At 39.5% G+C, this 121,896-nt stretch overlaps 5 protein-coding genes across 6 annotated transcripts; 4 read left to right on the top strand and 1 right to left on the bottom strand.

Moving 5' to 3' along the window:
• The first annotated feature begins 25,852 nt into the window (after nt 1–25,852).
• Nucleotides 25,853–39,318, top strand: ALDOB (aldolase, fructose-bisphosphate B). Its single transcript, XM_082843024.1, has 9 exons — nt 25,853–25,985; nt 30,505–30,626; nt 31,424–31,635; nt 32,673–32,727; nt 33,671–33,831; nt 34,726–34,809; nt 35,682–35,856; nt 36,274–36,473; nt 38,789–39,318. Exons 2-9 carry the CDS (start codon nt 30,515–30,517, stop codon nt 38,882–38,884), a joined length of 1,095 nt encoding a protein of 364 aa, XP_082699150.1. The 5' UTR covers nt 25,853–25,985; nt 30,505–30,514; the 3' UTR covers nt 38,885–39,318.
• Nucleotides 39,319–47,963: 8,645 nt separating this feature from the next.
• On the bottom strand, nt 47,964–61,092 carry ZNF189 (zinc finger protein 189). Of its 2 annotated transcripts, none has more exons than XM_082843444.1 (3): nt 60,865–61,092; nt 60,049–60,133; nt 47,964–52,421 (listed from the first exon to the last, which is right to left on the bottom strand). In XM_082843444.1, exons 1-3 carry the CDS (start codon nt 60,895–60,897, stop codon nt 50,701–50,703), a joined length of 1,839 nt encoding a protein of 612 aa, XP_082699570.1. In that variant the 5' UTR covers nt 60,898–61,092; the 3' UTR covers nt 47,964–50,700. The 2 variants fall into 2 exon arrangements, with proteins under 2 accessions (XP_082699570.1, XP_082699569.1); XM_082843443.1 differs by having other exon boundaries at nt 60,049–60,175.
• A 353-nt stretch (nt 61,093–61,445) lies between these two features.
• Nucleotides 61,446–67,998, top strand: MRPL50 (mitochondrial ribosomal protein L50). The gene is made up of 2 exons (XM_082843088.1): nt 61,446–61,561; nt 66,756–67,998. The coding sequence occupies exons 1-2, from the start codon at nt 61,470–61,472 to the stop codon at nt 67,141–67,143; spliced, it is 480 nt and encodes a 159-aa protein (XP_082699214.1). The 5' UTR covers nt 61,446–61,469; the 3' UTR covers nt 67,144–67,998.
• A 63-nt stretch (nt 67,999–68,061) lies between these two features.
• On the top strand, nt 68,062–117,093 carry LOC309964258 (bile acid-CoA:amino acid N-acyltransferase-like). The gene is given in 5 exon segments (XM_082843086.1): nt 68,062–68,075; nt 89,151–89,663; nt 92,043–92,245; nt 115,469–115,538; nt 115,541–117,093. Coding segments are annotated over 4 exon segments (1,224 nt in total). The 5' UTR covers nt 68,062–68,075; nt 89,151–89,236; the 3' UTR covers nt 116,065–117,093.
• LOC309964259 (HUWE1-associated protein modifying stress responses-like) lies at nt 108,173–111,483 on the top strand (the record flags this gene model as incomplete). Its single annotated transcript, XM_082843087.1, has 1 exon — nt 108,173–111,483. One exon carries the CDS (start codon nt 108,173–108,175, stop codon nt 108,767–108,769), a length of 597 nt encoding a protein of 198 aa, XP_082699213.1. The 3' UTR covers nt 108,770–111,483.
• Nucleotides 117,094–121,896: the final 4,803 nt, after the last annotated feature.

Here is a 121,896-nt window from a genome sequence, read left to right on the forward strand (position 1 = left end):
TCTTTTTATAATTACAGAAAATAAATTAGAAACAACCCGCATTTCCAAAACAGAAATTGGTTAAATAAATAAATGCATACCTATATTCTGGAAAATTATAGACCCATTAAGATATGTTCTCAAAGAATATTCATTGGTATAGGAAAATGCTCAAGATGTAATGGTATATGAGAAAAGCCGAATGTAAAACTCTGCATATAATACCTTTTAGAAGCACTTTTTCAGCTAAATGGGTATGTCTGGGTTTATCACAGGGATCAAGGGAACAAGACTACAGCCCTCAAAGAGTAAATTTCTCAGAGCATATATTTGAACTACAGCCCTGCAGGATCAGAAACTAGATTTTGTTTACAGACTCAGAACAGATTTGTCTCTCAGAATGAGACATTTTAACCAGAATCATAACATAAATACATACATCATGAAGGCAAGTTTATTCATTTATGAGGACATATAATAATGACATGAACTGCATATATATATTATATATATATATATATATATATAATGTGTATACTATATGTATATTATATATATGCAGTGCCCCTCCTCAGTCCCATACTAAGTGCCAGTGCCCTCCCTGGGGGCAATATAGTATAAAATACTGTATCATTATATTCAATGATACTACAACACAGCCAAACAAATTTCAGTCCAGTAACAAAGTCAAGTACTTATTCTTAAAGAATTCTCCATGAGGATTTTTCAAGAAAAGCAGCCAGAGTGTGAAAACAACCACATTTTTCAGAGGACTCTAAATGTCTTTCTGTAAAGGATTACTGAGAAACAGAGGCATAGAGCCCATATGTCCTTCAGCCATTTTCAAGAGTCCTATAGCTGATGATCAGGAACAAAATTTTGACTTCCATTTCCTGTTGGGAAGAAATGTGGAGGGGCACAAGAAACATGAAGGGGGATGGAGAAGATTCTATCTGGAGAGGTGTGTCGGGAGAGCTTTGGACGAGAGTGGAGATGGAGAGTTTGCGATAGTGACTCTGAAGCTCATGGGATATAAGATAAAAACAAAAGGAGATTTAAATAAGTGTTGCTGTAGTTATAAGCTTGACTTTCATTAATGTTCCTTGAGAAATATGAATAAATCTGAATTACTTTTTAATTGCTTTTGGTTATGTGACCTTGAAGGGACCCTGGAGTAATATTGCAGGGATACACAAAATACAAAAGTAATTAATGATTTTAAAATCTACATTATATCAACAGGTAAAAAAATCATTTAAAAAAAGACACCAGACTTTGATAATATTCAACATTTGTTTTTATTTTTTGAAAGATGAGAAGATTTAATATATGTATCCATTGAAGAAAAATTCTTAAGTAGGTACTCTTAAGATATTGTCTTCCAACTGTGCCCATGTGTTTCCACAAATAATTTTGAGGAACTATGTACCTTTGCACTTTAAATTAACATACACAATTTCCAACTAAATTTAAAGAGTTCCAAATGACGTAATATCCAATGTTTTACTATCGGTCACTATTTTAAATACATACAAATATTACAGTGATTAAATATTCACTATCCTCCTTTAAAGAAAAATACACATAGTAGTTCAGAACATGTATATTGTCCTTTTCCACTTCCCTCACAGAATTCTATCTAAATAGAATTATATACAATATATTTCTAGGCTTGAAAGTCATATTGATCACTATATCATACTTCTCTGCAACAAACTAAAAAAACTTGCTTAGTTTTCTGTAACCATAAAGCTTAAGTCTACCTGCCCAATACTGTAGCCACTAGTCATATGTGGCACTCGAAATGAGACTAGATTAACTAAAAACCTAACTTTTAATTATATTTAAGTTTTAAAATTTAAATTTAAAAAGTTTTTTTAATTTTCCCATAGAGATCTTACCTATTTGTTAGGCTTATTTCTAACTATTTTATGTGTTTGATGCTTTTGAAAATTATTTTATAAAAGATACATTTTCTGTTTGCAATGTAAGGATAATTGATCTTCATATACTGATTTTGTATCCTATAACTTTGCTAAACTATGATTAATTCTAATAATTATTCCATTCAGGTAGACAATCTTATCACCTACAAATAATGAACAATTTTGTTTCTTCATTTCTAAACTTTATACTTTCTATTCTCTTTCTTGTCTTAATTCATTTAATTCATTGGCTAGGATAATGTTGAACAGAAGTAGTGATATTGGGTACCCTTGTTTTATTCCTTATCCTAAACAATATGCTTCTAATATTTCACCGTTAACTACGATGCTTGCTACAGGTTTTTCATAGATCCTTTTATTAGATTAAGGACGTTCCTTCTGTTGATAACAAGCCTTGAATCATGAGTTTTTTCTTTTCACTACGAGATGATTATTTTCCCCCTGTAATCTGATAATACCATTACTTATATTATTTTATCTTCTCATGATAAAGTACGTTTGCAACCCTGAGATAAATCCACGTCGTGGTCACTTTTACGATTTATTGTATTCAATTGGCTAAGATATTCTTTAGAATTTTTCCATCTATGTTCACTAAAGAGATTGGCTGTAATTTTTCTCTATCATACCATCTTTTCAAGTTTTACTTTCAGGTTCTTGTGAGTCTCATAAATATGTTGGGGAGTGTCCCCTTTTTCTGCACGCTGGAATATTATTGAGTAAAATCAGAAGCATTTGTTCTATGGTTAAAACAAACCAATAAAACTGTGGCCATACAATTTTTTCCTTGTGGTAAGAGCAATTTAGGTTTCTGTTTCTTTAATGGTTATTCTATTTCTTCTTGAGTCAATTTTGTTAGTTATATTATTCCAGTAATTGTCCATTTTAGTTAGGTTTTCAAATATGTGGGCAACAAATTTCTTGATATCCTTGTTGCCTTTTTAAAGCCCTTTTTAAAATTCTTAACGTTGATGAAGGCAAAATAAATAATCTTGGCAGAGGGTTTGTCAACTTTTATCTTGTTTCATTTGTTTCTACTCATATCCTATCTTTAGATTTATTCTGTTTTTTGAACTTAAGTAGTATGCATAGCTCAATTTTCAGTCTTTCTGCTATTCTAATAGAAGTACTTAAGGCCAAAAAAAAAAAAAAACAAGCGCTACTTTAGCTGCATCCCAAAATCTTTAATACAAATTATTTTCATTATTTAATTCAAAATATTTTCTAATTTCCATTATGATTTTTTTCTTTGGCCTATGGATTAATCAGAAATATGTTTATTTCCATACACATGGATTTTTTTCTAGTTTTTTTTTTTTTTTTTTTTTTTTTTTTTTTTGCAGTACGCGGGCCTCTCACCGTCGCGGCCCCTCCCGTTGCGGAGCACAGGCTCCGGATGCGCAGGCTCAGCGGCCATGGCTCACGGGCCCAGCCTCTCCGCAGCATGTGGGATCTTCCCGGACCGGGCCACGAACCCGTGTCCCCTGCATCGGCAGGCGGACTCTCAACCACTGCGCCACCAGGGAAGCCCTCTAGTTATTTTTGATACTAATTTATAATTTACTCATATTAAGGTTTACATAACATAGTAAGCCTCTGGAATTTCCTAAGACATGTTTTATGGCCTGGGATGTGGTCCATTTTTGTAAACGTTCTAAACGTCCTTAAAAATAATGTATGTTCTGCAGTTATTAGATGCAGTGCTCTATTAGGTCAAACTTGTTAATTATGCTGTTCAAACTTTTACATCCTTAAAAAACTACTAAGAAAAGTGTAAATAAAATTTCCCCATGGTCCTAGGATTCATCTGTTTGTCCATATAGTTGTTTTTTCTTGTAGATTGAGGTTCTATTATTAGTTGCATTAATTATAAGATAAAAATTACTTGTTCCTGGTAAATAAATCCTTTTATCATTATGTAGTAAGCCTGTCTATTAATGCTTTTTGCCTTAAAGACTACTTCAAACTTAATATAGTTACATCAGTTATTTGCCTGCCATAACTTTTTTCATTCTTTTACTTTGAACTTTTATGACTCTACATTTTAGCTGTGTTGCTTAAACAGAATATATTGATATTTTAAAAAACCTAGTATAAGGATATATTCATCAGAGACCTTAATCTATTTACATTTATCACAATTGAGGTTTTTGTATTTATTTCTACTATGTTATTTTGCACTATCTCTTCCTTTTTTTGTTTCTCTTTCTGTCCTTTCGTACCTTCTTTTGGATAGAATACATCTTTTCCCCTTCATTCTTGAAGCATTTTTTCACTGAGTATTAGCAGTTATTTTCTTTTATCTCGTTGATAACATTTCACTTTCTTCTGGCTTCTGCTGTTGCTGTTGAGATGTCAGCTGTAAGTCTGACTGTGGTTCCTTTGAAAGTTATGTTTTCTCTGGTTGCTTTTAAGATTTTTCTCCTTTTTGTTGTTTTACAGTTTTACTATAAATCATTTAGATGTACTTTCTGAAAAATATTTGTCCTACTTGGAATTCACTGGGTTTCTTAAATCTGTGAATCGATGGTTCACCAGTTTGGAAATTTTTCAGCCATACTCTTTTCAACTACTTCTGCCTCATTTTTTCTCTCCTTCTGCTAATCTATTTATATGTAGGGTAGAACTTCTCACTGATTCCCTATGTCTTTAACACACTCCTATATATTTTTATTCTCTTTCTCTCTCTCTGCTTTGTGCTAGATATCTCTACGGACCATTAAATCCAGTTCATTAATTTCCATTCTCTCCTCATCTATGCCTAACCTGCTATTAAACTTATCCATCAAGTTCCTGATTTCAGTTATGTTTTTCAGTTCACTTGTCTGCTTATATTTTAAGGTGTGTTAGATACTGTATTTGAAAGCTAATGTGTAGAAATAACTTGGGGCCTAAAACAAAGTTATCTTCTTTCAGGAAACAAATTAAAAAATTTTTTTTAATTTAATTTTATTTATTTTTTTATACAGCAGGTTCTTATTAGTTATCAATTTTATACACATCAGTGTATACATGTCAATCCCAATTGCCCAATTCATCACACCACCATCCCCAACCCCCCATGGCTTTCCCCCCTTGGTGTCCATACGTTTGTTCTCTACATCTGTGTCTCAACTTCTGCCCTGCAAACTGGTTCATCTGTACCATTTTCCTAGGTTCCACATACATGCGTTAATATATGATATTTGTTTTTCTCTTTCTGACTTACTTCACCCTGTATGACAGTCTCTAGATCCATCCATGTCTCAACAAATGACCCAATTTCATTCCTTTTTATGCCTGAGTAATATTCCATTGTATATATGTACCACATCTTCTTTATGCATTCGTCTGTCAATGGGCATTTCGGTTGCTTCCATGACCTGGCTATTGTAAATAGTGCTGCAATGAACATTGGGGTGCATGTGTCTTTTTGAAGTATGGTTTTCTGTGGGTATATGCTCAGTAGTGGGATTGCTGGGTCATATGGTAATTCTATTTTTAGTTTTTTAAGGAACCTCCATACTGTTCTCCATAGTGGCTGTATCAATTTACATTCCCACCAACAGTGCAAGAGGGTTCCCTTTTCTCCACACCCTCTCCAGCATTTGTTGTTTGTGGATTTTCTGATGATGCCCATTCTAACTGGTGTGAGGTGATAGCTCATTGTAGTTTTGATTTACATTTCTCTAATAATTAGTGATGTTGAGAAGTTTTTCATGTGCTTCTTGGCCATCTGTATGTGTTCTTTGGAGAAATGTCTATTTAGGCCTTCTGCTCATTTTTGGATTGGGTTGTTTGTTTCTTTAATATTGAGATGCATGAGCTGTTTATACATTTCGGAGATTAATCCTTTGTCCATTGATTCATTGGAAATATTTTCTCCCATTCTGAGGGTTGTCTTTTCATCTTGTTTATGGTTTCATTTGCTGTGCAAAAGCTTTTAAGTTTCATTAGGTCCCATTTGTTTATTTTTGTTATGACTTCCATTACTCTAGGCGGTAGATCAAAAAAAGATCTTGCTGTGATTTATGTCAAAGAGTGTTCTTCCTATGTTTTACTCTAAGATTTTTATACTGTCTGGTCTTACATTTAGGTCTCTTATCCATTTTGAGTTTATTTTTGTGTCTAGTGTTAGGGAGTGTTCTAATTTCATTCTTTTACATGTAGCTGTCCAGTTTTCCCAGCACCACTTATTGAAGAGACTGTCTTTTCTCCATTGTATATCCTTGCCTCCTTTGTCGTAGATTAGTTGACGAGAGGTGCGTGGGTTTATCTCTGGACTTTCTATCTTGTTCCATTGATCTATGTTTCTGTTTTTGTGCCAGTACCATATTGTCTTGATTACTGTAGCTTTGTAGTATAGTCTGAAGTCAGGGAGCCTGATTCCTCCAGCTCCATTTTTTTCCCTGAAGACTGCTTCGGCTATACAGGGTCTTTTGTGTCTCCATACAAATTTTAAGATTTTTTTGTTCTAGTTCCATAAAGTATACCATTGGTAATTTGATAAGGATTGCACTGAATCTGTAAATTGCTTTCGGTAGTATAGTCATTTTCACAATATTGATTCTTCCAATCCAAGAACATGGTATATCTCTCCATATGTTGGTATCATCTTTAATTTCTTTCATCAGTGTCTTATAGTTTTCTGCATACAGGTCTTTGGTCTCCCTAGGTAGGTTTATTCCTAGGTATTTTATTCTTTTTGTTGCAGTGGTGAATGGGAGTGTTTCCTTAATTTATCTTTCAGATTTTTTATCATTAGTGTATAGGAATGCAAGAGATTTCTGTGCATTAATTTTGTATCCTTCAACTTTACCAAATTCATTGATTAGCTCTAGTAGTTTTCTGGTGGCATCTTTAGGATTCTCTATGCATAGTATCATGTCATCTGCAAACAGTGACAGTTTTACTTCTTCTTTTCCAATTTGAATTCCTTTTATTTCTTTTTCTTCTCTGATTTCCGTGGCTAGGACTTCCAAAACTATGTTGAATAATAGTGGTGAGAGTGGACATCCATGTCTTGTTCCTGATCTTAGAGGAAATGCTTTCAGTTTTTCACCATTGAGAATGATGTTTGCTGTGGGTTTGTCATATATGGCCTTTATTATGTTTAGGAAGGTTCCTTCTATGCCCACTTTCTGGAGAGTTTTTATCATAAATGGGTGTTGAATTTTGTCAAAAGCTTTTTCTGCATCTATTGAGATGATCATATGGTTTTTCTCCTTCAAATTGTTAATATGGTGTATCACATTGATTGATTTGCATATATTGAAGAATCCTTGCATCCCTGGGATAAATCCCACTTGATCATGGTGTTTGATCCTTTTAATGTGTTGTTGGATTCTGTTTGCTAGTATTTTGTTGAGGAGTTTTTCATCTATTTTCATCAGTGATATTGGTCTGTAATTTTCTTTTTTTGTAGTATCTTTGTCTGGTTTTGGTATCAGGGTGATGGTGGCCTCATAGAATGAGTTTGGGAGTGTTCCTTCCTCTGGAATTTTTTGGAAGAGTTTGAGAAGGATGGGTGTTAGCTCTTCTCTAGATGTTTGATAGAATTCACCTGTGAAGCCATCTGGTCCTGGACTTTTGTTTGTTGGAAGATTTTTAAGTACAGTTTCAATTTCATTACTTGTGATTGGTCTGTTCATATTTTCTATTTCTTCCTGGTTCAGTCTTGGAAGGTTATACCTTTCTAAGAATTTGTCCATTTCTTCCAGGTTGTCCATTTTATTGGCATAGAGTTGCTGGTAGTAATCTCTCAGGATACTTTGTATTTCTGCGGTGTCTGTTGTAACTTCTCCTTTTTCATTTCTAATTTTATTGATTTGAGTCCTCTCCCTCCCCTCTTTTTCTTTTTTTTTCTTTTTTTTTTCCTGTGGTATGCAGGCCTCTCACTGTTGTGGCCTCTCCCGTTGCGGAGCACAGGCTCCAGATGCACAGGCTCAGCAGCCGTGGCTCACGGGCCCAGCCACTCCGCGGCATGTGGGACCCTCCCGGACCGGGGCATGAACCTGTGTCCCCTGCATCGGCGCCACCAGGGAAGCCCCCCCTCTTTCTCTTGATGAGTCTGGCTAATGGTTTATCAATTTTGTTTATCTTCTCAAAAAACCAGCTTTTAGTTTTATTGATCTTTGCTATTGTTTTCTTTGTTTCTATTTCATTTATTTTTGCTCTGATCTTTATGATTTCTTTGCTTCTACTAACTTTGGGTTTTGTTTGTGTTTCTTTCTGTAGTTCCTTTAGGCGTAAGTTTTGAGTGTTTATTTGAGATTTTTCTTGTTTCTTGAGGTAGGCTTGTATAGCTATAAACTTCCCTCTTAGAACTGCTTTTGCTGCATCCCATAGGTTTTGGATCATCGTGTTTTCATTGTCATTTGACTCTAGGTATTTTTTGATTTCCTCTTTGATTCCTTCAGTGATCTCTTGGTTATTTAGTAATGTATGTTTAACCTCCATGTGTTTGTGTTTGTTTCCCTGTGATTGATTTCTAATTTCATAGCATTGTGGTCAGAAAAGATGCTTGATATGATTTCAATTTCCTAAATTTACTGAGGCTTGATTTGTGACCCAAGATGTGATCTATCCTGGAGAATGTTCTGTGCACACTTGAGAAGAAAGTGTAATCTGTTTTTGGATGGAATGTCCTATAAATATCAATTAAATCTATCTGGTCTATTGTGTCATTTAAAGCTTCTGTTTCCTTATTTATTTTTATTTTGGGTGATCTGTCCATTGGTGTAAGTGAGGTGTTAAAGTCCTCCACTATTACTGTGTTACTGTTGATTTCCTCCTTTGTAGCTGTTAGCAGTTGTCTTATGTATTGTGGTGCTCCTATGTTGGGTGCATATATACTTATAATTGTTATATCTTCTTCTTGGATTGATACCTTGATCATTACATAGTGTCCTTCCTTGTCTCTTGTAACATTCTTTATTTTAAAGTCTATTTTATCTGATATGAGTATTGCTACTCCAGCTTTCTTTTGATTTCCATTTGCATGGAATATCTTTTTCCATCCCCTCACTTTCAGTCTATATGTGTCCCTAGGTCTGAAGTGGGTCTCTTGTAGATAGCATATATATGGGTCTTGTTTTGTATCCATTCAGCAATCCTGTGTGTTTTGGTTGGAGCATATAATCCATTCACGTTTAAGGTAATTATCGATATGTATGTTCCTATGACCATTTTCTTAATTGTTTTGGGTTTGTTTTTGTAGGTCTTTTTCTTCTCTTGTGTTTCCCACTTAGAGAAGTTCCTTTAGCATTTGTTGCAGAGCTGGTTTGGTGGTGCTGAATTCTCTTAGCTTTTGCTTGTCTGTAAAGCTTTTCATTTCTCCACCGAATCTGAATGAGATCCTTGCCAGCTAGAGTAATCTTGGTTGTAGGTTCTTCCCTTTCATCATTTTAAGTATATCATGCCACTCCCTTCTGGCTTGTAGAGTTTCTGCTGAGAAATCAGCTGTTAACCTCATGGGAGTTCCCTTGTATGTTATTTTTCGTTTTTCCCTTTCAATAATTTTTCTTTGTCTTTAACTTTTGCCAATTTGATTACTATGTGTCTCGGCGTGTTTCTCCTTGGATTTATCCTGTATGGGACTCACTACGCTTCCTGGACTTGGGTGGCTATTTCCTTTCCCACGTTAGGGAAGTTTTCAACTATAATCTCTTCAAATATTTTCTCGGGTCCTTTCTCTTTTTCTTCTCCTTCTGGGACCCCTATAACGCGAATGTTGTTGCAGTTAATGTTGTCCCAGAGGTCTCTTAGGCTGTCTTAATTTCTTTTCATTCTTTTTTCTTTATTCTGTTCTGCAGCAGTGAATTCCACCATTCTGTCTTCCAGGTCACTTATCCGTTCTTCTGCCTCAGTTATTCTGGTATTGATTCCTTCTAGTGTAGTTTTCATTTCAGTTATTGGATTGTTCATCTCTGTTTGTTTGTTCTTTAATTTTTCTAGGTCTTTGTTAAACATTTCTTGCATCTTCTCGATCTTTGCCTCCATTGTTTTTCCGAGGTCCTGGATCATCTTCACTATCATTATTCTGAATTCTTTTTCTGGAAGGTTGCCTATCTCCACTTCATTTAGTTGTTTTTCTGGGGTTTTATCTTGTTCCTTCATCTGGTATGTAGCCCTCTGCCTTTTCATCTTGTCTATCTTTCTGTGAATGTGGTTTTTGTTTCACAGGCTGCCGGATTGTAGTTCTTCTTGCTTCTGCTGTCTGCCCTCTCCAGGAAAGGATTTTTAATTTCCTTTTATCAGACGGTGTGGGCGGGGTTGCAGAGGCAGTTCAAAGCTATATCTTACTTGTACAAACAGCTTTTCCGTTTCCTTTGTTAATGTCTTATTAAGTAATTGATTGCATGTACATTCCATTACTCTCCTATTACTTACAAGTGCTTGCATAGCTTCCTTTTCTTTTGGAAGTGTGAGAAGATGATACATATCTATATCCTTATCTATGTTTATATCTATATCCAGGGAGCTCTCCCAGCTTCTCTTCTTTACTTGCAGTATACTGCTGTGGTCACACATTGTATCATACTTCTAAGGTTAATTCAGCTGACTGTACTGGCACCTAGAATTATGGTTACTGATGAACTATACTTTTTAGTAAGCTGCCTGGATACATGTGGTTTATATGATTACTCATCCTCTTTTCTTGCACATCCATCTGATATTTGATCAGGAAAACAGTTCCTGCTCTGGGAAGGTCACATACGTTAGATTCCAAGGCCAAATACTCAGGTGGTTCTGCTTTCTGATGTCCTGCAAGTGCTGGCGCTTTCGGCCTCTGGACTCTAACTCTGCATACTGGGCCGCTGCCTGGGCCACGGCATCCTCATGTGCTGCGTAGTGGCCTCTCGGCCTGCTTAGAGCGGGCTCCGGGGACAGGCAAATTGTCAGCACATTCCCTTCAGAATCCCTGGGCACTTCGCTCCTTCTCACTGCTGCTGCGCCCCAGCTCCGCCAGGCCCAGCGACAGCCTCTGCCATCACAAGATTGCAACCTGGCCGGACAGGGTCTCTGCCTCGACCCCGCACCCCATGCCCAGCTGGGGCAGAGTTGCCTCCGACAATCAGACCCAGCACCTCCTGCAGCGCCCCGCGGCCTCTGGCCAGCCAAAGTATCTGCTTCAATGTTTTCTTTTTCTTTCTTTCTTATTTAATGTGAATGAAGATAGATAATTTTCTAAAAGAACAAATATCTCATGTCTCAAACTAAAAAGCAATATTACACTTAAGGAAACCCTGATAACATTATCATGAAAAAAATAAGCACACTATTATCACAAAATTTTAGCCTTTTTTTGTAAGTCACAACTAATGTATAAGTAAGAAGGGATTGAAAAGGATGATAATTGTTCATTATTTTTACCCGATATCATTTGTCTTAGATTAAACTTTTTTTCCAATGGAAGATAATCAACTGAAAAACAATTAGAACTAGTTATGGATGTCAAAAAGGAGGTGAGTTACTAAAGAAAACTTTTCTATAATATATAGATTTCTAACAGCATTTATAAGTTAAAATATAATGAAAAATGTTCCACTTATCATATAAACAACAGCATCAACCAAAGTTCCTAGGATAAACTGAACAAGAAATGCAAAGGGCTAATTAGCAAAAGAACTATAAAAATTTAGTGAATTACAAAAATTAAGGTGTAAATGGAGTGGCATATTATTTTTCTTGATGGTAAACTTTAATAACACATCAATTACTTCCTTATTTGTTTATAAGTTTAGTATAATTTCAATCAGAATGCCAGATTGAGAATTTCATGAAACCAGTCTAAAGTTTGTTTGGAAAATTAAAATGTAAGAAGAGCCAAGAAATCTTTGAAGATTGTAGGGACATATTTTTTTAGATATTTAAATGTATCATAAAGCTACAATAAAAGTGTTGGGTAGTACAAGGATAAACAAAAATGCATCAATGGAAAAATAGAAAGCAATACATTTGTGTGTGTGTGTGTTCATGCTATGCATGCATCTACAATTTATGTATTAATCAATATTTTATGGGCAGCATTTCAAAAGAATGCTGAATTGTTTTAGAAGGAGTATTGAGATAACTGATTAATGTAGCGGAACTCTGCATTATGGCTGTCCAACATCTTTTGAATACCCTCCTGACATTCTAATTATGTCTCACTGTGTAAGCAAGTCTTGCTTTCCCAAGAGAATCCATAAACCAGGCATATGACTTAGAGTCTATATCTCCCCCCACCATCGACATCTGATGTGGAAGGGAGCCATGTAGGGGGCATAGTCAGAGAGACTCGTCTGTCAAGTGTGGTGTCAAAAGTGTTTGCTCCTTTGGAGCAGCCATGTCAGATTTGCAAGTGTCCCACTGAATCAGTTTTATTTTTTTTAAGTTTGTTTTTTTTTTTTTTTTTACTGGAACTATCCTGTGGTGTGGTCAGGTATTTCTTCTGGATATGTAGACCATGCCTGTCTTGTTCTTGGCTGTATAGCCTACGAAGTCTAGTTCTCTGGCTCTCTCAGAAGTCTGTGAATTACCCAAAATCCATATGTTGAAATCCTAACCCTCAGTGTGATGGTCTTAGGAGGTGGGGGCCCTGGGACGTGATTAGGTCATAGGGGTGGAGCCTTCATGAATAGGATTAGTGATCTTATAAGAGACAGGAGAGAGCCCGTTTCCTCTCTCTCCTCCCTGCCATGTCAGAATGCAATGAGAAGATAGTCATCTGCAAACTAGGAAGTGAGTCCTCCTCAGAACCTGAACCTGCCTGGATCTACCTCGATCTTGGACTTCTCAGCCTCTAGAACTGTGAGAAAAATGTTTGTTGTTGTTTAAGCCACTCAATCTATGCTATTTGTTATAGCAACCCAAGCTAAGACAAGTAGAGTCTGTTATTTGCAATTTAAGAACATGCACGACTTTCAATTTACTATTTGGGGAAAAAACACATTTACATTCCTACCTCATACCATTCACAAAAATAAAATACATCTGGATTAGACCAAAATATTAAAAACCAAAATAAAATAAAAAACAAACATATACTAAAACGCCAAAAACAAAAGCCCAGAGATAAACCTGAAAAGAAGTAGTCAAACTAATCACAATTAACTAAATAACCACAGTGGTCCACCACTTGGTATGGGTAGATCAAAAATGTGTCTCTGAATGAACCAGCAGGCAAAGAGAAATGGAAACCTGGCCAGTTAGGCAATTTCACAACATTATAAGATAAAATTAAACTGGTTGCTCAGGAGAAGAACTAAGTATTCTTAGTTCTCAGATCAGACAAGAATTTCTGTCTGAGCACTTCATAATGAAAACAGTCTGTGATGGTATTTTATTGGACAATGACCAGGGAGTGAGTTGCACACAACTATTTTTTTTAACATTTTTATTATTCCATGGACTTTATTGACTGATTTCAATCAAGGTAGAAATATCTCTGGTCTGAGTTAGCCTATCCCCACAGGAATGAATTGTTAGAAAAAAGAAGGTAAGAAAAAGCAACAAAAATAATGATATAAACAGTGAATAGAACAGAAAAACTTTTGAATTATGATAATTTAAAGTAAGAAAGGTGACCAAATGCAACAATAATGAACATAAGGTAAGGGATATTTGAGTTGGAAGAAAAATAAAAATCAATATAGGTAAACATTTTGTAGATTATAGGCTTAAAAAAAAGGGAGAATAAGAAAAACCACACCAAAGTGAAAGAGACAAGACATATTAACTGAAGACTATTAGCAAGGAGAGAAAGGAATATAAAGAGTGAAAAATGTTTCAGAAAAAGGAAGAAATCCTGTAATTTGTGACAACATGGATGAACCTGGAGGGCATTATGCTAAGTGAAATAAGCCAGGCAGAAAAAGACAAATACCTCTGGTATCACTTATACGTGGAATCTTTTTTTTTTTTTACATCTTTATTGGAGTATAATTGCTTTACAATGGTGTGTTAGTTTCTGCTTTATAACAAAGTGAATCAGTTATACATATACATATGTTCCCATATCTCTTCCCTCTTGCGTCTCCCTCCCTCCCACCCTCCCTATCCCACTCCTCCAGGCGGTCACAAAGCACCAAGCTGATCTCCCTGTGCTATGCGGCTGCTTCCCACTAGCTATCTACCTTACGTTTGGTAGTGTATGTATGTCCATGCCTCTCTCTCGCTTTGTCACAGCTTACCCTTCCCCCTCCCGATATCCTCAAGTCCATTCTCTAGTAGGTCTCTGTCTTTATTCCTGTCTTACCCCTAGGTTCTTCATGACATTTTTTCTTCTTAAATTCCATATATATGTGTTAGCATACGGTATTTGTCTTTCTCTTTCTGACTTACTTCACTCTGTATGACAGACTCTAGGTCTATCCACCTCATTACAAATAGCTCAATTTTGTTTCTTTTTATGGCTGAGTAATATTCCATTGTATATATGTGCTACATCTTCTTTATCCATTCATCCAATGATGGACACTTAGGTTGTTTCCGTCTCCGGGCTATTGTAAATAGAGCTGCAATGAACATTTTGGTACATGACTCTTTTTGAATTATGGTTTTCTCAGGGTATATGCCCAGTAGTGGGATTGCTGGGTCATATGGTAGTTCTCCTTGTAGTTTTTTAAGGAACCTCCATACTGTTCTCCACAGTGGCTGTATCAATTTACATTCCCACCAACAGTGCAAGAGGGTTCCCTTTTCTCCACACCCTCTCCAGCATTTATTGTTTCTAGATTTTTTGATGATGGCCATTCTGACTGGTGTGAGATGATATCTTATTGTAGTTTTGATTTGCATTTCTCTAATGATTAATGAAGTTGAGCATTCTTTCATTAGTTTGTTAGCAGTCTGTATATCTTCTTTGGAGGAATGTCTATTTAGGTCTTCTGCCCATTTTTGGATTGGGTTGTTTGTTTTTTTGTTATTGAGCTGCATGAGCTGCTCATAAATTCTGGAGATTAATCCTTTGTCAGTTGCTTCATTTGCAAATATTTTCTCCCATTCTGAGGGTTGTCTTTTGGTCTTGTTTATGGTTTCCTTTGCTGTGCAAAAGCTTTGAAGTTTCATTAGGTCCCATTTGTTTATTTTTGTTTTTATTTCCATTTCTCTAAGAGGTGGGTCAGAAAGGATCTTGCTGTGATTTATGTCATAGAGCGTTCTGCCTATGTTTTCCTCTAAGAGTTTTATAGTGTTTGGCCTTACATTTAGGTCTTTAATCCATTTTGAGCTTATTTTTGTGTATGGTGTTAGGGAGTGATCTAATCTCATACTTTTACATGTACCTGTCCAGTTTTCCCAGCACCACTTATTGAAAAGGCTGTCCTTTCTCCACTGTACATTCCTGCCTCCTTTATCAAAGATAAGGTGACCATATGTGCATGGGTTTATCTCTGGGCACAGAACTATTTTTGATGATGGCCCTCAAGCAAGTCAGATGGTCTCACACTGAAAGCACACTAGTGCTATTTACCCAGAACAATTCCAGCAGCAAAGATGTAGGACTGGGTATGCAATGTGCCCATTCTCTGTACCTCTGATATCATCAAACTGGATGGACTACATTTTCTTCAAAGAATCCCTTCCTAATATTTCTTTCAGGTGATCTTTTGATAAATAATCAGGGGACTGGAGCCCAAGTTTATACTCCTTTTTTGTGGGATAAAGATCTCTCTGTATATATAAACAATCAAGGTAGGTGTGGGACACAGCCTCTCAGAGGCCACGAGAGATTCAGGCTACTTCTGTAATTTTAAACTTCCAGTAAATATATTGAAAATGAAGAAATGGCAAAGCCAGAGTTACCAAATCTGTTGTATAATTTGAATGCATACATTTAGTAAATTAATGTTTTGAACACGTACACAAAGAAATAACTGTGTGTCTAACTCATTTGGCAATAACATCTAAAGGGAATCTGAGGTCTTTCTTGAATGTGAAGCTCAGCCCCTCCTGGCCTCTGGCACTGGTCCTGGTGAAAGTTGAGGAATCTGTCGGGATGAGCCTAAATAGGAGACCAGCCTTTCCTCAGCAGAGAACCACAGGTGTGGAAGCCAATACAAAAATTGTTTTATTCATGTTAAATGGGTGCCTGAAATGCCAAAAAACGTGCAGTCTGTACGTTAATGGCCACATAGTTCTAACTTTGGCTGGACTCCCTCCTTGGCCAAGAGAAAAATCTCCTTGATACATACCTAAATTAAAACAATGCTATTCCTGGCTTTCACAGGCAAACATGGAGAAAGGTCACTCCTGTGTGGGCTGGATTTTTACAACCCAGTTTAAAGGAGGTGGAAGTCTATAAACAAATAACCTAAGGGGCTTCCCTGGTGGCGCAGTGGTCGAGAGTCCGCCTGCTGATGCAGGGTACACGGGTTCGTGCCCCGGCCCGGAGGATCCCACATGCTGCGGAGCAGCTGGGCCCGTGAGCCATGGCCGCTGAGCCTGCGCATCCGGAGCCTGTGCTCCGCAACGGGAGAGGCCACAGCAGTGAGAGGCCCGCGTACCGCAAAAAAAATAAATAAATAAAAAATAACCTAAGGTTCAGAATTGTCCATTTCTTCCCTTGCCTTTCTTCCTGGCAGGATTAGCTAAACAGGGCCACCATCTGTCCTGGTCATGCCTAGCCCAAGAAAATGAAATTACATCATCTGGTATAAAGGAATACTTGTCCTTTGTTAATTCTCCTCTGGTGTTTTCTGGTTCTGTTTCACTCTCAGTCACAAAGAAGAAGGGCGGTGGGCGGGGGGAAACAGGCCCACGGAAGGGTTGCCTGTCCTCGCAGCCTGTCGCCCACCTTGGTTCCGCGCCAACAACACGCACCGGAAGTTCTGTGTCAGAGCGGGAAACTTGCCACAGACCCACCTCCGGTGAGTGCATCCGCATTTCCGGTTTTCCCTCGGAGAGACTACGTTCGTTTTAACTCGCTGGGAAGAGGCTTGCCGCTCTCGTGGCCCGCGCTACACAACCTTGGAGTATCCTGAAATGAGAAACGAAAATTGTGACGTAACATCAAAAGCGCCATTTAAGGAAGGGGGAACGTGATAGGGGAAGTCTCGGGGTTTCGGAGCGCGCAGTCACTAGCAGAGGAGACGGCCGTGTCGATAGCCGAGCAAGTGGATTTGTTTGGAGATACGAAGGTGTCGAGGTGAGCTCGGGGGCGGGGGTGCTGCCTCAACTGGTAGAGTAAGAATAATTCAGACTTCCAAGGGGCGAACTGTAAGGGAAGAAATGAGGGGGAGCAATGCGGGAGGAGAGGAATGGAAACTGCGGCATCTGACCTCTGGTGGGAGTTTCAGAGGACTTGGGATTAGGGGTGACTCATGCTCAATTTAAATTGTCCCGTGGCCGCCGTGTAATTACCCTTCCTCTCTGCAAACCTTTAGGTATGTCTGCTGTTAAATGAGTTAAGCAAGGAGGCCATGAGACAGAGCTGGCTCTAATGCCGTAGCACGTGTGTAAGCAAGCCAGAATCTAAACCCGTAAGTGCCTCAAGGTTAGGAAATCGAAACCTAAGGACAACCAGTCACAACCAACCAACTAGGCTTTAAGCTATAGGTCGTCAATAAATTCCTTACTTGGCTTCCACACTTTCTCTATAAAAGTTTTCCCCCAGCTCCCTTCTGCAGGGCGCTTCTAACCACCTGGCATTGCTCAGATAAATTCTTAAATTTTTAATCTTCCTCAGTTTATCTTTTAACACTACCGAAGGGCTTTGTGCAAGTGAACTTTTTGCCTGTTTTTGCCTTTTTATGGAAGTCTAATGAAGGAGTGGAGCTCCCCATCTAGGTCACCAAGGCTTGGACAGGGCTGGTGCACTGGGGCTGGAGGGATGATCCGTATGCTTGACTGAACTGTTAGTGAAAGGAGAAGCTCTGAGCCAGCGTGACCTTCATAAATTCCCAGAGCCCCCTTGGGAAATTACCTCGAATTGGGGGAAGGCATTGGGCTTTCTGTGGGTTATAGAATGGAGGTTTGAGCCAACTGTATGTGGATCTAAAAAGGCAAGGAGAGCAGAGCTGAGATCTCAGTTATATATACTTATTTGTGGTCTTCCCTACTCTTTCCTACTAGACCCAAAAGGGACCTTCAGTTTTGCAGAACTGCTATAGGCAGCTAACCTCATAGGTCTGGGCTGGATGTGGGAGAAGTTATGAGGGAAAGGACCCTAGAGACATGCCTTTGTGGGTGGGGGAGAGGAGAAGACATGGAAGAAAATGACTGGCAAGTTTACCTGCACACATGTGAGCAAGAGCTCTAGCAAGAGGTAACTCTTGTTTTCTCTGACTGTTGCATTCTAGAATATAATTATTTTTAATAAGTGACTGCCTTTTCTCTTCCCAGTTTTTTAAGTGACAGTTTTTACATTCCTCCCTGGGATGAAAGGTCTCTGTTCTCACTTGGCAAATGGCCAGAGGGGGGCCAAAAAAATGAGAGGGAGAAGAGGGTAGGCCTCGGGCAGGAAGCAGATTAAAAAAGGGTGAATGTTCCCCTTATCCCCCACTACAGGGGAGCCAGGGCATCTGCTGCCTGGTCACGACCATTCGGCATGCAGCCTCCTCTGCTGGGGTGCCGGTGATTGGATGAGGACCTCTCTAGGCTCTCTGCCACAGAGATAATTTGTTCCAGCCTATCATTTACACCTCCATCTGGCAGCCCAGCAGGACCTAGCATGCCTAGGAGTCAGCTGTGCCACAGAGGACAGGCATTCAGTGGCCATGGGGCAGGCCAGTCATGCATCGTGAATGGTACGGCACAGGGGTGCTAATGACGTCAGCTTGTCTGCCTGCCTGGCAGGGTGACGCTTCCTGCCACTCAATCTGCTTCTAACCCCGGAAGCCTGGGTGCATGGCCTTCTCTCTTTATTCATCTCGTCTCCTTCATTCCCCTTTATGTTTTCCACAAATAATGTTGCCATTTTCTTCAGTGTCCTCAAACCTGTTTCAACCTCTCTTCATCTCTTTCGGTGGGTAAGTCATATTTTTCTCTGGTTCACATACTGGGTGAAAAATGCTGTTCCCCATCTACAGCGCTCCACCACCTTCTAAGGGGGAAGGTACCTCTTCTTGGGTATAGGTATGCAACTTTTTTTTTTTTTTAAAGAAGATGTTGCGGGTAGGAGTTTATTAATTAATTTATTTATTTTTGCTGTGTTGCGTCTTCGTTTCTGTGCGAGGGCTTTCTCTAGTTGTGGCAAGCGGGGGCCACTCTTCATCGCGGTGCGCGGGCCTCTTACTATGGCGGCCTCTCTTGTTGCGGAGCACAGGCTCCAGACACGCAGGCTCAGTAGTTGTGGCACACGGGCCCAGTTGCTCCGCGGCATGTGGGATCTTCCCAGACCAGGGCTCGAACCCGTGTCCCCTGCATTAGCAGGCAGATTCTCAACCACTGTGCCACCAGGGAAGCCCGGTATGCAACTTTTGAGATGCACTCAGCATCCAGCTTAATTTTTCTGCATATTAAATGGAGAAAGCTTTTGAGAGTAGGATCCAGGATGAAGGCACAGGAGATGATGAGGTTGGGTGCTGTGGAAGCAAAAATTTTGGAACAACTCCTCTGGTAACAGAAAGAGAGAAGGGAATTTGGAGAATGTGGAGAGGAGAAAAGAATGATGATGATGTAGGCAGTACAAGAGTTGCTGTTTATCCAGTACTTTATTTTTGCCAGTCATTATACTTAACTCTTTTTGTTCATTATTCAGTCCAATCCTCCAACAAAATGTTAAGTCTTATTATTATTCTTTTTCTGCTGAGGAAACTGAGGCTCAACAAAGTTAGAGAACTTGCCCAAAGTAACACAGCCAGGAAGCTCTGAGCTGGAATTGGGAGCAAGTTCTAGCTGGCTTCAAAGTCCAAATCCTTAATGACTAAATTGTATTGATTTGCCAAAAAAATTTATGGCTGGACCTTCAGAAAGGCAGAAAGTTGAGCTTGTAGGTGACTGGATTAATTACCTGGGAGGCTGAATGACCCTGTTCCTCCTTTTGTGAGAGGGTAGGTGACACTGAGGTGGTCACTCAGCAATTGACTGGCCTGCCATCTGCTTATACTGGTTGGCTGCCTGCCCCTCAGTGTCTGGGCCTTTAGTCCAGCTTTCCAGGAAAGTGTAATTCTGGATCTGGTCAGCCTGGCACTCTTCATTCCTAAAGAGTGCTGAGGTGTAATAAACCCAAAGAGCAGGGGAATAAGAGACAAGGAGTTAGAACCAACCAGTTTCTTTCATACATTTTGAGTAATTCTAGTCAATAAATAACCCATTTCAACAGTACTTCCCCAAAGAAAACTTTTTATGGTCTAATTTAAGTTTCTTATATTGTTGTTTAAAACCATTTCCATTGTTTTGGGACAACTGTGTATGTAAAAAACATGCAGTTTGGGGGGAAAAGACCACAGAATATCGCAGCTAGAAGGGACCCCCGCCTTCACTATGCAGATGATGAGTTCAAGGTCCCAGGCTGGCTTTAGAGTCACAGATCTGTATTTCAGTCCCTGCCCTGCTGCTTACTAATGGTGAAATATCTCGTCAGCCAGAGATAGGATCAACTCCCTCCTCTCCAAAACGGTACCTACCCTGGTGATGGATGTAGTGGGGATTAAATGAAGTTTTCTTCCTGAGGTGCCTAGAAAAGGCCCTGTAAGAAGTAACCGCTCAACAAATGGCAGCACCCTTCCTTGGGCCATGTCATCCAGCTATTCAGGGTAGAGCTAAGGCCAGGACCTTGTTTTCTGATTCTCCAACGTGTGTGTGTGTGTGTGTGTGTGTACATGCTGCAGAGCAGTATAATGTCTGCTTCCATGAAGTAACATGGTTTATTACACTTTGTAATTCTATAGCAATCATTTAGATGATATTGTTCAATCAGAGCAACAACGTGGTAGAGTTAGACAGGAATGGTATCACTAGGTCCACTTTACACATCAGAAAAGGGAGACTGGGAGAAGGCAGTTTCCTTCAGTCCCATGGCTAGTCAGGGGTACAACTAGACCACCAAGCAGTTTCACCAAAGAGATAAGGAAGAGTGAAAGAAATGTTATGCTGGAGGTCATAAATGACATAAGTACCTGACAGTCCTGATTAGATAGTGAGAGAAAAAATGGACTTTGAGATGATTGAGCAAAAGACCGAGAGAAAACACTGACAAAGCAGTAAACAACCCACCATGAGGGACTAGGGGAAAATGACAGTGGTGGCCACAGCTGACAACAGTGTAACTCTTTCCTGTCAGATAAGTACTGCTCACTCAGCAATTCTGAAATTCTCCAGCCCATTCTTTCCAATTCACTCTGCCTCTGCAGCATCCTAACTGCACATACACATTTCCTCAGGCAAGGAAAACCTCAAGTTCTTTATCACATTTCAAGTTTCAGTTTTCTCTCTAGTCTCAAGGGGGTGGTATTCTAAACCCTAGAGTTTGGATAACTTTAAAGTTACTTACCTGAGATACATAAGCATACACAGGCACTCTAGTCTTCCTAGAATACACGGAATTCAGACTTCACAGTGATATAGAAAAAAATCACCATGAGGCAATGCAGGTGATCCCTGACTCTTCCATCCCCATGGCTGCTGCACCCAGATGGCTCTTGCCCCTGGGCTTCATTCTGATGCTTTAAATTTACACCCTCAGATTCTGAGCTTTTAAAAAACCTACCACATTTCTCTTACAAACTGACATTTAATACTCTGTGAATATACCAAATATCACTGGATTGTACACTTTAAATAGGTGAATTGTATAGTATGTGACTTCTTCTTCAATCAAGCTGCTAAATTAATAAAGGGACCATAAAAGAATTGAAAGCACAGTCTTGAAGAGATAAGTGTACACCCATGTTTATAGCAGCATTATACACAATAGCCAAAAGGTGGAAGCAGCCCAAGTGTCCACAGACCAATGAAGAGATAGGCAGAATGTGATATCTAAATCTCTATCTCTATATCCTATAAATGTGATATATATATATATATATATGATATGTATACACACACACTGGAATATTATGCAGCCTTTAAAAAGAAGGAAAATCTGACATGTGGTGCAACATGGATGAAACTTGAGGGTATTATGCTAAGTGAATAAGCCAGTCACAGAAATACAAAACTGTATCATTCCACTTACATGAGATACGTAGAGAAGTCAAATTCAGAGAGAAAGTAGAAAGATAGTCTCCAGGGGCTGGTAGAGGGGTAAGTGGAGAGTTGTTGTCTAATGGATATAAGGTGTTAGTTTTGCAATATGGAAAGTGTTCTGGAGATTGGTTGCACAACAGTGTAAATGTATGAACACTACTGAACACTTAAAAATGGTTAAGATGGTACATTATATATTATGTGTATTTTACCACAATTTTTTTTAGAAGGGAAGAGGGGGCCGTGGTTCATGTGTACCATTTCAGGGGAGCTGCAGCCTGGATGTCTGTGAAATTCCAAATAAACAGTGATAGAAGAGCTTTCAGAACCTAGTATAGTTTTAGAAAAAAGTAATGGTCATATTCTACCTCTTAATTATTTCAAAGTTCTCTGGGATAAGAATTATAAGACAGTTACTCCAGACTTTTCTGAGATTGATGAGAAAGCATTCATATATTTATTGATTCATTTATTCACAAAAATTGATTGTGTGACTACTGTGCTTTAGGCATGGTGCCGGATGCTGGGGAGACCCACGTAGGTTCTATAGTCTGATGGGCTGAATCAGTTGATATGGAAGATGACCTAGACTTGTAAAAATCCAGACTATCTAGACTTTTCAGTCATGTATCTCATAGAGTCTTCCATGAACACTGCAATAACAACCACTGCCACAACTGTCTCTTGATACTTTCATGTACGTTCTCTTACTTGGTTTGGTTTAATTTGATTCTGACCTCAACCCTCTCCTCCCATCTCTTATAAGTTTCTTGAGAACAGGCCAGTCTTATTCATCTTCTATTCTCTACAAAAGGTCCCTGTAGCTAACAAAGTGCCGTACACACAGAACCTCAATAACAATTTTGTGAAATATGCTGAGATAACAACTAGCCCTACCTCTGTGACCCAGATAGTGACTGCTGGTTTCAGGGTCCTGAAACCATCCCAGCCACCAAAGCAGGTTGCAATACAGTAAGAAAATGTCTGTCCCACAAATTAGAAATGATGTTTTTAAATGTCATGTTGATCCATCCATGGTTCTTCCTTGCATTGTGTAGATGTAGCCCGTTTTTATGAAAGTTCTTTGTCTATAATGTTACTAATACTACAGTGAGTATAACTCTATGAAACATGAGATTTATTTGCAGGTGCAAGTTTGTGGACTCAGACCTCATACTGTGCATGAATACATTTAACTCATGTAAAAATCATATTCAAATTGGAAGTATCTAGAGTGGGGCAGACAGTGGAGAATAAATGAGGCAGTTGTTGGAGGTTTTGAAAGTAATGATCCTGAATGATACCATCTTATTATTGCCTGTGAGAAGAGTCTGCATTCGGAGGCCTCTAAATCAGAATTATACGTTCAGATCCAGTTATTTAATGAAATAACTGTACTAAATCCCTAGTCCTGTGTTGTTTCATTCACCTTCTTAATCAGTTTCTGATGGAGGCATTACTAGCCCATTTTACAGATGGTGAAACTGAGGACTAAAGAGGTTGGGGGATTCCACAATGTTTCACAGCCTCCAAGTCCACATATCATGATATATCAATTTTGAACATTTTACTGAGTTAAGAGACTTAAAAAACTGCAAGCAGGGCTTCCCTGGTGGCGCAGTGGTTGGGATTCCGCCTGCTGATGCAGGGGACACGGGTTCATGCCCTGGTCCGGGAGGATCCCACATGCTGCGGAGCGGCTAGGCCCGTGAGCCGTGGCTGCTGAGCCTGCACGTCCGGAGCCTGTGCTCCGCAGTGGGATAGGCCACAACAGTGAGAGACCCGCATACCGCAAAAAAAAAAACCAAAAAACACCCAAAACTGCAAGCAGTCTGTGTTCCTCAGGAGTTGCTGTTTCTCTAAGGTCCATTAAGCCTTATCCTTGCTTTACTGAACTTTGAGTTTCAGCTGCACATCAGACCCTGGAAGTGGCCAAATGCTGATGCCATGGGAGCAGCAGCAGGCGGCACCACTCAGGGACAGGTGTACTTATGCTCCTCGGACATGCCTGGCCAGTCTGCTGTTCACGTGCAGCGATGCTCAGCAGATCAGGGCCCTCTAGGTCTGCTGATGCAAGTCATTCTTCCCTGATTAATATAGTTTTAACGTCCAAGGTTATAAGCTGCTGGGAGGTGGAGAGGGAAAGAACTAATCTCTGCAGTCTGAGGTCACCAAAACGTAAGCAGCTCTGCTTTAGACCACTGACTTGCAGTGAGACAGGCACTCCCTCTACCTGTCCTGTGACTCTAGGCGAGTTTACTTGACCTCTCTGAACCAAAGTTTCCTTATCCAGAAAGTGGGGCTAATAAACCTTTCCTCAGAGAGGTGCTAAGATTAGAGATCATATATAAAAAGAACCAGGTGCATCACAGAACTTCAAAGAAGAGCTATTATTATTGTTGTCATTGTTGTAACAAGAATAATTAGTACTAGTAGCCTAAGGAAAATTATTTCTACCATACATTTCTCAGCAGGTAAAATGTTTCAGTTATGGTTCTGACCACCCTAGCCCTGGCCCCCAACAATGATCACTAACCCCAGTCTCCATTCTTTCATCAGCATCCTCCTCTTATTCTTCCTTTCTCCTTTAACAAAAATCAAATTTGATGAGATCTCACATGTCCCCAGATCAATCATCTCGGTCTGATGAATCAAGCACCAGGTGGAGATGGGGAAACCAAAACGTGTGCCTTGGGGAGGCAGGTGGAGTCAAGAGAGCTGACGGGAACTTCAGCTGGTCTAACGCTCGGTTACCCTTAGGACAGGCCTTGGCCAAACTTCCCCAGACAAATGAGCCTCAGTTTTGTGCTCCAAACATTTCAGTTTCCTTCAGTAATCACCTTCAATGTCTAACACTCTTCACTTATAGAAGCTGTCTGAGCTTCAGCTCTATTTAGACAACCCAGCTCCCTGCTTCTTTTTCCTTCATTTCATTGATATTTCACTCATTATAGTGTTACACTTTATACCATAGAGCACTTTGGTTTTTTAGGGTCTTTTCTCCTATTTTATGAGTTATTCCAAAGGAATGTGTTCCTGAGAATGTATACTTTCCTGTGATCATGGTCATTCCATTATTCTTAGATTCCTCCACTACTTTTATTTGATTATTTGCTTCAGGAAGCATACACTATTTTTATTTGCCTTTTCTTGAATTAGATTTTGGTTTAATGCTCAGAGAAAAAACCCTATAGAATGAATTTGTACCTAGACAGTGCTGTAACTAGGGGAGCTGATGGCTTGCATCAGTCACTTTAAGTTGTATTCTAGTTTTTACCACCTTTAAAGACAAAAATGTACAGGTTGAGAGAGAATGAGAATAGAGTAAAAGATATTGTGTTCTGACATTAAAAACATCAGGGAGCCCAGCTTGGTTTGGGGGAACTGGGAAGGATCTTTGAATGCCTCCTATGTGCAGGTACTTTATAAATTCACTTAATGCTCTTGTGAAATTCAGATCCCACTTTAGAGAGGAGGAAACTCAGGCTCAGAGAAGTGAAAAAAACTTGACCAAGGTAATGTGTGTAGTAAGTGCTGGAGCTAAGCTAACGTACTTCCCAGTTCTCCTTGGTGGACTCCAGAGCCCAGTCCCCCACTCACTGCGTTATCGATCCTAATCCTCTGCGTCTCCGTTTCCTCACCTGTAAAATGAAGAGTCTGGATTGAGAACTACAAGGTCTCCAGGTGTCCCTTATAGCTTTAACATTCTGTGAGTACAGAGAGTGTGTGAGCATGATTAGAAGGATTGGCTGTTTATGAGCCAATCAGAGTTATTGGTTAAACACCTCTCTACCAGGCCAAGGTGGGAAGGGGAGGGTAAAAGTTAAAACAAAAAACAAAACAAACAAAAAAAACCCTTGGGTGAGAAGTCTATAAAAACTGTGTGTTCCTGAAGATTCCTCCTGTTTGGCAGCTGCTGCCTCATCCACAGCTTCTGATAGATCTAAGAGCACTCTCCTCTCTCAGACTGTAAGTAAAAGAACTTCCTTTGTCTCTCAGGACTGCACCAGGGAGTCAGGGGTTAATGATAGCGCTAAGCCTGGCGAGGGGAAAGTTTGTTTGCTTTTGTTTTCAGGAAAAATGTGATGGTGGCTGAAAACGTGGTGATCTGCTGAAATGATTGTTTTTCTCCCTACCTCCCCTGGCTCTTTGAGTGGTGGCAAATGCTCAGGATTGATGCCAGCTACCAGTGTTACCTGTAGGAGGGCTCTTCTGAGGCTTTGGCGAAGGAAAAACATCTTGAATACTCCTGTTTGGTTGGGTTCTACTCAGTGTTTGAGATTCCTGTTCATTTCTACTCCCTCCATAACAACTGCTTATTCCGATGATTTATTTACTATCTATCGCCTTATGTCATTTTCTTCATTCTCTTCCCACACCTACTAGTACTAGCACTGAAGTTTCTTTGTCACAGAAATGAACTCTTGGCCTGTTTTGTCCTTCGTCTTCACCCACTGCTCAAACGAGAAAATGGAACAGGCATCACAGAGTATAGTCGTCCTTTGATTATGAATTGTCAAAACTTTCCCTTGTTTGATACTTTCTGTAACATTTCCTACTCCGAAGATCCTACAGCTTCAGATATTTGGAATCAAAAGCTGCTGATGTATTTTGGTACATTTGTTCTACTATCTGAAGAATAGGTGAGGATATGTTGCCTTTTAAAATAAACTTCTCTTTACATAGTTACCTAGGGTTCCGTTAGCTAATGTGGATCCAGCTAATGTGGATCCAGCAGGGACTCTAGCGCTGCTGCCACCATCACTTTAGCCAAGGCTCATCTGCAGACAACCCAGGCCCAGACTAGACCTGAGGTGCTGGGGCAGGGAATGGAGTGTAGTTGCTGTAAACCTAGGAGTTCCTTTGGCTTAGGTGCCAATTTAGAGGAAAGAGCAACACTCAGGTCTCTTTCTGAGCTGCTCCATGTGTGTTCAAAGGCTCCAAGGATCAGGCTGTTCTGGAGCATCTCACTGTACTTAACCACTGTGGCATCAGATATGTAACGAAGCTGTGGGCATCTTCCTGCATCTGTCTATAAAAAAGTGCTGCATGCAGTGCCTGACAATCATGGGCTTTCAGTGAATAAGCCCTTCATGTATGTCTTCTTGAAAATCTATCTGCCTTGTACATGGAGAAGCAAATGGATTTTCTACTCCCTTATATTTCTCCAGGAGTTAAATATTGGTATTTTACAAATTATTATATTTTCACAGAACCTCTTCAAAGAAGGCAGAAAGAATTATACTATAGGATTTCATCTGTTATTCTGCTAAAGAAGGATTGGGAAAAGAATTCCGAGTCATAAGCCAGTAGCATGTGATTTACAGTCCTGAAACATCACAACTTAGACGGGGCATCAGACATATTCTTCCTGGGCCTCAATTTCTTCATCTCTAAAGTTAGCAGGGTTGATACAGATATCTCTGAGATCACTTGTAGCTCTGTTTTTCTGTGGTTGCCCTCTATTCATATATGTTTGTACTCACAACCTTCTCCCAGATTTGCATATATATCAATATTACCTGTTAATATATTATGTAAAGTAAATAATGTAATATATAAACTTACTCACTGATAAATCAAACGTTACAAAAAATCCATAAAGTGAACTGTGAGTCACCCCACCCTGTTTCATTCCCCAGGAGTAACCTCAGTGTGGTTATTATCTGCTTATATAGACCCATGAACAGTATGTGTGTATACCATTTTTTTAATTAAAAAAAGGGTGATATTATGCATTGCATACTTTTCTGAAACTTGCTTTTTTACTTAATCATATAATGCGAACAACTTCCTGTCACACTTTTTAAAAAGTTGGCTTGAGACCTCAGTAAGCAGAGGCTTAGGGGCACAGAAATCATTCTCTATCATTGCCCACTTCCAGCTGGCCTCCTCTCTTCCAGTGGTGAACAGTGGCCTGTGACCCTGTTTTATGATTAACAGGAAAGCAACATTTGTGCTGATGTGGTACAGAACTTTAATCCCTCTGTAGAAGTTTAACTTCTCATAAACAGTATTTGTTCAATTTGACCTTTTCTCTGTTTTTCTTTTCTGGTTGAGTCAGCACACTCAGACTGAAGAAAATAGCTTGGTAGTAAACAGAAATATGGAAGTCCCTTAGGCAATTACTTTTTTAAATTAAAAAAGAGAGAAATACTGATACCTGACATTTTCATAATGCATTATAAAGCCTCTTCATGTTTATCATGCGATTCAACAAATATATTCTGAGCAACTACAATGAGCAGGGTGCTCACAGGTTACATGTGATCCATTTGGCAGTGAGACAACCAGAGCAGATATTATAGCCATTTAATCCATAGTAAGCTAAGACTCAGAGAAGTTAGCACCTTGCCCATGGTCCCGGTGAAGAGGAGGCAGAGCTGGTCCTTGAGCCCAGGTCTGTCTGATCTACTTCCATGTGAACGTGTCAGATATTTATGAATTGGTAATGTGATGTGGGGATAATGATCCACAGCCCAATGATTTTGGGTACTCTGGGGGTGTCATCAAGGACATTAGAGTCATCCAAAGGCCAATTCCTTTCACCAGTCTCACTCTTTACTTGAAAGAGGGAGTACTAGTACTGCCTTTTATCCCAGCTTTGTGCCTTATTAGCTATCTGTCCTTGGACAAATAATTAAACTGTCTTATATTCTTTCCTTATCTATTACATGGCAGAGGGTGGGAGAAGGGGGAAGTCTGACTACCTTTTGAGATTATTGTGAGGAATAAATTTTATAGTGCATGTAAAGTGATTAGCAGAGTGCTTGGCAATAAATGATCATTTGCTATTATTGGGCTATGTTTTCCTTTTGTTTCATTAAGGAAACATCATTATTTTTTTGGTAGTTGTCAATTCCTTTGTGCAGATATCTAAACTGAGAGAAAATTTGTACTTTGGCCTGAAGGTTACCAACCTCAGGTTGGCTTTTATCTGCCATGAAGATCTGGTAGCCAGGTCCAAAGCTAACAGTCCCTGACTACAATTTAGAAATTAATATATAAACAGAAGAAATACTATCTTCAGTTGGCTGGGATGTGAAGGGCCTTGGAAAATCATCTTTAGAAATCATTGCCCACTAACCTGTCCTGGTGCCCCAATGACAGCATCGTGGTTCCATTCCTTGGGGTTAAGTATTGAAGTGAGAGTAGCCACAGTAAGAGCGCCATTAGTTATACCGTCTCAGGAATTAGTTCAGTAGCCATTGACTTCTCATATCAAGGGACAGAGTTCTGAGAGCCTACCTTGAAGGGATACAGAAAATGTGAAGAAATCAATTTGCCATGAGAAGGAGAACTGGGTGGGGGACTCTGCCTCATCCTAGCTGGGACCTTGGACAAGTCAGTTAACTTCTCGGAATCTTAGCTTGTTCATTAATTAATGAAGATAATACCTGTCCTGGTTACCTCATTGTCGAATGGATCAAAAGAGAACTGAGGTGTCCCTTGGCTTCCAGAAAGTAGAAAGCAGACACAGGGCATCTACCCTGTGTATGAGTGTATGAGGGGAGAGGAGACTGGGGAAAGGAGGAGGCCACAGGGTTGGATAGGAAATCGCTCAAGATAATCTTTACTACCATTTTTATTCTTTGATAATCCAACCTATGCAAAACCATTCTTTCTACATCCAAGATAAGAGTCTTGTGAGCTTGCATCTTCAAGACTAGCCCAAAGTGGCGGCCGAACACGAGCAATGATCCCCTTCAAATGACCACTGCTAAGAACTTGCTTGGATAGGGGATCTTTGAGCCAGTCTCTCCTTGCTAAAGCAGTGAAGCTGCGAATTACTGGAGCAGGAATCAACATATGATGTCAGCATCCTTAGAGCCAACGGGAATCTCCAGCCCAGAAATACTTAGGGAAAATCCTCTGCATCTGCCCCAAACGGTCTCATAGGTGGTTGAATATAAGAAAAAGGAGACACACCCCACCCTCTATGTCTCAAAGTTGAAGGGAGGTTAAATTCAAGGGCAAATAGTGGTTTCTCCTCTCAAGCTTGCTGCCTAGAGAATACTCTGGGGGGACTACAGGCTAACAGAGCAAAGTGAGGAATGGCCGCAGAGGCTGAAAGCCTCACTGTCCTGGCCTCAAGCCATCCAACCCCTGATGGTACCAGGAATCCATAGAATAAAGAGATAGTCGATTACTGCCATGCCCTCTATTTGTCAGATTTAAGTGGATACTCATTAGCTGGTTCGGTCTCAGGATCAGTGATCCCAAAAGTTTCCTGAAAGGCATTCTTTTCAGGATCACCATGAAATTTGTCATCCCACCTTCATCCATTATGGCTAATCGCAGCTACTTAGGCTTAAGGGGGAAAAACCCAAAACAGAACAGACCTCATTTATTTAGCCAGTTGTGGAAATGGACCAGAAATGTCAGAGGGGCCTATGGAGCTCTTCTGCACACCTGCTGTCTTGGTCATGAGGCCATTTGAGCGACCCACAGTTCTGTTCACAGCTAACTCTCCTGCACTCTTTTCCAGACCTGTCACGATGGCCTACCAATTTCCGGCCCTCACTTCAGAACAGAAGAAGGAGCTCTCAGAAATTGCCCAGTGCATTGTTGCCAGTGGGAAGGGGATCCTGGCTGCAGATGAGTCTGTAGGTGAGTGCAAGAAGCATCACACAACAACCATACTCTTGATTCTACACTTAGCAAAGGCAACTTGATAATCATATTCTCTTTCCTCTCAGAGGAAGTAAAGGTTTATATGCACAGGAGTGGGAGCGGAAGACTCAGTAAGCATAGACCTTTTGAGTCTTGTCGTTCCAGAAGGCACATTTCTGAACACCAAGCAAACAGGCTCAAGCCCTCCATTTTAAGACCCCCTTGCCAGGGATCATTTGAATCCAAGCTGTAGCGAGGCCAGGAACTCAGTAAGCAGGATGAGACCTCTGCCGCTAATGACAAGTCAGTGTAAAGTCAGCCAAGGAAGGGCACTGAGAGTAGGGAAACGTCCACATCAGGAACAGGGCAGCGCTTGTGACTGAGAGCAGCTCAGGATGGCACATGGGAGAGCTGCGGTGGCCTGCATGGCCCACCATAAAATTATGGAAGCCAGAGAGGTCAAGAGCCTGCCCTACCCCTCCTTCCACTGTCTGTATATCCAGTCAGATCAGGGCTGGACCAGAGAGGCCTGAGGGCCGTGCAGTCCCACTTGGACCCCATGGTGGCTTCCACCCTGACCCTGACACGACCAGACCATGCACTTCCTCATCAGCATCCTGACAGCAACAACAGTCTTTCCCTGGGGAGACAGAAAACGAGGCAGGAGCTCTGATGATCTGAATAAAAAAGACGGTGTTGCTGTCCATCCTGGTGAGGGTCACTAGTTGGCATGTAGGAGGACGGCAGGGGAGCCCCTGGCTTGCTCCTTATGCTGCCTTTACTCACCCACATAGGCACCATGGGGAGCCGCCTGCAGAGGATCAAGGTGGAGAACACTGAAGAGAACCGCCGGCAGTTCCGCGAAATCCTCTTCACCGTGGATGATTCTATCAGCCAGAGCATTGGGGGCGTGATCCTTTTCCATGAGACCCTGTACCAGAAGGACAGCCAAGGAAGGCTGTTCAGAGACATCCTCAAGGAAAAAGGGATCGTGGTGGGAATCAAGGTGAATGCATCTCGCTCCCACCTCACCACAGGCCCACTCCCAACACAGTGGCTGAGTCACGGCCAACACTGAGGACCACTCTCATCATCTAATTGCTCTTCTCACTCCGTTCCATCATCCCCTTCCCACTGAAAACCAGATCCTCTTCTAGACCTTTCCAGTACCCTCTTCCTTCAACCATTTTTCTACGAGGTACTTAATCTCTTTGTGTCTCAATTTTTTCATTTCTAAAATGGGAATAATAGTACCTTCCTCATCAGGTTCTTATAAGGATGAAATGAGTTTGTAAAACAGTTCCTGTCACACCCTTATTATTTAGTTCATGATAGCTGTTATTGTTAAAACACTTACTGTTCTATTGTAACTGGGTCTTCCAAAACTACGTGAACTTCTCGAGTGATCATTAGTATTTGTCAAGTGCTTACAACTCCAAGCACTCATTTACTCCTCCTCACAACCTCTGGAGGTAAACTCAGTTATTATCCCTATTTTAGAGATGAGGATAGAAAACAGAATTACAACTAGTGTAATTTGCCCACAGCAAGGCAAAATTGGAGCCAGTTCAGGCCCAGACTGTCTACCTCTTGGGCTCATGACCTTAGCCTCTGTTATGCTGAGAGTAGAGGCTGCATCCTTATTCTTCTTATCTCCTGTAATAGCATAGGGCTTGGCATGTGCAGTGCTCAATAAATGTCTCTTGAATAAATGAATGAATAATTTAAAGGAAGTGGCTCTTACATGGTACCTCTGCATCCCAGGTACTAAGAGATTACTTCTTACTTTCCAAGCTCCAGCCCTGTGCTTTCTATACTTTCCCTCCTCTTAGGGTTGACAGTCTTACATTGTTCTTTCCAGGTAACTTCCCTTCTGCTATGGACTGAGTTGTGTCCCCTGAATGCCTAATATACAATACCTTCCTAATTCAACTCCTTGGTTTGTGAAAGATGAGAACTAATATCTAGCACCAGAGGCTCTGCTTGTGTTTTACTGAGATACCTGACACCTGCTAATAACTTGTTAATTATTTATATTCACAGTTAGACCAAGGAGGTGCTCCCCTTGCAGGAACAAACAAGGAAACCACCATTCAAGGTAAGGACATTGCCCACTGATATGAATCATGCCAGTGTATGCCAGAAATGAAGGAAGCAAAGAAGTGATAGAGGGAAAACAAAATATGAATTATCACACTGGTTTTAGAGCCACACACCTGTTCTTCAGCCCCAGCTCCTCTATTTAGTAACTGTGTGCCCTCAGGCTAGTCACTTAAATGTTCTGAGTCTCAGTTAAAATGGGATAACAATATCTACTTTGCAGAATAGTTGTGGGGATTAAATTAGACAATGCACATAGAGTGCTTATCACAGTGTCTTGCACAGAGAAGATATTTTATACTTGGGAATATTATTTTAGAAAAATCTAGTATCAGTAGAGAGGAAAGAGTCCAAGCTGTGGGATCAGACACACTTGGGTTTGAATGCTGCTTCCATCACTTACTGCTGATATAATTTTGCAAGGTACATCACTGCCCAAGTAGACAAGTATGAACCATAGCATTGGATTATCTAAGCAGAATTTGAATCCCAGCTCTGTCAAACTTGGTGAAGTTACTTTACCTCTCAGAGCCTCAGTTTCCAAATCTGCAAAATGAATATACAACTGTGAAGGTTGTGTAATATGACTATTAGGTCATAACAGTATAACAGCTATTAGGTTTGTTATGATTATTAAATGAGATAAGGTGTGCAAAATGCCTAGAATCATGCCTTGGAGCAAAGTAAGTACTAAATAAATATTAGTTCCCTTTATTCTTCTTATCCAATATGTATTATATATCAAAACCATATTTATTAACCCAGGTCTTTTGGCTCAGTACTGGGATGTTCATTTCTTTGCTGGATGTAATATTTCTTTGCCTGGATGTCTTGGGTCCTCAAGCTGTATGACTGAAAGCTAAGCCAAGGGTGAACTTCACTTTATCAGCAGCCCCAGCGGTCAGGGGTGCAAAGAAGCCTTTCTCTCTCGTGACTTGCAGGGCTTGATGGCCTTTCTCAACGCTGTGCTCAGTATAAGAAAGATGGTGCTAACTTTGGGAAGTGGCGTGCTGTGCTGAAGATTGACAACCAGTGTCCATCCCACCTTGCTATCCAGGAAAATGCCAACACCCTGGCCCGCTATGCCAGCATCTGTCAGCAGGTGCTTTTCCTTCCCTTTGGGCTAAAATACAGGAAGCGAAAGCTTTCTTCAAAGCCCATCTTCCTAATTTTACTGTAACCACACATGATCCCCCTCCTTTTCTCTCACCAGTATATCCTGATGGCATTTTTCACTGCTTTTACTAGGTGTAGTAGGGTAAGATTTGGTTCCACAAGTCAACTATGAGTCCAAAAGGCAAATGCCATCAAGTGTAGCCCTCTACCAAAGCACTGTAAACTGAGTCTTAAAAGCATAGGCTCTTGAGGGCAGGGCATCTGCTTGTCTATGCTCCACCGCATCCAAGGACATGATCCTCTTAAGTCCCCAGCTCAAGGGTGACAGCTTTGATCTGGTTCCAATTCATATAATTTCTTGGAGGATGGTAGCTTGATGCTAAAGTTTCCAACATATGTTGAAGTGTCTCTGGGATCCAGGTTAAGTCTGATTTGCTTGTGCAGGTGCTATGCTGAGGTTACCTGAGTTCTGGGTACCTGGAGCTTCCCAGTCAGAATTGTAAACTCTGCTTGAATTCCTTAGTTAATTCATACGAGAGGCATCTTTATTGGTGATTTAAGCTTGACAGCCCTAAAAGGGTGACAGCTAGGTTCTGATTTAGCTAGATTAGTCTCTAGAATAAGATATAGAAATTAAGAAAATAAATTGAATTTATTTTACCCCATTTCCAGGAAAACTTCTTTTCCCTCACTGTTCTTTTTTGGCTAAGCCACAAATGCTTACTAGACATCCCATTAAATTTCATTGCCTTTAAGTCACCTATATTTATATCTCCATAAGAGCGTCAACCTTGTACCAATTACAACTGTTAAATACCTTCTTAAAGAAAGGATCCTAGTGAACAGAGCTTCATTCTGTCCACTCCATTTTCCTTTTTAGAATGGGCTAGTACCCATTGTTGAACCAGAGGTAATTGCTGATGGAGACCATGACATGGAACATTGCCAGTATGTTACTGAGAAGGTAAGTCTTATATATAAAGGTCCCAATGCCAGTTGAAAAATCTGTTTTAAACAACCGTTGTTACTTAACATATATCAGCTGTTATATATGAGGTATTCTACAGTTAGAATCATTGTGTAGCATTGAGAAGGTAAAGAGGTATTATCAAACCTTGTACTTTTTTGGGCACATGGTACACTCCTTATGAAAAAGCACAGGAACTGCATTACCAAGATTAGGGTTTGAGCATCCATGGTCCCAGCTGTGGGACCCGGGGCAAGTCATACTACCTTTTTGGACCTCAGTTCCATTATGTTTAAACTAAGAAACTTTAAAATAAGCTGAGGCTCCCATGAGAAAATATAATTAGAAAGTAATTTTTTCACATGTTACTTTAAATTAGCCACAATATATCTGTAAGAGAGTAAGAGAGTCCTCAGTTTCTCTTCTTGCAAAATGAGGTGGACTGAAATGAGATCTGAAAGCACTTCTGTCTCTAAAATGTTTATTTTTATGATCACTCAGCTTCTATGGGGATGGAGAATGGAGGCCAGTTTACATGTCCCCAACTAACTAAATTAAGGCAGGTTTAACTGACCAAAGGGAGTAATGGGAAGGAAGGAGTGAAGGGCCTCTAGGAAGCACAGCCATGCTGGTAGTCCATGCGGTGAGCAGTTAGGGGAAGGGCAGCAGGGACAGGCCAACTTGGCTGTGCTCAATGGCTATGGTTTGCAGGCATTACCCTGACTGAGCCTAGGGGCTGGTTGGGAAGCTTTGGCCAAGTAACGTATGGGAATTCCTTCATCCTGTGTCCCTGCAGTGTAGAAGTGTCAAGGTCAGGTAACTCTACGGCTGGTTCTAGGTTTCACCTATTTGGGCCTCTTGTCCTTCAGGTCCTGGCTGCTGTCTACAAGGCCCTGAATGACCATCATGTTTACTTGGAGGGCACCCTGTTGAAGCCCAACATGGTAACTGCTGGACATGCCTCCACCAAGAAGTATACTCCAGAGCAGGTGGCAATGGCCACTGTCACAGCTCTCTACCGTACTGTTCCTGCAGCTGTTCCTGGTAAGGTTTTCTTTCTTCTCTGACTTGAGGTCTTAGTCCTTATTCCTTGAAGGAGTGCCATAAGCATTTGCATTTGTCCAGGAGTAGTCTGCTTCTAGCCATGAAATAGACCTCTGATATCTCACATGCAGCCAGCACTTCCCTCTTGAACTCCGTGATACCACCTATGCTGAGTCTGTCCAAATGCACACAATCCATTGATTTCCTCAACATTTCACTGCCCTCTTATTTACTAAAGCCCTTCTCTCCTTAGTCCAACTAGCTTCAACAAAGGCAAACTAATTTCTCCAACCTAGTCCCATGCAAATCAATTGGAGGAAAGATTGAGACATTACATTTCTTTCAGGCTCCTTCCTTGCTTTTTCAAGCAGGGTACATACTGGGACTAGTGGAGTGGAATGGCTTCTCTCCTTCCAGGCATCTGCTTTTTGTCTGGTGGCATGAGTGAAGAGGATGCTACTCTCAACCTCAATGCTATCAACCTTTGCCCTCTACCAAAGCCCTGGAAACTAAGTTTCTCTTATGGACGGGCCCTGCAGGCCAGTGCACTGGCTGCCTGGAGTGGCAAGGCTGCAAACAAGAAGGCAACCCAGGAGGCTTTTATGAAGCGGGCCCTGGTAAGATGCTACTACCTCTTATCTACTTGATCAAGTGGATACTTGGGGCCTGCTTGCATTGCTTTCTTCAGGCCATGAAGGTATTTCCAGGGAGTTGTCTACCATGCATTTTCAAATGTGGCATTAGAGCTGAGTAGGACTGTTAAGGCTGCAGAGTTTTGAATTATCTGCACTGGTAGTACAGTTGATGATGGTAGATTGAAGGACAGTTTCCACAGAGACACTTTAGAGGGAAGATGAGAGGGCCAAGGAGTGAACCTGGGGCACGTTTTATTTTGGGAAGATGAAGAGGAGAAGCCACCAAGACAAGCAGCAATAATACATTAAGATGAACCAAGGATTCTGGGAACAAATGAATGAAGTTTCAAGAGGTCAACAACAATGCGCTACAAAGAGATTAAAAATTAAGGCAGAGAAAAGGCTGATACTGTCATTGAGGGGCATATCAGTGACCCTCAACAAAACAGGGTCAGTAAAGGAAAGGTGCCCATTCAAGACGCTTGTCAGGAAAAGACACAGAAAGGTTACCAGGAACAATGAGGACAAAAGATGGTATTATTTAGCTACTAAAATTGCTTTTTGAATACCTACTAGGAGCCAAGCACTGGGGTGAACAAAGCAGACACAGCCACCGCCTTCAGGGAGCTTAGAGTTTAGCCAGATAGGAGAGATTGTCACGTTTAACTGTAAAGCAGAAGGAGTCAGAGGAGAGATTAAAGATTAGAAGAGGACAAGGACTTAGAGGAAACAGTACTGCATGAGACTAAATATTAAATATGGGTGGCAGAGTAGGTCTTAGAAAGGAGGGAGAGATAGGAAAGAAGAGACAGAATGGGTTTGGAATCAGGTTTGTAGAGGTGGAGAGATGCAATGGTTGATCACTGATTACAGGTGAGGCCATCTGTTGAGAATGATAAGGGTATGGAGATTTCAGTCTTTACAGTGGGGAACTTGGAATAGCTGTTGAAGTAGTTGCTAGGAAATTGACCAGAGGTTATGGCCAAGCATCAAGCAAGATGCAGCTGAAATGAGAGTTTGTGGTACATTAACTTAGAGCCTGAACGTTCCTAATAGCTCTCTTATGCATGTAGCAAGATTCATATCAACCTAAATGGGAAAGAGCAGGGTTGAAGAATCCAAATTTAACAGGGAGATGAAACAGTACCAAAATTTGATTGACAGCTTTATTCGGCTTGCTTATGACAGAGGAGACTGGGCAAGGAATCAGGTGTAGCCAGAAGTTTGATGATGAGGCACTAAAGGAAAGGAAGGGTACAGAGAAGCTAAAAAAATCATCTCAGGGGCATAAAGAGGTGTGAGATTTTACAGTAGTGCTTTATCTTGTGATGATGATGGATATGGCTGTGCTGGTGTGTGGCTGATGAGGGGGAAGCTAATACAGCTAATAGGATGGAGGGATTATGAAAGTAAGGCTCAGAAGGGTCATCCACACAGAAGAAGGGATGCTGAGTTTATCATCTAGAGCTGCGGTTCTCAAGCTTGAGCATGCATCCGAATCACCTGAAGGGCGTGTTAAAACGCAGGTGGCTGGACCCAGCGACAGAGTTTCTGATTCAGAAGCTCTGGGGTCAAGCTAGAGAATTTCCATTTCTAACAAGTGCTTAAGTCCATGAAACCTAACTTTGAAAATCACTGTAGATGTAGAAATAAGTCCTGGAGAGATTGGACAATAGCAACAGAGACTTGAAGACGGGGTACTGCTAAGTGGCATTTGAGTATTATTACAGGTTTCATAATTCTTAACTCACCTTCAATTGGAATTTACACAGGGTATCAAATGATATTATGATAACAACTACATAAAAATTACATATCCTTATGGACAAATATAGGTAGAAAATGGAAAATGTATTAAAAAAATTTTTTTTGCTATAGTAAAGCTTTAGCTGCATCTGCTTGATGCTTGACCTTATGTCTGGTCAGTTTTCTAGCAGACTATTTCAACTATTCCAAGGTTCCCAAATTGGGACTGAAATTTCCGTTTCCTTATCACTATGAGTGAGAAGTTTCTTAACTTGAATTTCTAGTACTGTTGTTGCAATATTGTTAGTACTAAAAAGAAACCTTCTCAGTAACACAAACCTCAGGCTTGCCTGAGAAATGCTCAGAAAACTGGGATTAAAAAAAGGAAGTAACATTATAGAAGGAAAGGAATGGTATCAGCAGCAATATTTAGCAAAATCACTGTACAGAGAAAACTCACATGAAGGTGAAGCTGATTTCAAATGAGAAGCAAAGAGGGTCAAGCAGAGGGTTGCTCTAACTCGGTCTCCTCTATCACACTTGTTTTTTAGGCTAACTGCCAGGCAGCCAAAGGACAGTATGTTCACACGGGCTCTTCTGGTGCTGCTTCTACCCAGTCGCTCTTCACAGCCTGCTATACCTACTAGAATCTGAGGCCGACCAGCCAGGCTCTGGCGCTTCTAGGTGTCTTGGTAGGAGGGCAGAAAGGAAACAACGACCTTTCGACTGACCCTGGAAATTAGACAAAATTAGGTTGGAACTACTGGAAGCACAATGCATGTTAAGTTCTTAGACACAAGGAAAAAAATCAGTTATTGAAACCTAAGTCTGAATATCAAGGATCTGATGAAATTTCACACAGTGATTTCCTTACAACACTTCCAGCTCCCCATGGCCCACAGTATCCATCTAAGAAAAGAATAAACTTTAAAACAGTATCAACTGTCCATCCACATAACCAATGAAACACCTCATAAGCTGAGTGCAGAGAATTGTGTCTTATTAAACAGTCCTAGCAGTGGTAGGTTATGAAGGAGACAGCTACAACCAAAAAAGAAATAAAATGTTCTACAAACCTTCAGTTTGTATCAGGTTTTACTTTCTGCTCTTGCTTTCAAAGGGCTCAATATGTTTCATTACCTTAGACTCCACAGACGCGACTGATGTTAGTGGTCAGGATCCTCGACTTTGGCTACTCATTGGAATAACCAAAATTTAAAAACCCAGATACTCAGGCCACGCTCCAGCCAAGTTTGAGAACTACCAAGCTAGATTTCAAGTTTGAGGGTATTTAGAAATGAAAGCTATTCATAATGTGAAGCAAGCTACAATGTCAAATGATTTCAAGCAACATATGGAGTGTAATAAAAGAATCACTGTGACTCTGATGCTTGGAGCATTTCCTCTTCAAGTGGCCCAGGTTGGTGACATAGGACTGCATCTTCCTCTGCATATCCAAGCACACTGCCTAGTTTTGCAGTAAGAAATACTCACATAATTATACCTTATTGACTTCCAGTTTTCAGAATTAACCTATAGAAAAAGCATTAAAGACCACCATAGTTACAAGAGAGAATTTAAACATTATAACTTTGGACAATATAAAAGTAATGATTTTGGTGGAAAAAAAAGTAAATGACAGGAGGTGGGAAATTCAGGGGGAGGAGAAGTGAAGGAAAGCAAAGGGAACACTAATTTACTTAGTGGGGAGTCAGGATACTACTTGAAATTGATGGATTAAGAAATAGTGCTTTGAAAACAAACAGTGCTTTAAGTCTATTAAAGTAACAAGGGAAATGGATATAAATCATTAAAATATTCATACCTATAATTAAGATATAGGAGAAGGTAGTAAATTCTTTGTCTTGAAGAGTACAAAGATAAATGGTATTATTTAGAGTAAATAAATTAGGAAATAGAGGCATAAGCATATGATTTGGAATAATAAAGCAGAATTCGTTCAAAAGGACTTCTGAGGAAAAAGACCTGGAAATGGGGCACAGGGAAGATTTTTACATACATGCTCTTACAATGTTTGAGTGTTTTATTTCCACATATCTGTATTGTCTAAAAACAACTACTATATATATATATATATATATATATATATAAGCAATTCAGACCTACCTTAGAGGTCATTTAACCCAAGGCTTTCATTTTACAGATGATAAAACCAAGCATAGAAAAATAAAATTAATTGCTGATGGTCATATATTTAGGGGTTTAGGATAGAGTTGAGAGATTAGAATTCCGGTCTCTTTCTCCTGTAATGGACACATGGCCATGGAGGAAGGTAAGGGCAGGGCAACAGGCAGTGTTCAATACCTCTGCCACCAGTGCTATAGGTCTTTTACATTTCTTTTTGTATTCATCCACTCAGTCAGCAAGTAGGTGATGTGCTAAGCTGTCCTAAATGCTGGTAACACCTGGTGTGACAAAGCTTTTCTGCCAGAAAATTTTTATCTAGAGCTTATTCAGCATCACTGACCCTAAGTTGTAAAGAAACCTTTCAGATTCTCATTTATGGGTTGGGTATGAATTTATAATCAAGGCTGAGCTATTTATGTCTTTTGGTCAAGGCTGAATTACATTTCACTCAGCATGAGGATTTATATAATGCATTTTCCCTGGCTATCATCTGATATATTTTCCTGACTAAAGCACTACAGTTGTCTTTGAAACCTCAACCCCAGTAATTTCCTTCACTCATGGTAATATGAAGACAAGTGTTACAGACTGCAGTTCCTATGAACTGTGTGATCACTGAGTGAATATATTAGTTACGTCCTAGCTTTTGGTACACTGTCAGATTTATTCTAGTAGTTATTGAACACCTACTAAAAATAAAACCTGGTAGTAGGCACTGAAAGTAATTAAAAGAAGTTTCGGCTTTAGGGTAGCCATGGTATTTGCATACCAGACAATTAAGTTTGAGTGGCTAAGCCAGAAACACAAATGCCATTGACTGGGGGTTGGGAAGTGTAGAGGAGAGTCTGTCAGTATGGCTGGCTGCAGAAAGAGAGAAGGTGACATTTAGGTTGGACATCACAGGGTGACAAAAGGGAAGGAACTCTTAGAAAAGGAACTGCCTTCATGGGAGAAAACACTTCGATAATTCACTGGGAGAAGACGATACCTTGAAGGCATAAGGAGCAAAAGCCGAGGCCAAGAAAAAATTACTAAATGCTGGGAGAAATAAAAGAGGAATTTGGTTTTGCTCTGCAAAGGAAGAGGGAGAGAAGGGAGGGAAGGGGCAGGAAAATGAGTGAGGAGAAAGGAAGAAATGAGAAAGGAGGGGAAAGAGAAAAGGCAGGGAGAAGCTAGGGCAATGTGGAATTGTGGGGAAGTGACTAAAAGACTTTTGAGAACGGGAGAAATATCAACCGTATAAACATATTTGTCTTCTTGAGAGGGAGAGCTGAGTTCCACATATGAGTCCACATCGTCCTTTACAAAAACAAGATGCTGAGATGACTCATAATGATTCATAATGTGAATTGATTTAGCAGAAGCAGAAGCCAACTGTGACAATGAGAATATAAGCCTCTAAAACTTGCAGAAATCTTGGAGCAGGCTTTAGGCAAATCAGGAATGGAACTTCGAGACTATCTGGTCTAGCTGTCCTGGGGTAAAAGACTCCAGCTGACACCTACATTTCACTCACAGCAGCAATGGAGGAAACTGGCATTCATTGTGCTAGGGCAGTTGTTCAAGGTCACATAAACAGTAGGTGAGACTTAGGCTAGTGTGATTTGCAAAGTCCTCTGGGGAGGCAGTACTCTTGGTGGTGAAAAGCACAGGTTTTGGAGTCAGACAGTCTAGGTTCAAACGCTGGCTCTGCTGCTTCCTAGCCATGTGACCTTGGACACCTTATACAACCTTTCTGTGGTTCAGTTTCTTCAGCTCCAAAATAATAGTATCGGAAGTTATTGAGAGATTAAATGAATCAGTACATCTCAATTACATGTTCAAAATCCCTGTCCACAATTCTGAAATCCAAAAAGCTGTAAAAACCAAAAATTTTCTCAAAAGTTTGCAGGAAATTATTTGGTGGCAAACCCTGACTCAAGGCTGTCATCTTGATTCCACTTGATGGGAAGCAGAGATGTGTCTGATCTTAGATGCTGACTCAGATCCTATAGAGGGAGTTATACAATGTATAGCATAAACATATATTTGCTCTCTAAAATATGAAAGATACAGATTTCCAAAACACTTATATCCTCAAAGCTCTTGGATAAAGAATTTAAACCACCTGCTATATAAAAAAATAAATTAAAAATTAAAAAAAAAAATTGTGAACCTGTCCTTAGAACAATATCTGCCATGCTTCTAGAGTAACAGATGAACTATCCATGCTCAGTAGAGCCCTGAGGGCTCATGTAATGCTACCAATTCTCTAAGCCTATTTTCTAGAGAGGATGAATTGAGACAGGAGTAATGGCAAAGCTCGACACAGTCAGTTACAGCTCTTTTTTCATTACTCATATATGGTTTTCTAGCTGTAACATACTCGGTCCTAAGGCTCCTGAAATAGTCTAACACTCAGTACTGGGTGTCAGTATATGTAGACATATATAAAATCAGTCGGCAAGTATTGATTTAGCACTACTGTATGCTTGGTGCTGTAAAGATACTACATGGTCCTTGTATGCTTACCACTGTGTTGAGGAAGGCAAGGATACAGTTAAGAAACAAAATCGTATACAGTAATGTGCTAAATTACAGTGGCATAGGCAAGGTGCCGAAATCAAAGGAGGTGGGATGAATTGCAGACAGTTTATTGCTAGTTATATGATCTTGGGATCTTGAGTCTCAGTTTTCCCATCTATAAAATAGCGTTGCTGTGAGGTTAGCAATATTTTATGCAAAGTGCCAGATATATAAGTCATGAATAAATATATTTTTCTCTGTCAGTTGGCTCTTGAAGAATGGCACAGGCATTTGAGTGGAAGTGAAGATGAAAACTGTGTCCTGACTAGAGTTCAGATTGTGTATTTTGGGGAAATTATGGGAAATTAGGTTAAAATGGTGAGGCCAAGTGGAGTGGCACAGTAGAGTGGGAGGGTAGATAGGACAGGGATTTTATGAAAAGTTTTGCCTTGAAGTAATGAGAAATAGGGACCTGTGAATAATTTTGAGCAGGGAATAACATAATAGAGGGTATTGCTGAAAATTAGTTTTTAGAATGTAGAAGATTGGGAGGAAACTGGAAGCCAGCTAAGTGTGCATCATAACAATTCAACATAGGGCCTAGCCTCTTGGTGGTGGAAGCCAGTGAGTGGATGTGACATCTTTAGATTGGGGAAAACAACACCCCTAAACTCTCCTTGCGTAGCATAGCTATTTAGCATTCTAATAAGTCTCTGTTATACTGGAACTTGAGAGGCAAGCACTGAGACAAATGAAAATTCAAAATTCTTTTACATCTAATTCTCAAAAAGAGGCTTACATACATGCATAGACTCAGCCCTTTGAGTATGCTGGCACAGTGAAATATAGAGCATATTCTAACCATAGCACCAATTCTTCCAGCAGTTCACAACAACCAGGGTTAAGCTGTAGCCCGAGGTCTCATGTGTCAGAGAATTCTACCCTTCTCTCTTACGATATCCAAGGTCAAGGCATTCTTATGTAGCCACTTGCAACTTTTCCTTGTCCTGCCCTGGTTTTACCCTGGGGGAATTTACAGGCCAAAGAAGTCAGAGTGCAGTTCTTGGATCCAGGGACACAATGACTGTCAATGTGATATAGAGGTTTATCTTAGTCATTGGACTGACATCAGAAGTATGTTCTTGAGAACATGGCTCCTGGACTGGAAATAGCACAGGCAAAGATATGAACTATGTTTTATTTGTACAAAATGTATCTAAACTATGTGTCTTGGAAAGCTGGGTGATTTTTTTACACCCAGTCTTTATGCTATGGAATACATATGACTTGCTATTTACTCCCCAGTGAAGAGAATAAAGGACTGCTGAATGCCACTATGTAACTAATAATACCTATACTATTAACACAGTACCTGGCAGATATTTTAAAAAATACATGTTAATTGGACTTGTACCATTTGTGCAGTAAAGTAAATATATCTGGCCTTTTTCTGTTTGTCCGTGCGTCAAGGTTATAGAGATGGCCTTAATTAAAAAGAAACCCGCAGACTTCCCTGGTGGCACAGTGGTTAACAATCCGCCTGCCAGTGCAGGGGACACAGTTTCAATCCCTGGTCCGGGAAGATTCCACATGCCGCAGAGCAACTAAGCCTGTGAGCCACAACTACTGAAGCCCATGTGCCTAGAGCCCGTGCTCCGCAACAAGAGAAGCCACTGCAATGAGAAGCCCGCGCACCACAACGAAGAGTAGCCCCCGCTCGCCGCAACTAGAGAAAGCCCACGCGCAGCAACAGACACAACACAGCCAAAAAAAAAAAAAAAAACGGAAAAAACCAATCAGCTCATCCCTACCATACCCAAGGCCACAAAACATTTTTGAAGGAGGTGGAGAAGGAAGGATAACCAATACAAATTAGGAACAGTAACTTCAAAAAACGATTGGAATATCTGAACTAGATTTTTAAGTTGAAATGTACTCTGCAAGAAAATATTCTCAATTGGGTATGCTGTGTATGCCCCTAGATTTGCTGATGACATCCTCCTTTAGGAAGACAGATGAAAGTGAAAGGCCTCACTCATCAAAATTACAGAGAAATGGAGTATTACAGTAATTTCTTTTTCTTGCCACCAAAGACTCCTTTCACTTGTTCATTTTATTTATTTATTTACTTTGGCCGTGCTGTGTGGCTTGCAGGATCTTAGTTCCCCAACCAGGGATTGAACCCAGTCCCACAGCAGTAAAAGCACCGAGTCCTAACCACTGGACCACCAGGGAATTCCCTCACCTGCTCATTTTATTTATTTTTCTTTTATTGGAGTATAATTGCTTTACAGTGCTGTGTTAGTTTCTGCCATACAATGAAGTGAATCAGCTATATGTATACCTATATCCCCTCCCTCTTGGACCTCCCTCCCACCCCCCACTCCACATCCCACCCATCTAGGTCGTCACAGAGCACCACGCTGAGCTTCCTGTGCTTTATAGCGTGTTTCCACTAGCTATTTATTTTACGCATGGTAGTGCAGATAGGTCAGTCCTAATCTCCCATTTCATCCCACCCTTCCTTTCCCCCCGTGTCCACATGTCCGTTCTCTATGTCTACATCTCTATTCCTGCCCTGCAAATAGGTTCATCTGTACAATTTTTCTAGATTCCACATAAATGTGTTAATATATGATGTTTGTTTTTCTCTTTCTGGCTTACTTCACTCTGTATGACAGACTCTAGACCCATCCATATCTCTACAAATGACCCAGTTTCATTCCTTTTTATGGTTGAGTAATGTTACGTTGTATATATGTACATCTTCTTTAGCCATTCATCTGTTGTTGGACATTTACGTTGTTTCCATGTCCTGGCTATTATAAATAGTGCTGCAATGAACATTGGGGTACATGTGTCCTTTTGAATTATGCTTTTCTCAGGGTATATGCCCAGTAGTGGGATTGCTGGGTCATATGGTAGTTCTATTTTTAGCTTTTTAAGGAACCTCCATACTGTTCTCCACAGTGGCTGTTTCAATTTACATTCCCACCAGCAGTGCAAGAGGGTTCCCTTTTCTCCACACCCTCTCCACCTCATTTTTAACTGTTACCTACTGTGATGGCTAATTTTATGTTTCAACTCTACTAGACTAAGGGATGTCGGTGAAACATTGTCTTTGGGTGTGTCTGTTGAGGGTGTTTCTGAAAGAGATTTGTATTTAAGTCCTTAGACTGAGTAAAGAAGATTGCCCTCAACCATGCTGATTTGCATTATCCAATTTGTTGAGGGCCTGAATCAAAAATGAATGAGGTCAGATTTGTTCTCTGCCCAAGTGGGGTATGCATCTTCTGTCCTTGGACATCAACGCTCCTGGTTCTTAAGCTCCTTTGGACTCAGAGTGAATTACATCATTGGCTTTCAGTTTTCCAGCTTATGAACAGCATACCATGGGACTTCTTGTACTCCATAATCACATGAGCCAATTCTTATTATCTATCTATCCATCCATCCATCCTATTGGTTTATTGGTTCTGCTTCTCTGGAGAATCCCAAAAGATATACTAATTAATATTTTTTTGCTTCATCTACTTTAACCTTAATTTTCTTTCAAAATTGTTCCATGTGTTAATTCACATAAGGAATTTGAGTAATGCCATTAAAAGTTCAGTCTTTTACTTTAGTGGGGCCCTAAACAAAACCCCACAAGCCCTCCTCAAGTTTTTGTTTGGTTCTCTCTTCCATTGTCCCTAATTGCTACTCCAAATTTTACTATTGACAAGGCTCCCAACTCTACCCCTCATGGTGGCCACCCCTCTCCTTCTCTGACTCTCAAAACATGAATTTGACTATTTTTTGGAATTGGGTCATCTCAGGTGTATTCTATTTCTTCCCCTTCCCCCAGACACTAAATCTGTCCTCTTTCCTTTTCTCCCAAATGGGAGGAAGAAAGCCTCCATAGTAAATCCTTCCATTAGTGCTAAAATTCATTTTTGCTTATTTAATAACTCAATTTCCATTTGCTCTCCTTTATCTTCAACTTCTCCCTCAACTGGCTATCTATTCAGAATGGAAAAATACTTTTTTTCTTTAATCTTGATCTATATCCCTCCTCATATTCACAATCTACTTTTTATTCCCTTTTACAGACCAGTAAAATTAAGTAAGACGAATAATCAAAAAAGGATTGCCATTTTTTTTTAACTAAAGACATACATTCAACAGGCCAAAATTACTATTATTTCATGAAAGGACTTTTTTATTTTAAAAGGGGGGCATTATTTCAGAAAAAGATTAAGTTCTTGAATCAACTTAGCTTTTTTTTTTTTTGCGGTACACGGGCCTAGGCTCCAGACGCGCAGGCTCAGCCGCCATGGCTCAGGGGCCTAGCCGCTCCGCGGCATGTGGGATGTGGGATGTGGGATCTTCCCAGACCCGGGGCACGAACCCATGTCCCCTGCATTGGCAGGCGGATTCCCAACCACTGCGCCACCAGGGAAGCCCTCAATTTAGCTTTTTTACAAAGCTACTCTATTGTCCTTGTTTTTACCATTTGAATGTAGAATAGTAAACTTTTCACCATGAATTGATAGTATTTGAGAATTGATGATCTACACTCTTCAGACACTATTTAAGCCTCTGAAAACTGGCCCTTCCCAATTTCAGAAGCTGTTCTTATAGTACTCATTAATGACTTTCTAATAATCCAATCTAAAGGACACTCTTCAACCTTTCTTTGATGTCTCTGCAGCACTCTTCTAGGTCACTTTCCTAGTTATCACTATGTACTGGGTTTTTGATACTTCTGGCTGTTCCTCTCTGTCTCCTTTGAATCTTGCCCATCCACTAAACAAGAGTGGGCCTCAGGATTCCATCTCTGTATTTCTTTTCTTGCTTTATTTTTTCCTTAAATCTTACTTAATTCAGTTCTGTGTCTAAACACGTGAATTCCTAAATCAATTTCTAACCTAGATCTTCCCTGTGCACCATGTCCACATCTCCAATTATTTTCAGACATGTCTGTCTCACAGATAAGCCAAACATTACATGCTCAAAAACTTTAGTAATTAATTCCTTACTCCATACCAGGTGCACTGTCCTCCCCGACCCTTTTAGTAAGAATACCAACCACCCAAACCCACCTTGCATCTTTACTCTTTCTCACCTTCCTCATCCAATTAGCAATCAGGTTTTACTCTGTATTTCTCAAGTTCATCTCCTTTCATTCCCACTGCCTTAAAGACACCACAATCTCTCAGTAGTACTACTCTGAGACTCTTGAAGTTAACACGGAAACCACAGGCCCTTGAATGCTTACTTTGTGCAACTTCCTGAGGATAAGATCCCCAGATCTTAAAAAGGTCAAGAGCCAATTTTTTCCCTCCTATTCACTTCCACATTGTTTCCTGAGTTAAAGTGGAGGCACCACAAGATGTGTGTTGTGTAGTATTTGGAAAGGTACACAAGGGAAGAATCTGGGGTACCAGTAATATTTAAGCTGGGTGCCAGTTATATAGAGGTTTAGTTGTGAAAATCCAGAGCTATATTCTTAAAATGCATCCTTTTCTTATACACACCATACTTACCTACAAGGAAAACATTACGACAGGATTTCAGGAGAAATCAAGTCCTATCTCTTTAGCACTATAACTCTTGTTTATGGGCACCTTACCTCCTGCCACATTCCCATCACCAAGCAATCAGTTCACTCTGTAGCTACCAGATCCTCTCACAACTTCGTCTTCAGACAGTATTCATCTTTCCTGGTACTTGTCTTTTAGCCTCATCTTAGGCATTATTTCCTCTTGAAAGATTTAACTTTCTCCTTCCCTCATCTTCTGGCACTTCATATCCCTCTCTAAAGTCCTCTGCACATTTCTTTTTGTTGTAAAACAGCAGTGTATACTGCAGTGTACTTGCTTTAAAAAAAAAAATCATCTTTTTTGGCTATGATTTTTACAGCCAATGAATTGTATACATAAGCAAGAACTGTTTCGCTGTTACAGGAGTTTGGAGCTGTCACTCCAGATTCACATTCAAGGATGTTAAAAATTACGTACTTTTAGGAATATCTCAAATGACCATGGCCCCAAATTACAGTGAGGTCAACAGCCAGAACTTCTGCTCAGCAAGACAATCATATGATACAATGCAATTTCAGCAAAAAGCAGAGAAATGTTTTCGTGTGCATGCAGTGAAAACATACACTTTGTGTTTTTCAGAACACAGGATTCCATCTCTGCATTTCTAAGAACCTCATTATTAGTTGTGACTCTGGGCTGGGGAACCACTGGTGCAGAACAAGTAAAACAGGGAGATTTAAGGCAGGAGGATAATTTTATTGAAAAATTAAGTGCATTATCAGCTACCTTTTGTACTATTCACTGAGTTACAAACTCTGTTTTGAAAAGTTAACTGTATGGTAACTATGAGTACTTAATTTGAATAAGGAAGTGTACAGAGAGGTGTATTTCTACACATACCGTAACATTCACATTTACGTGTGCATGCACACACACATACGCACATACTCAGAGATGGGAAGATGAAAGTTTGGAGGTGATGTTTAGAATGTCTAGGTTATAGTTGAAAGTGAGGTCTTTTGCTTAAACTATTAGGAAATTAGAATTACCGAGTCCTGGTGATTTGGAATTATATACTCAGGAACTAAAGAACCTGGATTTAACCTTAATTGAACTATCCCAGAAAAGGTAACAAGTCAGAGGTAGAACAAGTGAGAGCAGTTTCCTTTAAATCCTTGATTCTAACTTTTAAATGCTGTAATATATTTGACAGGATAGATTTTACACTAGAGTAACAAATAACTCTTACACAAAGCAAAAAACAAAACAGGTTTAATGATTAGAAGAGATGAATAGGTTTATAATAACCATTAACTAAGGAAGCCCTAGAACCAGAAATAAAGATTTTAAAATTGCATGCAAAGTCTAGTTACCATAAAAATCAAAGCAATACCAAAATATCTCAGCTTCCTAGCATAGACTCCAGGTCTTTTTATTTCCAACTCTTGGTAATCAAAATATTTACACTTTCACATGCTACTGGTAATGGAGGAATAAAATTTGTCTAGGACTACAAATATCTTTCACAGATTGGAGGGCACTAAAAGAACAGTGTCTTCCTCCACCTTTTTGGGCCCATCTTGGGAAAAAAGAAAAGGCACTCCCAAAGGCTCCTTGGTAACACCTTTGCTAGGTTTGTTAATTACATAATCTGTACATTTACTTTATATGTAAAATTAATGGTCCACTGATTTCACAGATCTGGGAACCACATGGCATTGGAACTGCCTTTAACCCACATGCCAAACAACTGGATTAGACAATGACAAAAGCTTTGGATGCCAGTTTTTTAAAAAATGGGGTGTTTGTTTCCTTGAAAACTTAAGCATATGCTTAATTATTGGACTTGGCATGCATAGCCAAACATGTCATGGAACTGAAAGAACCACCATATATTATGGTGCCAGAGGACTCTGAGCAATTATGCTAGTTTTCTAACATCAGCTGCTTCCAACTCCCTTATGCCAATGTAACTTTGTTCTTCTCCCTTTATTAATTATAACTAAGTGCTCTGAACCTGGGTTTAACCTCTCTGCTGAAAGATTTGTAAAAGAAAGATGCTTAAATTATTGAGTCCTTCTCTATGATCATCAAAACAAAGAGTAATGGAAATCTTCAACTGCCTGTGGGCAGCTGTCTATTATTCACAGAACCTTTAGAAACCATTTGCCTGAGGCCAAAGAGAACCTGCTTTATCACTAAATCTTGACTCACGTTGAGCCATACTGAAACTGCACTTGGGTAGCTGGTCTCAAGTCAAACCAAGCTTAAGTATTTCTCTATGTTTACTGCATCCATGTAGTGTGCAATTTTTGATGCTGAATAAGAGATATATAGCAATTGAAGGCTTCCCCACAAGCATCACATTCGTGGGTTTCTTGAATTTTCACCTCTGCATGGATCTTCTGATGGTTTACAAGGCTGCGCTGTTGACTGAAACTTTTGTCGCACTTCTCACACTTATAAGGTTTTTCTCCTGTATGTATTCTCTGATGCTGAGTAAGGCCTGAGTTCCGGCTAAAGGCCTTCCCACATTCATCACATTTATGGGGTTTATTACCTGTGTGAACACCCTGATGTCGAATAAGATTACAGAGTTGACTAAAACTTTTGCCACACTGTCTGCACAGATAGGGTCTCTCACCAGTGTGGATTCTCTGGTGTTCAATAAGAAATGAGCTCCGACTGAAGCTTTTCCCACATACAGTACATAGGTAGGGCTTTTCACCAGTGTGGATTCTTTGATGTTGTACTAGATGAGCACTGACACTAAAAGTTTTCCCACATTCATCACATTTATAAGATTTTTCCTTAGGGTAGACTTCCTGCTGTATAATAAGATTGCAATTTGGATCAAAACTTTCCTTGGTTTCATTGTATGAATAAGTCTTCTCTCTGGTGTGGATTCTTTGATGCTGAATAAGACCTGAGCTTCTACTAAAGGCTTTTCCACATTCCTCACATTTATGGGGTTTGTCCCCTGTGTGAATTCTCTGATGACGAGTAAGGTTGCAAAGTTGACTGAAGCTTTTCCCACACTCTTTGCACTGATAAGGTCTTTCACCTGTATGGATCCTCTGATGTTCAATAAGGAATGAGCTCCGACTGAAGCTTTTTCCACATTCAATACAAAGAAAAGGCTTCTCACCAGTGTGGATTTTTTGGTGTTGTATAAGGTATGTACTTAATCTAAAGGCTTTCCCACATTCACCACATTTATGGGGTCTTTCCCCAGTGTGAATTCTCTGATGTTCAACAAGTAATGAATTTCGACTAAAGCTTTTCTTACATTTGGTACAGTGATAGGGTTTCTCACCAGTGTGAGTTCTCTGATGTTCAATCAGGTGTGATTTCCAACTGAAGGCTTTCCCACAGTCACTACATTTATGGGGTTTCTCACCTGTGTGAATCCTTTGATGTTTAACAAGGCTTCTTCTCTGGCTGAAGCTCTGTTTACATTGGTTACACTGATAGGGTCTCTCTCCAGTGTGGATTCTCTGATGTCTAATAAGGGTTGAGCTCACACTAAAGGTTTTTCCACAGTAATTACACTCATAGGGCCTTTCCCCAGTGTGGATTCTCTGATGTTCAATAACAAATGAACTGCGACTGAAACTTTTCCCACATTCATTACATTGAAAAGGTTTTTCTCCCGTATGGACCCTTTGATGTTGAATGAAATGTGCCTTGCGGACAAAACCCTTTCCACATTCTTCACATTTATGACATTTCTCTTCTGAATTTGGTCTTTTACGGATAATGCTAGTGTTTCCTCTGAACATTCTTTGTTCCTGGGTCAAAGATTCCCTTGGTATTTCCCATAAGAAGATTCCTCTCTGTTTATCTAACCTACCAACAAGTTCAAAGGTTTCTCTACCCATAGGATCCTGGTCAATTTCACTTTTGATTCTTGTAACTATTACACCCTGTGGTTCCACTTCTTCCTCAATTTCCTCAATTTCTTGTTTCACAGTTGGCTCCTCATCCTTATCTCTGTTCAAAACATCTGGAATGATAAATGGAAAATAGAAACATCAGCCTAGCTCTTGCCAGCAAGGAGAAACTGTCAGAAAAATAAGATAATTAAGATAAATGATCTACTATGTGCATAAAATGTAGTTTACTACATCACAGCATCCTTATGATGGTTACATTAGTTCATATATATAAAGCATTTAGAACTACCTGGCAAACAGTACAAGCTATATAAATATTTAGTATTAGTTATCTGATGAAATGTTTTTCTTGGAGAAAGCGTATGAAAAGAGTGTTTACGAGGCACAAAATGAATCAGCAGGAGAAAGGAGGAAGGGCTGATAAATCAACAGCGAATTATGCAAGGTAAGATGGGCAAACAAAGAAGTAAAACAAGTAGTGGCAGGATAAACTAGCCTATCAAGGAAGAAAGGATAACATGGGAAGAAAACAGTCGGTTCAGGAAAAGTTAGGATGAGGTAGCGTTATGGGAATGTGAATAAACCAAATAACTGACAGAAAAGAAACATAAAATGATGCTGAGAAGGATAAAAGACAAAAACCAGGGGAAACAACAATTCACTCATTAATAAGAATTTATTTATTGTGATCAAAAGCATTCCAGGCATTGTATAATGAGTTAGGATTTACAGATAAGGCAAGAAGCCCCCTACCAAATGGAATGGGTGACAAGTACAAATGGGGAAAGAATATAATATGGTAAAGAAAATATTAAGTAAAATAGCTACTACATCAAGAGACAAATGGCTTTTAAAAAACTGGGTTGAAGTGACATGGACTCTATGATATAGAAAAACAGGAAAAAAAACAAAAGAAACATGGTTAGAGCTAATGGAAGAAACTAAGAAAAAGAACAGTCTGTGGTAGCTTATGACCTCACCTACCACAAATACTACAATCTTCAAGTATACATAATTCTCATGGCTTTAAAGATATAAGGCACAAGTTGGAACCATCTATTTCCAACTGAGAGTCTGCATGACATCTGAGAAATGATAATCTTGCATGCGTTGGAAGAAAGATAACATAATGGTCTATGATATAACAAAGCAGCATAGAGGACACTTAAGTCTGCCTCTGACTTCTTTCCTGATTTTCTGTCTCTTGCTGCCTGTTGGATAACTCCATGAGAAGATTGTATCACCACCAAATTTATATTTGGCCCTAAACAATTTCCCTTTTTAGACTTCCTCTTTTCTTTCAATTTTCTAGTCTTCTAACTGTGGAGTCATCTTTGAAGTTTCTTTTCACTTACTTCAGTCATTATTTTATTCCAAAAAAACTTATTTCCCTAAGAAACTTTATTTCTGCCTAAGTCTACTTACAGTGCTCTCTCTCAAATTCACTTTCAGTACACTGTGTTTTCTTTCACTCAATGAAAAAGTATGAGAGAACTCCCTCACCATTCTACCTCCTACCTATAAAATTACCTTCAGTGGTACATGAAGATATATCCCATTCTTATCCAAGGCTAATTCATCTACTCTCTCTTGATCCCACTTGCCTCTGGGCACTTGTTCAGTTATTACCATTTCTTCCTCTTTCTTCAATCTGTATTCTCCATTGACACCTTCCTACCGACATACAAATATATACAACTTTATCCTGAAACCTGAAATCCTTTTCTAGGTGAAATCCAAGCTTTGAAAAAAATCTTAACACTGTACCTCTCCGTTTCCTATGTTTTCAATGACCAACCTCTTCCCATTCAATCTATTCTACAACCTACTATAAAATCTGATTTCTGTTTCCAGAATCTAGAGAAACCTCTCATTAAATCACCAATGACTTTCAAATAACAAATACAATGGGCATTTTTTAGTCCTTATTTTACTCAGCAGCATCTGATACTGTGGACTATTCCTGTTTCTTGACACTGTTTTTGTTCCTGTGCTATTATATTCTAGGTCCCTCCCTACTTCTTTTCTTTGTCCTTTTCTAATACATTTCCCTCATGTATTTTTCTTCCTTTGTCAACTCTTTAAGGTTATTGTTACCCATGTTTACATCCTTATCTTGCTCTATATACACATCTTCTGAATACTGCCACTTAAATGTCTCAAAAAGAGCTCACAATTAACATGACCATCATCATTTGCTGTCATGTCTGTCTCCACCTCTAATCATCTTCCCTTGAGAGGCATCACCATCCATCACACTAAAGTCCCAAAGCAGGAAATCATCCTAGATTTCTCCCTTTTTCTTACCATTAATCAATCACCAAAATCAATGATTCTGCTCTTTAGCATTTGCCTTCTCTCTCTGTTTTCCTTGGATTATTGCAAAAGCCATCTAATAATCCTTGGCTCTTGTCTTTAGGCTGTATCTATTTCACTGAATCCAGAGAGATCTTCATAAAATGGAATTCTAATCATGTCACCACCTATAGATTCACTAGCACTCCATTATCTCTAAAATCAAATCAAATTCCTTTACACAATGATGCTCAGCACTTCATGAGGTCTCTTAAGCTTTAATTCACCCTCCTACCCATGCTCTCACACTTCAAGTGGGCAAATTGCTTGTGCTTTAGTCTTTTATGCCATTTCTTGGCATATCTCATTTATGAAATGTCCACTAACATTGTTTACTTGGGAAACTCTTGGTTTCTCTTTAAGATTCAGTGCAAAGCAACTATAAGGCCTTCACTTAGTCCAATAGATGATTTAAGCGCTCTGTTTTTGATCACCAGCCCTTGTCCATGACTGCATTATAGTATTATTACACTGTACTTTTAACTTTGTCTTTTCCATTGGATTGTAAGTTCTTTTTGAGAAGGTAAAGTTTCTTCATAATGCTTACCCAGTGGATATTGTTCCAGGGTTTTACTCAAAGGAATAATACAAAATTACATTATTCACAGATGATATGAATGCCTACCCAAAATTCCTAAAAGAATTAAATGAAATATAATAGTGATAATAGGACTGACATATAAAACAAATACTGGTTCTTACTACCAAGAATAACCAGTTAGTAAATATTATAGAAAAATAAAATATGCTTTTCATGATAATAAAACCCATAAAACCTAGGAATGTATCTACAAGAAGTGCAAGATTCATAAAAATAATCCATACAATTTTTCTAAAGGACATAGACAATTAAATAGAGTCAACCAAATTGCTAAAGAGAGTCAACATTATAAGGATCTTATTTCTTCCCAAACCAACCAACAAACCTAACTGTATTCCAACAAAAATCCCACGAGCCAGTTAAAAAACCCCAAGTTATCTAAATTTCAACCAGAAGAATGCAGAAAACTAGTTAAGTACAGTTGACCCTTGAACAACACGAGGGTTAGGGGCACTGACCCTCCACACTGTTGAAAATCCATATGTAACTTTACAGTTGGCCCTCCATATCCATGGTTCTGTACCCGCGGATTCAACCAACCACAGACTGTGTAGTACTGTACTACGTATTTAGTGAAAAAAAATAATGTATAAGAGAACTCAAGCATTTCAAATCCATGTTGTTCAAAGGTCAACTGTATACCCTGAAAGAGAATATGAGTGACTTAATCTTACCAGACATGAAATATAATGTATTGCTGAAGTAAATATAACAGAGAGGCACAAGCATGAAAACAAATAGGTCAAACAGAAAGACAGGTAAAATAAGTGAGTCTAGGCTTCCACACATGGCAGCTTAGAAATGACTAGCCATTAGACCTGGGCTTGGTAGCTATAACCACCTTCTGAGGTATCTGCCGTGCTTGTATGTTCCCATCCTCTGGTCATAGCTAATTTTTCTAGAGTACACAGTTGCCTCTCAGTTTTCTAGGTAAAAGAATGAGAGAATGGGGAAGGACTTGCATTCCTAGGCCTAGCACAGTGCTTTATAGTTATTTATCGAATGAATGAGTAGTTGAACAAATAATTGGAAAGAGCCTATAATTAAAGGAGGAAAACAGTGAATTTAAGGTCTTACAGGTACAGCAATTCCCAATTCTGTCAAGGTCCAATCTGGCTCAAGTTGTCTGGAGATAAGTCATTAAAACTAAAGAAGTCTATTTCAGCTGAAAGAATTGAAAGATCAAGAACTAAGAGATCAAGCTGTCAGCTGTATCATCAACATAGTTCCTAAAGTTTTTAAAGAAAAATAGAAAGGATAGGTATGACTGAAGAGGCAAAATTACAAAGCTAGATGAGTTGTGTTAAGTAGAGCAACAGGATGAAGTGGAGGAAAACACTATAATGGAATAGTTTTTAATAATTGTAATCTCTCATCAAGGGAGCACTCATCAAGGGGATGGATATAGAGTTTACAGAGGAGGACGAACAGGCTGTGAGGGGAGAAATAATAACCGATGAAAAGCTGTATTTCAGCTACAATAAAGAAGACAGCCTAAAAGTAGAAGATCACAGATGGGCTCACTGCCATTTTACAGTACTAGGCACAGGCAAGGCTGGGCATTTGCCTGGTATTAATAACCAGGGCACCATATGGGTGGAAAAAGCTGTCAGTGACTCAGAGATACCATAGCTAAATGGAAAAAAATACCTAGCCTGACATGGCTGGAGACTGAAGTGGTATCCTGGAAATAACAGATGAGGCTAGAAAGCTAGGCAGGGGCTGTATAACGAGGTGCTAGTATGTAGGACGAAAAATTAAGATTTTTATCCTTTAAGCTGTCAGAAATCACCAAAAGTCATAAGCAGTTAATAACACAAAATCACTTTGGTGGCAGTAAAGAGAACATATTAGAATAAAGGGAGACTGGAAGCACAGGGCTAGTTTACAGGCTAATGCAATAATTTTGTCAAAAGATATTGAGTCTTAAATTATATTCACTCAGTCACCCAAATATTTAAGAAGCATATAATACATGCCTGGCTCTGTGCTAAGTGCTGGAGGAATCAAATGAAAAAAAAATACAGTTACTGTCCTCTTGAAGATCAGTCTGTTTAGAAAAATAACATAATGATTATAGTACACTGAAATAAATTCAACAATGGAAGCGTATACAAGATACCACAGAGAAAGGAGTACTTAATTCTGAAGAGGAGGCCCTTGAGATCTTAGTGGATTATCTGAGTTATTTATGTGGTCTTCAAAAGGAGATAACTAAGAAGTTGGAGTTCAACAGAGAAGATAATGACAATGATGATGAAGATAACAGTTGACATTTATATTGTACTTACTACATGCTGGTCAGTGTCCTAAATGCTTTACATATATTAACTGAGTTAATGCTCATAATAATCCTAAGAGGTAAGTGCTATTATTATTTACATTTTATATTAAAAAAAAAGAAACAGGCACAGAAAGGTTAAGTCACAAGGCTAGTAAGTGGTGGAATCAGGATTTTTTACTTGGACAGTTAGGCTCCATACTGCCTCTCTTAAGTAGAGATTAAGATTTGGGACATACCATCACATAGCAGTAGCTGATGACCTGAGTGTAAATAAGGTCTGCCAAAGAAGGTATATAGTCTGAGAGGAAGTCTGAGAATGCAAGGCAATAGAAGGAAGCAATAAAAAGTTTCAAATATCTATAGAGAATTAAATACAGTCCAAAAAGAGTCTACTGCATTTGATAATTGGATTATTACACACCAATGTTAAACAACTGAGCAAGGTGTAGAGGCACTAAAAGGGGATTAGAGATAATGGGAGGTAAAGAAGTAGAGAACACACCTTAACTACTCTTACAAAAATCTGGCTGTGAAGCAAACAAGTAGTAGGTTACAGGGAGCAGCAAGAGAGACTGTGGCTCAAAGGAGAGTTCTAGAGCCACGAACATATCTGTCATCAGAATAAAGGTACCAGGGGAGAAAGAATAGAGACTGAAACTATAAGAAAAAAAGAAGACTGATAAATTCTTGGAGAATGTGAGAAGACAGGCAACCTTAAGTGTGCAATGAGGGGCAGAAAACTTCAGAGTTCATGTGTAGTGGCCACTATCTTCTCTGTGAAACAGAAGGTGAGGTCCACCACTGAGTGATGGACCCAAGGAAAACTCAAGTTTTTGGAATAGTCACTAAAAGGAACAGGGGCATGAGCAAATCAATGATAAAAAATTTGCTGAAATGTAAAAACCCAGTGGAGACTAGAAGAAAGAAAAGCCATGTATATATACAGGGCGCCAATCCGTTTGGATAAAAAATTTCTCTTGCTGTGTTTAGCAACTCAGGTACGAGAAAAGAAAAGGCAGATTTTATAATCAGTACAGGATTTGAAGTTTGCAGAATGGGTAGAACATAATGACAAGGTGGCAAGAGAGCATGCTGGTGATCATTTTATATATAGGTCCATGGATTAGATAAGGAGGTGAAGTCAGGAGGCAGTCGAGAGCCTGGGGGAAAAAAGAAGTCAAGGAACAGGAAAGATTAAGAATAAATAGGTTTGGACTTCCCTGGTGGCGCAGTGGTTAAGACTCCGCCTGCCAATGCAGGGGACACGGGTTCGATCCCTGATCCAGGAAGATCCCACATGCCACGGAGCAACTAAGCCCATGTGCCACAACTGCTGAGCCTGTGATCTAGAGCCCACGAGCCACAACTACTGAACCCATGTGCAACAACGACTGAAGCCCACACACCTAGAGCCCGTGCTCCGCAACAAGAGAAGCCACCGCAATGAGAAGCCCACGCACTGCAACAGAGGAGTCCCTGCTCACCGCAACTAGAGAAAGCCCACCCACAGCAACGAAGACCCAATGCAAACAAAAATAAATAAATAAATTATTAAAGGAAAAAAAAGAATAGGTTTGGTAGGAAAAGTAGACAGGTAAGAATTTACAGTAAGCTCCACGTGGGCAGAGATCATGTCTGTTTTGGTAACCCCTGTTTAGTTATAGTCGATAAACATCTACTGCCTGAATAAAAACAAGATATTGGTCAAAGTATAAGATATTGGGGTTTAAGATTTGCCTGTAATGACAAAATTGAGGGTAGGATCATTGATGTGAGGTGCTGAATAAAAATGGAAAGCAGGGTCCCTGAAGACAATATGGTCAAGATACAGTGAGGCTGAAGTAATGACAGCATGATCGATGGTATGGGTTAGCAAAGAGAAGATTCTGAAATGTGACAAAATCTATGTGAGGAACCAAAAAAAGCTGACAGATGATAGTGAAAAGGAATTGAGAGGGTAGGGCAAGACAGCTGAGACCTCAAAAGAGAGAAACTGTGTTTGAAGGTGGAAGACGAATGCTTTGGGAACAGCACTGAAAAGTTAGGAGAACAATTATTTTTCCCTTTCAGCCTTGAGACAAAGGATGAGAGGAAGGAAGAGGATGTAGGAGAATAAGCAGCCCCTGCCAGAGAAGTGGTGTCCTTGGGAAAGTGCCAGGTTTCAGTTAAGGCCAGGAGGGGTAGGGAACATTATGTGAAGAGGAACAGGGGCTCCAGAAGGCAGAGTGAATAGGGGTGGGAGGAAAGCAGTGGGAGGATGAGCCAGGAGGGAAAGTACAGAGCAATATGGGAATGAGATTACGAAGATAGGAAGCCAGAAAAGCTTGTATTTTGGTCATTGCAAGAACGGTAGGGATGAGAGTCATGGAAACAATTCATGGCTGAAAGGTTTGAATCAGAACTTTGGAACAAATCAGTTTGGTACGGTGCTAGTTCAAGTGTTCTGCTTTCTTATAGTTTCTTAGATATTTTCATCAGAGAAACAGCAGATTCTTACCCAGTGAGACCAGGTTTCCATAATTCTCCATCATGACATCTTTATACAGGCTTCTCTGAGCTGGATCCAGATAATCCCACTCCTCCTGGGTAAAAAACACAGCCACATCCTCAAATGTCAGCAACCCCTGAAACAGTATGATTTCTGTAGTCAGTTCTTGTCTCAAGGACAATTCTACCACTGAAAGTAGCAGAAACAATCACTTGTCAGGGCCCGGTAGGCTAGGAGGAACATGATACTAAGAGTTCCAAATGGGGCCCAATTCTGGGAACCGACAGAATTCAGACAAGCACATCAAATTAGAGGATAACTGAGCTGGATCTTTGTCCTCTGTATTGAGGAACCTAAGGATAAGGCTTTCTGATTTACTCATTATGCCCTAGTATTTGAATTTTAGTAAGCTGCCCCAAGGCCTTCCCAACTTTCCTGCACCTTATTGCCCCACTCGATTCTCTACAAGCACTGCCTTGAGACCCGTTTCAATTCAGATTTCTCCAAGCGTCTACTTTGGGTCCAGGCATCTCGGCAGGTGTAGGAGACATAGGGGAGGATCAAAAAAGATACCTCACCTGGAAACACTCGTAAATGAAAACGATAGTTTGGAGCATTGCCAATTTTCTTTAGCTGATTTATCAAGTCACTTTTGAAAAACGGAGCCAGTGGTCAGTTTGATCGCGAACGGCGCCCCAGTGTATCAGGGGGTACTTCACTGCACCGCGCTGGCCCTCAAGACCGCGACCCGAGAGATGGGGGGGCGGTGGCGCGGCCTAGCTCGGGAACGGCGAGAGAACGGGGATACCCGGAGGGGCGACTTACCTTTGGCTCTGGCGGGGGGCTAGGCGAGGCCATCTCTCGGACAGAAAATCAGGGCAGGAATCCGGGATGGCCGCACGAAAAGGAGCCTCTGGCAAGGCCTACCCGGCCGCTGAAGATTAGGCCCGAAGAAGGCGAGGCCTCCAGGCTGGATCTGGCCAGGTCCTGCCTCGGACCCCGAGCGGTCACGACCTCAGCAGCATGTCAGATGCGCTACTTGGCCGCCCCCACCCCGAAACCCCTCCCCTGCCTGGCTGCGCCGCTTTCAGGCCTCGCTAGAGCCTCCTCCCGGTTGCCAGTTCCTGCTGCTTTCAGCCAAAGAACGCTATGCTCGCCCGCCCCCGGACCAGAAGGCGTCACCCGGAACGTTCCCGGGGCGCCCCTCAACTACAACTCCCGTCATGCTACGAGAGAGCTCCTGGGTCCAGCCTCCCCCGGCAATGGCTACCGAACTACACTTCCCTGAGTGCAAAGGGTGAGGGAGCCGCTCGTGAGTCTTAACCGAGGAAAAAAGGGAACACTTGCCACTAAGCTTACATTTGATTGGCTGATCTTGCGGCGTCACAGCCGGCTGGGGGCGGAGCTCTGTCCTGAAGCTCTCATGGAACATGGCGGGTCTCTGGGTGTGTGGCGTTGCCAGAAGAAGCTTCACGTGGATAGTCTCAGGGGTGCCACGCAGAGGTTTTTGGTCTCGATTCAGGTAAAGTGGAAGGTTAGACCGTGGGTCATGCTAACGGAAAGTAAGGAGAGAAACTGAATAGGATGAACTAAGACGGGACCCTGGTCCTGCGCCACCAGGGAAGGGGCAGGAAAGTGAGTTAGGGTTCTGAGCTCAGAAGCTTCAGCGCCGGTTTCCACGAGCGGTGGGGTCCCGTCACTTCTTCTGGCGTCAGTTTACTCATCTTAGAACCGAAATACCACCCCCTTACCCTTCCACTTCACTCGTTAATTTATTGAGTAAACCGTACTGCCGTGTGTTCCAGAGTGTAGTGTGGTGTCGGGAAACAAGTGACTCATTTGGGACGAGCAGCCCAGGAACATGAATGTGAAAAGTACTCGATGAACTAAATTCATTTACGGGGTATATTTCTTCACAAGCAAGATTCAGAGATGAAGTGCAATCTCCTCATTTTGTTCGTTCATTGATTCACTCAGCAAATGGTTTTTAGAAAGGTGTCCTGGCCCAGTATTTCTCTAAGTAGGATACAGCAGCGGAAACAAAATCCCTTCTCAAAGCGTAAGTACTCTGGGCAAGAGAAAACTGAGGCCGCACAGAAAGGGAGTATTTTGCTAAAAGTCAGAAAGTAAGTTTATGACAGAGCTGGATCTGGAACCCAGGCCTCTTAACTCCCCATCTACTGCTTTTCCCACAATACCATGTGAAGTTTTGTAAAGGTAAGTCTATTTGACTCAGTGTTAGGACATCAAAATTTGTAGGAACCTTAGGGTTCCGATATATGCCCTCTTAGATTTCAAACAAAAACTCCTTCAATGCAAAAGGGTTTTTATCATCAGCTTATGCATTTATTAGCTTCCCCTCTATTTTGGTTAATATTTATTATTATCTCTCAAATCTCCTTCAAGTTTGTTTAGTTCGCTCATTCAACAAGTATTTCTAGAGTGTCTACTATATGCTGGGCATCTAGGTGTGAGGGATACAGTTGTTGATAAGACAGACTAAATCTTTGTCTTCATAGAGCATATGTAATGGTGGAGGAAAAAATGCACAAATATAATTTCAGAAAGTGGTAAATTATGAAGAAAACTAGAGCACAGGCGTGTATCTTGGAGGTACTGCGGTTTGTTTTCAGACCACGGTAATAAAGTGAGGCTCTCAAAGCATGTTATACAAATTTTTTGGTTTCCCAGTGCACATAAAGTTATGCTTACACTGTACTGTAGTGTGTTTAATGTGCAATAGCATTATGTCTAAGAAAACAATATACATGCCTTAGTTAAAAAAAATACTTTATTGCTAAAAATGCTAACCATCATCTGAGCCTTCAGAGAGTCATAATCTTGCTGGTGGAGGGTCTTGCCTTGATGTTGATGGCTGATGATAGTTCAGGGTGGTGGTTGCTGAAGGTTGGGGTGTCTTGCAATTTCTTAGTATAAGACAGCAAAGTTGGCGGCATTGATTGACTCTTCCTTGAATGATGATTTTTCTGTAGCATGCAATTCTGTTTGATAGCATCTTACCCACAGTAGAACGTCTTTCAATATTGGAATCAATTCTCTCAAACTCTATGCCTTCTTTATCAACTAAGTTTTTGTAACGTTCTAAATCCTTTGTTGTCTTTTCAACAATCGTCACAGTATCTTTAGCCCGAGTAGATTCCATCCCAAGAAACTATTTTCTTTGCTTATCCATAAGAAGCAACTCTTCGATGATGGGGTTTTATCATGAGATTTCAGCAATTCAGTTACATCTTTAGGGTCCACTTCTAATTCTAGTTCTCTTGCTATTTCTACTACATTTGCAATTACTTCTTCACTGATGTCTTAAACCCCTGAAAGTCATCTGTGAGGGTTAGAAACTTCCAAACTCCTGCTTTATGTTGATATTTTACCTCTTCCCATGAATCACGAATATTCTTTTTTTTTTTTAACAAATATTCTTAACGGCTTCTAGAATGATGAATTATTTCCAGAAGGTCTTCAAATGACTTTGACCAGATCCATCAGAGGAATCGTTATCTATGGCAGCTGTAGCCTTACAGAATGTATTTCTGAAATAATAAGTCTTGAAAGTAAAAATTACTCCTTGCTCCGTGGACTGCAGAATGGATGTTGTGTTAGCACACATGAAAACAGCATTAATCTCGTACGTCTCCATCAGGGAGCTCTTGGGTGACCAGTTGCATTGTCAATGAGCAGTAATATTTTGAAAGGAATCTTTTTTTCTGAGCAGTAGGTCTCAACGGTGGGCTTCAAATATACAGTAAACCATGTTGTAAACAGATGTACTGTCTTCCAGGCTTTGTTGTTCCTTTTATAGAGCACAAGCAGAGTAGATTTAGCATAGTTCTTAAGGGCCCTAGCATTTTCAGAATGGTAAATGAGCATTGGTTTTAACTTCAGGTCACCAGCTACATGAGTCTCTAGCAAGAGTCAGCCTGTCCTTTGAAGCTTTGAAGCCAGGCATTGACTTCTCCTCTCTAGCTATGAAAGTCCTAGATGACATTTTCTGAAAGAAGGCTGTTTTGTCTACATGGAAAATCAGTCGTTTAGTGTAGCCACCTTCATTATCTTAGCTAGATTTTCTGGATAACTTGCTGCAACTTCTATTTGCTGCTTCACCCTGCACTTTTATGTTATGGGGACAGCTTCTTTCCTTAAGCCTCATGAACCAGACTCTGCTAGTGTCAGACTTTTCTTCTGCAGCTTCCTCACCTTTCTCAGCCTTCATAGAATTGAATAGAGTTGGGGCCTTGCTCTGGATTAGGCTTTGACTTAAGGGACTATTGTGGCTGGTTTGATCTTCTATCCAGACTTCTAAAACTTTCTCCACATCAGCAATAAGGCTGTTTTGCTTTTTTAACATTTGTGTGTTCACTAGAGTAACACTTTTAATTTCCTTCAAGAACTTTTTCATTGCATTCACAATTTGGCTAACTGTTTGGCCAAGAGGCCTAGCTTTCAGCCTATCTTGGCTTTCAACATGCCTTCCTCACTCAGCTTAATCATTCTAGCTTTTGATTTAAAGTAAAAGATGTGCAACTATTCCTTTCACTTGGACACTTATAGGCTGATGAAGCGTTACTAATTGGCAGAATTTCAGTATTGTTGTGACTCAGAATAGGGAGGTCAAGGAGAGGGAGAGAGACCAGGTAACAACCAGTTGGTGGAGCAGTCAGGACACACACAGCATTTATCAATCAAGTTTGTTGTCTGTATCAGCATGGTTTGTGACACCCCAAAACAGTTACAATAGTAAGTCAAAGATTATTGGTCATCACCATAACAAATATAATAATAACAAAAAAGTTTGAAGTATTGCATGAATTCCCAAAATGTGACAGACACGAAGTGAGCAAATGCTGTTGGAAAAATGGCGCCTGTAGACTTGATTGATGCAGGGTTGCCACAGACCTTAAGCTTTTAAAAAAACACAATATTTGCGAAGTGCAATAAGATGAGGTATGCGGTATAAGAGATTACTGAGATGAAAGGAATAGATTACGTTTCATTATGATGAGATGTGACTGGAGTAGTTTGAGGAGAAAATGGGAGGTCAGGAAGTAGAGACTATAAACATAGTCAACTCTTTTGGGAAGTTTTGTTATAAAGGAAGCTGGAGTGGAACATGCAATCTGGGGAGAATTTCCTTTAAAGATGGGAGATCCTACAGCATATTTGTGTGTCATGGGGATACTCTAGTAGATAGGGAGAAATTGGTAAAGAATTGATGCAGAAAGAGGGATAAATAGCTGGAAGAGTCTTTGAGTAGGCACAGAGGAATAGTGTTACAAACGATTTTCTTGACTAGACATTGTTCTTTTCTGGTACCCTCCAATTTCTGTAGGGATGATCAATCCCAATCAGATGCCAACTCCATAGAAGACAGGAGTTAGTTTATGAACATGTAAGCACTGAAATAATGTGTCAAGACAGATTCCTTCACATTGGCCCATGTACTCAGTACTAGTTACACAAGCAGTTTTAAAGGACCCCAAAATCAATAAACAGATCTCTGTTTTCAGGAGTTTATAATCTGGCACAGTGGTTCTTAACTGGGGACAGTTTTGCCCACCAGGGGACATTTGACCATGTCTTTTGGTTATTATGACTGGAGGACAGGAATGCTACTGGCATTTAGTGGGTAGAGGCCAGGGATGCTGCTGAGCAACTGCAGTGAACAGGATAGCTTCCCACAACAAAGAATTGTCCAAAATGTCAATAATGTTTGGGCTGAGAAACCCTGATCTAGTAAGAGAAGTAGAATAAATAAAATTAAAACTCAGGTATGATGCAGTGTGCTCTGAGAGCAATATATAGTGTTCTGATATATGTGGAATCTTAAAAAAAAAAGGATACAGATGAACTTACTTACAAAGCAGAAATAGACCTACAGACATAGAAAACAAACTTACGGTTACCAAAGGGGAAAGTGAGGGAGAGGGATAAATTAGGAGGTTGGGATTAACATATACACACTACTATATATAAAATAGGTAACTAACAAGGATGTAATGTATAGCACAGGGAATTCTATTTTGTAACAACCTATAAGGAAAAGAATCTGAAAGAGAATATATATATAAAACAATCACTGTACTGTACACTTGAAACTAACATGACATTGTAAATCAATCATACTTCAATTTAAAAAAAGTACTATGAGAGACCAGAGAAGCTTACAGTTATACTTGATTGGGGAACTCGAGTAAAGCTTGCGAGAGAAGAGTGTTGTCCCAGGACTTAAAGGATAAATAAGATTTCTATAAGTGGAGATGAAAGATAGTTATTTCAGATAGGATATAACTTGAGCTAACATGTGATATCAGGAAAGTGGGAAACAGAAAGTAGTTTAGTTTGGGTAAGGCATAGAATGTATATAGGAGATTAGTGGGAGATGAGGTTAGAGAGGTAGATTGGGTTTGGATCTGGGAGGACCAGAAATCCCAGAGGATTTACCTTCTTCACCCATTCTTGGGAATTCTTATAGCATGTAAAATCTGAAATTAGTTTTTGTTTTCTCTTTGTGGCAGTTTAGTTCAACTATAAACTTCCAAGGGCAGGGGTCTATCTGACTCTTCTCTCAACACTGCCCAGAAGAGTAGTAAGTGCGCAGTATATTGATTTAGATTGATGGGCAAAATTAGGTCTTCTGTTGGTCAGCTTCTTTAATGCAGTGAACTAAAGATTCACGTATTTGTTTTTGATCATTCCAGAAAAGAGAAACAGCCAGTGGTGGCTGAGACAGTAGAAGAGGTGAAGAAAGAACCTATTCTGGTGTGTCCACCCTTACGAAGCCGAACATATATACCACCCGAAGATCTCCACAGTCGTTTGGAATCTCATGTCAAAGAAGTTTTTGGTTCATCTGTTTCTAACAATTGGCAGGACATCTCCCTGGAAGATGTTCATCTGAAGTTCAGCTTCTTGGCACGTTTAGCTGATGACTTGGGCCATGCAGTGCCTAACTCCAGGCTTCACCAGATGTGCAGGGTCAGAGATGTTCTTGATTTCTATAATGTGCCTGTTCAGGATAGATCTAAATTTGACGAACTTATTGCCAGTAATCTGCCTCCCAATTTAAAAATCACTTGGGGTTACTGAGCAGTTTAAAGGAGGAACACGTTGAAATAATTTTTTTTCCACCTGAGAAGGGGGCTGCTTATCAGACATTTTGATACTTTACCATGTGAAATGCTGTCAGAACTGGTCTGTAAATCCACTTTTTCCTGTGGAAGGATGTATCGTCTCCCTTTTTTTTAATCATCATGAATCGACAAATATTTTCTTTTCACATTTGCTGAAACTTTTTTTAATGGAACCAGGTCATTAATAATTTATGAAAATATATATTACATAACAAATAAGGTAACATTTATAAAAGAAACAAATCTGTGTCGTGTATTATGAAAGTTGTTTCAGTATTCGCTTTACTGTATAAGTAGAAATAGTAGGAAATAATACTGTTCAATCTAGATTAATCTCTTGGAATTAAAGTAGATTTCTTAAAGTGTGTTTGTAATTTTTTAATGTGAAATTTGCTTTTCTGCCTTGTCATTTTCTTAATTTAAGTATTATAAATGAAAAAGTTAGAATATGTGTTATTTTGGTAAAAGAACAGATTCTATACCTAAATGAATATTCTCTTCAAAGGAGATGGTGTTTATTTCAAACCCTTTTTCTTTTCTGTAACTTTTAAAAAGTGGCCTTGAGTACTTATGAGTATCCACTAGGGTGATAAGTCTGCAGACTTTCATGTACCTTATTTGTGGAAATTACTCAAATAGTGAGCTAACCAGATGATTCTGAATGATAAAAAATGAGAAAGTGATAAAATTAGGAATTATTCTTTTTCAGACTTTAGATATGGCTAGAGAGTAATGACACAAGAAGAAGGAATTGCTTATATTTTATCTTGACTACAGATAATTCTGAAAGAAAAGTGATAGGTTTTAAACAAAGGAAATTGTATTTATTTTCTTTTCTAGGGTGACTCCTTTGAAGAGGGAAGAAATTAGTTGGATATATAAATTCTGGTATGTTTATTAGAAAAATAAGTTACAGTATGGTCATGCCCTATAAATGTCATCAGTGGACAATTAGATTTTCAATAACCTCTACATTGAAGATCTTCAGAAGTACCTGGAATGTCAAAGTGTTTGGAGCCCTGGAACTTAAACGTTAGAGCTGTTTATCCCTTCTGCTTCTATGTGAAATGGGTTCAGCGTGGAAACATTTCAATTTTATATACAGGATTTGATTATCTCGTTTCCCACACAACTTTTACTTCTAATCTGGAGACACAGAAAAATGTGCAAAGGGCAAGGTGGAAGTAAGAGATGGTGAGGGCAGTGTGCAAAAGCACTTGCTTTCATGTGGAGAGCTGCAAAGCCAGCATTCATGTAAATGTTAGGGCCAAAGAAATTACTCCTTCATAACCTGGAGCAGTTTCTCAAAATTTAATGTGCTTATGAATCACTTGGGATCTTTTTTAAATGCAGATTCTGATTCTGTAGGTCAAAAGTGGGTCCTGAAATTGTCTATAAAGCCCCTAGGTTATTCTGATGATGTTTTGAGTACCATGACCCTAGAAGCTAGTATTGAGGTGGGAGACAAGTACTGCCCCCTGCAACCGCAGTCCTGGAACGTTTAGCTGGTAGGGAAGGTAAACTGCACATTCATCAATAACTCTAGAGGGCATAACTGGTTTACAGCCCAATATAATATATCAGAATAATGACCTATAGTTTTCCTGGAAAGATTAAATTAAGTTTGCTAACTTGTTTCCTGAGATAACTAAAAACATATAAAAGGTTTACTTTTTAAAAAATTAAATGATTACTATATAAAAGTGTTAGCAGTTTTACTCTGTTGGGCCGTTGAACTCAGTGTGTATGCTTACATAAAAACTAATAAAATAGAGATTCAGGTTAGTAGAATGGATGGTCTTACACAAACAGTGCTAAATAACAAAGATTCAGCTGATTAATTAGAAGATTCTAATTGGCTTTATTAAATGATTCATGAATCAGGCAGTATCCCCTCCAGCAATAGAGAGCTGCTCTGTTGAGCTTCAGAAAAGGAAAGGTTTTTAAAGGCAGAGAGGAAGCAGAAAAAAGGAAATTACTAGCAAAAATGCATTGTTTTAGGCAAGATCACCCTCTTTAAGGGGAATGGATAGGGTCTATCTGGATTACCTCCTAGCGCTGACCAGGAAATTCCAGATTGGCTGATTAAAGGTCACACTCCTGGGGAAGGTCGAGTCTATGATGAGGTTAGATATTGTCTGGGTTTGCTGCCCTGTGGCTTAGCACAAATGACTTCATTTTGGGTTTGTCTCCTTTTTAACAACAGTATATATTTCAAGCAGCATAAAAGAAACTTCTCCCTCTCTTCTTTTTAATTTTAATGTGTCATTTATAAAAGTAGCACTTTTTTTTAGAAAATTGGGAAAGAGAAAAAATACCTTTTCCATCCACCAGATAATCACCTAACATTCTTGGATATTAACAAGTGAAAAAAACCTTTTTTCCTGTATTTTAAAATTTGCTATGACATCCTGTCCTGTGACCCCTTCACACCATGAGTATTTCTATTCATCTTTAAATAGTCTTAAGAATAATAGATTTGATTAATAGCATATTATTCCATAAATGCATGTTACATAATTATTCAACCAATATTCTATTACTGGATTTTAAATTGTTGCCAGTTTTTTGCTTTTATGTTATTTTTTAATTTGGCTTTTCTAGTTTTTTGAGTGTGTGCCATAAAATGCCTTCCTACTTAGAAGTCATTGCACTTTGTCTTTTTTTAAAAATTAATTTTTTTTCTTGTTACACTTGTTTTTAATTACACACATACAACGTACAAGTTAATTGTAGAAACATTAGAAAACACAGATAACCAAAATTTAAAAAAACTTTCACATGGTGATGATAATTATTGACACCTAAAATATGTATTTTTACAAAAGTGGTTTTGTATAATACAATACATATTGATTTATTACTTCTCTCTTAAAATATGTATTTGTTTTGTTAATAAGTATATTTCTCCAGAGTCATTTTGAATTACTGCTTGATTCTTCATTGAAAGATACACGCTATTTAATTCATCCTGAACATACAGATTGGTTCTATGTTTTGCACATATAAACAATACTCCAGTGAACCCCACCTTGTACATATACTTTTTTTTTAACATCTTCATTGGAGTATAATTGCTTTACAATGGTGTGTTAGTTTCTGCTTTATAACAAAGTGAATCAGTTATACGTATGTTCCCATATCTCTTCCCTCTTCCATCTCCCTCCCTCCCACCCTCCTTATCCCACCCCTCTAGGTGGTCACAAAGCACTGAGCTGATCTCCTTGTGCTATGCAGCTGCTTCCCACTAGCTATCTATTTTACATTTGGTAGTGTATACATGTCCATGACACTCTCTCACTTTGTCACAGCTTACCCTTTCCACTCCCCATATCCTCAAGTACATTCTCCAGTAGATCTGTGTTTTTATTCCTGTCTTGCCTGTAGGTTCTTCATGACTTTTTTTTTTTTTTTTTTAGATTCCATATATATGTGTTAGCATACGGTATTTGTTTTTCTCTTTCTGACTTACTTCACTCTGTATGATAGACTCTAGGTCCATCCATCTCACTAGAGATAACTCAATTTCATTTCTTTTTATGGCTGAGTAATATTCCATTGTATATATGTGCCACATCTTTATCCATTCATCTGTTGATGGACACTTAGGTTGCTTCCATGTCCTGGCTATTGTAAATAGAGCTGCAGTGAACATTTTGGTACATGAGTTTTTTGAATTACAGTTTTCTCAGAGTAGTGAGATTGCTGTGTCATATGGCAGTTCTATTTTTAGTTTTTTAAGGAACCTCCATACTGTTCTCCTTAGTGGCTGTATCAATTTACATTCCCACTAACAGTGCAAGAGGGTTCCCTTTCCTCCACACCCTCTCCAGCATTTATTGTTTGTAGATTTTTTGATGATGGCTATTCTGACCGGTGTGAGATGATATCTCATTGTAGTTTTGATTTGCATTTCTCTAATGATTAATGATGTTGACCATTCTTTCATGTGTTTGTTGGCAGTCTGTATATCTTCTTTGGAGAAATGTCTTTGGAGAAATGGTCTTCTGCTTATTTTTGAGTTGGGTTCTTTGTTTTCTTGATATTGAGCTTCATGAGCTGTTTGTAAATTTTGGAGATTAATCCTTTGTCACTTGCTTCATTTGCAAATATTTTCTCTCATTCTGAGGGTTGTCTTTTTGTCTTGTTTATGGTTTCCTTTGCTGTGCAAAAGCTTTGAAGTTTCATTAGGTCCCATTTGTTTATTTTTCTTTCCATTTCTCTAGGAGGTGGGTCAAAAAGGATCTTGCTGTGGTTTATGTCACAGAGTGTTCTGCCTATGTTTTTCTCTAAGAGTTTGATAGTGTCTGGCCTTACATTTAGGTCTTTAATCCATTTTGAGTTTATTTTTATGTACGGTGTTAGGGAGTGTTCTAATTTCATACTTTTACATGTACCTGTCCAGTTTTAGCAGCACCACTTATTGAAGAGGCTGTCTTTTCTGCACTGTATATTCTTGCCTCCTTTATCAAAGATAAGGGGACCATATATGTGTGGGTTTCTCTCTGGGCTTTCTATCCTGTTCCATTGATCTATATTTCTGTTTTTCTGCCACTACCATACTGTCTTGATTACTGTAGCTTTGTAGTATAGTCTGAAGTCAGGGCACCTGATTCCTCCAGCTCCATTTTTCTTTCTCAAGATTCCTTTGGCTATTTGGGGGCCTTTTGTGTTTCCGTACAAATGGTGAAATTTTTTGTTCTGGTTCTGTGAAAAATGCCAGTGGTAGTTTTATAGCGATTGCATTGAATCTGTAGATTGCTTTGGATAGTAGAGTCATTTTTACAATGTTGATTATTCCAATTCAAGAACATGGTATATCTCTCCATCTATTTGTATCATCTTTAATTTCTTTCATCAGTGTCTTATAATTTTCCGCATACAAGTCTTTTGTCTCCTTAGGTAGGTTTATTCCTAGATATTTTATTCTCTTTGATGCAATGGTAAATGGGAGTGTTAATTTCACTTTCAGATTTTTCATCATTAGTGTATAGGAATGCTAGAGATTTCTGTGCATTAATTTTGTATCCTGCTACTTTACCAAATTCATTGCTTAGCTCTAGTAGTTTTCTGGTAGCATCTTTAGGATTCTCTATGAATAGTGTCATGTCATCTGCAAACAGTGGCAGCTTTACTTCTTTTCCAATTTGGATTCCTTTTATTTCTTTTTCTTCTCTGATTGCTGTGGCTAAAACTTCCAAAACTATGTTGAATAATAGTGGTGAGAGTGGGCAGCCTTGTCTTGTTCCTGATCTTAGTGGAAATGGTTTCAGTTTTTCACCATTGAGGATGATGTTGGCTGTGGGTTTGTCATATATGGCCTTTATTATGTTGAGGAAAGTTCCCTCTATGCCTGTTTTCTGGAGGGTTTTAATCATAAATGGGTGTTGAATTTTGTCAAAAGGTTTCTCTGCATCTATTGAGCTGATCATATGGTTTTTCTCCTTCAGTTTGTTAATATGGTGTATCACATTGATTGATTTGCGTATATTGAAGAATCCTTGCATTCCTGGCATAAACCCCACTTGATCATGGTGTATGATCCTTTTAATGTGCTGTTGGATTCTGTTTGCTAGTATTTTGTTGAGGATTTTTGCATCTATGTTCATCAGTGATATTGGCCTGTAGTTTTCTTTCTTTGTGACATCTTTGTCTGGTTTTGGTATCAGGGTGATGGTGGCCTCATAGAATGAGTTTGTGAGTGTTCCTCCCTCTGCTATATTTTGGAACAGTGAGAAGAATAGGTGTTAGCTCTTCTCTAAATGTTTGATAGAATTCGCTTGTGAAGCCATCTGGTCCTGGGCTTTTGTTTGTTGGAAGATTTTTAATCACAGTTTCAATGTGAGTGCTTGTGATTGGTCTGTTCATATTTTCTATTTCTTCCTCGTTTAGTCTCAGAAGATTCTGCATTTCTAAGATTTTGTCCATTTCTTCCAGGTTGTCCATTTTATTGGCATAGAGTTGCTTGTAGTAATCTCTCATGATCCTTTGTATTTTTGCAGTGTCAGTTGTTACTTCTCCTTTTTCACTTCTACTTCTTTTGATTTGAATCTTCCCCTTTTTTTCTTGATGAGTCTGGCTAGTGGTTTATCAATTTTGTTTATCTTCTCAAAGAACCAGCCTTTAGTTTTATTGATCTTTGCTATTGTTTCCTTCATTTCTTTTTCATTTATTTCTGATCTGATCTTTATCATTTCCTTGTTTCTGCTAACTTTGGGGTTTTTTTGTTCTTCTTTCTCTGATTGCTTTAGGTGTAAGGTTAGATTGTTTATTTGAGATGTTTCTTGTTTCTTAAGGTAGGATTGTATTGCTATAAACTTCCCTCTTAGAACTGCTTTTGCTGCATCTCATAGGTTTTGTGTTATCGTGTTTTCATTGTCATTTGTTTCTAGGTATTTTTTGATTTCCTCTTTGATTTCTTCAGTGATCTGTTAGTTATTAAGTAGTGTATTGTTTAGCCTCCATGTGTTTGTATTTTTTACAGTTTTTTTGCTGTAATTGATACCTAGTCTCGTAGTGTTGTGGTCGGAAAAGATACGTGATACGATTTCAGTTTTCTTAAAATTACCAAGGCTTGATTTGTGACCCAAGATATGATCTATCCTGGAGAATGTTCCATGAGCACTTGAGAAGAATGTGTATTCTGTTGTTTTTGGATGGAATGTCATATAAATATCAATTAAGTCCATCTTGTTTAATGTATCATTTAAAGCTTGTGTTTCCTTATTTATTTTCATTTTGGATGATCTGTCCATTGGTGGAAGTGGGGTGTTAGAGTCCCCTACTATGATTGTGATACTGTCGATTTCCCCTTTTATGGCTTTTAGTATTTGCCATATGTATTGAAGTGCTCCTATATTGGGTGCATAAATATTTACAATTGTTATCTCTTCTTCTTGGATCGATCTGTTGATCATTATGTAGTGTCCTTGTTTGTCTCTTGTAATAGTCTTTATTTTAAAGTCTATTTTGTCTGATATGAGAATTGCTACTCCAGCTTTCTTTTGATTTCCATTTGCATGGAATATCTTTTTCCATCCCCTCACTTTCAGTCTGTGTGTGTCCCTAGGTCTGAAGTTGGTCTCTTGTAGACAGCATATATACGGGTCTTGTTTTTGTATCCTTTCAGCCAGTCTGTCTTTTCGTTGGACCATTTAATTCATTTACATTTAAGGTAATTATTGATATGTATGTTCCTATTCCCATTTTCTTAATTGTTTTGGGTTTGTTATTGTAGGTCTTTTCCTTCTCTTGTGTTTCCTTCCTAGAGAAGTTCCTTTAGCATTTGTTGTAAAGCTGGTTTGGTGGTGCTGAATTCTCTTAGCGTTTGCTTGTCTGTAAAGGTTTTAATTTCTCCAACAAATCTGAATGAGATCCTGCTGGGTAGGGTAATCTTGGTTGTAGGTTTTTCCCCTTCATCACTTTAAATATGTCCTGCCACTTCCTTGTGGCTTGCAGCGTTTCTGCTGAAAGATCAGCTTTTAGCCTTATGGGGATTCCCTTGTGTGTTATTTGTTGTTTTTCCCTTGCTGCTTTTAATATGTTTTCTTTGTATTTAATTTTTGATAGTTTGATTAATATGTGCCTTGGTTTGTTTCTCCTTGGATTTATCCTGTATGGGACTCTCTGTGCTTCCTGGACTTGATTAACTATTTTCTTTCCCATATTAGGGAAGTTTTCAACTATAATCTCTTCAAATATTTTCTCAGTCCCTTTCTTTTTCTCTTCTTCTTATGGAACCCCTATAATTCGAATGTTGGTGCATTTAATGTAGTCCCAGAGGTCTCTGAGACTCTCCTCAATTCTTTTCATTCTTTTTTCTTTATTCTGCTCTGCAGTAGTTATTTCCACTATTTTATCTTCCAGGTCACTTCTCCATTCTTCTGCCTCAGTTATTCTGCTATTGATCCCTTCTAGAGAATTTTTAATTTTATTTATTGTGTTGTTCATCACTGTTTCCTCTTTAGTTCTTCTAGGTCCTTGTTGAACGTTTCTCGTATTTGTTTTATTCTATTTCCAGGATTTTGGATCATCTATACTATCATTATTCTGAATTCTTTTTCAGGTAGACTGCCTATTTCCTCTTCATATGTTAGGTTTGGTGGGTTTTTACCTTGCTCCTTCATCTGCTGTGTGTTTTTCTGTCTTCTCATTTTGCTTAACTTACTGTGTTTAGGGTCTCCTTTTTGCAGGCTGCAGGTTTGTAGTTCCTGTTGTTTTTGGTGTCTGTCCCCAGTGGGTAAGGTTGGTTTAGTGTGTTGTGTAGGCTTCCTGGTGCAGGGGACTAGTGCCTGTGTTCTGGTGGATGAGGCTGGATCTTGTTTTTCTGTTGTGCAGGTCCACGTCTGGTGGTGTGTTTTGGGGTGTCTGTGGCCTTATTATGATTTTAGGCAGCCTCTGTGCTAATGGATGGGATTGTGTTCCTGTCTTGCTAGTTGTTTGGCATAGGGTGTCCAGCACTGTAGCTTGCTGGTCATTGAGTGAAGCTGGGTCTTGACGTTGCGATGGAGATCTCTGGGAGATTTTCGCCGTTTGATAGTACGTGGAGCTGGGAGGTCTGTTGTGGATCAGTGTCGTGAGCTTGGCTCTGCCACCTCAGAGGCACAGCCCTGATGCCTGGCTGGAGCACCAAGATCCTTTCATCCACACGGCTCAGAATAAAAGGGAGAAAAGAAAGAAGATAAAGTAAAATAAAATAAAGTTATTAAAATAAATATTAAGAAAAAATTTTCTTAAAGTAAACAAAACAAAACAAAAAAACGGACAGACAGAACCCTAGGACAAATGGTAAAAGCAAAGCTATACAGACAAAATGACACAGAGAACCATACAGATACACACTAAGAAAAGGAGAAAAATGGAAAATATATATATATATCTTTGCTGCCAAAGTCCACCTCCTCAATTTGGGATGGTTCGTTGTCTATTCAGGTATGCCACAGATGCAGAGTACATCAAGTTGATTGTGGAGATTTAATCCGCTGCTCCTGAGGGTGCTGGGAGAAATTTCTCTTTCTAATCCGCTGCTCCTGAGGCTGCTGGGAGAGATTTCCCTTTCTCTTCTTTGTTCGCACAGCTCCCGGGGTTCAGCTTTGGACTTGGCCCCGCCTCTGTGTGTAGGTCGCCTACGGGCGTCTGATCTTCGCTCAGACAGGACGGGGTTAAAGGAGCAGCTGATTCGGAGGCTCTGGCTTACTCAGGCCTGGGGAAGGGAGGGGTCCGGATACGGGGCGAGCCTGCGGCGGCAGAGGCTGGCGTGACGTTGCACCAGCCTGAGGCGTGCCGTGTGTTCTCCTGGAAAAGTTGTCCCTGGATCATGGGACCCTGGCAGTGGTGGGCTGCATAGGCTCCCAGGAGGGGGGTCTGGATTGTGATTTGTGCTTGCCCACAGGCTTCTTGGTGGTGGCAGCAGCACCCTTAGCGTCTCATGCCCGTCTCTGGTGTCTGCTCTGATAGCCACGGCTCGCGCCTGTCTCTGGAGCTCCTTTAAGCAGTGCTCTGAATCCCGTCTCCTGGTGCATCGGGAAACAAAGAGGCAAGGAAAAGTCTGTTTCCTCTTTGGCAGCACCCGACTTTTTCTGGACTCCCTCCCAGCTAGCTGTGGCGCAGTTGCCTCTTCAGGCTGTGTTCACGCAGCCAACCCCAGTCCTCTCCCTGGGATCTGACCTCCTAAGACGGAGCCTTAGCTCCCAGCCCCCACCCGTCCCGGCAGGTGAGCAGACTAGCCTCTCGGGCTGGTGAGTGCTGGTCGGCACAGATCCTCTGTGCGGGAATCTCTGCACTCTGCCTTTCACACCCCTGTTGCTGCGCTCTCCTCCGTGGCTCCGAAGCTCCCCACTCCGCCACCCGCAGTCTCCGCCTGTGAAGGGGCTTCCTAGTGTGTGGAAACCTTTCCTCCTTCACAGCTCCCTCGCACTGGTGCAGGTCCCGTCCCTATTCCTTTGTCTCTGTTTTTTCTTTTTTCTCTTCCCCTACCCAGGTACGTGGGGAGTTTCTTGCCTTTTGGGAAGTCTGAGGTCTTCTGCCAGCATTCAGAAGGTGTTCTGTAGGAGCTGTTCCACACGTAGATGTATTTCTGATGTTTTTGTGGAGAGGAAGGTGATCTTCGCGTCTTACTCTTCCACCGTCTTGAAGCTCCTCCCACTGTAAATGTCTTGACCCTAAACCTAGGAATGGCCAACTTAGTCCTGCTTCTTTGATTTGTAATCCCATTACTATGTGTTTTGTGCATCCTACAGTATAAAGTGACAGGTACCTTTAACTCAATCATATCTGCATGCATGAAATAAATCTTATCTACAATTACTTTCATTTTAATTAGGTTGTTTCACAGTGCAAAGGTCCTAAAGGTTTTACTTGAATGGTTTATGAATTCAGAAGTAGTCAGTAAAGTTAACTTCTGATTCCATAGAATTCCAGTGTTAATCTTAGTTGTACAGGAGCAGACTGCAGCTGCCATCAAATTTCTGCTTCCTTCTATCATGGAATATCAAGTTCTAAATATTTAACACTGAAGCAACACTAATAATACACTATTCATATTCATATTTCAACAATGTCCCAGTAATGAGCTCCATAGCAATTTCACCCCCTGATCCAGGATCTATTCCTGGTTCATGCTTTACATTTTGTTATCATGTCTACTTAATCTTTACTTGAAACAATTTTTCAGTAAATTTTATTTTGTAAGGAATGTATTCATGTCATCTAAGTTGTCAGATTAGTTGGCATAAAGTTGTTATAATCTCATTTTCCTTTTAATGTCTGCTGTGATCTGCAATGATAAGCCATCTTTCATTTTTGGTATTTGTTATTTGTATTGTCTCTTGTTTTTAATTTGACCAGTCTAGCTTGAAGTTGAACCAATTTTTGTCTTTGTTAATTTTTTTCTATTGTTTATTTCATTGGTATGTGCTGTTATTAGTTCCTTCTACTTACTTTGAGTTTACTTTCTTCTTTTCCTAGCTTCTTAAGGTAAAGCCTTAGGCCATTTAAGGCCTGCTTTCCTAATATAACTATTAAAATAATAAACTTCCCTTTTTAGCTTTAACTTTATCCTCAAATTTTTTATATTGTACTTCCATTATTATTCAGTTTGAAGTATTTTCTATTTCTGATGTTGTTTCTTCCTTGACCCACGAATTATTAGAAGTGTGTTTAATTTTCAAACATTTGGGGATTTTCTAGATATCCTATTGTTATTAATTTCTAATTTAATTCCATTGTGGTAAAAGAAAATCTATGATTTCAATATTTTTACATTTACTAAGATTAATTTTATGGCACAGTTTATGGCCTGTCTTGCTGAACATACCTTGTGCACTTGAAGTTGTGGGGTTTAGTGTTATACAAATAGCAATTAGGTCAAGGTTACAGATAGTGTTGTTGAAATCTGTGACTTTACTGATCTTAGTTAAGTTGTTTTATCCATTGCTGAGAGAGGGATGTTAAAATCTCCAACCATGATTATGGAATTGTCTATTCCTACCTTTAAATATGTCAAATTTTGCTCCATATATTTTGGAATCCTTTATTAGGATTTATGATTTTTATGATCTTGTCTCACTACCTTTTATCTCGGATAGTACTCTTGGTCTTGAAATCTACTTTATTGACATTACTATAGCTACTTTGGGTTTCTTTTGCTTACTGTTTCATGGTATGTTATTTTTCCTCCATTTACTTGCAGTCTGTCAATGTGAACTACACTAATAATTTTTAACCACAATCCTGAAGCTTGGTAATCCCTTCCTTGCTTTTGTTTGAAGAATTACTCTAAAAGTATGCTCTATAGTTTTACGTTAGCACATATAAATTTATAAGATTCATTTATGTATATTTATTTATGTGTATTCATTTATGACTGGCACCTAACACTCAGTATTAAGTTTGTTGAGATTCATCCAGGTTCTTACATGTAGCTGTGACTCATTTATTTTTACTGCTTTATAGTATGCCACTGTATATGCCAAAATTTATTCATTCATTTTATTGTTAATAGATATTTAGTTTCCTTTTTTAATATCTTGAAAAATGCTGCTATAGATATTTTTGTACATATTTCTCGATGCACTTATGCACACATTTCTTTTGGGTATATCCCTAGAAATGAAATTGCAGATTCAAAAGTTATTTGTATTGTCACATTTAGTAGATAGTGCCAAATTGCTTTCTAAAGTGGTTGCACCCATTTACATTCCTCTAGTAGAGTTCGAGTCTTGGTGATCCACTTCCTAACTCACCCTTCTTGTTTTCAGAGTTTTTAATTTTTGCCAATCTTGTAGGTCTAAACATATCCCATGATTTTAATTTGCATTTTTCTGATGACTAATGAGATTAAGCCTTTTTTTCCACATGCTTATACTGTGTTTCCTCTTCTGTAAAGTTCCTGTGTAAGTCTTTTTCTTACATTCAACTGAGATTTTTATAAATTGATTTTTTAAGGAATTCTTTATTCTCTTTAATAATTCTTCATCAGTTTTATGTGTAGCATAAGTCTATTGCAAGTTAGCGGCTTGAGCTTGAAAGTTTTTTATAGAGTATTTGGCTGATCAGCAGTCCTTAAAACTAAGGAAGTTAAATTTACTAATAGTTTCCTTAAGTTTGTAATTTTGAAATGCTTTGTCCATCACCTCAAATAAATAAGGGCTCATAGTTTTATGGAGATAGTGCTTTTATTTTCTTGTCATGAAAAATCCCACTAATGCTCCATTCTATAGCTAGTTCAAGGACCCCTGTTAATTTGTCGAGAGGGGAAGGGAATTGGTGGGAGATTTGGTGTTGGCCAAATTCTGAAAGTAGAAATTGTGCCCAAGAAAAAGTATTTTGTCGGTTACTGTGACCACATTTGTAGTTCTTGGCTAGTTCAGAACCCTTTGGTAGCAGGTCAAAGCCCTTGACTTCTTCTTTATTTGTAGAGGAAAGATATGCCCAATAGAGGTCAAATTTGTTAATTAAAATAATTAATAAAATATGTGGGCAAATGTAAGGGCTATTCCTAAGAGGAGAAGATTTAGAGAGCATAGAGAAGGAAAAGAGAGAAAAATGGAGGGGACTGGAGTCTATAAGTTTTAAAAGTTAATAGGAAACTAGAGCAAGAAGTGGGCAGTAATCTGTTATTTCACTTATATTAGCTTGGTTAAACTCAAAAGACATATTTGAGATTTTGACCAGGACAGCTCTAGGTAGTGCCATTCTTCCTTTTACTGCTAGAAAAAAGGGCTCAAGAAGAAAAAGTCAGGTACTTTGTCTTGTAATCAGGGCTGTCTCTTCTGGTCTGATTGGAGATGGGTTAAAATCAGCTCTTGAATGAGAAGTAAATCTGATTTTTAACTCCAATGTTTGAAATTTAGCAGTTCATGAGGACAGATAGTCTTTTTACTCATTTTATAATCTCAGAGAGCTGTGGAGTTCCAAGAGTGTTTAGATAAGGGTATATCTTTTCAGTTGAATTTTGTTTAGAAAGGATATCAGTAGAGACTTGTGATTATGAAGACATCAAGCCAGAAATTATATTTCTGAGGGAAAATGAAAGGCTATCTGAAATTATTAACTTTTCTTTATTCTATATCCCCCATTTCCATTTATATTTCTCTCTTATTTTGAAGACTGTTTCCTAGAATATTACAGAAGAAACTCTCTTAGCTGAATTGTGGTCCTATTTTTATTTTGTTTGAAGGATGATTTTCTTTTAATGTGAGACTAATGATACATTAGAATTACATTCTGTGAAAATATTTCTTGAAGGTTGACCACATGTCATATTTATGCAATTCAGGAATGAAGGGAAAAGTGATAACATTTGAAAAGAAGTATAAATTGAACTAAAGTTAATGACTTTTCCATTTCTTTCTGTATGGATACACTGGTTGATTCATGTGATACTTAAAGAGAAGCTTAACTGATAATGTGTGGAAGGAATACTACATCTTTAGATTTATTTAGGGCAAAGACTAATTTCCTAGTGATTATCATATATAGACCCTTGATAAATTCTTGTTGAACTTCTAATCAATTACAACTCAGAGCTGGAGATATGAATTCCATTCCTGACTCTGCCATGTATTTCTGTGTGACCTTAAGGACTCAATTTCTTGAATATTTTTACAAGTAAAATATTGTACTTTGGGGCTATAAAATCACTTGTTTTTAAGCTTTTCAGAGAACAGTGTCTTATTCACCATCAAATTCCGATTCTCAGTGCTTCTCTCTCTCTAGGCTGATTCTCAGCATGTATTCATGCCTCATCTCATATCTACCTCTCTCTCTCTCTCTCAATACACACACAGACACACTCATTAAAAACAAAATACAAAGGCATTGCCTTCCCCTACCTGCATTTGTGGTTAGTGCACAGGCCTGACTCACAACATCTGAAACTTGGATTCAGATTCAGCTTTACCTCTCCACTTGGCAGGTTAGAAGTGGTGGGAAATTAACGCAACCCTTCCCCTACCACTACCAGGAGAAACCCTCAACCAACCATTTACTGGATATTTCTCATTGCTCTTCTCCACTCCACTTCCTAGAATCGCCTCAAAATAAACTACTTGCTCATGAGTTCTTACCTCAAAGTAGGCTTCTGGAGGAACCCAAAGTAGGACACAAAGCAAACTCCTCCTTGACGCTTCTTTCAGCTACCAGCGTATTGCTCTCCTCATTCTTGAATAATTAAGCTGTCCTATTCATTCCTCAACTGCAGTAGTGCCAGGTTCTGCCGTACCACCAAGTTCTCTCTATAAAAATGCCCAAGGATTAACATGTGGCATATCCAGTAGCAGTTTCAGAACTTAACTTGCTTGAAGTATCAATTAACAATAAATAATCTTTCCTTCAACCTCTCCAGCTCCACTGATGTATAATTCTTAAGACTTTGACCTTACACCATTGTGGGAACTGGTTTAACTGCCTCTGAAGGGTTGTTGTCCTTGCTTCTAATGATGGACCTTTAGAACTTGAAGTTTGTAGGGCAGGCAGTTAGGAAGAGCAGGTGGGTGTAGAACAGAGAAAGGATAAGCTGGAGCCCACAAAGCATGAGTTTATAGTTCATTCTGCCCCTGACTTTGATAGTATGAGTGTCTGCAGATGAGGCTGGTAACTGCCCTCAAAAAACTAAATTCACACAAATTTTGGTAATTTGTTTTCAATATCCTCTAATAAAAAATGTCTTCCTGTTTCCTTTATGATTACTTCTTTGACCCATGAATTATTTATTTATTTATTTATTTATTTAGCTGCATCAGGTCTTAGTTGTGGCACAGGGGATCTTCGTTGCAGTATGCGGGATCTTTCGTTGCAGCATGCAGGCTCTTTGTTGTGGCATGCGGGCTTCTCTCTAGTTGTGGCATGTGGGCTCAGTTGCCACACAGCATGTGGGATCTTAGTTCCCTGACCAGGGATCAAACCCACGTCCCCTTGCATTGGAAGGCAGATTTAACCGCTGGACCGCCAGGGAAATCCCATGCCGTGAATTATGTAGGGCACTCATTTCAAGTGTTCCCTTGAAATAGCCCCCTGTGACTAGTGTGAACTTTATTGGACAGGTGAGTCTTAGAGAGTCAATTATCAAAGGGAAAAATTTTATATTAGCTTTTATTTTAACCATTTCCAGGGATGTTCATTTCTTTCAAGGTACATCCAATTTTCTATCTAGTGTCATATTATTTCCACCTGAAGAATTTCCCTTAACACTTTTTTTATAGTTCAGGTCTCCTAGTAATGAATTCTACTAGTTTTAGTATGATAAATGTTTGTTTCTCCCTTATTTTGAAAATCTTTTTATTTTGTTTTATTTAAATTTTTTTTTTATTTTTTAGGCCATGCCATGTGTCATGTGGGATCTTAGTTCCCTGACCAGGGATTGAAACCATGTCCCCTGCATTGAGAGAGTGGAGTCTTAATCACGGACTGCCAAGGAAGTCTCGAAAATCTTTTTATTTTGAAATAATTATAGGTTCACAGGAAGTTGCAAAACTGTGTGCATTCGCCTTCTTTTTTTTTTTTTTTTTTTTTTGTGGTACGCGGGCCTCTCACTGTTGTGGCCTCTCCCATTGCGGAGCACAGGCTCTGGACACGCAGGCTCAGTGGCCATGGCTCACGGACCCAGCCGCTCTGCAGCATGTGGGATCTTCCCGGACCAGGGCACGAACCCGTGTCCCCTGCATCGGCAGGCGGACTCTCAACCACTGCGCCATGAGGGAAGCCCCTCATTTTTTTTTAAAACATCTTTATTGGAGTATAATAGCTTTACAATGGTGTGTTAGTTTCTGCTTTATAACAAAGTGAATCAGCTATATGTATATATATATCCCCATATCTCCTCCCTCTTGTGTCTCCCTCCCACTCTCCTTCATTTTTGAGAGATATTTTTGCTGCATATAAAATTCTGGTTTTATGTTCTTTAAACCTTTCTTTCTGCAAGATTTGTCGTTCCATTTTCTTCTGACTTGCATAGTTTCTGTTAAGGAGTATACTTAAGCTTTTCTTTGTTCCTCTGTATGTAATGTGGGTTGTGGGGTTTTTTGTTTTTTGTTTTTTTTTCTTCCTCCGATTGCCTTAAAATGTAAAAAAAAAAAAAAAAAAATGAGAGCAGCTTGGGCTGCTCTGAGATTCTTTTGTCTGTGATTGATGTCTTTTACAATTTTTAGAAAATTCTTGGCCTTTATCTCTTCAAATATTTCTTCTGTTCCATCATCTCTCTCTTCTGAATTTCCAAGTACATGTATATTAGATGATTTATCATCCCACAATTCTTGTGTGCTCTGTTCCTTTTTTCTTTTTGCTTTTTTTTCTTTCCCTCTTTGTTAGACCTATCTTTAAGTTTGGTGGTTTTATCCAAGCTATGTGCTGTGGATGAGACCATTGAAATCATTGTTTATCTCTGTTGCTGTGGGGTTTTTTAGATTTTTTGTTTTTATTTATAGCATTCCCATTTGGTTTCCTTTTTGTTGTTGTTGTTAAAATTATCTATTTATTCATGCATGTTGTCCACCCATTTCACTAGAGCTTTGTCTTAGTTCAGACTGCTATAAAAACTATCATGCACTGTGTGACTTAAACAATAGAAACTTATTTTTCACAGTTATGAAGACTGGAAGTCCGAGATCAGGGTGCTAGCATAGCTGAGTTCTGATGAGGACTCTCTTTCTTGTTTATAGACAGTCCTCTTGCTGTATCCTCACATGGCAGAGAGATAGCAAGCGAGCAAGCTCTGGCTTCCTCATCCTCTTATGAGAACATCAATCCCATCACAGGGGCTCCACCCTCATGACCTCATGTAAACCTCATTACCTCCCCAAAGCCCCACCTCTAAATATCATCACAATATGGATTAAGGCTTCAACATATGGATTTTTGGAGAGATACACACATTCAGTCTATAGCAAGATTTAATATTATTCACAGTTATTTTAAATTCTCTGCTTGTTCTACCTGGGTTTTCTCCAGGTCTAGTTCTGTTGATTGCTTTGTCTTTTGCCATTTTTTTTTTCTTTGCTTTCTTGTGTCTGACAATTTTTTAGTTTTTATTTTTGGCTAGGTTGTGCAGCAACTTTTGTATATAGTCCATTTTTTTCCCTCCATCAGGCCCTACGTAGCCCCAGCCAGGTTATGCTGTGACTCAATTTTGATTATAGGCCTGGTAGCCAGAATGGGGACAGCTTCCAAAGGTACCTGTTGCCTTATGGGGGAAGACCTGTATATGGTCTTTATTCATGTTAGGGTGGGAGAAAGGGAGAGAGGGTAGTTCTAGCTCTTAGTGGGCAAAGGGTGGGCCTCTTCAGCAAATACAGAATGTTCAGAAACTTCTAGGGAGTGAAAATTGTTTGGGGCATCCATCAGATGTCCCCATCTCATCTTCCAGGTTTGGTCCTAAACTTGACATAACATACCTGGCTTGGTTGAACATTTGTTGGCTGTTAGCTACTTTTACCATCAAATCCTGTGCTTGAATTTCAGCTTTTTTCTTTTTTATTGAAATATAAATGACATATATCATTATATTAGTTATAGGTGGACAACATAATTATTTGATACATTGCAAAATGATTACCACAATGATACATACATTGCAAAATGATTATCACAATAAGTTAGCCAGTATTCATTGCCACCAGTAGGTAAAAAATTTTTTTCTTGCAATGAGAACTTTTAAGATCTACTCTCTTAGTAACTTTCAAATATACAATACAGTATTATTAACTATAGTCACTACACTGTAAATTACATCCCCAGGACTTACTTTATTTTATTACTGAAAGTTTGTACCTTTTGACAACCTTCACCCATTTTTGCCCACCCTCTACCCCCTGCTTCTGGAAACCACCAACCTATTCTCTGTATCTATGAGTTCAGTGGGGGTTTTTTGTTTTTGTATTTTGTTTTGTATTAGATTCCACATATAAGTGAGATCATATAGTATTTGTCTTTCTCTGTCTGATTTATTTAACTTAGCATAATGCCCTCAAGGTCCATCCATGTTGTCACAAATGGCAGGATTTCCTTCATTTTTATGCCTGAATAATACTTCATTTTATATATATATACTATTTATTCATTCATTCATCAGTGGACACTTAAGTTGTTTCCATGTCTTGGGTATTATAAATAATGCTACAATGAACCTGGGGCTGTAGATATCTTTTTGAATTAGTGTTTTCATTTCTTTTGGATAAATACCCAGAAGTGGAATTGCTGAATCATAAGGAAGTTCTGTTTTTAGTTTTTTGAGGAGCCTGCATATTGTTTTCCATAGTGGCTGCACCAATTTACATTCCTGTCAGTGATGCACAAGTGTTCTCTTTTCTCCACATCCTCACCAACACTTGTTATTTCTTGTCTTTTTGATAATAGCTGTCCTAACAGTTGTGATTTTGATTTGCATTTCCCTGGTGATTAGTGATGTTGAGCACATTTTCATGTATGTGTTGTCCATCTGTTTGCCTTCTTTGAGAAAATATCTATTTAGATCCTCTGCCCATATTTTAATCAGATTGTTTATTTTTGCAATTGAGTTGCATCTCATAATTTTTAATTGATTGTCAGACATGGTATATAGAACAATAAAAATCAATATAAATATTTACATCTTGAACTAGAAATACCTCTTCTGCTGGTCTGTTAGTGGGGTCAATCTAGTCAAGAGTTGAGCTCATTTTTTTTGTTGTCATTTTTGCTATGGTTATATTTGCTATAATCACCAACTTCAAAATCTTTTGGTGTTACACTGTGTTTAGAAGGAGGTAGGTTTGCTAGAGGATTTTTCTCAATGTTCACTTTCCACCCTCAACTTTAGGCCTTCCCTGTGTGCCTGCACATGAGAAAGCGTCTCTTTCCGTGTTTTTACACACCCTAAATGGTAGACTGTTGTTGCTTGTTACTTGGTGTTCACTAGCCTGGTGGTGGGGAGGTCATGATAGTTTTCTGTTATCCTAGATGAGCCTCAGTCTTTGACAGGCCCTGTGCCCTGCTGTCTGGGGGTGGAGATTTCTCAGTGATCCTGCCCTCTCCAAGTGATGAGAGACCTCTAATTATTTGAGTCCAGGATGGTTTCCTGTCCTTCTCCAGGGGTAAGGGTTTTTTTGTTTGCTTTTTGTTTTTTCCCCATTCATTTTTTCCTGCCTCCAGCAACAGTAGGTCTCCTGTGCCTTGAGAGTGACAGGACTTGGTGTTCTTTCTCCAGTAGGGTGACCAACTCCTCCTGATTTTTCTGGGACTGTCCCGGTTTTAGCTCTGAAAGTCCTGCATCTTGGGAAATGCTTCAGTCCTAAGAAACTGGCTCAGTTGGTCATCCTCTCTCCCAGTGGCTTAAGGATTTTATTCCTCAGGGAAAAAAGGTTCAGGTGGGGCTTTGTGCCTTTCTTGCAGTGGTGGTTGCTACCCTCCTCCAGGACTGCCCAAGTCAGGAAACATTTTTCCAGTTTCTTGTCCTACCCCAATCTTTCTCATAACCATCTGGTGAGGTACATAAAGAAGAGCCTGTTATTGGGTGCAAACTTCTCTTGTGTCTGCAGCTTCTGGGTGTTTTCTGTGTTTATGCTAGCTCACACAGCCTTTAGCAATTCACTGAAAATTTAGCTGAATTCCGGTTATCTGCTTGTATGGAGGCCCCATCTTGTGCTCTGCTGCAGGTTTACCAGGTTGTTTCATCATGAAGGCACCCTTCTTTTCTTACATTTCAGGCTAGTTAGTGGCCCTGCAACCTCACCTCTTTGATAGATTCAATATAAGTTATGATTTTCAAGATTATTCACATTTTCTTGTTATTATTGATGGAACAACACTCTTTCTAGCTGCCTACATTCTAAGCAGAAATCAGTACTTGGTTTCTTTAGAAAGAATATATATATTTCAGTTTTGAGGTATAGTGTTTTATAAATGTCAATGAGATCAAGTTGGTTGGGAGTGTTGTCCAAATCTTTGGTATCTTACTGAATTTTTAAAATCGACTTGAACTGTCATTTACTGAGAGACAGTTGCTAAAATTCTCAACTATGATCATGGATTTTTAAAAATTCTTTCAATTTTGCTTCATGTATTTTGAAACTCTGTTATTACAGAGTGTATATACGTTTAAAAATATATTTTCTTGATGACTTGATTTCTTTATTATTATGAAATATTCCCCTTTATCTCTAGTAATACTCTTTGTCTTGACATAAATGGCTATAAATAAGTATATATATAAATATATACTTATATATAGTCTTTTAAAAAATATATTTATTTATTTGGCTGTGTTGTGTCTCAGTTGCAGCACACAGGATCTTCGTTGTTTCATGTGGGATCTTCATTGTGGCATGCGGGGTCTTTAGTTGCAGCATGTGAACTTCTTAGTTGCAGCATGTGGGATCTAGTTCCCTGACCAGGGATCAAACCCAGGCCGCCTGCACTGGGAGTGCGGAGTCTTAGCCACTGGACCACCAGGGAAGTCCTGTATATAGTCTTGATATAAGTTGATATAAAGTTGATATACATATAGCCCCACTAGCTTTCTTATGTTCAGTATCTGTGTTGCCTATATTTTTCTTCCCTTTTATTTTCAATCTGTCTGTGTCTTTTATCTTGACAATACCTTTCTAAAAAAACAGCAATTTGCTTTTTCAATTATTAGTCTGACGATCTGCATCTTAAGTGCATTAAATTTTCTATGGATTTCTCTTTATTTTTCTCTATGGGTTTTTGTTGTTATTGTTGCTTCGTCATAATTGAAAGTCACCACGTAGGAGTGAAAATTTCTTCTCTTCTATGAGGAGCTTGTCACTTGCTAGAGTTTAATTCATTTAGATTCTTTGCATTCTTGGCAATCTAATGAGTTTAACAAAACAAAAACACTTCTGTGTACCTGAAGGGCTTGTCAGTTTCTCCTTTTGCTTAGGACTGGGTAAATCCTAACTACAAAGCTATGAGTATTTTTTTTCCTAGGGAGCAACATGTCAGCCTCCTTGTTCTCCCGAGAGACTTTATTCTCATTCTTTTGAAAGATCATTCTATTTTTTATGCTCTTGTAGGTAAAATTTTAGATGCTAAGGCATTCTATTTGCAGGACTCGGGGAGGGCATTAGTAGTAGAGTCACCTGTTTCTTACATAGAGACGTTCATCAAGTCCCCCTGCTTTCAACCCCACCTCTCACTCCTATTCTCCATTGTACTTGACTTTTCAGAGGCTCTAGATGGCAGATTGTGATGTTTTCCTTGGATGTGTTAATATCATTCATGCATATTTTGACTGCTGCTTCCTCAGCCTTGGATCATTATTGTTGTGAAACTTATCACTTTGCTATATATCTTCTAGAAATTTGTTGAACACTCCTAGGAATCTTGAACTTGAAGATTATATCAGGATATTTGCTAAGTAACTGGAGAGTTAGAGCTGAATCCCAAGCAGCCTGATTCCTGGTCCAGTTTACTTTTCCTTAACCTTATCACTGCCTTATTTCATTCTCCCATATTTCTTTCTGTGTTGAGGTTTACTGAAGGCATTAGTGAAGAATCATCCAAGGAGCCACACTGTAACAAGGATTCAGCTGACAGCTACCCCTGCAAGTGCACTCATGTTGATGAGCCAGCGCATAGCTAAAGACCTAACTCCATTTCAGATAGTGCTTCTTTGGACATCACTGGAAGATGAAAAGGGAATCCTGTTTCATTCTCAAGCCTACTCTAGGGCCAGTGAAGTTGGTGAGGTGGACCTAGAGCATGCATCTTCTCTTGGAGGTGATTATGTAGGAGTCCACCCTATGGGTCTCCTCTGGTCCCTGAAATCTGAGAAGATACTAACTAAACTGCTGAAAAGAGATGTTATGAATAACCCCTTGCAGTTCCAATTAAAACTTTATTATTCAGATGTAATGGTTACCCACACCGCCATCACTACTCCAAAGGTCAGCCTGACTTTGGAGAGGTGGTATGTAGCACCTGGTGTCACCCGAATCCAAGTCAAAGAAAGCCGCCTTCGGGGAGCCCTCCTTCTCCCTCCAGGTGAGTGGAATTACCCTGGTTATTGTCATCTTTTTTTTTTTTTCCTCTTTTAAATCCCTTATCCTCCTAGAAGTTTACTTGGATGTGGATAAAATAGAGAGCATTCCTTTCCTGACTCAGAATCAGAGTTAACTTTGGGTCAGAACAAGAACGTGGTGATAACTTCATTCCAACTCAAGTTTTATCTCAGCAATTCTGGAGCCTAAGGATGTAACAGTAGTTTATGGAGTCCCTGCATTATGAGATTTCCATAGCTTTGGATTTATGTGAAATTCATTCACATTGAAGCCTAGCTATCTGAAGACCCACATCCTGATATGGAACTGTATCCCAGCTTCTTTTGGGGGTTCTGTCATGTCTGAGTTTTAATTTAGGCATAGGTTATTGCATGATTGTCACAATAAGCTGATGATATAATGGATTGAAATATTGCAAGAAATATAGAGGATGCAAAGAAACTTTATACCCTCTAGTTCCATAAATATTGCATATTTATAGGATATTCCATAAATCAGCAGCTAATATAACATGCTCCCTAATGGCTATAAAACTTTTCAGAACATTCAGTTTCTCATAGTGATCTCAACATACCAAAAAGTGGTTCAAAACACTATTGGTACATTTCTCAGAGTTTATTGTGGGGACTGAATGAAGCAAAGTTAATTTTCCAGAAGTAGCCCTCAGTAGGTCCAGGTTTCAGGTGTGTCTGAGGTTGCCTTATTCAGACATGTGCTTTGATTTGGGACACAGCCATCACATCATCAGGATGTATTCCCCCTCTCTCCCTGCCTTTTTTTTTTTTTTTTTTTTTTAATAGTCACCTTCTAGAACTGAGGTGGGTTAAGGAAACCTGAAATGTTAGAGGTGGTTTCTGACAACATAGAGTGTTAGATGGCGTAAAAGGAAAAAAAGCTTCCCTTTGCAAATTCACCATGACCCATGCACCTTTTTGGGTAAATTTGAAAAATTTTTACCCCCAGTATTTAGCATATAGACCACTTTATTGTGTGTAGGGGTCAGGAAGTAAGTGGCACAAACCTCCTTGACGCTAATATTCAGTTAAGAATCTGAATATTCGGCTCAGTGCTTTGTGATAACCTAGAGGGGTGGGATAGGGAGGATGGGAGGGAGGCTCAAGAGGGAGGGGATATGGGGACATGTGTATGCATATGGCTGATTCACTTTGTTGTACAACAGAAACTAACATAGTATTGTGAAGTAATTATACTCCAATAAAGATCTATTAAAAAAAGAATCTGAATATTAGTTCAGGCCTTTCACCTTGGGATGATGTGCTGGTTTAGGGTGTGCTATTTGCGAACGCTCTTAGACATTGTGTGTGCTGGGTCTCCTGATTTGGGTGCTTACTCTGTTGGGGTACAGAAAAGTGTTGTGTTCTGTGGAGCCAAAAACGGTTGAGTCAGGTCTCAAAGAAGTTCTCAACAACAACATTTTTCCAGAATAAGAGGCTCAGTACTCTTAAGTACTGTCAATCAGAATATGCAAAAACATCCCTAGTCATGTATTCAAGTGGTACTTTTAAACCAAGATGTATTCAGTATCACTTTATTTCTCCTTTTCTCAAGGTGAGAAAATATAGCAATATTTTGTTTTGACAATTCCCAGTACTCCTTTAAATCAAGTCACTCCTTTCAAATATGGATAGGATCAGGCTTTCTTAGCTAAAATCACTTATACAATAATAGTATATCCCCAATAAGGGTATGATAAATTACTTTCAGTATGTGAGCTCTGCTTTATTTTGGAAGCAAGCTGCCTACACAGTGGGTGTAGAATGATACCCTGACCATCCCTATTTTGGTGTAAAATTTCATCACTGTATAGTCAGATGAGTGTAACAGAGCAGTGTTAAGTCAGGATTTTAGCTAACATAATCATTTCAATACTTTTTTTTTTTAAAGCCATATACTTCTTTGAGAACCCAATTAAATCTGTGGGTGCTCTCATCAGTAAAATGCACATATAAATGTATAGTCTTGCATGTAATTTCAGGACCTTCGCTGATTTCCTCAAGCCTATTTGTGTAGGTTAAGAAGCCCTTGCCTAATTTCTTTGGCTTTCTTTACTCCAGCACTATAGATATGACTCATTAAGAGTCCTGAATTCTCTTTGGCTGTAGAGATTAAACATGTCAATGAACATGGTGTCCAGTGAAACTTCTGAATATTATGCTCCATTATAAACTCAATCAGCTTTAATTCTGCCCCAGAAAAAAAGGCTGGAAATTCTATTGAAATTTTATACATTAATTCTAAAATTTGTGATGCATTTCTTCATGTTGTCATATTTGTCTTCTCTTCTTCTCACCTTCCCTTCATACTCAATTCTGTAGTTTTTTTTGTTTGGTTTTGTTTTCAGGAGAGGGCTGTTTCCCAGTGGTTATTGATTTGTTTGGTGGTATTGGTGGACTGATTGAAATCCGAGCCAGTCTTCTGGCCAGTCATGGCTTTGCTGTCTTGGCCTTGGCTTACTGTGACTATGAAGACCTCCCTTTCCAACTAGAGAAAGGAGATTTGGAATATTTTGAGGAAGATGCCAACTTTCTCCTGAGACATCCTAAGGTAAATTTGACCTTTTCAGTCAGTTTCAATCCCTATTTTTCAATAAGCATGATATTCTGTGACTTCTTTTAACTTCCAAGTATGATTCTCCCTCAGTGAACTTGAAATTCTATTACATATTTATATTTTACACATGATTTATTTTGTATCCCGTGTCTTCTGCTCAGAAAGATGAAATGCATAGTTAGCCTGTGTCTGTCATGGAATCAAAGGCATTGGCTTTGGATTCAGACAGAAATGGGTTTCATTTCTGGCTCCATCCCATCTGGTTGTGGAAATCTGGGCAAGTTACTAAGAACCCCTAATCCTCATTTTCTGCCTCTATTAAATAATATTGTAGTGACACTACTTCATAAGGTTATTGTGAGAATTAAAAGGAATACTAGGGCTTCCCTCGTGGCGCAGTGGTTGAGAGTCCGCCTGCCATTGCAGGGGACATGGGTTCGTGCTCCGGTCCGGGAAGATCCCACATGCCGCGGAGCAGCTGGGCCCGTGAGCCATGGCCTCTGAGCCTGCGCGTCCGGAGCCTGTGCTCCGCAACGGGAGAGGCCACAACAGTGAGAGGCCCGCGTACCGTAAAAAAAAAAAAAAAAAAAAGAAAGAAAGAAAGGAATACTAGAAGCCAAGTGCTTATTGGAGTAACAGGCAACACCAAATACTCAATAAATCTGATCAGTTATTATTATTATCACCTTCTCTGATAATTATTAAATCACCATACTTAACCAGGTAGATAATCTATTTCTTTGAAGAGTGGGTCAGAATTTTTAGTTACTTGACAGGTCTTAAACATAATGCTATAGTACTTTATAATCCACATACCTTCTTTAAATTTTAAAATGTGCTTTGCTGTTGTAAGAGGGTTGATGCATGTTAGTCCTTATTTATTGCTAATTTTTTTTTCTTAATAAGAAGCAGTCTAAGTAATTAAGACTCTGTACTGCATCCTTTCTCATATAAGGATCACCAAAGTACTGTGAGAATTGCAATTGTAAGATGAGCAACAATTGCTGACACTCTACTGATGCACTGAATTTTTAAATAGCTATTTTTGATGCATATAATGGAATTGTCCTTGAACTATCAAATAGGCATTGTTATCATTGTGCTAGCCCTCTGCTTGGCTTAGATGAGAAATTAAAATGTTATGTGATTCTGCTTTTCACTCTTTTAGCTTGGGTCGCCTTGTAGGTGCTGCGTGACTTTTCTATCATTCTTTCTACCAATATCACACAGATGGCTAGTTAGTGACTAAGCCAGGCCTGGAAACCTGATTTCTTTCCTAGGCTCTGAGTATTTCCATTAAACCTGCTTCACACTGTCTCTTCTGCAGGAGGATAGACCTCAGATACTTCAATTCCTTGAAAGTCTTATTTCTCCATCTGTTGAAGTGTCTTCTAAGGACTCTAAATTCCCCAATTGAAAATTTGGTGGCAGAAGTTGTAATAAGAGTTAGTGTTCTGCCAAAGGCCAGAAGTAAATTAGATAAAGCCTGCATATATCTGAGTCACCTTTTTTCTGTTCATCCATGTTATACTGGCTTTTACTTTATCTTCCATGGCCAAATCCATTCTGAGTTCTCATCTCTCCTTGCCATAACTGTGACTATATCTTTTAACTTGATATAGAATTTCAGAGCTTGAAAGTTTCTTTTAACCCAAAGGGCAGGGGGGTGGGTGGTTCAAGCCACTTCTCTTAATATGCAGGATGAAAAATGGAGTGTATATATGACTCAATTTGTTTCATTTTTTTCCCCTTTACCATAAGAATTTCTCACATTTGTATCAGCTAGATACAAGTGGTACATTCATTCATATTTTTCTAAATAGTAAGAAAAAAACCCCAAACATTACTTAATAAAATGTCTTTTTTTCCTAAGAAAATCTAGGGAATCAGTAAGGCTTTAGAAGAGATGTGACTCTCTGAAACTATCCTTGCATGGGGCCAGTGCTCAAGGAGAATGAAAGCTTTATTTTGTACCATAAAAAACAACATTTCATACCATAAACAACAACAACAACTTTAACTCCTTCTTTTCCTTTGCTCTCCTATACCAAATTGGTAACTAGGAGCTGTATATTCTGCACTCATAACTAACTCATTGTCTTGTTTCCTTTTTTTCCCTGCTGGTGCTGCTTAGCTCAGGGCACCATTATTTCTTGCCTGTACCATTGCAATAAGCTTGGCTTTTCTGCCTCCAATTTTGCAAGTCAGAGTCATAAGACTGGTTTTTCTAGAGCACAGTTATTTTACTCTCTTGCTTAACCATCTCCCAATTTACTAGGCTTCCTAGTCAGGCTTCCTAGCATGTTAGATAAAATTTTCCATAATCTGACTTCTGCGTACTTCTGCCTTATCTTATGCCTCTCCTTAAAATCTGTCCTGATTCTCCTCTGTAGTTTGGAAAAAAGTAAAGGCTGCTTATTAGCATGTTCTTCAAAGTCATTCCCTGTCAAGCTGCTGTTTTCTTTTCCAGCCTTATTTTGCTACTTCCCGTCTGATACTCTAAACTCAAGTAATGAAGAGCTACTATGGTTACCTGAACACACTGCTCCTGAGTTTTAGCACGTGTTCCTCCCATGGTGAATCCATTAGGAATGTTCTGGCTATGTTTCCAGAAAAGTCACTGAGTGTGGCTTAAACAACATCAACATAAGGCATTTTATTCTCTCATGTAACAGATCTGGAGATAGGTGGTTCTAGCTTTAGTTTGGAAACTCAGTGGAGTTTCTTATTGAGGAGACTGGATTGACATTTCTGTAATTTCCTGGCCTTCTCCTCAAGGTCACAAGATGACTGTGGCAGTTTCAGACATTAAGTCAACATGCCAGCATTATCGGCAATGTTAAATCCATAGTATTCAGTCAGTAGAACCTGACATATTCTTGAAGGAGCATTTTCCTTGGACATTAGTTACATATTCCAAAACTCTAGAACTGGGCGTGTGGGTGGGATTAGTACATGCTTTGTTCCCACTGGCCATTGAAGTTCTTTGGTTGTTTGAGATTGTAGGGTTTTGCTAAATGATGGATAGAATCAACATCTCATTTCTATTATTTTCGGGACTATTGACCTAAAACAAATAGACCTCCAGATATTTCTCTAGCAAAGATGGGTTTATTTGAGATCAGCAGAGAACTGCAATTTGGTGTCTCAACCATGGAGAGCCACGTGCAAGTCCCAACACAGCAAGGGAAAGAGAGCACTTTTATGGAGGGGAAAAGGAAGTGGGCGGGGGAAGAGCTATAGTAAACAAAGACTCTATGACCTTTCATTGGCTGAATCCTTGCCAGGAAAGAAGAGGAGTATTTCTTCTTCTAGTTGGACTTTGTTGTGGGGCGTGAGAGCTCCCCCTTCTAGTCTCCCAACTCTATTTAATTGAGGTTTCTAGTTTATTAATTTTTTACATTTCCCCCTTTAGATCAAGATCTTTCTCTGAAAACATCACTGATCAAGAGTCAGGTTTTCCAGTTTCAGCAGCTTTTTGTCCCTCAATGCCAGGAAGGACCTTTCCTGGGTGTAGTGTCTCACACTGGAGGGCAAGTGCATAGATTGGAAACCAGTCGAGGTACCATGCAAGTAACAGGGAGGGACAACTATCAGGTACTTTTAATCTAAAATCCATATGTTATCAAGATCATCTAAAGCATTATGTCATCATCAAAAGTTGGCAAACTTCCAATAGGCCTGGTCTGAATATCTTGGGAAAGTTGTCTCATCAGATGTCATCTGCTTCAATTCTGGGAAATCTTTACTTTCAGGTCACTAAATGATGTGCAGGTCTACTCAGGGTTTGATGCTTTCGTTAGATGTGTCACATGAATCCAAGAGTCTATTCCTTGGAGTTTGGTGCATAAGGGCCTTTCCTGTGAGGCTGAAGAGAGCTTTTATGGAAGTGTCTTTTCCAGTAGATGAAATCTCCAGGTTACAGAATGTGAATCATAAGGTCCTTGTCTCCCAAGAGTACACTGTGAAAAGATTGCTCTACCAAAACATAGTTATTTTTAATAGAAGCAATTAGGCCTTTGCAATATTGGAGTATCTCTTCTTTTATCAGTTGTGGGTCAAAAGAAGCAAGAGCCAAAACGTTGGGTGTCATTTGACTGTCACAAAGGGTGAGAGTTTATGGGTTCCAAAAAGTATGGATCTGAGATTTAGAAGGACCAATGGCAATGTTTTTGGTCAAAGTACTTAGAGGGCCTGTACCAATTTTGCTAACTGAGTCTTAATAATGCCACTGGTGTGTTCGACTAAGCCAAAGGTTTGAGGGCAGAAAGTACAGTGAAGTGTGTAAAACCAGCCAAACAGCACAGACTTATCAAAGCACCTGGTCAGTAAAAGGGTTCCTTGATCACTATGAAATTGAAGAGGTACAGATAATCTTTTCCAAAAGGACTTTAGCCACAGAAGAGGCAGTAGCCTGTCTGTAAGGGAAGGCAACAGTCCATTGTGAAAACATACAGACCATGACTAAAACATGTTTATATCCGTGAGGTGGAGAAAGTTGTATGAAACCCATTTGTCAGACCTCGAATGGTCTATTAGGCAGTTACAAATGTCTGGGAGCAGTATGAACAGGCTTCCTGGGTTGTATTTTGGACAAGTGGGACAAGTGAGGTATGTACTTTTCATGGGTTAGTTAGTGTTTCCCCAATATTGATTCATGCATGTTGTCATTTTGTCAGTAGATCAATAGTTTAACGCATGTGCAGTGGTGAGGAGTGGGAATTTTAGAGTCTCTGGTAGGACTGGGTTGTTACTTGGTCTAAACCAGAGCTTTCTCTTTTTATCAAACCAACAATTGTTGAACTTCCAATCTTGTTTTTCCTTTTCTGAGGCCAATTTTTGGACTTCTCTAGCGAGTTTTCTTAAGTTACCACTTGGGGAAATAACTCTTTAGACCATGACAAAGGTTTGGCTGCTGCTGGTCCCTTTAAGGCCAGACTTTTTTTTGCAGAAATGATTTCTGCAAGGTGATTTCCTTAGCTTGCAGAGAGTCAGGGTTAGAATGCTCCCAAAGTATTAATAATAGCTAAGGCAGCAGGTAAAAATTTCTGAACATAGGGGCCATTTAAATTTTTATTTCTGCTGGAAGTAAGGAAGCCATGTTGCTTCTACAACATTTCAAAATCATAAGATACTCTGAAAGCATATCTGCTATCAGTATAAATATTGCCAGTTTTCTCCTTGTCTAAAGTACAAGCTCATGTAAGAGTGTATAATTCAGCCTGTTTGGCCAAAGTAGCCATAGGTAAAGATTCATCCTCAACAACATCAAAGGAGTTGAAGTAGCTTACCCAGCACAATATTTGCCACTAGCACCTTTTAAATAAGAACCACCAGTGAACCATGAGAGAACCATGAGAGGTCAGATTTACTCAAAAGATTTTCCTGTAGATCATTATGAGCAGTCAGGAGGTGATCTCTCAACGTTAAGCTGTCAAAAGGGACTTCGTCAGTGATGTAGAGAAGAGTAGCAGGGTTAAGCTTAATACAATATAGAAGAGTTATGTGAGGGGCAGTTAACAAAAGGACTTCATGGGGGTGAAGTGGCTGACTGAGAAATGTTGAGAGTGATGAGAATTCAGGAAAGCTTCTAATGCATGAAGTACAAAAAAGGTTAAAGGGGATCCCACAACGATTTTCTCAGTGTTTTTTTTTTTTTTAACATCTTTATTGGAGTATAATTGCCTTACAATGGTGTGTTAGTTTCTGCTTTATAATGAAGTGAATCAGTTATACATATACATATGTTCCCATATCTCTTTCATCTTGCGTCTCCCTCCCTCCCACCCTCCCTATCCCACCCCTCTAGGTGGTCACAAACCACCTAGCTGATCTCCCTGTGCTACGTGGCTACTTCCCACTAGCTATCTATTTTACGTTTGGTAGTGTATATATGTCCGTGCCACTCTCTCACTTTGTCACAGCTCACCCTTCTCCCTCCACATATCCTCAAGTCCGTGCTCTAGTAGGTCTGTGTCTTTATTCCCGTCTTACCCCTAGGTTCTTCATGACCTTTTTTTCCCCTTAGATTCCACATATATGTGTTAGCATATGGTATTTGTTTTTCTCTTTCTGACTTACTTCACTCTGTATGACAGACACTAAGTCTATCCACCTCACTACAAATAACTCAATTTCGTTTCTTCTTATGGCTGAGTAATATTCCATTGTATACATGTGCCACATCTTCTTTATCCATTCATCTCTTGATGGACACTTAGGTTGCTTCCATGTCCTGGCTATTGTAAATAGAGCTGCAATGACCATTGTGGTACATGACTCTTTTTGAATTATGGTTTTCTCAGGGTATATGCCCAGTAGTGGGATTGCTGGGTCATATAGTAGTCCTATTTTTAGTTTCTTAAGGAACCTCCATACTGTTCTTCATAGTGGCTGTATCAATTTACATTCCCACCAACAGTGCAAGAGGGTTCCCTTTTCTCCACACCCTCTCCAGCATTTATTGTTTCTAGATTTTTTGATGATGGCCATTCTGACCAGTGTGAGATGATATATCATTGTAGTTTTGATTTGCATTTCTCTAATGATTAATGATGTTGAGCATTCTTTCACTAGTTTGTTGGCAGTCTGTATATCTTCTTTGGAGAAATGTCTAGTTAGGTCTTCTGCCCATTTTTGAACTGGGTTGTTTGTTTTTTTGTTATTGAGCTGCATGAGCTGCTTGTAAATTTTGGAGATTAATCCTTTGTCAGTTGCTTCATTTGCAAATATATTCTCCCATTCTGAGGGTTGTCTTTTCATCTTCTTTATGGTTTCCTTTGCTGTGCAAAAGCTTTGAAGTTTCATTAGGTCCCATTTGTTTATTTTTGTTTTTCTTTCCATTTCTCTAGGAGGTGGGTCAAAAAGGATCTTGCTGTGATTTATGTCATACATTATTCTGCCTATGTTTTCCTCTAAGAGTTTTATAGTGTTTGGCCTTACATTTAGGTCTTTAATCCATTTTGAGTTTATTTTTATGTATGTGTTAGGGAGTGTTCTAATTTCATACTTTTACATGTACCTGTCTTGTTTAAGCAGCAGCACTTATTGAAGAGGCTGTCTTTTCTGCACTGTATGTTCTTGCCTCCTTTATCAAAGATAACAGGACCATATATGCGTGGGTTTATCTCTGGGCTTTCTATCCTGTTCCATTGATCTATATTTCTGTTTTTGTGCCAGTACCATACTGTCTTTATTACTGTAGCTTTGTAGTATAGTCTGAAGTCAGGGAGCCTTATTCCTCCAGCTCCATTTTTTGTTCTCAGGATTGCTTTGGCTATTCGGGGTCTTTTGTGTTTCCATACAAATTGTGAAATTTTTTGTTCTACTTCTGTGAAAAATGCCAGTGGTAGTTTGATAGGGATTGCATTGAATCTGTAGATTGCTTTGGGTAGTAGAATCATTTTCACAATGTTGATTCTTCCAATTCAAGAACATGGTATATCTCTCCATCTGTTTGTATCATCTTTAATTTCTTTCATCAGTGTCTTATAATTTTCTGCATACAGGTCTTTTGTCTCTTTAGGTAGGTTTACTCCTAGATATTTTATTCTTTTTGTTGCAGTGGTAAATGGGAGTGTTTTCTTAATTTCACTTTCAGATTTTTCATCATTAGTGTATAGGAGTGCCAGAGATTTCTGTGCATTAATTTTGTATCCTGCTACTTTACCATATTCATTGATTAGCACTAGTAGTTTTCTGGTAGCATCTTTAAGATTCTCTATGTATAGTATCATGTCATGTGCAAACAGTGACAGCTTTACTTCTTTTCTGATTTGGATTCCTTTTATTTCTTTTTCTTCTCTGATTGCTGTGGCTAAAACTTCCAAAACTATGTTGAATAATAGTGGTGAGAGTGGGCAACCTTGTGTTCTTCCTGACCTTAGTGAAAATGGTTTCAGTTTTTCACAATTGAGGACGATGTTGGCTGTGGGTTTGTCATATATGGCCTTTATTATGTTGAGGAAAGTTCCCTCTATGCCTGCTTTCTGGAGGGGTTTAATCATAAATGGGTGTTGAATTTTGTCGAAAGTTTTCTCTGCATCTATTGAGATGATCATATGGTTGTATTCCAATTTGTTAATATGGTGTATCACGTTGATTGATTTGTGTATATTGAAGAATCCTTGCATTCCTGGCATAAATCCCACTTGATCATGGTGTATGATCCTTTTAATGTGCTGTTGGATTCTGTTTGCTAGTATTTTGTTGAGGATTTTTGCATCTATGTTCATCAGTGATATTGGCCTGTAGTTTTCTTTCTTTGTGACATCTTTGTCTGGTTTTGGTATCAGGGTGATGGTGGCCTCATAGAATGAGTTTGTGAGTGTTCCTCCCTCTGCTATAGTTTGGAAGAGTTTGAGAAGGATAGGTGTTAGCTCTTCCCTAAGTGTTTGATAGAATTCGCCTGTGAAGCCATCTGGTCCTGGGCTTTTGTTTGTTGGAAGATTTTTAATCACTGTTTCAATGTGAGTGCTTGTGATTGGTCTGTTCATATTTTCTATTTCTTCCTGATTCAGTCTTGGCAGGTTGTGCATTTCTAAGAATTTGTCCGTTTCTTCCAGGTTGTCCATTTTATTGGCATAGAGTTGCTTGTAGTAATCTCTCATGATCCTTTGTATTTCTGCAGTGTCAGTTGTTACTTCTCCTTTTTTATTTCTAATTCTATTGATTTGAGTCTTCTCCCTTTTTTTCTTGAGGAGTCTGGCTAATGGTTTCTCAATTTTCTTTATCTTCTCAAAGAACCAGCTTTTAGTTTTATTGATCTTTGCTATTGTTTCCTTCATTTCTTTTTCATTTATTTCTGATCTTTATCATTTCCTTGCTTCTGCTAACTTTGGGTTTTTTTTCTTCTTCTTTCTCTAATTGCTTAGGTGCAAGGTTAGGTTGTTTATTTGAGATGTTTCCTGTTTCTTAAGGTAGGATTGTATTGCTATAAACATCCCTCTTAGAACTGCTTTTGCTGCATCCCATAGGTTTTGGATCGTCATATCTCCATTGTCATTTGTTTCTAGGAATTTTTTGATTTCCTCTTTGATTTCTGCAGTGATCACTTCGTTATTAAGCAGTGTATTGTTTAGCATCCATGTGTTTGTATTTTTTACAGATCTTTTCCTGTAATTGATTTCTAGTCTCATAGCTTTGTGGTCGAAAAAGATACCTGATAAGATTTCAAATTTCTTAAATTTACCAAGGCTTGATTTGTGACCCAAGATACGATCTATCCTGGAGAATGTTCCATGCGCACTTGAGAAAAATGTGTATTCTGTTGTTTTTGGATGGAATGTCCTATAAATATCAATTAAGTCCATCTTGTTTAATGTATCATTTAAAGCTTGTGTTTCCTTATTTATTTTCATTTTGGATGATCTGTCCATTGGTGAAAGTGGGGTGTTAAAGTCCCCTACTATGATTGTGTTACTGTCGATTTCCCCTTTTATGGCTGTTAGTATTTGCCTTATGTATTGAGGTGCTCCTATGTTGGGTGCATAAATATTTACAGTTGTTATCTCTTCTTCTTGGATTGATCCCTTGATCATTATGTAGTATCCTTCTTTGTCTCTTGTAATAGTCTTTATTTTAAAGTCTATTTTGTCTGATATGAGAATTGCTACTCCAGCTTTCTTTAGATTTCCATTTGCATGGAATATCTTTTTCCATCCCCTCACTTTCAGTCTGTATGTGTCCCTAAGTCCGAAATGGGTCTCTTATAGACAGCATATATACGGGTCTTGTTTTTGTATCCATTCAGCCAGTCTGTGTCTTTTGGTGGGAGCATTTAATCCATTTACATTTAAGGTAATTATCGATATGTATGTTCCTATTCCCATTTTCTTAATTGTTTTGGGTTTGTTATTGTAGGTCTTTTCCTTCTCTTGTGTTTCTTGCCTAGAGAAGTTCCTTTACCATTTGTTGTAAAGCTGGTTTCGTGGTGCTGAACTCTCTCAGCTTTTGCTTGTCTGCAATGATTTTAATTTCTCCATCAAATCTGAATGAGATCCTTGCTGGGTAGAGTTATCTTGGTTGTAGGTTTTTCTCCTTCATCACTTTAAATATGTCCTGCCCTCCCTTGTGGCTTGCAGAGTTTCTGCTGAAAGATCAGCTGTTAAGCTTATGGGGATTCCCTTATGCGTTATTTGTTGTTTTTCCCTTGCTGCTTTTAATATGTTTTCTTTGTATTTAATTTTTGATAGTTTGATTAATATGTGTCTTGGCATGTTTCTCCTTGGATTTATCCTGTATGGGACTCTCTGTGCTTCCTGGAGTTGATTGACTATTTCCTTTCCCATTTTAGGGAAGTTTTCAACTATAATCTCTTCAAATATTTTCTCAGTCCCTTTCTTTTTCTCTTCTTCTTGTGGGACCCCTATAATTTGAATGTTGGTGCGTTTAATTGTCCCAGAGGTCTCTGAGACTGTCCTCAGTTCTTTTCATTCTTTTTTCTTTATTCTGCTCTACAGTAGTTATTTCCACTATTTTATCTTCCAGGTCACTTATCCGTTCTTCTGCCTCAGTTATTCTGCTATTGATCCATTCTAGAGTATTTTTAATTTCATTTATTGTGTTGTTCATCATTGCTTGTTTCCTCTTTAGTTCTTCTAGGTCCTTGTTAAACGTTTCTTGCATTTTCTCTATTCTATTTCCAAGATTTTGGATCATCTTTACTATCATTATTCTGAATTCTTTTTCAGGTAGACTGCCTGTTTCCTCTTCATTTTTTAGGTGTGGTGGGTTTTTGCCTTGCTCCTTCATCTGCTGTGTGTTTTTCTGTCTTTTCATTTTGCTTATCTTACTGTGTTTGGGGTCTCCTTTTCACAGGCTGCAGGTTCGTAGTTCCCGTTGTTTTTGGTGTCTGTCCTCAGTGGCTAAGGTTGGTTCAGTGAGTCGTGTAGGTTTCCTCGTGGATGGGACTAGTGCCTGTGTTCTGGTGGATGAGGCTGGTGTTTTTCTAGTGGGTAGGTCCACGTCTGGTGGTGTGTTTTGGGGTGTCTGGCCTTACTATGATTTTAGGCAGCCTCTGTGCTAATGGATGAGATTGTGTTCCTGTCTTGCTAGTTGTTTGTCATAGGGTGTCCAGCACTGGAGCTTGCTGGTCGTTGAGTGAAACTGGGTGTTGGTGTTAAGATGGAGATCTCTGGGAGATTTTTGCCGTTTGATATTACGTGGAGCTGGGAGGTCTCTTCTGGACCAGTGTCCTGCGGTTGGCTCTCCCACCTCAGTGGCACAGCCCTGATGCCTGGCTGGAGCACCAAGAGACTGTCCTCCACATGGCTCAGAATAAAAGGGAGAAAAAAATAGAAAGAAAGGAAGAAAGGAAGAGGATAAACTAAAATAAAGTAAGATAAAATAAAGTTATTAAAATAAAAAAGAATTATTAAGGAAAAAAATTTTCAAAGTAAAGAGAAAAAAAAAAAGCGGATGGACAATACCCTGGGACAAATGGTGAAAGCAAAGCTATACAGACAAAATATCACACAGAACCATGCACATATACACTCACAAAAAGAGGAAAAGGGGAAAAAATAATATATCTTGCTCCCAAAGTCCATCTCCTCAGTTTGGGATGATTCGTTGTCTATTCAGGTATTCCACAGATGCAGGGTACATCAAGTTGATTGTGGAGCTTTAATTCACTGCTTCTGACGCTGCTGGGAGAAATTTCCCTTTCTCTTCTCTGTTCGAACACCTGCCGGGGTTCAGCTTTGGATTTGGCTCCGCCTCTGCGTGTAGGTCACCTGAGGGCATCTGATCTTCGCTCAGACAGGACAGGGTTAAAGGAGCTGCTGATTTGGGGGCTCTGGCTCACTCAGGCCAGGGGGAGGGAAGGGTACGGATGCGGGGCGAGCCTGCGGCGGCAGAAGCCGGTGCGCCATGCGTTCTCCCGGAGAAGTTGTCCCTGGATCCCGGGACCCTGGCAGTGGCGGGCTGCACAGGCTCCCGGGAGGGGAGGTGGGGATAGTGACCTGTGCTCGCACACAGGCTTCTTGGTGGCGGCAGCAGCAGCCTTAGCATCTCATGCCCGTCTCTGGGGTCCACGCTGATAGCCGCGGCTCGCGCCTGTCTCTGGAGCTCCTTTAAGCAGCGCTCTTAATCCTCTCTCCTCGCGCACCGGGAAACAAAGAGGCAAGAAAAAGTGTATTGTCTCTTCGGCAGGTCCAGACTTTTTCCCGGACTCTTTCCCGGCTAGCCGTGGCGCACTAGCCCCCTTCAGTCTGTGTTCACGCCGCCAACCTTAGTCCTCTCCCTGGGATCCAAGCTCAAAGCCCGAGCCTCAGCTTCCAGCCGCTGCCCGTCCCTGCAGGTGAGCAGACTAGCTTCTCGGGATGGTGAGTGCTGGTCGGCACCGATCCTCTGTGCAGGAATCTCTCCGCCTGGTCCTCCACACCCCTGTTGCTGCGCTCTCCTCTGTGGCTCTGAAGCTTCCCCCTCCGTCCCCTGCAGTCTCCACCCGCGAAGGGGCTTCTAGTGTGTGGAAGCCCCTCCTCCTTCCCAGCTCCCTCCCACTGGTGCAGGTCCCGTCCCTATTCTTTTGTCTCTGTTTATTCCTTTTTCTTTTGCCCTACCCAGGTACGTGGAGAGTTTCTTGCCTTTTGGGAGGTCTGAGGTCTTCTGCCAGTGTTCATTAGGTGTTCTGTAGGAGCTGTTCCACGTGTAGATGTATTTCTGATGTATCTGTGGGGAGGAAGGTGATACTCTTCTGCCATCTTCTCCTGTCTCTCTCAGTGGTTTTAACTGAAAGAGCTGGGGCCTAATGACTCTAAGGCAAGGCAGGTATCCCCATATTACAGGGTCCAGTTGCTGGCTATAATACCCTATGGGTCAATGGTGGTCCCTGTGTTATGGGATGAGTACCCCAAGAGTATTTCCTTTTTCATATACAAAAAGGAAAAAGGAACTCTGATAATTGGGATGCCCCAGGGCAGGTAGGTTCTTCAAACTCTCTTTTAAGGCCTTAAAATCTACGTCATCTGATTTTTCCCATTAAATTTCACTGGGGTTGTTATTCTTGAATAAAACATACAGAGGTTTGGCCATAAGAGAGAAATTTGGGATCTCATTTCAGCATAACCAACTAACCCAAGAAATAGTCACAGATAGTGTTTAGTTTGGGGTTTTGGGAAACTTAGGACACTATAAAGTTTATCTGGATATAGGTGTAGTTCTTGTTCTGATATCAGATGCCCTAAACCTGGGTTTGGACAAACTGCAGTTTTTCTTTGGTAATTTTATGTCCCTTTGAGGCTAAAAGCTTTAGCAAGTGGATGCTGTCTTCCTATGAGGAGGCTTGAGAAGTAGAACAAAGAAGCAAATCATCCACATATTGCAACAAAATAGAACCTCTAGGGTAATTTATATCATCCAGATCAGCCTTCAGGATTTGAGAAATAAGGAATCAGTTAAACCTGAGGCATTAGTGTCCAAGTGAATTGTTTTTCTTCCCAAGTGAAGGCAAAAGTTATTGGCTGGCTTGGTCAACTGGAATACTAGAGAATGCACTGCATAAATCAATTACAGTAAAGAATTCACTTCCAGTGAGAATGGATGTTAGTAACATATGAGGGTTAGGAACAACAGGGGGTTGAGGGATAACAGTGTTGTTTATTACTTGGAAGTACTGGATGAACCTCCATCCTGGGTCCTTAGGTTTTCTCACAAGTTAAATAGAAGTATTAGAAAGATTAGTACAGGGATAATGGTGTCTTGAGACCTGTAATCTTCTATTATGGGCTTCATGCCTTGAAGGGCTTCTTTACTTATAGGGTATTGATTAATTCTGGGAAGAGGTTTTGAGGGACTTATCTGAATCGTGATGGGAGGCATGCTGTAAATTTTGCCAATATCAGGTGGAGATTTGGTCCGTAGGAGGGTGGTAGCTGATTAAATAGGGACAAATAATCAGAGTTTTCAGAATCAGCTCTAGGACTGTCAGAGCTGAAGCAATTAAAGATGTCAAAGGGTGATTTAATTTACATGATTGGTTACTTTGATGACTATTGTCAAATCTAGAATTATTTCCCCCCTTTGGGATAAAGAAACTCTGCCATGCATACTTCTTTAAGAAGTCTTGACCTAATAAATGGATAAGGGCAGAGGAACTAAGGAGAAAAGGGTGTGTATCTCTCAAAGGGCCTAAACAAAAGGGAATAGGTTCAGAGATAGGAAGCTCTTGAGGTTCATTAGAGATCCCACTGTTTGAACTGTTTTAGTACTCCAAGGCAGGGACTGCTTTGTAGTAGTGGCACTGAGTACCAAGATTGTGGTTCCATTGTCAGTTAGGACTGGAAGAGATTCATCCCCAATCTGGAGAAATGTTTCTCCAATTCTATTAAGTGGGAAGATTAGGAAGAGCCCCTGTAGTCCACCCGAACCCCATTGTTGAGAATTCAGAGGACATTGGAAAGACTGCTTAGAGGGCAGAAGGTGCCTAAAATGCTTAAATTTGTAACAATCTTTTCTCTGACATCCTGGCTCTTTGTGACAATAGCTCTTTGTGGCAAACTGGGGGGTTTGGTTTCATTTAGGGACCTTCATTTGCTGGAGTTGAAGATTAAGAATTTCAGTGGTTTTTCATTGAGGTGACTCATTTAGAGTGAGAGACAGCCAGTTTGCCAGATTCACTAGACTCTGGAGTGGAAAACTCTAGTTTCCCATCCCATCCTGGTTCTTTTTACTAGAAGGGAATGGTCCTGGTTCAGCCCATTAATAAATATAAAGTTTAAAGCTATCTGAGTGGAATCAACCTCTAAAAGAAGATCAGAATTTTCTTTAAAAATAATCTGAAGTCGATTGTAATAGTCATGAGCAGATTCATCAGGTTTTCATGTAAAAGCCTGAATTTTGTTCCAATCAACAGGTTTTGAAAAAGTCACCTAGCAATTGCCCAAGCTTGATCATATGTAAGTTAGCAGGTTGGTCTCCGTGTTTTACTCTTAGGTGTTGATGGAAATAATCAATAACAATCTGTAATAGGAATAGAAAAGAATTTTATTTGCCAAACTGAGGACTGTAGCCCAGGAGACAGCCTCTCAGATAACTCTAAGAAACTGCTCAGTTGAAGCACGGTTTTTAGCATAGTCGTATACCTTATCAGAGCAAAGAACATACATCAAACACGACAGGGGTATATTCTTCAAGTGTCCAAAAGAGACAGATTTAGTATATAGAGAGTGAGACAACAGGACCCTGGTGTCTGGGAAGTGAACCTTTTCTTTCAGGGAGTGTTAATATGGATGTGGTAAGAAGGGAGTTTTTTTATCCTTATCTTCAAAACAGACATTCTTTACTTTAATGGTTGAAGCAGATGTGTTGTGCTCCACCACCCCCCACCCCCCAACCCCCCCCCCCCTTAGGTTGGCTCGGATGCAACCACTGTCAGCTCCTCCCCCTCTTTCCCCGTCTTCACCCTTCCTTTCACTCCCTTCCCCTCGCCCTTTGGTTACGTCAGACGGACACGCCGGGAGCCGGGTGGGCGGTGCTTTCTCGTCAGCATGTGGGCGGGGACCAGCAACCGCAGAGGCGTCGACGACGGCGTCAGCGACGACTACGTTCCTCAGTCTTCGGGGTAGGCTCGGTGGCGCCGGCACGGCTACGCGGAGCTGTAGGCGGTGGCCCTAGGGAGGCCGCGGCGCCATGGTGGGGCGGTAGACGTGCTCGGGCCAGCGAGGCGAGAGGCGGTGGTGTTCATCCGGTCCGCAGCGCACTTCGGCAGGGGCCGGGGGTGGGGAGGACCGGGTCGGGGGTTGTCCCGGGCGGCGCGGGGCCGCGGGGCGGGGCTCGCAGGCCGTCGGGGTACAGGAGGCCTGGGCCGCCGCAGGCCGCTGGGCCCCGCTGCCGGGCCGCTCGACGACGACGCTCCCGCGGGGGCCCCGCCTGAGCAGGACGCGGCTGCGGCGGCTGCGAGGCCGCGGGAGGCCGCGGAGGATGGAGGAGCGGAAGGAGGAGGGCGAGGCCGAGATCCAGGAGCACGGGCCCGAGCACTGGTTCTCCAAGTGGGAGCGGCAGTGCCTGGCCGAGGTCGAGCAGGACGAGCAGTTGACCCCTGAGCTGCAGGAGGAGGCGGCGGCGGCCGCACAGCCCGAGCACAAGCAGCAGAAGCTGTGGCACCTCTTCCAGAACTCGGCCACCGCCGTGGCCCAGCTCTACAAAGACCGAGTGTGTCAGCAGCCAGGACTTTCTCTTTGGGTTCCCTTCCAAAATGCAGCCACTGCCGTCACCAACCTTTACAAAGAAAGCGTGGATACCCATCAGCGAAGTTTTGATATTGGAATTCAGGTTGGCTATCAGCGACGCAATAAAGATGTGTTGGCTTGGGTTAAAAAGCGCAGAAGAACTATTCGTAGAGAAGATTTGATCAGCTTCCTGTGTGGAAAAGTTCCTCCACCGCGAAACTCTAGAGCTCCCCCAAGACTGACTGTAGTGTCCCCTAACCGAGCTACTTCAACGGAAACTAGCTCATCTGTAGAGACTGATTTGCAACCCTTCCGGGAAGCCATAGCTCTGCATGGTAAAGCCGTTTGAACATATTTCTTTGGAAAAATGGTTAAGAGTGTGCCTGTGGACCCAATTTCACATTTAGGTTTAGGTCCAGATATATTGTCTGTTTTTTGTCTATTCTAGTTACTACTTGCTCTAGAAATGTTTAAATAGAATGTAAGCTAAGAACTTATATGGGCAATTTTTGAATGTTAGCCAGCCTATCCTAAAAAAAAATGTTTTTAGAAAGTTGGTTTGAGCTGATTGGTGTTACAATAACAGCATTTTTTGCAACATTTATTGCTTTACACACTTACATTGTACATGTTTCCTTACTCTTCTGAGTCAAAGAGGAAGTTCTTGTGTTTTAAGAATACTATTGCATTTATAATTACCTGGAGAGCCTAGTCAGTTACGGGCAAGTAAGGCAGATAACTGTTGGGCTAGTTCTCATGGGAACTCCCTTTGACACCTTAGGTTATTGAGTGTGCCTGTAGAACCTGAGCGTCGATGACCCAAGAGGGAGTAGACAGATGTAAGAATAATTAACTTGACTTTCCTTATGTCTTTTGTCCCTTAGGGCCTTGCTTTGATAGGACTGTTAGAGAACAGGTCCATCACCATCTCCCCAGGCCAGACCTGCCATAAAAAGACATTCTTGGCTGAGGGGTTTAAGTATTATTGGAGAAGCCTGGGGTATGTAGTCAGTAAGTTTGTTGTTGCTTGTTCTCTAATACTGGCTTCCAGATAGAACTGGGAGAGGTACTTATAGGACATTCAATACTGCTGTAAAAATAAAACGACAAAATTATAAGACTTGGTTGAAGCCAAGATGAAAACATGGATTGTTCAAGTGACTAAACAGATAGAAGTAATTAGTGAGTTAGGTCATGAGTCCTGTTAAAAGTTAACATATTTCTGAGCCATAGTGTAGGTCATCTAAAATAAAATAACCTGGTGATAAAAACTGGGATGTATACAAAGGGCTTCTATATCACCGAAGCTTTAATGCTTACAGAGATTCTTGTTCTCTTTGGCAAACATTGATTCTTTATCTAAAACCCCATTCAGAACATGGGAGTTGGAAAAAGTGTTGTTTTTTTTTCCCCTCCTGATTGTGAGTTTGTTTACGATAAGTTAAAAACACAAAAACATTTTATTGCAAGAAAGTCCATGATGTATGGATGCAGTACGTAAGACTGCTTGCTGTTTCTAATATAGTGGAATAGTTGATGCTGTCAGAAAGTTTGAAACTCAGGCAAAATAGAGATTGATCTGTTCCTACTGAATTAGAGTTTCACATCTTTTACCATTGTTTGAAAAAAATTACTAGAAGTGTACATAGTTTGTCAGATTAATTTTAGTGCATGGTAGTATTTGATGTAGTTGTGTTTTCCTTAAGCATTTTGATTTCCTTTGTCATCAAGTGGATTTATGATTTATTCCATATTTCTCTTGTTGAAGTGTCTTTTTTCTGTATTATACTCCACTATAGAAGGTAGTTTTAAGAAGCATAAATGCCACTCTTGTTATAAAATCTTAATGCAGTTGTACACATTGTAAAAAGGGCAAGCTAGCAGCCCTCCCCCCTCCAACTACTACTATATTCTCCACATCCCATTACATTTTCTTAAATTGAAAAAAAAAAAAAAAGCAGATGTGTTGTGTGTGTTTGACAGGCTGTTTTAGTTCACACAAAGTTCAAGCTGAACAATGTATAAGCCGAGATGACTTCTCCATACCTCAATGTGTGAAAATTTTCTCCATCAGGGGGAACTTTCAGGATTTTCCCAATTAGGAGTTTTCATCTAATGCTGGGCTTGGCGTTCACTGACAAGCATATGAACTAGTAGATATACGTTAGAAAAACCAGGTTTATAAGTTTGAATGACTATATTAAATTACTTACCAAACCTGTGAGGATCTTCGGTTACTTTGGGAAAATCTTTGACTATGGCTCACAGTTCAGCTTTAGTTCAGGAAATATAAAAAATAAAGGCTTTGCATCCTCAGAAGGCTTAGTTTTAAAGGGACTGGCTCTGATAAGTTCAGAGAAAAAGGGTATGTGGAGAGTTTCAGAGAAAAAGGGTATTTGGTAAGAGAATTCATATGAATAAATTGAGGGTATAGAGGAGGTGTAGGTGGCTTTGAAGGAAAGGAGGAAAATGGTGCCCGGGGCAGAGTCTGGGCATGAGTGAGGGAGGGAGACAAGACGGCATCAGAGGCAAAGGCTGAGATGAAGAAGCCAAAGAAGAGTTTGAGGCTTCAGGAGCCATTTTATCTTTTTAAATCATTCATTTGCCTCAGTTAATCTTAAAACCTTATTTTGCAGAGAGGCAATTGTAGACTCCTGATAATGTTAGGAAGTCACTATGGATGAAAAATTAATCAACAGTTGATCTTAAGGAGAAATAGAGAATTTTATTCAACCCAACCTGAGGATTTTAACCCAGGGGACAGTCTTTCAGAAAGGAAAAGGACTGTTCCTTTTGAGGACTGTTCCACTTGTTTAGAAGTCAAAGGCACAGTTATATACATTCTCAAGACAAAGGATCATACATCAAAATGGCACACTGATGTTTTATGTAAAGTTCGCCAAAGATACATAGTCCAAAAACTGACACCATTTCCACTAAGATCAGAAACAAGACAAAGTTGCCCACTCTCACCACTATTATTCAACATAGTTTTGGAAGTTTTAGCCACAGCAATCAGAGAAGAAAAAGAAATAAGGGAATCCAAATTGGAAAAAAAGAAGTAAAGCTGTCACTGTTTGCAGATGACATGACACTATTCATAGAGAATCCTAAAGATGCTACCAGAAAACTACTAGAGCTAATCAATGAATTTGGTAAAGTTGCAGGATACAAAATTAATGCACAGAAATCTCTTGCATTCTTATACACTAATGATGAAAAATCTGAAAGAGAAATTAAGGAAACACTCCCATTTACCACTGCAACAAAAACAATAAAATACCTAGGAATAAACCTGCCTAAGGAAACAAAAGACCTGTATGCAGAAAACTATAAGACACTGATGAAAGAAATTAAAGATGATACCAACAGATGGAGAGATATACCATGTTCTTGAATTGGAAGAATCAACATTGTGAAAATGACTGTACTACCCAAAGCAATCTACAGATTCAATGCAATCCCTATCAAACTACCAATGGCATTTTTCACAGAACTACAACAAAAAATTTCACAATTTGTATGGAAACACAAAAGACCCCGAATAGCCAAAGCAATCTTGAGAAAGAAAAGTGGAGCTGGAGGAATCAGACTCCCTGACTTCAGACTATACTGCAAAGCTACAGTAATCAAGACAGTATGGTACTGGCACAAAAGCAGAAATATAGATCAATGGAACAGGATAGAAAGCCCAGAGATAAACCCACACACATATGGTCACCTTATCTTTGATAAAGGAGGCAAGAATATGTAGTGGAGAAAAGACAGCCTCTTCAATAAGTGGTGCTGGGAAAACTGTACAGGTACATGTAAAACTATGAAATTAGAACACTCCCTAACACCATACACAAAAATAAACTCAAAATGGATTAAAGACCTAAATGTAAGGCCATACACTGTAAAACTCTTAGAGGAAAACATAGGTAGAACACTCTATGACATAAATCACAGCAAGATCCTTTTTGACCCACCTCTTAGAGAAATGGAAATAGAAACAAAAATAAATGGGACCTAATGAATCTTAAAAGCTTTTGCACAGCAAAGGAAACCATAAAGAAGATGAAAAGGACCCTCAGAATGGGAGGAAATATTTGCAAATGAAGCAACTGACAAAGGATTAATCTCCAAAATTTACAAGCAGCTCATGAAGCTCAATATCAAGAAACCAAACAACCCAATCCAAAAATGGGTAGAAGGCCTAAATAGACATTTCTCCAGAGAAGATATACTGATTGCTAACAAACACATGAAAGGATGCTCAACATCACTAATCATTAGAGAAATGCAAATCAAAACTACGATGGGGTATCACCTCACACCAGTAGAATGTCCATCATCAAAAAATCTAGAAACAATAAATGCTGGAGAGGGTGTGGAGAAAAGGGAACCCTTGCACTGTTGGTGGGAATGTAAATTGATACAGCCACTATGGAGAACAGTATGGAGGTTCCTTAAAAAACTAAAAATAGAGCTACAATATGACACAGCAATCCCACTACTGGGCATATACCCTGAGAAAACTGTAATTCAAAGAGTTATGTACCACAGTGTTCATTGCAGTGCTATTTACAATAGCCAGGACATGGAAGCAACCTAAGTGTCCATCAACAGTTGAATGGATAAAGAAGATGTGTCACATATATACAATGGAATATTACTCAGCCATAAAAAGAAACAAAATTCAGCTATATGTAATGAGGTGGATGGACCTAGGGTCTGTCATGCAGAGTGAAGCAAGTCATAAAGAGAAAAACAAATACTGTATGCTAACACATATATATGGAATCTAAAAAAAAAAAAAAAGTGGTTTTGAAGAACCTAGGGGTAGACAGAAATAAAGACTCAGACATAGAGAATGGACTTGAGGATATGGGGAGGGGGAAGGTAAGCTGGGACGAAGTGAGAGAGTGGCATGGACTTATATATACTACCAAATGTAAAATAGGTAGCTAGTGGGAAGCAGCTGCATCACATGGGAAGACCAGCTCTGTGCTTTGTGACCACCTAGAGGGGTGGGATAGGGAGGGTGGGAGGGAGACGCAAGAGGGAGGAGATATGGGGACATATGTATATGTATAGCTGATTCACTTTGTTATAAAGCAGAAACTAACCATTGTAAAGCAACTATACTCCAATAAAGATGTTTAAAAAATTAAAAAAAAAAAAAAGAATGTTGTCTTTCAAGGAGTTACATTGCTGGTGTATGAAGAAGGGAAAATGTTGATCTTTATGGTCAAGCAGGCATTCCTGCTTTGAGGCAATTTGGTTAATGTATAATCAGGTGTACATTGCACATAGGGAGGGCCCAATTCAGACAGGGACTATGTTATGCTTAAATTTTCTTGTCTGGACTCAAAACGTAAATTTTATTCCATCACCTCAAAATACCAGTCAGAAAAGATATCATATTCAGTTCTGAAGATTTTTGAGCTTTTGTAATCCAATTTGGTTTTAAGAAAATTAAGTTCAGGGATTTCAAAATTACCCATAATGGCCATTGATATTCTAAATTGCCTGTGGTCAGGTCAGTCCATTTAATTAGAAATGTGCATGAGGAAGAACCAAGGTTTTTAAATATAAAATTGGCTAGAGTCTCAGTGCGGGGGAGGGGGTGTGCTCTCAAAATATTTATATAACTGGGATCCCTTTTCTCAGAGATTTTTCTCTAGAGTGAAAGAATAATTTTCCAACAGCTTAAACAATTTACAGCTCAATTCAAACAGCTTGCATTCACAGTGTCTGCAGGCCTAATACCAGCCAGTTCTAAGGGAACAGCTTGGTCCTGGAGGAGCCAGGCCAAAGGCTTCTCAGCGAGTTCCCATGGAACAGCTCCTATTCCAAAGGAAGGGCTGATGGCTGAACTGACTGCGTTTCAGTGAAACAGCCCCTGTACCTGAAGGAACTCAGCTGACAGCTTCTCAGCCAGTTTCAGTTGAAACTCTCTGATCTCAGAGTCAGATTGAAGTGTCAAAAGAGTACTTGCATACAGAGCAAGGCTTTAACCAGAAACAATGAAACTTTAAAATAGATCCCACACACAGCCTGAAGAGCTTCAAATGCAAAGAGGTGTCAACTGAAAAAAAAAAAAATGAAAATAAGAAAAAAACACAACCTCAAATTTGAGAATTATGTTTTTGTGACAGACAAACTGAGGGCTTAAGCCCAGGAGCAGTCTCTCAGATATCTCTGAGGGACTGCTCTGAAGAGGTAAGGGAGAAGCCAGGATATGTAGTAGTTTTGCAACAAAAACCTGGTACATCAAAAGATTACTATTAATTAAATAAAACCAGACATCTCAAGTTAATGAATTTAGTGCTTTTCTGTGTACAGGAAGATGCAAGAGTCTGGGCTCACTGAAGTCATTCCTTTGATACGCACCTCGGCTATCTAAAGCGAGCATCCTCTTTGTTTCCATCCCAGGTTTCCTCAGGGCTCTCCATGGGTGGTTGGGGGTGGGCAGGTGCGGCTGTAAATGACTGGTGGCTTGATGGCCACAACATCTTTTGTTTACTGATATGGCAGACCGCATTCTTATTCTACAGACCACAAGGGCTGGAATCCAGGAGGAAGGTGTACCCTCAAACTCCAGGGTCAGCAAGAGAAGCAGTGAGCAATAAAGGGCTCAACCATGGATACTGCAGCTCTTTGCTCGCCAGCCCTAGAACCTTTGGGGGTCTCCTCTGGTCCTTGTATGAGCCACCAAAACAAATGCCCCAAATTGCCCTAAAACAAATAGAATGCCAGATATTTCTCCAGCAAAGATGGAGTCATTCAGGATCAGCTGAGATTGCAATTTGGGGTCTGAAACCATGGTGAAGCATGTGCAAGTCCCTGCACAGCAAGGGAAGGAGAAGGATTTTCTGGAGGGGAAAAGGAAGATGGGAGGGCTTACGGTAAACAAAGAGCCCAAGGCTTTTCACTGGCTGAGTTCTTGGCTGGAAAGAAGAGCAGTCTTTCTACCTTTTGGGCTCTGCTGTTGTTTCAGGGTGTGAGAGTTCCCCCTTCTGGTCTCCGGATTGTATTTAATTGGGGTTTTTGTTTTTTACAGGTCCTTAGCCTGGGTATTGGGGTAGTCTCCATGTCCAAAACAGCAGAGACTGGAATCTCCATGGCTATTCACTAAAGCAAGTCACAGCTGCCGCGCTTATTAACGGGCCCAACTTTATTCTTGACATTCCACAGGTATATCATGGTCACATAAATCAGCTCTGGCCATTCTCTCCTCATTCACTATCCATCAGTACCTTAGGATTAGTAGAGTTACAGCACATTTTTGAGGATACTAGAGCTGAAGCCAGTGAGACATTTTTTCTCCCCATTGAAAAGGCCCAGGGACATTTCCTCTTCATTGTGGGAGAAGAAGATATGAATGTCAACAGCAAAGTATATGCAGAGCAAGCCATAGAACAGCTGAGGAGACATGGGAAGAATGACTGGACCCTGCTGTCTTACCCAGGGATAGGCCACCTGATAGAGCCCCCCTACTCCCCACTGTGCTGTGCCTGGAGGATCTCCAATCTCCACCTCTTCATGCACTGGGGAGGAGAGGTGATCCCACATGTAGCTGCACAAGAACGTTCTTGGAAGGAGATCCAGAAGTTTCTCAGGAAACACCTTATTCCAGTTGTGACCAGTTGTCTCTGAGAAGAGCAAATATTTCTGGAAATACAGAAGCAATAGGATGCTTTACCAGCCTCCACTTGATTTTCATGGAACAATGCTTTTGACCTCTTCTTGTAAGAAGGAAGTTATGGCAAGAGAAGGCAGGAGGACTGCGAATGGTATGCTTTGACTTTGGAAAGGGAAAAATGGCTTCCTCTTAATCTAATATCATAAACTGAGGCGTTTATGTTTTTAGAAATATAAACTTAGAGCTCTGCCTGTTCTAAAATATTTCAGTTTACATTTACAGCAATTCTTAGGGAAAAAAATTACCAAAATTGAACCATAGAATCCCCTGGCTTGTAAAACAATCATGAATAGAATCAGGTGCTGATGAGTGATTTCTTCTTTATTTTTAAATTTATTTATTTTATTTTATTTATTTTTGGCTGCATTGGGTCTTCGTTGCTGTGTGCGGGTTTTCTGTAGTTGTGGCGAGCAGAGGCTACTCTTTTTGGTGGTGCGCTGGCCTCTCATTGTGGTGGCTTCTGTCACTGCCAGGCACAGACTCTAAGCACGTGGGCTTCAGTAGTTGTGGCTCGCGACCTCTATAGCACAGGCTCAGTAGTTCTGGCACACAGGCTTAGTTGCTCTGCGGCATGTGGGATCTTCCAGGATTAGTGCTTGAACATGTGTCCCCTGCGTTGGCAGGTGGATTCTTTTTTATTTTTTTTTATGGTTTTCTACTCTTTTTGTGTGTGTGTGTATATTCACTTTTTTTTATCATCTTTATTGGAGTATAATTGCTTTACAATGGTGAGTTTCTGCTGTATAACAGTGAATCAGCTATACATATACATATATCTCCTCCCTCTTGCGTCTGCCTCCCACCCTCCCTATCCCACCCCTCTAGGTGGTCACAAAGCATGGAGCTGGTCTCCCCATGTGAAGCAGCTGCTTCCCACTAGCTATCTATTTTACATTTGGTAGTGTATGTATGTCCATGCCACTCTCTCACTTCGTCCCAGCTTACCCTTCCCCCTCCCCATATCCTCAAGTCCATTCTCTATGTCTGCGTTTTTATTTCTGTCCACCCCAGATTCCATATATATGTGTTAGCATACAGTATTTGTTTTTCTCTTTCTGACTTATTTCACTCTGTATGACAGACTCTAGGTCCATCTACCTCACTACAAATAGCTGAATTCCTTAGATAGGATGTAATGAGTGACGGTGTCTGTGTTCCAGTTAAATTTTATTTATGAACACCAATGTTCATAAATAATTTTCTATTTTTTTCCAAGTGTTTACAAATGTAAAAACCATTCTTAGGGGCTTCCCTCGTGGCGCAGTGGTTGAGAGTCCGCCTGCCGTTGCAGGGGACAGGGGTTCGTGACCCGGTCCGGGAAGATCCCACATGCCGCGGAGCGGCTGGGCCCGTGAGCCATGGCCGCTGAGCCTGCGCGTCCGGAGGCTGTGCTCTGCAACGGGAGAGGCCACAACAGTGAGAGGACCGCGTACCGCAAAACAAAAAAACAAAAATCATTCTTAGTTCTGGGCAGCAGAAAAAAGGGTTGTAGGCTGGATTTGGTTTGCAGGGCATAGTCTGATGACCATGGGTATGGAGCAATGCCAATTACTTTGTCCAAGGTCAAATTGGAGGTATGTTCTCTAAGGGGCAAGTCACAGGCCAGATATTCCTGAGCTACTGAATTGCAATGGATCGAAGTAGAGGAGATTGATGGATAATCAAGGTGAAAATGGAGCAGTACAGAAGTATTTTGAATCATTTTGTAGGTATGATGGGGAGCCAATAAATAGAGTAATAGAAGCAACATGAGGACACTTCAGTTTTATCTGCCTAAACTCTTATTATTTTATCTGCTTTCTGATACCCTCTCTGTTTAGAGTAAAATTATTCCATTCAATATGTGTGGGGCTGTTAGCCTCCCTCCTCTCTCAGTCACAGAAGTTTTCACATTTCTGAGACCTGGCCAATCAGAATACCTCACTCCTTTAATTATAATAATCATGTAATTGCAATGGCTAATACCCTCTATGAGTTTTACTATGTATTAGTTATATATGTTACATGCTATATATATTAGTTATATATGCAATATGCAATATAATAGTTATTGTAATGAGTATAATCAGTATAATTTTTCTTGTTTCCAGTTTTGGACTTTAGGAAGAATGTTGGTGTTTGGCCTGCTATATATCCTTGATTTATATTTTATGTATTTTTCTTTTAAACCGGGAAGGTTTGGGATTTTTTAAGTGTTTTTTCAGCATTGCTAGAAAAAATTATATGGTTTTCTCTGTAGATCTATTAATATGATGAATTATTTTTCTAGTATTGAATCATCTTTACATTTGTAGACTAAAACTCAGTTGGTCATGATGTATTGTTAATTAACAATAAATAAAATCAAACTTTTTTTGTGGGGTGTTTTTGGTCAGGTATTATATCAATGTTGTACGTGTTTCATAAAAAGAATTAAAAAGTTTTCCTTTTTTCCTGTAGTAGTTTAATTAGGACAGAAATTATCTCTTCTTTAAAAGCTAGTTGCTCTATCCTGGGTATTACATTGTTCCTGGCAATTTTTTTTAAAAGACAACCTGGATTTTTATTGATATTTAGTATATTATATCTTTCTCTATTATAGTGGATATTTTCAATCCAAATAAATTCTTTATATATGTATATATACTTTTTTGCATTTTATATATCAGAAAAATCAGAAACATTTAAGATTTAAATTAAACTATATGATAAAGTCTAAAAAATATAACAAAGTAAAAGAAAAAATCCCAGTTCTGGCATATTAATGTTGCTAGAGTTAAAGCAAATGAATTCCACATTAATTTTATTTAATTTTTGAAATTATACAAACAAAACTTTATAGAACATTCTGGCTTTTTTTTTTTTATTGTGGCAAATAGACAAAACATAAAATTGTCACTTTAACCATTTTTAGGTGAATATATGCTGAATTATACAGTGGTTTTAAGTACATTCATTTTGTTATGCTACCATCACAATTATCCATCTCCAGAAGTTTTTCCTAATTGAAACTCAAAGCCCGTTAAACAGTAAGTCCCCATTTCCCACTGCCCCAATCTCTGGTAACCATCTTTCTGTTTTTTGTTTCTATGAATTTAACTACTCTTTATATAAGTGGAAACACACAATATGTGTCCTTTTGTGCCCAGCTTGTTTTACCTTCAAGATTCATTTATACTGTAGCCATGTGTCAGAATTTTCTTCCTTTTTAAGACTGAATAATATTCCACTGTATGTATGTATACCAAAATTTTGTTTATCCATTCATCCATCAATGGACATTTGGGTTCATGTGACATTTTGGCTATTGTGAATAATGCTGCTATGAATGTTGGTGTATAAATATGTGAGTCCCTTTTTTCAATTCTTTTGGGTATATAAGTGGAACTGCTAGATCATATTGTAATTCTATGTTTAATTTTTTGAGGAACCATCATACTGTTTTCCACTGTGACCACATCATTTTATGCTTCCACTATCAACGCACAATTGTTTCAACATCTCCACATCCTCACCCACACTTGTTATTTTCTGTTGTTTTGAAAGTACCCGTTGTGGCCGGGTATACCTTGAGTGAGGTGGCTTTATTCAGCTGAGGTAATCCCTGAAGAAGACTGACGGGTAAGATTTATGTCCCAGCAGTACTTCCAGCAGCTGGATTGTAAATCCTTTATTCCCATAGGAGGATCACAGCATCACTGTGTCCACCACATTGGCTTTCTGAGTTGTTACATATGGGTTCCCCCTCTCTATTTCTGAAATTTCCCTCTCTGCCTCACCTGGAGTTTAACCTTCTCAAAGCCATCCCTCTTCTAGTGGGGCTGTCTCTTTCTGAGAGTAAATATTCATAATTTGTTAGACTTATATGTCTTTTAGGTCACTGAAAGTGTGTTTGTTTGTTTTTGTTTCCCATTTGTAATTTACTGATTTTCAGGAGAAGGGAAGATTTAGAACTAAGCAGCCACCATATTCTTATTGAAACTGAAAGTTAGGAAAATTCGTATAATTATCTTCGGGGTTTTTTTCAAGTCTTTGGGATTATTTGGATGTAGCTGGAAGAAGAAAGAGAAATCTAGCATGATTCCCAGGTTTGACTCAGGAAACTTGCCGGATGGACAACATTCATTGAGATAAAAAGTGTATATAAAAGAGAATGTCTCAGAAGGTGAAGAATTTGGTTTTGGATATGTTAAATTGGAGATACTTGTCTTATGTTCAGGGGGAGATAGAATCTGGTCACAGGAGATATGCCTGAGTTGGAGATATCAATCTGAAATGCTCAGCAGTTAAATAGGAAATCACCCAGGGAGAACATGCGGTATGAGGAGGGATGAGTGTCAAGGAGAGATTGCTGAGAAAACAATAAAATTTAATGGACAGGATAAGAAACAGGAACCTACAGAGAGGGCTAAGGAGGGCTAGTTGGAGAGGGTGAAGACATGCCAGATATGAATCATTTCACAGAAACTAAAGAAAGAAAGTCATAAGAAGCTGGATATGACTACTGTACAGTGTAGGAAACCAAATTCAGGAGGAAGTCTTCAAGAGGAAGACTAAAAATCTTTCATGAGATTTGAAAATTAAAAAATTCTTGGTGAGCTATTTTATTGGGATAGGACAGAAAATAGAGTGCAGCTGGCTGAATGAATTAGAAAACAGGAGGTAGAGATTATGTGTTGCAAAACTCCCAGGCAAAACAAACTGGCTCATGATTTGTGTTTTGTTTATGGTACATGTTTTGTTTTTGTTATTAATTTTAAGTTAATATTGTCGGCCCTGGAGGTATCTTGGAATGGTAACTGAATCACAAATTAATAAAGAAGAGATGGTGTGTTAATGTGTATAAGCTTGAGCTAGAGGCATCTGAAATTTAAAAAGCCTTTCTCACTATTGCAGAGATTGGCACTAGCCTTGAGGTACTGTTCAGAAGAAACCCAGATTCCCCAAAGTACACACTTATTACCTCAAAGTCCTATCCCCTAGTTTCTGATATTTGACCCAAGTCTAAACATCAAGCTCTGTCATTAAAAAATTAACTAAATTGTATTTATCATTTAGATTTCAATTTCACATGTATATAAATGACATTATATGAAAAACATTCATCCAAATTTTTTCTAATACTTTGGGAAATAACATACTTGTATGTTATTTCAAGTGATCCTTGCCATATTGTCCACTCTATATTTACTAGAGGCTTATGTTTTACTTCTAGAATCAAGAGTCAAAGTTATAATGCCAAGAAAAAGAAACATACCTCCTCTTAGCTTTCAGCAATGGTGGGGTTGTGTGTACATAAAATCATATTGAGCAGATGCTCACTAAACATTTTTCCTTAAACCCCACAATGCAATATTTTAATTTTTGCTTTAAGGAATCTGATGCATTTTAAAGAAAACTAAAGAGAAAAATGGTCTTTTATATTTACCCATATTTTTATTTTTCTAGTGTACTTTATTACTGCCTGAATATTTGACTTTCTGTTTGCCAAAGAACTTCATTTAACAATTCTGCTGGCAATAAATTCTCAGTTACTTTCATCTGAAAGTGTCTTCATTCTTGAGTGACATTTTCACTAGATAAAGAATTCTGGGTTGACATTACTTTTAAAGATGTAATTCTACTGTCTTTGTCACCTTACTTCCATTTCTGATTAGAAGTTAGCCATCAGAATGTTGTTCATCCACATGTAATGTGTCATTTTTCTCTGACTGCTTTCAAAATTTTCTGTTTATCTATGTTTTGGTATTTAGAATATGATCTTCCTAGGTGTGATTTTCTCTGAACCTGTCTTGCTTGGGGTTCAC

Source organism: Leucopleurus acutus, assembly GCF_964270905.1.
Source record: "Leucopleurus acutus genome assembly, chromosome: 7".
In the NCBI taxonomy this organism is placed as follows: domain Eukaryota; kingdom Metazoa; phylum Chordata; class Mammalia; order Artiodactyla; family Delphinidae; genus Leucopleurus; species Leucopleurus acutus.

What these genes read in the sequence shown, in the direction of transcription:
- ALDOB (XM_082843024.1), top strand. Translation starts at nt 30,515, where the DNA reads ATGGCCTACCAATTTCCGGCCCTCACTTCAGAACAGAAGAAGGAGCTC. An exon ending in GGCTGCAGATGAGTCTGTAG is followed by an intron (nt 30,627 to 31,423) that starts GTGAGTGCAAGA and finishes TCACCCACATAG; the next exon opens with GCACCATGGGGAGCCGCCTG. An exon ending in TGTTCCTGCAGCTGTTCCTG is followed by an intron (nt 35,857 to 36,273) that starts GTAAGGTTTTCT and finishes CTCTCCTTCCAG; the next exon opens with GCATCTGCTTTTTGTCTGGT.
- ZNF189 (XM_082843443.1), bottom strand. Translation starts at nt 60,897, where the DNA reads ATGGCCTCGCCTAGCCCCCCGCCAGAGCCAAAG. An exon ending in GCCCCCCGCCAGAGCCAAAG is followed by an intron (nt 60,176 to 60,864) that starts GTAAGTCGCCCC and finishes ATACTGTTTCAG; the next exon opens with GGGTTGCTGACATTTGAGGA. An exon ending in TGGAAACCTGGTCTCACTGG is followed by an intron (nt 52,422 to 60,048) that starts GTAAGAATCTGC and finishes TTATCATTCCAG; the next exon opens with ATGTTTTGAACAGAGATAAG.
- MRPL50 (XM_082843088.1), top strand. Translation starts at nt 61,470, where the DNA reads ATGGCGGGTCTCTGGGTGTGTGGCGTTGCCAGAAGAAGCTTCACGTGG. An exon ending in GGTTTTTGGTCTCGATTCAG is followed by an intron (nt 61,562 to 66,755) that starts GTAAAGTGGAAG and finishes TGATCATTCCAG; the next exon opens with AAAAGAGAAACAGCCAGTGG.